Source organism: Anabas testudineus, chromosome 2, assembly GCF_900324465.2.
Source record: "Anabas testudineus chromosome 2, fAnaTes1.2, whole genome shotgun sequence".
NCBI lineage: Eukaryota > Metazoa > Chordata > Actinopteri > Anabantiformes > Anabantidae > Anabas > Anabas testudineus.
This window is the reverse complement of record NC_046611.1, coordinates 21,432,839-21,570,558: the sequence shown is the minus strand read 5'-3', so window position 1 is coordinate 21,570,558 and position 137,720 is coordinate 21,432,839. Positions and strand designations below refer to the sequence as shown.

Here is a 137,720-nt window from a genome sequence, read left to right as displayed (position 1 = left end):
TTTGAGTGTCGTTCTTGTGTCGCTGCCCACTGCGATGCCCATGGGCTACTATCTGATCCATTTAAAGAATTGTTACATATGTCTAATGAATATATGTCACATGCAAACATGAATTAGAATCGTTAACGTAAAAGCTGAGATCTGACAAAAAATAAATAAATAAATAGAATTGAGCATTCAGGCCCATAATGTGAACGTAAATCACCGAAGACCTTCCACTTAGTGCGCATGTTAAAATGAGTCTTGCTGTTTATGATGTGTACTGAGCATGAGTTGCACAGAAATACCCAACAGTGGCTGAATTTGTCTTTACTTTTTGTTGTCCATCAAACTGCAATCTACAGGCTGGTACTAACGTTAGGATTCTTTGTTGCCTGGAGCTGCTCCCATTGGAGGATTATAAACAGTTTGCCATTAATAACCACTCAGAATCCAGGCACATCACATCACCTATCGTTTTCAGGGCTGCAGCTAATCGGAAAATCCTTTTCTTCTTCTCACCAATCACAACAGACATGGAGTCAGTGTCAGATTTATGTGTCATTTCTGCTGCTGTCCAGGTAGCTAATTTCTCTGCACTGAAGAAACATTGAGAAGCGTTTACATGCAGATGCATGAGTGATGTATGTCTTCTTGAGCATCACTGGTAAATGCCTCAGGATAAAAATACACACAAGCCCTTTTGATCCCCTCAATGTCTTTTTTTTGGGGGGGGGGTTTCATACAGACTTGATGGAGTAGTTCTTAGACTGTGTTTGACAGGTTAAGCAGGGCACAAGATGTGTCTCTCCGCAGGTCCCAGCCTGCTGCTAACTCACATTACCAGATACATCTGTTTGAGTCATGTTGTCACGAGCATTTTTTCTTCACTGGAGTCACGTTTTGTTCAAATATAGTCACAAAAGACTTTGGGTTCGGCTGCAGTGTGTGTAAATGGGTTTTGAATACAATTTCTTGTTCTTACTTGTTCAAATTGGCTCTGGCATGTTTACTTACTGAATGCCAAATTTTGTGATTCATGAAAATTCATAATGGCATATTATGAAACTTTACATGAGGCTGTGGTGTTTCCTCTGGGCTAATCTTCAAATCATTTTATGCAGGAAGCTGTTGCCTTGTTTAAATATCTACTGGATAAAAAAGACAGTGATCTGCTATATTTTGAAAGCACCAAAACAGTAAACTGCTGTTTATTTAATCAAGATTTTCATATGTTTGAGGCTTTCTATAGCTAAAGGCAAACACTTTTATTAGTTTCACTCATTTTGAATATTAAAGAGGTACTGTTCAAAGATATTTAGAAACTGGGAGATTAGATCTCCACTGGTATAATAAGCTAACCAGGAAACCAAGATTTTCATCATCCATAAAATATGAAGATGTAGTCCATACTTTGATGCATGTAGTCCAAAGATGACATTATATTTTAATGTAATTACATGTTTATCAGCTAAATGTTAGACTGTCATCATTAGTGATGGTTTACTTTATAAGCAACAATTAAAGGTTACAGCTTGCAGCTTTTAATGTAAAATGATCATCTACAGTCAGCACTATGGAAAAACAGGTGTGAAGTAGATATATATAATATAATATGTCAGATTTGTTCAACAATTTGTACAGAAAAGCATCAAAATTATTCAGCACTTGCACTTACTCACCCCTGCCTACTGCAAATATGCATTATTGTTTAACAAGAAAAATCCTCCCCATGCTGCAGTGAGAGAGACTTGGCTCCGGAACAAAATTCAGTAATATGTTGGCAAATTAAAATATATTATTCATGATTAATCTCAAACTTGTCTCATTAGCAAAGCCCCAAACCACAGTCACACTGATAATAATAACTAGCTCGGGGTCACAAGCAACCATCACAAGTCAGTGATGGATGGAGGGATTAGTTAAGAATTAATGGAGGGACACAGATCGCTGACTGATCTCAGGGGAGAAGATGAGCTCCATCCCATCAGTTTGCATAATCGGGCAAAAATGGGTTTAGTCTTGACTGTGTGAAGGAGAAAAGAGAGACAGATCTTATTTTGCAGATAGATAGATAGATAGATAGATAGATAGATAGATAGATAGATAGATAGATAGATAGATAGATAGATAGATAGATAGATAGATAGATAGATTATTTAAGCTGAGGGTAAAGGTGCCCGATTAAGTCTTTCACTTCATCTCTCCTGAAGGTGAGGGACCAGGGCTTTAATCATCATCTACATGTTATGGATGAGTCCTCGAGGAAATCCTCTGCACTAGCATCAATCATGTATTGACTGAGTTTGTTCGAAGGCAGAAGGATCCAGAATGTGAGTGGAATATGAGAGGTTTTTGGCCAAACTGGCTGCCCCTGTCTTAACTTTATAACAAGCTGTTCAAAGTGTGTGCCATTAAAGGCTTTCTGTCTGACAGTGAAGCTGTCACTGTCATCTCTCTATCAAACTTCAAAAAGACTGGAGTGGGAACTGTCTGTGTTTGCTATAGTACTCTTACCTTTAGTGCAACACCTCCAGCTGACGTTTGTGTCTTATCCAGCCGAAGGAGACAAGTCAGAAAATATCTCCTGCTTGTGTGTCTCCCTAGCTTTCAGGGACATGGAGGTACATCTTATTAGCATGTGCATAGGTTGAGCAAGTTGATTCACTAATTGGTTTCTTATTTTTTACTTCTTAATGCACTCTTAATAAAACTAAAATATATAAGACACACTATTTCTCACTCAATACTGTAGTTATTATACCGACAGTGCATCCAGAACGTTTTCACAGTACTTAACTTTCTCCACATTTTTTATTATTAAAAATAAAAACATGAAAAAAGTATTTTTTTAGTATGATGCTACAAGCTTGGCACAGCTATTTTTAGGCAGTTTCTCCCATTCTTTGCAGTACCTCTCGAGCCTCATAGGTTGGATGGGGAGCGTCAGTGCAAAGCTACACTCAGATGTCTCCAGAGAGGTTCAATCAGGTTCAAGTCTGGGCTCTAACTGGAACATTTCCAGAGTTGTCCCGTAGCCACTCCTTTGTTATCCTGGCTGTGTGCTTAGGATTTGTTGTCCTGTTCAAAGATTGAGTGTCGCCCCAGTCTGAGGTCCAGATTGCTCTGGAACAGGTTTTCATCAAGGGTATCTCTGTACATTGCTGCATTCATCTTTCCCTCCATCCTGACTAGTCTTTTAGTTCCTGCTGCTAAAAAACATCCCCACAGCATGATGCTGCCACCACCTTGGTTCACTGTAGAGATGTTATTGGTGCTGAGCAGTACCTGGGTTTCTCCAGATGTGATACTTAACAGAATCTTGTTTCTCATCGTCATTTCTCATTTTGGAAAACCTTTAGTGAACTTTGACAGTGGGTTCTTTCTGGCCACTCTACTGTAAAAAAATCAGTAATCAGTAGAAAAAAGGATGCACCAAAGCTAAATAGAGTGTCATGAGAAAGTTTTTACTTTGACATTATGGGGTATTTTTTGTAGAGTTTGGGGAATATTTTTTATATTTTATCCCTTTAGGAATAAGGCTGTAACTTTAATGCAACCTCTCATGGAGAAAAATGTAAGCGCTGTGAATACTTTCTGGACAGACTGTATGCTTTTAACACCCTGACTAAATTCTCTGATGTTATACATAAAGGTGGTTTTACCATCACGTTTTTTATGTAGAGTGTTTTCAAAAGTCAGATTTAGACATTTCTTCATATGATAAGACTGTGTGCAACAGCTTCTGGCCTTCAACCTTCAATGGCACCTTAGGAGTTACCACTCGCTATGTGAAACATCACTTCAAACCAAATATAATAAGCTCTCCAAAATGACGGCAAGCAGTTAATCCTCGGTGGAATGTCAGATCAGAAAATAGGAGCTGAATACTAAATGAATAGGTTGAAGCCAAGAGACCTGAACCTGTTGCCTGTTTTTAAGTCAGACAAGGACCTGCTTTGAAGAGGCAATATCTAAGGTCAGGCTGGCCTTAGTGGATCGGAGTGGGTGTTTGTGTGTATGTGTGTTTGTATGTCTATCATTGTGAAGACCAGTATGAATTTTAACCATTGGACTGAGGACATTTTTAGAAAAGTTAAAAATGTCCTCAGTCCAATGGTTAAAATTCATACCGAGGATATAAAGGTTAGGGTAAGTATTTTAAACACTATTGAACTTGATGCATAAATAACAACATCTAGTCTGGTCTAGATTTGTTCAATATGACCTTCATAAATAACACTTGCAATATTACAGTAATTTAATTTCTTCTTTTCAGAAATGTACCCTTTAGGTACTGTTGATTATCAACATATGTAATCAAAAGTAAGGACAATGCATCTGAATGGTTCATTCTATATTGATAGATTTTTTTTAACACATTACTATGTAAACATCACTGATGTTCTGGAGATTTTAGTCGTAATAATACATTGTCCTTTAATTATTTATTATAGTTTGTATTCAATATTTGCATCTGCAAAGTAAGAAATTATAAGAAAGTTTTTCATAATTGCTTACCCCTACTAGGACTGCCGGTCTAAAAGAGGCTAAAAGCAATTTTCCAACAGGACTGTCAAATCTTGTTTGTGGCTCTCTTTATTAATTTTTTAACTGCATGCGATCATTGCGTTTGTCTATTGGTCTTTTATTTTTTTTTCTCCAGCTGGGATAATTCTGTGTTTATTTTCAATCTTCATGTGTGTCTTTTTTGGTCATTTTTTGTCTCTTTGCATTCATGTTTTAACCAAAATACATTAATTTCAGGAAATCTTAATTCTAACTTCACACCTAGCCCATGGAGCCATTGACCCCTTAGATCAGTGCTCAATAGCCTCATTCTTTAGTCCATCTAATAATAAGCTTCTGGTTAAAGTTCAGAAATGAATGTGACCATGAGGAAACTATCCATCTGTGCATTTTCTGTATAATATTTCACTACTTTTTCCTTCTGTTCCTTAGGGACACGATTCACAACTACTATGGCAGCTACTGTTTTGTCCCTTCAGTGTAATCATATGGCATTTTGGACATTTGCTTAAACAACTCATGAAGTCATTTCTCTCAGGGGGGAGGTCTCCTTTGGTGGTGCCATTTGGGCACAATGATGCAATTTCAGATGTATTTCAATGCTTCAAAGAGAAAAAAGAGGCTGATATTTTTCTTCATTCTTTTGACCTCCCTTGTCTCTCCAACATTTAGTCTTGCTATTGCAGTCATCTTCCACGTAACTCCTCTCTAAAATAGAGCTGCAGAGCCCTGGAGAGCGGATGCTGAAGTGAAGGCATGTCATCGCTGTCCCATATCAGTGACTCACCGAGGCCTGTGTGCCCCAGCCTGTCATCGACCTGTCGCTCTCTCTTGCTGGGCCAGTTGGCAGCATGATGTCTCACCACCTCAATGCTGTTAACAACAGCTTCAAAAAGCCCTACCTCACCCAGTGAAAAGTTTCACAAAAGGAAGCTCTGCTAAAATACCTGTCTCGCTCTCAAGCTCTCTCTCTCGTGTCACTCTGCAGCATGAACACAAACGCTCTAACACAAAACAGTCAAACAAATGAGTAAAAACACTGAAAAAGGTAGTGTGTTCAGATTAGTCTCACCAGCAGGCCTGAGTGATTTCAACTGCTGGTTTATTTGGTTTACAGCTGCTGTCTTTCCCTGTGCCAGAGGGTAGAGTAATAACAAATGTCTGAGAAATAGATTTCCCCAAACTGCTGGAAACGCTGTGTTATGTCATTAGAGGAGACATATTTAGTGCCAGATTTTCGAGCTGTCCGTAATTAGGTGAATAAGGAGGGCAGTGATATAGTGTGCACTGAGAAACGTAACTTAAACCAAACAAATAAAGGTTTATGTGGACTGGCAGATGCTCAGGGGCATACAGTGGCCAATTAGGAACCAGATATTTGAAGTTGTAATTTGTAGGATAATAAAAGTCAAACATGGGGATTTGGGTGACCGTATTTCTTTGCTATTGATACATAATAAACAAAATGTTAAGAGGGACAGAGGGATAATACTTCACACAGCCTGCCTTGGGGCTTATTTGAAAAAAATAGGAGGTAAAATTGAGTTTTTCAGTTTCATTAGCTAAACATAAAGACTTTATCTACTTATTGAAATGCGTGAAATAAATACTTTAATCTGTTTCTTTTTATGCATTTGTGTTTATACACTTATAATAATAATAATATAATTTGACTGCTATAACTATCAAACCCAAATTATAAAGTCACGAGTGGGTTAAAATACAATGACATATAGCAGCAGACATAGATTAGTGAGAGTGTGACTTCATGATCAATTAAACCCCTGTAACGATTGAACATTTAGATAAGATGTATGCGTGAACCCCTCAGTCTCCCTCTGCAGGCTACTTTTATTTGACCTGAAATTCATTAGAGATGGATCAGTTTCCATCACAGACCCTCAGCATTAAAGGTGAAACTCATTAATCTTTAGTGAGACCCTTCCCACCTTGTTAGAGAGGGGGAGGACTGATCACAAGATGCCACAGATACACACCTGCACCTCTGAATGAAATACATTTTAAAAAAACTTTCAAATGTTAAATGTTCAAAGGGCTAAACGCTATTGAGGCTTAATTTACACTTAAGCATGACTCGTATTTTGGTTAATGGGAGAGTTTATGCGTTGTCAGATGTCAGATAAGAATAGCAACTCTAATACCGAAAGATCGTTTGCCCCTTAATTACTCTTGCTGTCTGTCAAGCTTTCTGTCTTTCTACATACTGTATGCAGTTCACTATCATTAATTATTAATTATGATTTAGTTTAGCTTAGCCTTTGTAAGTAAAATAGATACACAAAAGCAAGCTTATAATTTCAAGCCAGTGACTATAGTTTCTTCTAGTTGAAATAACCCTTGCCATTAGCTGCTATAAGGTAACAGAGGGGCAAATTAGTTTAAAAGTTCTCATATAAAACTTCTGCCTGCTTAAATGCAACTGAATTACAACTTTCATTACGTGTTAATGGGGAACATACATCAGAGACTGGAGTTCGACTGGTGAGTCCTGTGTGAGGCTGAGTTCATGAAACAAAATAACATTAACTCTAATAAACCAGACCACCATTTCCTAACCTTAACCAAGTGCTGTCAGCAACTTTACATACCACAATAAAATTTTATAATTTAAAAACTGGATGACCGGATATTCTAGTGGAAAAGACCAACAACTACAAAAACATATTTGTAGTTGTGTAGCAGTAGAATAGAGATAGTAGAAACTGAAATCATTTTTAGAAGACACACTGGGAAAAACATAGTATGTTCATGTTCTTTCAAATCCAGTCTTTATTATAATGTGCTTGGGTTTTTTGTAATGCTCTGAAAATGTTCATGTTGTTAAAGCTCAGCTTGTTCGTTGTTTTCATTCCTGAAACTGACGTTTGACAGTGTTGGGAATGATAGCTATTCATTGCTATTCAACAAACACACTACACTAGACCTGACTAAATTCAGTGTGGATGATTCATCATTCAGTGGCGTTAGAAATGGCAACAGTTACAGTTGTTTCTTCACATCTTTTTAAAGGTGGGAGCAGTATGTCCTCAGACTATTCCCCTGGGTGGAAACATTTTTATTTGGTGATAAATTGAGCACAGTTTAAATTCAGGAACATTTTAATTTTAATTGTTAGCACATGACGGGAGAAGCAATAAGTACAGTGCAGACATGTGTCGTTTAGCACAAGACATTGGATGACTTTGATGCAATAAAGTCACAATACAGGGTTAACTGAAACAACATTGTTTACGTGCAGAAAATGCAGAATTCCACAATAATGTGCAAAAAAACTGTGAACATTAATTTGTCATAAAATGTGCTCTGATTTCAAAGTCCACAAGAAAAACACAGTCTGCTTAAAATAATAGTACACCAAAACATTAGATGTTTCATCGCTTTTATTAACATAACATGTAAACATTCACAGTGCAGTGTGAAAAGTATGTATGGGAACCTTTGGACTTAATAACTGGTTAACCCTTCTTTGGCAGCAATAACCGCAACCAAACGTTTCCTGTAGCTGCAGACCTCCACAATGATCTGAAGTAATTTTGGCTCTCTTAAGGTCATGCCACAGCATTTCCATCGGGTTGAGGTCAGGACTCTGACTATGACTGGGCCACTCCAGAAGGTGTATTTTGTTCTGCTGAAGCGATTCTTTTGTTGAATTACTTGTAAGCTTTGGATCATTGTCCTGTTGCATCACCCATCCTCTGTGGAGCTTCAGTTGGTGGATAGATGGTCTTACGTTTTCCAGCAAAATGTCTTGATAAACTCTGGAATTCATTTTTCCATCAATGACAACAAACCGTCCAGGCCCCGAGGCAGCAAAGCAGCCCCAGACCATGATGCTCCCTCCACCATGTTTTACAGTGGGGATGAGGTTTTGATGTTGGTGTGCTGTGCCTTTTTTTCTCCACACATAGTGTTGTGTGTTTTTACCAAACAATTCAATTTTGGTTTCATCTTTCCACAGAATATTTTGCCAGTAGTGCTGTGGAACATCCAGGTGCTCTTTTGCAAACTTCAAACGTGCTGCAATATTTTTTTTGGACAGCTTCCTCCGTGGTGTCCTCCCATGTACTCCATTATTGTTTGATGTTTTCCTTATTGTAGATGTGTCAACAAAAATGTTAGCATGTGCCAGAGATTTCTGTAAGTCTTTAGCTGACTCTCACCAAAACTGGTGTGTGTTTTTAAAGGGCAGGACAGCTTTCAGCAACACATCCAATATCATCACACTGATTGGACTCAAGGTTGGCTCACTCCTGGCTCCAATTAGCTCTTGGAGAAGTCATTAGGCTAGGGGTTCACATACTTTTCCACCCTGCACTGTGAATGTTTACATGTTATGTTCAATAAAAACAGTTTTTCTTGCCACTGTAAGTAGTACATTTAAGAATGATACACACATTACTCCTAAAAGTATAACATGCTGGTAATTTAAGTGCACACTCACAATACTGTTTGATTGAGCTTTAGTCCAAGTGACTAAAAATGAACTTCGTCGACATTTTGTTTATTGTTAGTACAACAGCCTTTTGTACAATTTGCTCGTATATACCATTTACAGAGCTCTCCCTCATTCCCAGCATATCACTTCTCTGGCAGTCAGTGCAGTATTAGAATACTAACCCAGAGAGTCTGAATCAATACTCGGCAAAGGTTATCCATCAGATTCTTTCCATAATCTATACTGCTGTATGAGGAGCCTGTTTAAACAGTCACCCCACCGCTGCCTTTGTTTACACAGTGATTTATTGAATTCAAGCTACTCTAAAATGTATTCCCTTTGCTTTTGATACAAAGGCTCACTGTCATAGCTCCCCATGTGTTTGTGGGTTATAAAATATATATGTGCATTTCTGTTTTATATTTTTAGTGTTTGTTAAAATTAGCGTATCATATTTCAACTACAAATGACACACCACTCTAGTACACCAGTGCTGTCATTTATCTTGCCCCTGCTGCCTGGTGTTCATATATTTCCTAAAGGTTAAGGTAAGAAAAAACTGAAGTTGTGTTGTTGTGCTGCAGCAGGCACACCACTGGGGCTGTGATTGATGGAAACCCGTCTGAATAACTGGGTAGCTCGCTCGTACCAGCAGCTGCAGCCTCATCAACACAAACCCACATCCTACACTCACAGATTTACCCTCTTTCACAGATTCCCAATAGCACAGTGACAGCTATTACTCTGATGCTAAAACACACGTGGATCTTACAGCATTTTTACGCATCTTCAGTTCATCCACTTCCAACCTAATTTTAACCTGTGTAAGGAAGGAATCTAGGTGTGATTACATCTGGCTCGCCTTCAACTGTGTGTTTAGACGTTTGCTGCAGCAAGACAGTGAGTGGAGCCAATGGATAGCTCATGTGATCAAAGCTCTCTGCACTATTCAGTTAGTTTGGAAGACTGTGTGAACAGAAGAAGATGAACATTTTGGTTGCCCCATAATCCTGACACTACTGAAAATGGAGAATTATTCCTTGCATTGCTTCATATGGTATTTGCTCCCAGTGTGAGCTTTGACCTAAAATTGCCATCAGTTCACATCTACCTCACCTGACATGGAGACACGTAACAGATGGTATCAGACAGCTGGAGTAAAGTTCTGGTTAAAGCAAAGGATCGAGGTAGATGCTCACCATGTGCCCTCTCATCTCTGACCCCCAGGCCTTGTTGTGGTTGTTGCCAGGATTTTGGAGCTTAAGTGATAGGGCTGCAGATTATTAAATGCTGTTTTCTTATAAACATAAAACAGATTTTAATCGCAAAATGTATGATTGATTTTGTCATTCTCAAACATTATTAAAATGCTGAAGGAGAAGAATGAAGTTTAACTGTACATCTCAAATATAAAAGTACACGTCCAGCGAGATAATTTATATTAGAGAAAGTATAACAAGAAGAAGCAACCCCAACAGAGGTCACTTTGAATTAGGATTATTACTCATCTTCATTTATAATAAGTTTAAGTTTGTTTTGAAATGATTTGTTGGGCAGTACTCTGTGGACGCTATACTACACAAAATAAAATCAGTAGCCACTTTATTTTTACCAATTCTACTTTCTCCTAAAATAATGTTTCAGTTTTAAATGATAACTGTATGTTTATTAATCAGATTAGTGTGCAGGGGTGTTGGACTGCCCTGCGTTTTAGTGAGAGGTAAAGAAGATTAAAACACACTTGAATATGTTTGTTTTGGGGTTTTTTTTATTTTATTTTGTGTTGGTTTTATTTATATGTTTTTTTTTTAAATGGTGTAAAATACAAAGTGAAAAGGCCTCTGTGTGTGAAAAGTGCTGTACAAACAAACTTTGCCTGTCCTCGTCATGGCAAATTAAATCCGCAGCATCCCACAACAGCATAAAATGGACATATTCAAAATATTCTCTGCATGTTGCTCTGAACATTTACCCAAAATTCAGCCTGGCATGCTTTGTAGAGACTTTGGGGTCTTCACCAGAATTTTAAGTGGATCTTTGTTTAGCTGCACAGCGTGAGTTTGTACAGTCATAACAAATTCAGTTCAGTCAAATTATCAACTGAAATTGTGGATAAGCTATTGCAGACTTTGTGCATCTTCACTGGCCCTGCTGATTTAAATAAACTCCACCAACAAGGGTAGAAGGCTCTTGCAAAGTGGCACATCGGTCACATTATTACCACTGACACTTTGTTTAGACCACAACTGACCTTTTCTCGGTAGAGATGGGAGGATTGGTTTTCTCCAGCTGAACCTGACAACATGCTTTTCTTGTTCCAGAAACCAATGACGATTCACATCCCAAGCAGACATGGAGCTCTGGCAAACTTTGGCCCATTAAATGTTTCCTACATTTTCTGCAGCCAGTTTTAGTTCGAGGAGGTTGAACAATTAAATGTGACTGTCTTCCTGTATTATGCATACAAAATAGCATCAATCAGTGAACCACAAGTTTACAAATGTACATCCACGTTAAAGCCACGTCCTTTCCGAAGAATTCACTCACCTGCAGAGTTAGGACTGTTTAACAACATTATGATGTTAGCGCTGACTGACTGTAATTTCACATTTCACGAAGACATTCTTGACTGCAATCTGTATTAAGCTGTACTAAACAGCATCCCTTGGCAATGTTTTCATTTGCATAGATGAGTATGCCTTCCACAGAATTTAAACCTTCCACAGTTTTGTTTACTCCCCTCACAGTGGAATACCTTGCAGCAATGCCGCTGTGATGCAACATGACCCGTCGCTGACAGAGAAATAATGTGCGAAAAAAAAAGCTCCCTGAGCACAATAATGACGTGTCTCCTATGCAAAGTAAACAAAAAGAGAAGTTTAATGAGTCGTCACTGATGAGGAACTGGTATTTTCCTGTCACATTTACTTTTGTACCACTACTTGCTGCTGATAATCTACTACTATGATGTGTTGTAGGTTTATCCATGCATCAAACCGAGTTGGGACAAGCAGGAGAAGTGAGCTGTCGTGAATCTTTCTGTTTAACAAGTACTAGTAAATAGTAAATTTGGCCCAGAGTGATTTCCTGTCTGTTGCTATCCACCTGTCAGCCATCTTGACACCTGAGCTGCTAATATCCCTCAATGTATCTCCTTCAGTGACTATTTTAGACTGGCACCTCATGTTTGGATGTTCAAACAGTCCTTTCTCTTCTTCCTGACACCTTTTCATTGACTCACTGACACATGCAGCTTGCTGACAGACAGATCTTTGAGAGAGAGACATGAGGTATCCAGTGAATGAATATGGATGGAGCTGTCCATCTGTCCATCTGCCATGAGGCTTCACTGACACTGAATACTGACGGCGCTCAACGAGGTGAAGAAAAGAATTTGAAAATGAGCTTGATGTGAACGAGACTGGTATTTTTCAGGAAAGCGGTGAAGCCTCGAGCAATAGTTTCAGTTGCATTTATACTCCTCATAAAGCACAGTGGGGAGATGTGACCTTTGAAATAATATCTTTGGGTTAGATGTTAAAGTTACTGTCAGATTTAACAGATGAGCAGAAAGAGGTTTGTATAGGAAGAGAAAGGAGACAGGTCCAATGCAGAGATACAGAAGTGAGCATATTCACACATCTCTGTTGAGCTGAAGCCTCTCCCAGAATGCACTAGGCTGAGAGCAGGAAAATACCCCGGACAGCAGGTTGCCAGCTAGGAGACAAAATGTATTAACGCTAACATTCAGACCAGTGGGAAATTAGAAGTGTTCATTCTACCTGACAAGTCTTTGGATGTGTAGCCGAAGGGAAAGCAAGCAGGAAACAAAACCCACACAGTGCCAGGGAGGACTAATCAACATAAATTAAATTAAAACTGAGGATTTAAGATATAAATTAATAATTCCAATAAAGCATTTGTTATTCAGTGGAGTACAATGACAGATTTGTGGGTCTTCACAGTTCTCTCCGGTGCAGCGTTTCATTGTTTCCCTGCTCATTGATGTGTTGTTGCTTGTTAGCTTTTGGCGAACTCTTTGTTGTCAGTAACACTTATGTGCTGATGTGTGAACTAGGTTTTGGTATGAATGCTCATCCTCACTAGAAAATATTGAGCAGGAACAAATACAGGTGCAACCTGAAGCAAGAATTTCCAATGGCTTCTGACCAATCAAACAAAGTTGCATGTTTAAACATAAACCTAAAATATATCACTGTGGGCTCATCACCACTAAGTGTTCCCCTTCTGCAGTACGCATTTCATTATTTATACTCATAACACTGACAGTCACCCGCTGGGTGAGAGGTAGGGCAATATCCAGGTTGTGTGTTAATAATATTGTTCTGTGTCACCACGAGCTAAAACATTTCCAGAGGCGTGTGAGGAGTTCAGTTCAGTATGTCAAATTCAAGTTATAGCAAAGGTTTGCACCAATGCCTCAGAGCAAATCAGAACACAAACGAATCCTTTCTCCTATCATTTAGATGCAAAAGCCTTATGGGGGTGAAATGCCTTCCTCTGGACCAGACTTTGCTTCAAACTGATTAATAACTTCGCAATAAATAACTGAAGCCTGAGTGATGGATTCAGCATTCAAACTGTATATAATAAACGGAGCCGGAAGAAACTTTAACTGCTCCTGTGACTCCACACTGTGCAACTTTATTTATACAATATAGACCTTCATTTATACAATATAGACCTTCATTTATACAATATAGACCTTCATTTATACAATATAGACCTTTATCTATACAATATAGACCCACAGTTCTAATGAATGGTGTCACAGTTCTTCACTCTGTTACAGAACTACTGACTATAACATTTCTATGAATTATACATCATGCTGTGTTGTTGACTTGACATCATTTAGTTTATACACAGAGTTTCAATCTCATTTTTCTTCTCCAACATGGAATGTGATGCTAATTATTGATGAAACTCTGTGATATTAAACTTTTATTCAATTGTCATCTCGTTACTTTTCTATCTAGTCACTGATGGTCCCATTGTGTATCTGTTAGTATCACCACAATTAAAAAAATGCACTTTTCCAGTTAATGTGGTTGTTCTGCACCAAATCCTGTTCAGGATGAAAGTGTGAGGTGAGATCTGTGAGCTACAGTGTGTTCTTGTAAAGTTATGAGCTCCACATGTCTCTATTTAGCCCTGAAACACATGCTCATCTTTCTAGTTCTTTATATGTATATTTGATAACAGCCAGATATATCTTGTTCCCTGGGTGACTTTGAAACATTTCCTAAAGTACATGGCACTATGTTAAATCAGATTATTTTACATTAAAGACCACATCTTCATAAATACTTTTAAGATATTCGGCAAAGCATTTGCTTTGATTCTTCCCATTTCAAATTTAGAGGTAAATGAATCCTTTGAGGAGATGAAATTATCATTTGAATGTAAGAAAGGAAATCAAAGCTCGGCACATGGCCTGTTTGAGTTTAACTGTGTGAAAGAAATTCACAATTATTAAAAAATTTGGGGTTTCAGTTGTTGAATAATTGAGTCTACGTTGGGCAGCTCCAATTATGTGCCTGTCATAAACTAAGTGATTTTAAATAGAAAGGAGCCCACACTAATAAAATATCCAGTGGTTCTCCTTTTTTTTTTTTTTTTTTACCACAAAACCCTTTTTTAGACCTGTAACAATATACTCAAGCTGCTACCATAAACATCAGAGTCTGTGGTAATAAATTTATACCTTGGGAATTTTATGTACGTCTGCTCACTCAACTTCGATTTCACATTCCCTCTGATGATGGTAACTGATGAAACCACCTCGCGCTGCTTGTTCATTGTAGCTTCTACTTTTTAGAAGTTCGAGCTGAATTTGTATGACTAGCAAAGACAGCGCAGAGGACAGGGCCTAGGGACTGAGAAAGATGAGGAGAAACAGCACCTCTTAGGAAATAATTATCTCTCTCATTCGCCTGCAGCCTCCTGTGGGAGCTCTAACCGTGATGGCTGCCAGTTTGCTACCCGGCTGTGTCTAAACCAAAGGCTTTGTTTTTCCCTCTGTGAACAAAGTTGTTGACAAAGCTTCTGACTATTTACATCAACATTTTCTCCAACTCTCATATCCAAGATGACCTTGACAATATGTGGTATTCTGTTCTGATAACCAAATATCAGATCTGCTTATTAAGATATGTCACATCTTTAAAGTTATTTAGACTTTTTTAAAGTCAAAATAACTTTAACTGGTGCCCTCTACCAAATGTACATGTTAAAGCCACTTCATCAGTCCCATGGAGTTTTAGCCTGTTACTGTATACTGTAATGTCCTCTGTGGCTCTGGAGGGAGCTTTGTCAGCACACTGTGGTCTCAGCTTATTCCACATGGGAGAAGCAGGGATACATTTTCTGTGGAACTCAGGAATAAACAAGAAACTTCATTAACAGGCACATTTACATTTTCTGTCTAGGTTGTTTTCTTCCCAAATAGGAAGAAAACTAGAACGAAAAACATGACGGTGGCAAACCTTCAGTAGACTGTAAGAGAGCACGTCCATGTCATTTAGTACGATGACAAACCCGGATTCAGATGATGATGCCGTTTGTCAATCCTAAGCATGAATTCAGCTTCTTAAGGAGGTTTAAATCCAGCTTAAGTCCCGTTTTCAAGAGTAATTCCCTGATTTCATTAGAGTAAACTGTTGCCAAACAATCTATTAGATCATTGATTAAAGTAAAAGATGGAATGGAAGCCAAACTCCTGACATCACTCTGTAAATCAGTGCCTGTTGTCATTCTGCATTAGACGTCACTGTCCATATTCAGTTCTTGAATTGACAATAAAAAAATAAAAGAGGTTTGAAGGGAATCAGAAGTATGAATGAAAAGTTTTAGTCCTCCACCTATTCCAAACGTCATCGCTTCTGGCATGTGGACAATTTAAGGTCCTGCTCCAGTCGTAAGCTGCAAAACTGACATTCAAACAAGACAGATATGATTAAAAATAAAAAGTCAACTCACGTCACCTCACTTTCACAGAAAAGGAGGGGACGAGGGACAAAAAGGGATGACTAGGTTTTCACTGTGGTGCTTCATCTTGAGGTTGACAGGGCACCTGGCTTTCGCTGGCGCCTGGAAGAAAGGTCTTCATTACATCATTCTGCAGCATGTTGTGGGCTTTTAGAGTCTGATTGTGTAGTCACGATGACTACAGAACTGAAAAAGAAAAATCCTGTTATAAAAGAAGTTGATCGCTGTGGTGTGATAAGCTAAAGCATGTCCATGAAAAAGCAATGTCAATGATAAAAAGAAAACTTGTGCATAAATGTATTAATTTGTGGCATGCTTCATACAGGGATCATTTCTAAGACTTTCATCAGTGAATAGTGAACATTTCTCTGACGTGCCTACGTTTCTTTGAGAATACAGACAAAAACAAGAAATCCTTGGTGACTTGAGTGGCAATACCCCTTCACCTCCACCTCACTGCAGACCTTTTACCACAATGCCTGCATTGTTTCAGTAAAGTCATTTCTCTGTTTGCCCGTTACAGATGACAAACTTTAATCATACTTATGTACTATGCATTATGCACCTCCTATTTAAAATTTGAAAGGCTGAAAGAGAAATATGTCCTTTATTTCATAAAATAAAGCTAAATGAAAGCTCAGACATCTAAAGAGTGATGAACTGCTTACATATTATAGTGTATAACAACCATTGTCATAAAATAAAATAAAACTTCAATCATGCACGATAGCAGTAGTATATAAAACACTAAAAGCTGTTCAGTGGGACGTACAGTAAATTTTCTGGGGATTATTACGACCCATGTCCATAGTTAGTAAATTAGTCTACAAATCGTCTCACAAAAAAGATGCTCCTTACTGCAAAACCTGCCTGGGAAACATTATATATTCAGGTTTTCTTCAGGATAAAAGTAATCCATGATCGATGTCTGTACATCTATGGTTGTGCAGCATAGATGCTGCTAACAGTTCACTTCAAATACTTTTAATGGAGACAATTTACTTAAAAATCTGAAACAGGAAGCTAATTAATCTAGCTCTCATGTTAGACTTTTCTTTTATTTAGGAAGCAGACCATGACATTTATGTGTGTGTTTCAACAATACATTTAATATTTAGGGTTAAAACTTCAGGATAACAGAAAAAAATCCACTCAAATTTTGATAAAAAGATAAATGGAGAAGAAAATAACAACTCAAATTAACTGGACCCTCCACATTTTTGGAGGCTTAAAAAAGTGGATTTCTCTTTGAATATCATACCGACACATTCCCTGATTGTTAGAATTTCGTAGTTTCAGCTGAGGAGAAATAGATGTATAGACTAGTGTGTTTGTGTGTGCGTGTGTGTTAAAAAGAGACAAGGTAATGTGTAAATGGTCCTGCTGGAGTCACACTCTGGCTTCATTAGCTGTGATGTGTACTGTGCTGCAGTACCCGTTAATTCATCCTCATCTGCCTCAAAGAGAGCCCTGTTCACGCCCTCCACAGCACCTCTCCTACCCCTGGAGACCACGGACTCATTAGAAAGGCCATTCATGTAAGAAAAGGCAGAATAAGGGCTACGCTGACAGTAAAGGAAGAATGTGTGATTGGAAACGAGGACAATTCAGAGGACAAAACTGTGTCCTTGAAAATGCCAAAAGGATGCAGCAGTGTGTTGTTCAAGTAACAAAATCTTTAAAGCGATTTCCTTTTAAAGCACATTTGCAAGCAAACCACAAAGCATCGAATATGGAAATGGTTCCTTCATTAGGATTTGAAACATTCTGACACTCAGATCAAAACAGCATAAAATGAGTAAAAATAGAAATACTTTGATCACCCTTAAGACACATATTGTGCCAAAGATTGCTCAAAAGGCAAATATAAAAAAAACTTTGAGTGTTGTTTATCTGATTGCAGTGTGGGAAGTTGGGTTCAAAACATAGCTGCACAGAAATGCACTTTCATCTCTTCTACTGCATCATCTGCCCTGTGATTCACTACCTTAAAAATGTACCCAGACCCAAAAAAAGAAATCAAAGGTCCCACATGCAAGAGAAGAACAGATCAAAAGGAAGTTGTATAAAAGTATTTTGGAGTTGAATCTTCATTAGAAACAAAGTGAAATACTGATGTGTTAAAGGTCAGTCTATAATAATGGGACAGTGTTAAGGAGGAGAGGATTCTCCAGGTGAGCCGCATGCTGGTGTGACTGTTGGTTTGTCTGTGCAGTCTTCCCCTTTAGAAGAGTCTGGTACATCATCTGCAGGTGTCAAAGTGAAATAGTTCACATGCTGAAATTTGAGCACTTCATTGCCCCAGCTCGTCCATCCAGGTTGAAGACTTCGGGCAAACAGCTCCAAGCACTTGGCTTCAGGTCCAATGTAAGACTTCAACACCTCTATGGTAAAAAGAAGACATGTCATAGTGGGATAAACTCGGTACTGACACAGAAAAACAGTTGAGAGATTGACTCAGTGGATTTTGTTAAAGCTAAAGGATACAGTATGCAGTACAATACTTTCCAATTTCACATTACTTCATACTTCACTCGCAGTACATTTGTGAACATTTAGGTGCCCACTTGATCAGTCAACCTTAACAGTGACAAAAGAGATGCTATATTATAAAAATTATAATGTAGCCTTATCCTTTCTTCTCATGAAGGCACATTGTCGTTACTGTGTAACAGGCAGAGAACAGCACTGGCAACTGCCCAGCTCCTTCTCACCATAGCACAGCTTTTTCTGCATGGACTGGCAATGACCTTGAGACTATAAGTGATGATATTCCAGGATCAGTAAGCCTGACAGATAAGTTTCACTTCCTCCGCCCCAGTGCTGCTCCGTCTGCTCTTGTGGGCGCTCAGACCACCTCAACGCTCACCTCAGCCAACACTCAGGGAGTTAATGAGCTCAAAAGCCTGATCCTCAAACCGATCTTACTTGCACGATGTGGTGTGCTGCTTCACGTTTTGTCTTCCTATGCACGTCAGGGAGACAGAGTGGAAAGGCCAAACATGCAGCTCTCCAACTAATGCAACCCCAACTGGTGACTCAGCTCTCAAAGTTCAGCAAAGAATAAGAGGTCTAATTATCCTCAACTCTAAAATGGGACAACATATGAAACTTCAGCCAAGACCTAAGGCAGAGGAATGTTAACTTTACTCTCTTGACAAGTAACATTCAGTATTATTCTTATTTTATATTCTGAATCACAGGCCCACATAGCTTGTCCCTGATAATTTACCTTACCTCCACATCAATGTAACCATGGCATTATCATTACCAATCATTATTACTATTTTTAGATGGCAAAGTTTAGAATTGTTGTTTTTTTCATATTGTATCGCATTGTTATGGTCGTATAATAATAATTAATAATACTAATAATAATGATAATGTAGTGGAGTGCCACATGGTTCGGATATGGGCCCTATGTTAATCTTCACTGAAACATGTTAATTCAGGGAATATCACACTTGTATGTGCTTATAAAACATAACAGATAAACTTCCTGTAACTGTAGAGTATAAAACATTTGTCAATAACATCTAAACTTGTGTGTATGTATGTAGCTACTAAAATCATATGAAACTGCTATGCATACAATCAGCCTGTGCATAGTCACTCAAACGAATATTTGTATATTATAAATGGACAAAAAGACAAGCTCCAAAAAGGAAAAAGCTCCAAAACCCCACAGAACACTACCTGTATAGCACCAGACAAACATAGATAGCAACTAATTGGCAAACACAATGGAACAACTGGCAGGTTTAAAGCCAACTTTTTTTCTCAGGAGCTGATAAAGTGCAGAAAAGCTGACTGGTATCCTGAGTACACACAGTTTTGCAAATCAAATTTACAGCACAGGTGTGACTGCATCACTTGCATCTTGCTCAGAAGATCCCAAAATGTTGCACAAACAAAGAAAATCAGACCACTGACATCAGGGTTGCAAGACTCGTGAATAACAAGTATCGTGAATAGCTTATTATTCTGAACATTCTTTGAGTGTATGTGTTTTAAATAGACTTTTAGTTTTTTTTATTTAATTGATAATGGGATAGTTGGTGAAGAATGCTGAATACTGTAGCTGCCACAGAAACATACTGGTGCATAGATCACTGTCACAGATCCATTCCCCAGTCAACAGTAATGCAACCCACACAATTGGCAGTGTATCTCTTCCTGAGATGAATACTAGGAACAGCCACTTAACCATTAATTACAATACAAAGTAGGAAAAGGGACCTTATTTTCCTAAATTGCAGGCGGCCCTAATGAATAAAAACTAAATGTGGTGTCATTTAGCAAAGTGCAAACACTTTTTTTTTTTCTTCAGCTTGACCATCTGGCAAGGATGTGTTGTATATGTAATAGAGTAATGTGTCCTGTATTTCTCCATAGCAACCATGAATGTCAGTGACAGGACCCCCATCTGAGAGGGGAACAGAAGTGGGTCAGGGTTTCTCAACGCTGTGGGCTCGAGGGTTGTGGCTTCACACCATTCAGGCTGCCCACTGGCTGGAGCAGACCTGACATGCTCAACATGAACATGAAGTACAGCAGAGGTACAGTGAGGACAGTGCTGAGTCTAACAAAGGCTTTGTGTGACTTAATGCCAAAGACCTGGATACTTACTTGAAATTTCTAGCAGTTGCACAATTTATTTGAAGCCAGAGAAAGTCAGCCTTGCAGCTCCAAGGTGTTAAATCATCATCTCAAATAGTTAAATAAAGAAACCTGTCTCCTTTTGTTGATTAAGCCTCAAACAGAGATTTTTCTCTGTTTGCAAAATTACAAAAGAGGCGTAGTAATGGGAGTTCAAAGACAGTAATAGATGGTGTTTATTCTGATCATTAAGTAGTACAACTTCATTTAAGCACAATGAAAAAGTACTTCACATAAAGCCATTTTCTATCATTTTGTCTTTGATTACTAGTGCAGATGAGTTTCTGAATTTTACGTAGCCAGCATAAATAAAGATGATGTGTGTGTCGGAACAAAACTCCACACAAACAAAGTAGCTGGAATAAACAAACCAGCTCTGAGTAAACCTGCTGAGAGGCTTTGCAAAGAAGCACGCATGGATATCTGTATACTAATCTACTTAATCTCTATGGTATCGCAGCTCCTCAATGGCATCATTATAATTTTAATCAATGTACAATATCCAGCTACTTCCATGAGGTGGAGGCTTTTCTGAGCTGCTGAAAGGACACTAGCAAACGCTGGCGGTGTTTTGCTCTCCATACTGCACAATAAATCGTGTTCCCCAGAGAGGGAGGGAAGTGACGTCAAGCGTCTCTTATTCATAGTCATTGCATATTCATTGTCAAGGTCCTCCATTGATTCTAAGTAAGAGAGTCCTTGTCGGAGTCAAGTCTTGCCACACCACCATCAGTGCAAACAGGACAAAGTTCCTACACTGATATTTCAAACTTGTCATGGGTTAAAGATTCAAATGCTCTGGTTATTATAAATATAAGATACTATGCATGTTGTGTTTGAGCATATGTCCATCTGTGACAACTGCAGAGTTATCAAAAGAAACTGATAACCTGGAAAAGCAAGTCACACATTTAAATAACACCCAAATAATGTTTTAAAAAATGAGTGACTACTTAAGTTAAAAAAACACTGTTCTCATCTACTAAAATTAAATAAAATCTAAAAGGTACATTTTAAATTTCAGCAATCAAAAGCTAAACAACTGAATCTGACTTAAAACTACTGCTTCTGCATATGTAACGCCATGCTGTAGAACGCTTCATAACTCATCACTGACGCTCTGCAGTGAGATAACAATCACTGACGTTGCAGCATTGCCCTCTTGTGGTAGAATGCAACACACAGCAGTGCTGTATGTGTTAGATACACAAAGCAGTTTAACATTAAGATAATCGTTGAAGATATTTACCAGAGAGGGCGGGCTTCTGGGAGTGGAGAGCTGACGGGACGCTGACAATCAAACGGTGATCCTCTACAGGGGGTTCTGGCGTGTCTGAAGAGCTGTAGTGATTAAACAAGTCTAAGAACATTATTTGAATAAAATCACTTTAGAGGTTATAGCATAAACGTTATTAAAACAAAACAGCAGAGGTCAAACTTTTTACACCTTATGGAGGTGTCTGCAGAAGAACGATAACGGCCCAACACCATCACTTCATATGGTTTCTTGTGAGGTGAATCCAGTGGAAACACAAACTGTCCAGATGTGGTCACCTAAGGAAAAAGAGTAACTCGTAAAACATGTAAACAGAGTAGAATTCAGAGTTGCATCTATTCAAAGTTTCCGTACCTTGACCCAGAACCATTCAGCTACAAACTGTACCCCCCAGTGTGGATACAGCTCATCGCGGACACAGCGCAGGTGGCTGGGCCGGTTCGTGACCCAGGTGACCACCAAACAGTTTGGAGATGCCACTAGAGGTATAGGGAGCCGTTTCAGCTGGGATGAAGGCAAAGAACTGTATCTTTATCGAGGAAATAGATTTAAAAAGGATTTAGGATGTGTAAATGCAACCACTATACCGTACTTCTATTTTAATATGATTAGTAAAAAGTCATCCAATGGACTGAATTTATTTACAAGAAGAATTGTATATGTCACTAACAAGCCACCAGTAGTTCAATGTTTTCTATTATCTCATTAAAAATACAAAAAAAAAAGAAAAGAAACTTACTAAACTTATTTGTTCTTTTCCATCTGGCAAAATGAACAAATCAAAACTACATCTGTTAAATAAGTCCACACTAAGGTCATAATCTGTGATAGGCATTTCTTTTCAATATGGGTCACAAGCCAAAATGCTTTTAAACTCTTAATCTGTTTTTAGCCTGATTCCTGATCCTGATTCTGCACAGTCTCATCTTATCTTATTTTATCTTTCCTTTGAAAATTCTATGATACTAAATTACCTGCGACTCCTTTTCACTGACTTGTTTTCCCACGGCGGATCCACAACTATCAAGTCAAACTTTTCTCCATCTATGTGACAAATAAGCAACTATGTTAGTGTGAGAAACAACTAATACATTATGTTGTCACTCGAACAGATGAGAATTCAAACACTGACTCATACAAGGATTATTTACAACTCTAAATTCAGAGAGGGTTATGGTTAATGTTTGTGCCACGATGACTTTCTTAACAGCTTTTGTCTTCATTTTAATTATGTTACCACAAGCATGCAGTGACTCCAGCTCTAAGGCATTTTCTCTGATCTATTCCAGATGGCATGAAAAACATTTTGTCTCACTTTAGGTTTCGTTTCTGACTCAGGTGTACTCACAGTGGACCAGTGGCTGTATTCTTGTGAAATCAGACAACAGGAAGGCTGCATGTCGTGGGATTACGTATTCTTCTCCCAACAGTGTAACCACTGAGGCACAGTCCGCCTTGTTCTCTGTTACCCGAGAGAACAAGTCAACATGGGATGTACAGCCATCCTCAGCATCAAGGAATTGAACACGCTCCTCCTGCTCTTCATCGTCCACTAGAGGAAGCTCTTTAGCCATTCCACAAAGAGCAGAAAGACCGCACTCTTGAGAGGGAAGAGGGTCTTTTACTGTGTCTGCTGCTCCACTTAAATATCCAAGGCTTTGGGCAGACTCCACCAAAGACTTGGTCCCCTCCAGGATGACAGACCGGATCTACATCGTGACATAACAAAGAGGTTATTTGACCCAACTGATGTGCTAAAGTGAAAATATGATTTTCACAGGCAGAGACTAAACTGTATTTGAAATTCTTCTAGAGTACATCAGTGGTAGAAAGTAAGAAGATTTACTTTGTACTACTCATACTGTACTATCAGTGGGAAATATTTTGCCACTTTTCGCTCCACTACATGTATTTGACGAGCTCAAGAGATGACTTGGGTTTGCCTTGCGGCCTCAGGGCCTGGACAGCTTGTCATCATGGAGGGGAAAATTAATTCCAAAGTTTGTCAAGGCATCCTGCAGGATAATGTCTGAGTGGCTGTTCGAAAGCTAAAGCAGCAGGACAATGACCTTGAACACTGACACAAATATAAAGCAGAAAGGCTACACAGACACTAAATCTACCTACTGGAGTCAGAGCCCAGACCTGAACCCCAAGGTGTTAAATCATTATCTCAAATAGTTACCCTGCTGTGGAATAAGACCTCAATGGAGCTGTTTACACTAAAACCCTGACTTGGTTATTTTGCCTGGTTCATTTTAACTTTCACAAATCATAACTAATAAAATAGAGTTTTACATTGCCCGTGCATCCTCTGCAGAGGCTCTGTGTTTCACTCCCTGCTCCTCTAGATTAGCTGGTGTCTCCCTCACACAACAACCACAGTCAGCAGAGTCAGATGTGGTTGATTATTGCATAATTCAAAAAGCATACAATAAATTAAGCCAATCCCAGAAACAGACTGAGGAAACGCTCTGGAACATTTTGTTCTCATTCTAGTTCAACAACTCCTTACGGCTCGACTCCTCTTGTTTTACACAGTCATCTTGGATGAGGAGGATTTATCATGTCAATAAACTTACTGGTTTGTCTGTTGGGACAAATGGACAAAGGCTGCATTGTTTACAATCCAAACTATAGACCGGTTAGTCTGGAATAAGACACAAACACAACTTTAACTTTAACTTAAAGTGGTTTAACACAGTCTCTGCTGGCACAAAACTCTTCATATAGAGCTGATATAAGAATCAACTCACCTTTTCATGGAAGACTTGTGAATCTATTTCTCCCTGGTTGAGTTCACCGTGTTTTCGTTTCCGTTTCTGGAAGAAAAATTGTTATTGAATGTTAAAGAATAGCGAGTACAGTCTATACAGTGGTCAGTAAAGTTTAGTTAAATATTGTATCACTACTTTAATGTTTTCAAGTAACTGACACACTGAAAACTCCAGGCAATGCAGTGTTATAAACAATCAACAACTGCTTTTATTTGTAATCAATCAGAAGTTCAGTGATGTCAGAAAATAGTGACATTTGCTGATCATCATTCCCAGAAACTCAAGTAAAGTAAGTTTTTGTTTGTTTGTTTGTTTGTTTGCTACCTACTGTAGTTTATCCTGCATGCCCTGCAGGTTTGTGACTTGTCTCTGGAGAAACATTTACCTTTGATGCTTTGTCTGTTTTCTGCAACATGTCCGCATTTCCTCCATCCACAGCAGCAGTATTATTCACACTGTAATGACTTTTTAAAAGCTGAAAGCACTGCCTTTTGAAACAACACTTGACATGTGACTTGTGTTTGTCTCTCCATCGGATGCAAGGCGAATAGCCCTGATCAATGAGTGAGCATGCATCCAGAACCCAGCCTCGGCTGTTCTGGACCACCACGGACATTGTGGAACAGGTTAAAACTACAGAGATCAAACAGTTGATCTAGACGTAAGTAAGAAGTAACTGGATCAACCTAGAACGATACTTAACCTGTCGCATCTACAGCAGTCAGTATCAGAAGTATTGTGATTTTCGCGGAAATAGAAACTTAAGTCGTTGGTCCCTAACGGCCTTCCGTAGAAATCCTGCTGTGTTCACGGAATATTGAAAGAATGGACACTCTCAGGTACACACCTGTTAACCGGGCTTGGAAGCATTCACACGGATTGCATTTTAATTTAGATTTTATTTATTTATTCCTTCTGGGTGTAGGAACACAGCACGTACGCCTCTAATGTGAACGGTTCGCCCTGTTCTCACTTCCTCTTATAGTGTGGGTTTAGACTAAACGATGTGACCCGAACGCAGCATTTCGAAGAAGTCACAGCAGCAGTGGGACGTGAAGCTAGTTTCTGGGAGTTTGCAGGACATCATGCACCAAAGACAGCTTTTATCAGGTTAACACAGTCTAATCGACGTCTGGATATGAGCTGAATGGTGTGATTGTTCGACAAAGACGACCGTAGATTTTAATGTGAATGGGTCTTAGCTAGTTGCCATTAGCTCCGTTGTACGTTAAAGTTGTAAACATGTCTAAACAATCGGGCTGTGCGAGTGTCTTCGCTTCGTCCTCTGCTCAGGAAAGAAAAAACAGAAGAAACATCACTGTTTACGACTATCGCAATCAAAATAACGTCACGAAGAAATTGATGGAAACAAGTGGTTGGGACTTCAATGTCTTTCTTGGACGTCTGCGCCAGGTAATGTAGAATAACTCTGGTTGAAGGCTGGGATTTGATTTAGATATCAAGACATCCGAGTTTGATATCACATTGTGCCGAGTTTTGCATGTCTGCCGAGATCTGCGTTCAAATGATTTGTTAGGCAAACAGCGGTGTAAAATCTATATGATCTATGTTGGAGATGTTAACGGATTTTAAGTCCATGCTAGTTTATAAGTGTTTATCAGGCTAAACGTAATGTTCAAGTCTCGTAGTATTTCTGTGTCGGGCTTTGCTCTAAAACTGCAGCTTTCATTGATTAATGTCTAAAAACATTGTTTGTGTGGGTAAAATCTTATAGCAGATTAGTAATGTTGTGGTTAATGAAGGTTTTCATTGTGGTTCGTTCATTTTGTCAAGTGAAGCTCAATCTAATAAAATATCTGCTTATAATAACAAGATTTGCAAACTTCGGTATGATTTGACCCACTCACACTTTTGCGTGTGTGGATTTTCACTGTCAGCTTAAATTAACCTAAAAGATGAACAAATGACAGCATTTGGTTATAACATGTGTTATAGTTAGTAAGGGGGAGGGGGGTGCATTATTGTTGACTTATCAGGACACAAATCATGTGTTTTGTTTTTGTTTTTTTTTACTCTGAAAATGATTTGGGATACTGGATGTGTGTTCACAAGCAGAGTTTAGTCTGCAGGGAGAAAACAACAAGAAAAAACAATTGTCTTCCAAATTTCAATGTGAAAGTGCAGTATCTGCCCCTGGCCTTGGCTTGTGTTAAGAAATTCAAGGATAAACAGAAAAGAAATTGGTCCAGAAACTGATTTCTTTATTCAAACTAAATTAAACAACATCTCCCACATTTGTATTTATACAAATTAAATTTGCATCGTTCCATCTTGGTAGAGTCTGACATGTCCCTGTGCTACAGGAACACATCTACACATCTCTTCAGATGTAAAGTCCAACATTTCTTGTTGTTGAAATCAGCTTGTCTTAAATAATTGTAAAAAAATATCACAACATATAAAGACGTAGCATCTTATTATTCATGATGGAATATGTTGCCGTAAAATGTATTTTTGAAATTAAAGAATAAAATAAAGAATATATATTTAAAAAATCATATAAAAAAGTGAATTTCCTCATTGGGGATCATTCAAGTCTCATACTCTTCAGTGCGATGTAGTCGTGCTCCTGTAGAATAACTAAAATAAAGAAACACATTTTGTTTCCTCACCAGTTTTAGAGTACATGTGGTTTCACAGTTGAGTCTGAATATTCTAGTGGTTCTTCAACAAAAATCTGTCAAAAAGACAACTAAATGTGTTCAAAAGTGAAGTTAGGTTTATTGACTTGGATAATGTCAAAAATACAATGATATAATTATTAATATATTAATATACCAATGAAGTGACATTCACACTCTAACAGCTTTTATCTTGCTTCTACAGTAAAGGAACTATTTATCTTATGGCCACTGTAAAAATAAAAAGCAGCAACTATGAACACTGTGAAAAGGTTGACAAATTAACAGTTAATGAATCTAATTGTTGAAAACTAATTGTATATAAATGAAACGAATTGTTGCTCTAATCACTAGATGATTTGAATTGACACTAACTTTTTACATTTGTTTATGTAGGTATTTGCAATCAACTCACAAGAACTATTTGTGTTGACCACAACTGACCGAACAGTCCTGGATTATGACAAATTTAGTGAGTAAATCAGTCTTTGTGGGTGTAGAAGTAAGAAATATTTTTCATCAACTTTAAATAAACCTATTTAACCAATGCATTTAAAAATAAGGTTAATTTGAACTATAAATGTCATCACTAGCAAAAGTTCAGTTTGGTCTGTTCGTTCTGAATTTGTGTTTTATTTTGTCTGTTTTAAATGTTTATACTCATGATGCGAGTCTGTATTCAATCCAATACATGAAATCAGATTAAATTTAAAGAAAAAAGATGAAGAAGAACAAGCATTAGAAAAGACACCAGGCAGGTTTGTAGGGCCAGTAACTGCACACTGGAATCAAACAGCTCCGAAGCCGTGTAGAAAGTTACATCTATCTGAGACAGAACACACACAAGTTAGAGAAATGTAATGTTGTCATTTGTTTATTGTAGGAAAGCTTCAGGATGGCACCACAGTCTACTTGTTGCAAACGAAAAACCAAGCACTTCAAGTGGCAGCGGTGGAGGAAATCACGTTTATGCCTCATTATGATACGCTGATCCGGTCTGGCATGTATGAGTACTATGCTAGCGAGGGCCAGAACCCTTTACGTAAGTGCCACTGCTTCGGTTGTGTAATTGTACAGATATTGTATGCGTGGCATCTCTCATACTTTGTTTGTATTTGTTTTATCTTCTTCCAGCCTACGCACTCGCTGAGCTGATTGACAACTCACTCTCAGCCACAGCTAAAAACAAAGGAACGAGGACAATAGAGATACAAATGGTTGGTTCTGCAGTTGCATATGAACACATTTGTACTTTTGCCAGTGTCTTTTGGTTGGTAGTACTGTAACTAACGTCTTTCTCTGTTTTCCAGATGTTTAATGAAACTCTTGGGAAACCCGCAGTGATTGTCTTAGATAACGGATGTGGAATGACCCCCCAGAAGCTCAATAACTGGGCGGTGTACAGACTCTCTAAATTTACCAGACAAAACAGCCTATTTGCAAGGTTGGCGTTCTTTACAGTACATTTTCAGATTATCTGTCACTTTAAAACATATTCTTCCAGTAAAGTACATTAAATGTGTCTTTTCCGTAGTAATGAAGAGGGGTATGTTCGACCTAAGCCTGTCCATCGTAGTCTCAACAGTGATATATCTTTCTTTGGAGTGGGAGGCAAACAGGCTGTTTTCTACATTGGAACTTCAACCATGGTAAGTCCTCAGTGAGAACAGTTACTGCTTTGCATTAGTCCCTTAAACAGGAACACTAATGTAGCCTTTTTATTTAGAACTGAAACAATTGTGGTGTTACTGTTTTAGTTACTATATTTTGGCCTATTCAGTCTAATTCTCTTTTATATTATTATTTAATAGTGCCAAAATGTTGCCGACGTTCTTCATAAAAAAACAGATAAATCAGATAAAGAGGCAGCAGAGTGTGTTCAAAAGTCATGTTTATCAACAAAAAAGTCAATATGTCGAGACAGATCCCTAAAAGCTGACTTTGGGCACCATTTAAATACACTACATGTTGCCCATTGACCTCCCATAGCAGAGTTTATGCGGTCTTATTCCTAAGTCTACCTGCAGGCCCTGTTATGAAGCTGTATACAGTTATTTCTCAGCCTGTAGGTTTGATCTTTTTCGATTTATGGCCACATTTATACAAGTGCTGCCATCTGTTCGGACTCAGAACTCCTACGTCTCAGAACCAACCATATATCATGCAATTACAGATACACACACACACACACACACGGGGAAATCCCCTGTTCTCTCTACTGAAAGAAGACACAGCCTGATCTCTCCTTCACCTGCACAGCACACAATAGGACTTACAGAGCAGATCACAGTGAATAATTAGAAGTACATCTACATGTGAATTAGAGCACATCCTCCAACAGTGATAAGTTTACAACACAATTACCTACTTGACAAATTATTAATCAGCATCTGTGTGCTCACTTGGTCAGCACACTTGCTGCTATGCTGGTTGAGCAGTTGTTCCTGAACTGCTTGGCCCACTTTCTCCCACACCAGCTTGATAGGCTTTAGATCTGGTAAGTAAACACAGTCAATATTCCAAAAACATAACCTATAGTTTTTTTTTTTTTTTTTTTTAATATTTATGTGTATATTAGATTATTAGCAAATCAGTAGCCTCCCCAGATGTCCATGAATTGGTTCTGTCTAAAGAGGATTTTGAGAGAAAAGAGAAGAACAAAGAGGAGATCTACAAAACGACGATCAGAAACAGAAAGGTGAATGCATTGTTTCAACTTAACATTTCATTTTGTGGGATTTGGAGTCCTGTCCTTTGTCTGATACTTCGTCCTGCTCCTGCAGCCTGGTGACTTTTCACACATGAACAAAACCAATGAGCTCTTCCTCCGTGACCTCATCAGTGAAGAACTGGGGAAAGGCAGCTTCACAGCTGTGGTCATTACAGGAGTCCAACCTGATCATATCAAATATCTGAAGCAGGACTTTCAGGAGTGGACCAGGCGGCTAGCGTAAGATTATTCACCCTCATCAATCCAGACTATTCATAGGTCACACGATACACGGTATGTCTTCACTGAGTTGTTACTACCTTTTTTTGTTGTTCATATTTCAGTCATATATATCACTACTATATTCATGGAGTCAATGGAAATGTCAGGGACAACCCCGGTACAAGCAGCTCCACAAACTCAGAACTCCCTAAAATTGACATTCAGGTGAGACTGTTGAACTTTAAACACAGTGACTTGCTGTTGACTTAGTTGAAATGCAGTCAATCTGTGCCAATATTACCATTTCACACTTCTCTTTGAATTAGATAACTTTAAGAGAGAAGCCCCCGAAAATTCCCCATGTGATGAATCTCAGGGAAGTGGAAGACGACATGCAGTCTCGGTACATAGATGCTGCTGCAGACACTTTTGAGTTTAAAGCCTCCATTGAACCAGACCGTGGCACAGTGGAGGGAATCCTCCGGTATCATCCTTTCCTCTATGATAAGGAGACGTACCCTAAAGAGCCATCTGCCAAGGAAGGTATTTAAACTCTAAATTACTGAAAACACATTACAGAAAACATTCAAGACCTGTGAATCAGTTTGTTTTGGTAATTATATTTTGCTCTTTCTTTTATTTTATTATTAATTTTTTTTAAAATCAGCTTCTCAATCTCATCTCTTCAATGATGACGAATGTGATGATGAGTCTGGAGCGAGGGGGAACAGGCCAATCTTTGAATGTTTCTGGAATGGACGGCTCATACCTTACACCAGAATAAATGAGTAAATACTTTTTTTTTTGGTACATTACTTTTTTTCTTAAAGAATAGGAAATGTATAATTTAACAGGTCTGTAAAAGTTTCCATATCTTGCTTGTTGTTCTTGGTCACGTTTTGCAGGGTCAGCAAAGGAAATAGACTGGACTCACTCTACACTAAATATGACTTTAATTTACATTAATATGTTTATAGCTCTCTCTCTTTGCTTAAGTCTTATTAATCCTAGGACAGATACAGGTAAGCTGCATTTTGCAGTTTTTATGCCAGGCTAGGCTTTTCATCTCCTGGCTCCAACGTCATATTTGGCATAAATACCAACTGTCAGGAAGAAAACATATAAACATTAAAGTTTCTCCAAATGTCAAACTAGAAATTAGAGTGAGTGACCTTCTTTTTTGATGGCAGTGTATTACTTTTAATATCGTTTACTAAGGGTTGACACAGTTAGTTGGTCTGGTGGTTCACTTTTAACAGGTTAGACTGGTTTGCACGGCCCAGAGGAGGAGATTTGCCACCGCCAGAGTGCTACAGCCGGTTTTCAGGGGTGCTTTTCACTGATGACAAATTAGAGGTCAGCACAAACAAGCTCACCTTCACGGACCTGGAGCTGAAACTGAAGAAAAAGGAAACCATCTTCACATACACTGTTAACGGACAGGTGGTCTTAAATTTACTTTTTTTTCAGTTTTCAATGGTTGGGGCAATCTGCAGCCCCAGATTATAATAATCTCAAACAAGGATTGATAATGCGTAACAATTAGACTAGTCTTACATTGCTGTTGTTTTTCATTACACTTCTGTTACCTCCCTCCCTAATCAAGTTCCCAAACTGTAGCAATAAGTGGAAGAGAGAAAATGTGAAGCAGCTGTTTTTGGTGCACTTTAGAGTCCCTGAGTAAACTAGCAGCTGATGTTCTAATGTCACATTTTCCAATTGAGTGTAATCACATCCCTCCCCAAACAGAATGTGATCATTTTTATATGTGAGAAGATGTTTTTGAGAAGTATCTTAATGCAGCTTTGTTCCAATTAAATATGTGAATGTTTTGCTAATTGTATTTCTTTTCCCTTTTCCCAGAAATCAGTTCGAAGTGACATCCAGAAGGAGTTCACACAGTGGCTTAAAAATTGTCATGCGCGCTTGGACAAGCAAGTGAAGTTTTTGTGCTACAAAGAAACCATAACACGAGCAGATGTGGCTGTTAAGAAGATGAAGCATCCTTGGGCGACATTTTCCACCATTGAATGTGGGAGCAAAATGTATAAAGCAGGCCAACTTGTGAGCATCTGTTTTTATGTTCTGTGTTGTTTTTGCTTTTTCTAAATCCTCTAAATCTATATCCTGATCCTTTTGTATTTCAAATACGTCAATGTTCTGCACTTTTTTAAACAGGTGAAGTCTAAGAACACAGTGCCCAGTTTACAATGGTAGGGTGATTCGGTTCCTGCTGTATGGAGACCATAAGGAAGACGCCTTTGCAACAGGGGGAGAGGTTGAAATCACTCTGGTAAAGAAGAAATAATTGCATTTGAAAAAGTGATTCTTAAATTGGCTTTGCACTGGCTTCAGTATATATTTAGACATGTAGCTTCAGTGTTTTCCAGTTGTCCCATAGTAACAGTACATTGTGTATTTTGAAAGAAGACTAGCCAATCAATCTGATTCTTAGGAACCTAAAGGACTTTATGACAAGACCAAGATCATACCCATTGCCAAGATTGACATGTCCGCCACTGATGAAGCCATCAAGAAGAACATTGAGAGTGATTCTGCCAGGTAAGTAAGCAGCTGGAAGTGATCTTGTGCTAGTGTGTGTCTGTATCTCTAGTTTACAATGCATTTATACCACAAAGAGCACAACTATTTCAAACATCTTATTTTAGATGTAATTAGGTAGTTAGGAAAACAATTGGTGATCCTGCAGCATGTCTACTGTAGTTACCCCTGCTTTATCTCCATGTTCTGACTAGACGTTGTAGTTTAAGTGATAACACTTTTGTAATTTTTGTTTAATATTTTTCTAGGATTCCACACAGGCTTCAGTTGTACTGGCCAGAGAATAATTGCTGGTCACAGAATGATGTTCGTCCAGCTGGGACTCAATTAGGTTTGTTTGCATCACAATGTGACAAAAATTTTTTTTTAAATCCTTTCCCGTTTAGTCTAAAAGACTTTTTATGACTTCTGTCCCTATATTTTGATATCTCAGGGCCGCTCAGAATTGAAATTCTGAACAAGAAGGGGGAGTCGATGTCCAGGATACCAACAGTGGGCAAAGCTGAAGTGATAAAGCTGAGCGTTAAGCTCAGAGTTGTCCATCACGGTAAAGGCGTGTGTGTTTCAAATGGAACACAGTCTTCTAAAACTCCTGCTATAGTTATCATTGCATTTTGCAATGATAGTAATATTATGTATTTTCATGTCTTGCACATTGATAACTCAGTTCTCACTATGCACCCTTAATAGATTGATATGTTCCTTTTTTTGCAAGTGATATGGTGTTTTATTCACTCCGAGTTTACTGAATCAGGTTCTTAATAGGTCAACATGTTTGTTGTAAAGAGAAGTTAAAATGCTTTTTGCAGTTTTGCAGCAAGTTAAAATATAAATTTTTTTAATCAAGGGTACAATTTACTGTTTCGGATGTTAGAATAAATTTTTATTTGTAAAATTACCAAAAGTATTTGAGGCCATTTAAAAAAAAATGTCTTTCTTTCCTATATACAGCAGGTCCTAAAGAAGAAGAGTCTGTCAATCTTGTTGCCCAGTATTCATCAAAGTGGGGTTTCTGGTTCAATAAAATTGGTAAGTTACTTTTTTTTTTTACTATTGGTCACTTTGTTTGTATCATTTTTACACATTGTAAACATTTCATCTCTGGCAGAGAATCTGACCAAACTGGGAAACTATACACTGTTTCTGAACGCCATGATAAATGAAAGAAATGAAATGGTCTACGGGGGCAATGAGCTCCCAAAGTGCAAACTCAAGTTCGCCATCAAAGGTAAGCAGTAGCAGTTTGTGTCACTCATGATCTTCATTCTTTCTAAAAGTATTGATGAAACTTGATAGACACCAAACTACTTTTATCCTTCTCAGCGGCAAGTGCTGAACATTTCGCCATTGATGAAATGAACTCCACTCTTCAAGTAGGGGTGCTATTCGACATTCCTCTGCAGATAAAAGATCATTATGGCCATGCCACAGCTCCTCCTGCCAATGCGCAGCCTGTTCTCAACTGCAGGTTTGTAAAACATCTGCTTACAAATGTTAAATTCAGTATGGCTGCCTTTTTGTTCCTTTGTTCGCCAGACTGCTTATTAGGGAGGCAAACTTTTTTTAATAGCTTGAAACTATAATACTCATCATGCTTATAATTATCATTATTATTCTTTTGATATTTTTTTAGTGGCCTGGGTCTGAGTTATGAGACAGTAGAGAGCAGTGACACCACAGTCACCATCAGAAATGTCAAAGCAAGTGGAAAAGTCCAGAATTTCCAGCAACCAAAGGTTAGAAACAATCTACTCTCAATATAAATGTATATATTTAAGTTGATGAATAGTTATATATTCGATAGTTTCTTTGGCTGTTTTAATATGGACCTACATTTCAATGATGTAAAATCACAACTAATATTACTCATGAATTTAAACACAGGAATTGCTTTTTGAAAAGTAGTTGTTCTGTGTTAATATTTACCGTCTTTTATTTTCTTTCTAGACATATAACCTGGAAGTGACTCTGCCTGGTTTAAAAAAAGCTAAGCAAACTATCAAGATCAGTCTTCTTCCAGGTGAGTGTACATTTATTCATTCTGAATAACAAATAATCAGACTGCTATTCATAAGAAAGCAGAAGAAAACTTTAAGTAGCTTCTCAGGTGCATGATCTTGTTTTGTTTTGTTTTTTTTGACCAGGTCCTCCACATTCGCTCCACGTCAAACCAGATGACAGCCCAGTTACTGTAGAGAACGGAAATCCCCTGAAGTTTAATGTTGAAATTCATGACGAGGCTGGAAACATCACTGTTGGCCCCAAACACGTTGTTCGCTGTCAGGTATGGCTGTGTAGTTCCTAGGAAATCCGGGTGTCTGTGTGTCGTTTTTTACGATTAAAGAAGCTTTTTGACTTCAGATCAAGCTTCGTCACGGAAAAAACATTATTCTGAGCAGACATACTGGAAAAAAAAGTAGTGTGTGTTTTTATCGCAGTATTTCAGTTTGTCTGGTATAGTGAGAGTCTGTGTGACTCATTGGAGTATTACTGGTTTTAAGTTGCCATCATTTATGTTGTATGTTTGCCAGCTCAACATAATCTCCCAATGGAAACTCTTAAATCTCAGAGGATAATTCATTTTGATAGAATGATGTTCAATAACATGTGGGTAGAATTGTTTAAAATAATAAACACCAATCAATGAATAAAAAGTCTTTTAATTCCTTCTTCATGCCATTTATAGGCAAGGCAAGGTAGTCTATATTGTGTTGCACATTTCATACACAACGACAACTCATAGTGCAAATCTTTGTGTCAAAGACAATTATCTCTGCACTTAAGCTCAAGAAAATGTGTTTTATGCACTAAACTTATGAACCTATTAGACTGTAGTCATTTGATGATAGACTAGTACCTTTGGCCATAGTCTTCATAATGATGGTAGCTAATATTTTGTGTAATGCAGCTTAATTTGGTTGCGATCGTGGCTCAGTTGGTAGGGCAGTCAGCAGTTGTCTACAAACCTCAGGTTTGGTGGTTTGCCTCCCCCTGATTCCTGGATTATAAAGTATCAATTATTAATTGATAAAAGCATGTAAACTGTAATTATAGCAGTTTGGTTCATGCCCTGGTTTTAGTTTTATTTAATTGCCAACAACATGAAAAACTTAACACTGAGCTCTGAGCAGTTTCTAAAAACAGATGACCTGAAGGACTGATCACAGTATTATTTCTTAACATGAGCCCCACAGAGAAAGTAAGTGATTGGTCCTATTACAACAAGAAATATCACATTTAAGTTGTGAGAATACGGGAGCTGCTATTAATATGTGGAAGTGGGTTGACATTGTTGGTGGGAGATCCATGACTCTATCTTCTCCAGTAGTCTTCACCTGTTCCTCTGTTTAACTGGTCTTATGTTTTACTCCTAGTTAAACAGAAGAAGAACCCTGCTCTCTTGGGAACATTGCATGTCACATTTGATTCAGATGTATAATTAGTAACTGAGACAATATAGCACTTGTCCTGAAGATATGAATTTAACACCACTTAAGAACAGTGAAAGCATTATTCAGTGATAAAATGTGTCATCTCTCTAATTCTAATTAATCTACTTTCAACAGTTGAGTGTTTGATCCTCATCCCTTCCAGGTTCAGGGGCTTCCACCAGTTACCATAGACTGCAGCAGTACAGGAGCTGGACAAGTTGTGACAAAGCCCATAAACTTGAAAATATTCAATGGAGAGTCACAAAAGCTTAAAGTTCAACTGAACATTCCTGTAAGTAAAAGTGAAAAAATGAGACTTGAACCTTTTCTACTCATTGTACTGTACTTTCTTTACTTTACTGTAATGTTCTCTGATAAAAATTTTTTTTAATCTATCTCCATGTTTTTCATACTAGAATCAGAGGAGCATACCTATGGTCGCGTGGGAGTTGACGGTGATGCCAAGCACAAGAGTTTGTTTGATGGAGCTCTGCAGTCAGGATGATAAAAAACTGGTGCTGACGAACAATGAAAGGATAGATTGGCTGGCTGGAGGCGTACTGGAGAACCTGTTCTATAAGCTGTATAATGAGTCGGGTAAAGAAGTAGCTCTCACCCCTGAAATCGCCTCCAGGATCAAGGTCTGTTTGTCAAATACAAAATAAAAATATAATAAAAAAAAACGTAGGTTTCCTGTTGTGATGTGCTGACTTCTTTCCATGTTCACTTTCACTATGTTTAAGGTGAACTGGGCAGGAGACTTATGCATAGAGGATTTGGTCCAGGGAAAGCTGCCTGATGTGCAGGTTCCCCAGCGGGCGCAAGAAGCACACTTCTACCAGGTGTCATACCAAGACCAGAGTGTGTCTGTTTCCTTCAAAATAACGTAAGCCACACACTCGACTCGAAGCTGTGTGCTGTGAGTTGATATGAAGACAGATAGCCCTCTCTTTCCTCTACTGTACTTTTCTGTACTTGTTTCCATTCTTCAGGCTAAGCTAATTATCACCTGGTGGTAGCTTCACATTTAAAAGACAGGCGTGAGACCGATTTTCTCTCTTAACTCTGTGTATTTCCAAAAATGTTGAAGCATTCCTGGGATGTTTAGACTCTTATATTTGCCTGTTTTGTTTGCAGGCCACATCCAGATGAACCAGTACGGCTAAAAGCAACTCTGCTCCAAAGCGTAGTGAAGCTGGGTGAAACCCTGCCTGGAAACATCCGTGAGTGTCGGCGTGATCACACTAATATTTTGTTTGTTTGTTTTTTCCTCATATGATCTTTTTGCATTGGATGACGCGCAACATTTCATTCATACAGATTTGGAGCTTGTGGATCAGTATGACAATGTAACCAAGACACTGAACTCCACTTGTGTGAACAACATCACTGTGGACGCTGAGGATCTGGACAAATCGGCCATCAGCTTGATGTGGCAGGTGGGAACAAGGATACACAGACTGAACCGACATGACTCAAAATTCAGAGACTAAAATGTAGTCATCCCTCTACCTTAGTGTTTTCTGAAACAAACCAGGTTAAATCTTTATTTATTAAAATGTGTTAAAAAATCATCTCTGGCCCATTTTCTTCTTCACATCGTCTGACAACTTCACCTCCTCAACTCTGTTTCTCCCTCTCCCACCTTCACTCCTTAAAAAGCTCAGGATGTAGGTAGGAGAGAGTAAAGCAAGCAAGGGAATAAATCGTGTTTTACACTGATAAGCAGCATCTAGCGTTACAGAAATCCAAAACGTAAATCAACGTTGCTTACCTGCTTCACATCAGAGGCATTCCAGAGGGAGGTCAAAGGTCAGTGTGAGGCTAGAAGCTAGAAGAGCTTTAATTTGTTGCCTGGACACAGTTCTAGCCTATGTCTTAGGCCAATTTAGTCAAATTCTCTTCTTAATAGTGTCAAAAATGTTGCAGAAGTTCTTCATAAAAATCGGACAAAGAGGCAGCAAAGTCTGTTCAAAAGTGAGTTTAGAGACATCCCTGAATAAATGTCTCTGTACGGTGCCTGTGGGCACCGTTTAATACACTCTTGGGCTGCTCTGTGCCGCTCCCATGGCAGACTTTAAGTTGTCTTATTCGCTTGACTAATCCACTTCGCTGACACCCCTACCTCCTCTTATCTATCCTTCAGCTGGCTTGCTTGATGTCTGTTTAGCCTTGGTTTGCTGGAAACAAACTTACACAACGTCCCTTTTCTCTGCAGCAGCAGAACAGCCACTCTTCTGGCCTCTCCTTCAACTCCCTCTCTCTTTACAGCACATCATTTTAGATTTCATTGAATATTTCTGAGGACATATTTATATATATGTTCAATAATAATTTGACAACAGTGCTCTGCTGTAGTGTAGCAGAATTTATTCAGAATTTGAATCTACATAATTAATTCATTTTTCTTTTCGTGTGGTGAGTATATTTGATTCATATCATGAATAATTTATGTCCAGAACTAAATGATCTACGGGAAATAGAAATAAATGTCCTCCCTCTGTATGTTAAATCAGGAGAGCAGTCATTCTGTCAGCGTGGCAGGAGTGTGTTTCCAGGGTGGGGCTCCTGGTTCCAGGGAGATAAGCTTCATCTATGGGACCTTTGTTGGGACTGTGATAGTTAAGTTGACCGCTGGAGACCCTGCAGAGCTTAAACTCATCAGCCAGCCAGATCAGGTGATAAAGTCTTCTGCTGCTTGTAGCTCACTGATGTGCTTTACGTTATTATGCACTTAAACTAACTATTGAAACCTGTTTTTATGGATAAGCCTTTGCGGGTGCTGAATGATCACAGCATCCCTACACCATTCCTCATCCAACTGTTCGACAAGTGGGGAAACCCCTCATCAGACCGGAGGGTTGTAGTGGAACTGAAGCCTTCACATCCATCGCTAAAGGTTAGACGACCCAAGTCGAATAATCGAATTAGAGTAATATAGTGAGATCTCATTGTGTTTGTTGGTTTGGTTTTTGTTTAGGTAACAGCAGATGTTGCTTCACGTCCAGTGGATGTAGAAGGGAAAGCTTCTTTCACTGTTAATTGTGTGAGCGGATCAAAGTGAGTGTCACCTTCTCAAGTATTAAAAACACAATATTACAATACTACTAAATATACTGTGTTTGAAATCAGTGAGTTGATCCCTGGAATCACGCACAGCTTGTTTCGCGTTAACCTAATATGTTGTGACCTTGATGTTCCACTAGGGGGCACTATCAACTGATGTTTAGAGGCTCCTTCAACCACAAGCCCATTCCTGGACCATCAGTGAGTCTCACTGTCTTACCTGATCCCAACAAACCTGTCAGTCTGTCAGTGGAGTATGACACCAATGCCAGGTTTCCCGCTAAAGGCACCTTCCCAGGTTTTTATTTTTGTGTTTGCTTCCTTCAACACAAGTTTATTTTCTTCATTTCAGTGTGTTTGTTAATAGTGTGTGTGTGTGTGTGTGTGTGTGTGTGTGTGTGTGTGTTCTCAGTGTTCTCAGTGACCGTGGTGTCTGATGAAGGAAGCCCAATTACGACTTTTAACCCTGCTGCTATATCTATGTTTCTTTGGGAGGGAGTGCCAACAAGAGGAACGTCGCCTGTGAGTAACTTATCAGACAGAGTGACTGTCATCAATTTTAATTTGCTTCTCTCCTAACGTAATTTTTGTTGTGTCATGTTCTTTAACTTGTCATGTCTAGCTCACTGAGCTGAAGTGTAGTAAGCCCTTGGAGAATGAAAAGAAAGACTGTTTTTACTTCAGGTAAGATGTTTCACATCTGAGTTGCTGTTTTAGGATTAAATGAGGTTCACTGTTATGTCCAGTAAAGTGCAGGCGCTTAGTGTAGTTTAACAAACTGCAAACAGAGCGAAGCAGCAAATAGCAGTAGGTTCAGATAAGTTGGTGCTTCCAACCAACAGTCTGTCACATAGCCCTGAACAGTGCATCCTTGTTTGGATTGTCCTGTGTGCTAGTTTTATATTTACTGTACAAACTTGAGTGTCAGTCTTCTTCAAGTTTTTATAAGAAAATATTAAAATTAACAAATACACAAAGGTTATAAATATTCTTTGGGTGTTTCAATGCAGAGATAAAGAAATCCCAGAACAAGCAGGAAAGTACACTATCCAGTTTTCTCTCCGAATCGACGAAGCAAGAGTCTTGGACAAACAGGTTGGTTGAACCAAAACCTGTGTGTGTCATTTAGAAATAATTTACACTCACTCAGCACTTGACTATCAAACATACAAGAGACAATGAGAAAGTCTCCAGAATGTAATCATCCGTTAATAATAATAATCCCTGTGAGGAGTTACTGACTGCTCTGCTCTGTTGCCTCGGCTCCTAGATTCCTATAAACGTAGTGGCCAATCAGCCTGTCAAACTGGGACCCGACTCGCCGCCACCATGCCCAGTTGTCTCGAACAGTAAGGATATCGCAGACCGAACCTTGATGGAGAATATGACTCTGAGGATAATGGTAAACCGTTTGGAAACTTTACCAATAAGTTGTTTCGTGTGGATTATGAGCTTGTATCACCTGATTTAATGGAGTTGCCTTGATTGATTCCAGGATGCACATGGAAATCCAACAGGCCAAGACCTGAATGGGATGGTGGTCGTTTCTATAAAGAACTCTAGTGGTGAGAGCGATCTTCTGTTTGAAGGCGGAATAAACAGACATCGCTTTAACTTGGTAGAGGGAAAGATCCACATCCCTGTGAGTAAACATGCCTCATCAGACAAGCTGGTCCATCTTGGTATATAAATAACACACCTACTCTCCACAGAGGCTGGCTATCATGGAGGATCCCCTTGGAACAGATGGCGGTGCATACACCCTCCTCTTTGAACCTGAAGTGTCCCTGGTTCCCACTCCTCTGACTTCTTTTGAGCTCACCTTCCATTTTTACAGTGGTATGAAACAACCTTTTCTAAGTTTTTATCAGTATCCCAATACAGTGAAGAAAATAATTCTATTATAATAATTAAAAAAAACGATTTATAATTATTTTTTTAGATGCAGAAAGTCAAAAGAAAATGTGTCAGCTGTCCAAGGAGAAAGAAGAGCTCACCAGTGCTGTTGCTCGATTTGCAGACTTCTTTAGTGATAGTAACTCATTCCTTAAAATGCTCACAAGTAAGATTTCTTTAAATAAAGTCATGTTGACTATAGATATGCTGTCTGGCTCTGCTCTCTAATGAAAAGTTTTCCTTTACTACCAGAAAGACTCCTGGATCTGAATAGAAAAGTGACTGATATGAGAAGAGTGCTGGTGCAAATGGAAATATTAACAGTACAAAACACCTCAGTAAGTTGTTCATTCTGTTCTAACCTTACTTCTGTTCGGGCTGTAATTCGGATCATCTGTGAATACAAACAATGATTGTTGAATTACATTTGCATATTCATAATTCTTTGTAGGCCGCGGATATTGACAGATTCATAAAGGAGAAGACCGCAGAGGCTGGAGAGATTCTGAAAATGTCCAAACGAGTCTGCTCCATTCCCCACCACTTCAGGGGACAGCAGGGTGTCTTGGGAAAGGTAATGGAAATACAAATGGTTTTGCTGAGCTGGTCTTTCATTTTAGGAAGCAATGACCTCCATGCTGATATGTCCACCAGGGCTGTGCCATATGGTGTTAATCCCTTTCATGTATTGAATATTGCCATTATCACATTTTGACAATGAGTCGGTAGATTCATTCACTTTGATCGTCCACTGTGACGATGACAGTATAATGTTAATATAATATATTGCATTTTTGCCTGCAGACACCCCAAACATAGTTGAAGGTGAATCTTGCGTGTTAGACAAGTCTGGGGAAAAGCTCTGTATCAGCACAAAAACAACATGCACTGTGAAACTATCACAGTTTTCCACAGAGCTTTGTGTTGTCTGCAGTTGTTATATTGTAAAACACAGCTGGAAGATGGCCGGGCTAAACCTCTCTGTCCTTGTTTTATCTTGATGTGGTATTAAAAAGTCTTCAACTTGCAGAAAGCCTGGTTTTACCTTTTTATGTCTTGGATGCAGGTTGGTCATCTGGCCTATGTGGAGGATGATGCTGCTGCGTGGGTGATCTCCTGGCACATCAGCGGTGACATGGACTGTGTCATCACCAGATCGACAGAGACGGCCATGAGGATTTATAAAGACACTCAGGGCATACAGCAGGTCATGCCTCTTGACACCATATTTGTGTTTCCCGGCAGCAGGTACACACCTTTATTTTTAAATTGGAGTCTAAAAAGTTTGGTTTGACACATATGGCGACTACGACATGTGGGGGTTGAGACCACTGCTGAAACTCAGCTCCAGTAAACTGGGGTCCATCCATCGACTGGTGGGTTTAAAGCTACACTTGTGTTCATCAACACCTTGTTCCTACTGTGCCTTCATCATTCACTTAAGTTTTGCTGGTGGCGTCTGAGTAGCTTTTCTGAGCCCTTTGTATCTTTGAATATAGTCTTTAATTTTAAAGCCTCCAACCCTGAGTCTTCCAACAACAGTAATTTAAAGATCTTGTGGCACCTCCCTCTTCCACATGCTGCCCAAAAACTAAGCGGTAAAGGCACCTACAGTGAAGTCAAAGGAAAATATCATTTAAATAATTAAAGTACACCAGTATAGTTGTGTTATAATGTAGTTGGTGTACAAATTCACTGAAATGTACTCAGCCTTTTATTATTTGGACCAATGTTTCAGTAATGACCATTTATATTAATAATTTACAGATTTTAAAAAATGAATATGTATTATTACAATATTTAAAAGACCTATTCCCAAATTCAACAATACCCAGACAATTTACATGAAATCACAAACGAGAAGCTAAAACTAGAATGTTTGTCATTTTGCTTGAACCAGTTGATTATTGAAGTATTATAACAGTTGATGAGAGAATCGAATGCTGATAACTCGTTTAATCTTGCTCTATGCTCAAAATATACTTGTACCTAAATTTTGTATCACAATAAAACATTTAGTGTTTTGGTTTTGAGCCATTTGTCAAAACATTTGTAACTTTGTAGTTTGCTTCTTTTATTTTTTTTACTATACTTTTCAAGCACTCTGATCCTCTGTGCAGTTTCTCTGCTAACGTTAGAATTGCTTGCAGACCGCTGCCGCACATAAGAGGTGGCCAAGCACTCTTTGATCCCCCTGGGAACCCTGTGTACGCCAGAGAGCTCCTGATTTTCCCCAACAACAAAATGGAGTGTGAAATCGGTGAGCTGGACTTCCCTTACTCTGTGTAACATTTGCCAGTTGTTGTTGTTGTAGTTGTTGTTTTTATGGCAGATTTATAGTACGTCCACAGTTTTTGTGGTTTTCTAGAAGCTTCTTCTAGAAGCAAACTCGTCTTTGAGTTTGCTGTTGTTGGGGTACTTCCTTTGTGCCCCTCCGCTCTTGTTAAGTTTTGGGTAAATGGTTCCACCTGGGATTCAGTTTCTCAGAGCTCGAGGGGTTCTCTGACGTGGGGCCTGTCAGAGAACACAAGTGGATTGTGTAATGTTGGATTTTCTTTATCATGGGAACTAATCTAACTATTGGATTTTTAAAGTTTGATGTAACATTGTTGAGTTTAAATGTTACAACAAGTATAAAAATGTTCTGCCTGGTCGTCTTTGCAGTGTTTAAAAATATACTTGGTGATACTATTCTGATTGACAACCTGGAGTCTGGAAACAACTACAGGAAGCTGGTGAGTGATGCTTGCTGCTGGAGCTGTGTCACAGATTAATGATGGCTGGTAGATATTGTTCCTCTAGACGTGATAATGCTTACAGGTTGTGCAGAACAAAATACCATGCCCCACCATACTGACCAGGCAAGGACAGAGGATCAGTGCAAAGGGCAAGTTTGGAGGAGCACAGAACAAAGCTCCGCCGATGAACACGTTACGATTGTTTGGATCCCCTCCTCCACATCGTTACCATGCTCTGAAGGAACAAATAGGTGACGTGTATAATATTACATATTTTAAAGCTGACTGTAAAGGCCCTGTTCATTTAAGACTTTAATGTCTCTTAATATATTTGACAGAGCTGGTCTCTCAGTACCAGTTGGCTCTGAAGAAGAAGGAGGAGACAGAAAAGGAACGTGAAGACCACTTAAAAATGTTGAAGTCTCCTGATACACAGAAAAAGAAAGAACAAATGGACGAGCAAAAGAAACAACTGGAGATGATTGAGAGGCAACTTGGTAGGTTTGTCAACTTGGGAGTAAGAGCTTTTTGCTTTTCATTCTTTTGTCATTGTCTGTTTCTAACTGGTCTGTATTTTACTTCTAGCCTCTACTCCAGTAAGACCAGGGAAACGGGGGTCTCAGGATGCTGGGGAGCCCTCTGGCATCAACACAAAAAGAGCGAGGCAGAGACCCACATAACCTGATTGCAAGACAGATTTGTCTTCAGAGAGTTTCTGTAATTACTTTTATATGTGAAGATTTATTTTCCTAAACTTTTTAATGTATCTTTAGTTATCAGAAAAGTGTACGATATGACGTTTATGCGTGGCAACATTAACTTAAATGAAATGTCTGGATACTTTATATATAAACATACATATGTACTGAGCCTCTTTCCATGTGTGGTTTTATTTTTGTCCTGTCATAACTTAAGTGAAATGCAACATTAAATCTTTACATGATGGATCTGACCTTAAATACGCAGACGCGCACATTTTACGCACGGGATAATTACGGTGTCTTTTGAAACAAAGACCATCATTATCCAAATGAAAGCGTCCGGAAATGATGTAGGTCGATGACATTGTGTTTCTGGAGGCCGTAAGAAAGCTGGATCTGGGCGTGTCCGTGTGATTTAGGAAAAAACTGAAAAAGGGATCTGTCAGTATTGGAGGGGGTCCCGAAACGTCACAGCTGAGGACGCTGGATGGAGGCTCTAAAGGTCTGCGCGCCACAGAGAGGGAGCGACCCGCGATGCCTTCAGAGGTCGCACAGCCTCCTCACTAGTTCAAGCTGAGACAGGAGAGCAGCATTTCTAAACACTGTAAACATGAAGGGACTTTCACTTGTTCGCCTTTTAATAACTTTTCCTCTCATCAGTGGAACTCCTTTCCGACACAGCATGTTCCAGAGCAGCGCGCACTCTGGCACCGAAACACGACAGAGAAACAAGTGAGTAAGATGGAGCTCTGTGTCTATGTTTGGATTTTAGTGACATGCACATCTGTTTATTTATTTTAACCTCGTAGCCTGTGGATACGTTTAAATCTCATGGAGAATGAATCCTTTAAAACTGATGGCACTGCGGTTTTCAGCATCAGATGTGATTAATCGGTGATTTTCCTGCAGAAACTGGTGCGCTTACGTTGTGCACAAGAACGTGAGCTGTGCCGTCGTGGGAGGCACGGAGAGTTTCGTTCAGCCGGAGTTTTTACCGTGTCCACCAGAGCTGCCAAACTGTGCGCAGCAAGTGATGTAAGTTATCCAGGACACCAGTCAGAGAGCGCATGTTGTTGGGGAATCTGCAGTTATGTCATTACTGCAGTGCACCCCTTAGTTTTATGTTTGGTGTTTCTTTTCCTGAAGCGAATTGCATTTAATAGGGACCAATTCAATTTTATTTGTAAAAGTCATTTCATCTTTACAGTGTTTAAAGTTTAAGACATTACTAAATATAACTGTATACAGAAAACCCAACAACCCCACTTGAGCTGCACTAGGAGACAGTGGAGAGGAAACACTCCCTTTAGAGGAAGAAACCTCCAGAAGAACCAGGCTCAGGGTGGGCGGACATCTGTCTTGACCGGTTGGGGTGGGGTAACCCTAACCCTTGAAAAGAGGAGAGAGAAAAGCAGGCAGCAGCTTTTTAAGGAGTTATTAGGAAATCCTATTAAAAATTAATAACAATAATTCATTCTAGAAGTAACAAATCCATGGACTAGTTTTCACAGGAGGCTCCTAATTTTAACAATGTTTCTCAGGTGGGAAATGGCAGTTCTAGAGATTTCTTTTATGTATGAAGTGAAGGAGATATCCTGGTAAAAGATAACTCTGAGATTCCTCACAGTGTTACTTGAGGCCAATGTTAAGTCATCTAGGGCAAGAATATGATAAGACATCATGTCTCTGAGGTTTTTAGGACCAAATAAAATAACCTCTGTCTTGTCTGAATTTAGGAAAATTAGAAGACATCCAGCCTTTTAAGCATGCTTGAAGTTTCATTCATTGATTATTTTCTTCTGGTTTCATAAATGGATATAGCTGGGTATCAGTGCTTTCTAATAATATTGCTTAAGGAGGACATATATAAAGTGAAAAGTATCAGCCCAAGCACAGAGCCCTGTGGAACTCCGTAACTAAGTATTGTGTGAAGACTCATCATTAACAGGCATAAACTGTAATCTATGTGATAGATAAGATTTAAACCAGCCTAGTGCTGTTCCTTTAACCCCAATGACCTTTTCCAGTCTGTGTATTAAAATGTTGTGATCTGTTGAATGCAGGGCTAAAATTTTAAAATCTTATGTATCTCGAAGAATATTCTCAAAACAATGTTAATAAATCTAAATATTTGGGTGGGCATCTGTGTTGAATCTTCATGAATGGGAAACATGGAAAGACATTAGTTTTTTGTTTTTGTTTTCCTGCAGTGTTTATTGAGCAACAAATGCAGTTAATCACTGGGATCATGAGTGTCATAGTGAATGGTGGGAGAAAGTGGTAGAAAGTCTGGAGCCACTTCCTAATAATTACTGATTACTGATTAATAGGACTGGTGTTTATCTAGCCTTAACCGTCAGTCAAAAGTAGTAGTTCCAAGTTTGCACTGTAGTCATATTCAGTAGAATCATATTTAATGCACTGTACAGTACCTGTCTTCATATGTTTGGTGTTTTCAGGTATCGGACGCACTTCAAGCCAATGTACAAGATTGCCTACAAGACTGTAACTGAGCTGGAGTGGAGGTGCTGCCCAGGGTACCAGGGCCACAACTGTATGGAGGTGAAAGACCTGAAGTTACTCCAAGCAGAGCGTCCGCCTGCTTCTGGACCTATTCCTGCCCCACATGGTGAAAAGAAATGTAGTATTAAAATACAGGAAATTAAATTAAACAGCTATTGTATGTAACTTCTGGAAAAAGAATAAACCTTAATTTTCTTTTCCAAACATCTTCTCGCTGTAGCTCCAGAGCAGCGAACAGACGGCCAAAGTAACCATCCATGGGGAGGGGGAGGTCACTTTGGAGGTCAGGCAGGGCATGGAGGATCTCAAAGTGCGCAACACCTGGAGGAGGAGGTGCACCGACTGTCCCAGATGGTGCTTGACATGCAGGCGAGAATGACAGACATGACCTCCAATTTGAGACTAGATTTCCAGGAGGATGCCAGTAAAATGCTAGTGACGCTGCTGAATAACCTGAGACAGCCGGCCAGTGCACAGGGCGCAGAAACACAAACCATTCAGCTGCCGGACTTTTCTTTTGGAGAGACAACGTCGATGGATGAAGTTATGAACAAGATTAGCCAAGTCAATGATGATCTAGAGTCCAAGGGTAATACTCTGAATGACCTGCTGCGTCAGGTCGATCACCTTGATGGACAAGTCCACGTGCTAATGGAGGCTGCCCAGAACCCACAGTCCACATCCCGCCCCCCCTCACCAGCTGGTGATGCAGACCTGCGTGCTTATGTGGATGATAAGATACGTGCTCTGAGGGAGGAGCTGATGGAGGGCATGGAAATCAAACTGGCAGATTTGAAGAACTCATGCGATTATAAAATTATGTCAGTTCAAGAGCAGTGTGAGGGACAAGAAGCCAACTACCTGAGCTTGGCTGAGCTCATGGACTCAAAAGAAACTGACCTTCGCAATGAGATCCAGGACCTTAAGACCAAGCTCGTTGATCCAGGAAAGGAAGAAACCGGGGGATCTGATTCTATTCTGGCTCGTGTGGAGAAGCTAGAGATCCATGTGAACTCATCTGACAGGACTGTACCGGCTCAGTGCTTTTGTGAGGAGGAGGACAAGCTAAAGAAAGAACAAGCAGAGGCTACTGAAGTTCTAAGGGAGACTCAGAAGGATGTTAAGTTTCTAAAGGGCTCTGTTCAAACTCTGGAGAGTGGACTCAATGCCTTAGATCAACTGTACAAAGCCAATTTGTCAGTTGTAGAAAACCTTCAGCAAGATTTACAGAGCTGCAAAATAAATGTAGAAACTATGGAGTCAAGTGTAAAAGATAAGATAAATGGCCTCAGAGCCATGGAGGAGCAACTCCTCAACTACAGCACCAACACAGAGAACATAAAGAGCGAGCTTAGCTCCATGAAAGACAAAATCCGTAGACTGGAGAACTCGCTGTTAGATGCAGGGAACCAGGAGTCTCAAACTTTGCAGAGCCTCAACTCCACCTGGGGTCAAGTAAAAACAGGATCTGAGCAGGAGACCAGGAATATTTTGGAGCTCCACAGGACTCAGCATCAAGAGCTGAGTCAGCGGCTGGACGAGCTGCGCAGGGAGGTGAAAGCTGACGCGGACCACTGCAGAGAGAAAACTGAAGATGTGGGAGAGGAGATTGTCCATATGGACAGACGCGTTGTTAATGTGGAGAGGTTGTGCGCTAAGCTGGATCCCATCTCCAGCAGCCTCCAGAGGATCAAAGAGGGACTGAATAAACACGTCACTGGACTGTGGACTTGTGTCAACCAGCTCAATGGCACAGTTAATGCTCATTCACGAGATATTGGAGGGCTTCAGGGAACTTGTCAGAACCTCCAGAACAGTGTCACCAATATAGCCAGAGATCTCCAGGTGCTAACGAACAGCTCTCCTGGAACAACAGGTAAGCTGCTTGTACAGTGATGGAAACATCATCTGATCCTACTACTGAAATAAATGTAGTTGGTCTCATTTTAAACCATTTTCCAGGCTGATATCAGTCTAAATCTGATGTTTTATTTACCAAAGGTTCAATAGTAGGAGCTTTAGAAAGCATTCAAATAGCTGTAATATTTCCCCACCCTGTAGGTCACAGCTCGGACTGGAGCCCATTTGTTAAGCGGAGGCTGGCTGTGTTATTGGAGAGTGTGTTTCAGTGTCTAAGTAAAAGGAAGTTGGATTTTCATTTGACCGTGTTCTCAGTTAAAGGAGGCAGAGTTGATTGAAGACACATGCTTGATTTAATAGACCCCACTTGTGTTGAGCAATACTGTGGTTTTTTTTAAGTATTGCTCACTTTTTCTTCTTCCAAATTTGCATTTACTTGTGTGCATTCGCCCATTGGTATATATAGATATATATATGTCACTTTTTAGAAAAATGTTCAGGGTAATTTTATTCTGCCTTTATTATTATAAGTGATGTAGCTCTGTTGCTGTGTGTTTATTGTGAGATGCAGTTTTGTTGCTGTTACAAAATAAGGAAATTACAGAATAGAGGCGAAGTTCATGTGTTCATGAGTTCTCACACGATTCTATCCCCTAATGGTGCATAGGAGACTGAGCTGGACTTCACTGAGTCTTACGGTTGTAAATGTGAACTAGAAGCACACCCGTCATGTTTACAAGCCAAGTCGCTTCCTCTGGGACGAGCCTGTATTAGGTTACTGGTTTTTTTTTTGTTTTTTGTTTTTTGCCATAATATGGCATTCAGTTCTTTATTCTGTCAGTGGGCAGTTCTGCAAGTGGGAACACAATTATTCATGATTTCCACTCGCTCCCAGCGATCGTAGAGGCGTCTCTGCGCTTGGCTTTCTGTTTGGCTTTGTCTTACCAGCTACCTCATCCTTCTGTCCTCCTCCTTGATCATCTGAAAAGACTGGAAAATGCTGCCTGGACTTATCAGTGATCCTCTGATTTCAGAGCCAATATGTTCGGTGTGTGTTTAGTTTAGTTGCTACTGAATCGACGCATATCACTCCTTTTCCTCGAAGGTCCTTTAGCACTGTCACATTTTCTTCTCCTTTCTCTTCAGTTCCAGCTGCAGTTTTCTCACATTTTTATTAAGCTGCACCAGCGTCCCAGGGGCCGTTTGTCAATGTGTTTACCATGATGTCATTAGCTTAAATCGGAGAGTCAGAAAGCCGAACATTCATCTTGAAGTGATCTTCATTCAACAACGGGTCACATAATTCAAGTGAATGTAATATGTAGATAGTTTTTATCCACTCAAAGTATTAAATTGTTATTCTTTTGACACAGTGGTTTAAAGTAGATTTCTAACATAGTCGTATAATGGACCCTTGATGGCACATTTACAGGTAGTGAGTAATAGCTCGGAGACTCTTCTAATATTTTATGGATTAGTTATAAGACATTGACTAATGTAAGATATAAGACTTTTGCATGGGCCTTTAAGTACATGTCTGCGTACGTCAGTGCACCAAACGTCCACTCTATCCTTTTATTTTGTAGATGTTTTTTGTAAATGTACATCAGCTCTATCATATATGAAGCTAAACAACGTGCCACTTCCGTAGCTTATTAGTGTGTCAAATACAGTATACTGTACATTTACTAATCTCTTGACGTGTGTGAAGCACGTCCTTCTCATTGTGTTTGACAAGGAGGCCTCACCTCACTTAAAACAGGCTCTTACCACTCTGTTATGGAAACTTGTGAGATAAGCACGGATGCTTTCCTGCTTCTCACAAGACATCAGTGCTTACGCTGGTAGGTCAGTGACCTGGGAGAGATAATGCGACTTGTATGGCTACACACTCTGGCCAGCGGGCGGTTGTGATAACCTCGTGAACCAAAACAAGATGGGACCTGACAGAAAGCCCTCAAGAACAATAAAGCCCTCAGATTTTGTCAGCTGCTGTAACTGCAGCTGCCCGTTTTTAAACGAGTCAGTATTTCATTATCTGATTTAAGACATTTTTGTTTCTGAAGTTCTGCTTTAAGCACTAAATTATAACATTTCAATAGTGCCCAGTGTGTTTTGACAGTGACGTCAGTATCTGCAGTCATTACAACGTGGTATGTAATGTGGAAAGTGACCATACTTGCAGTGGAGAGGTGGGGATAAGCAATCACCATCCTGCTTTGTGTTTTTTCCCCTTGTGGCACTAGGTCTGAAATCAGTTTTGAATCTCTCTTGATCAAAGCCCACTCTCCAAAGCGCATACCTCGCTTTATATGAGGAGCAACACAGCTAACAAACGCAGTCCAGTAAAACAGATGCACATGTGTTTTATGGTCACACACTGGTCCCCCTCCACATGTTACATTTCACAGGCAGAACTCTCTGGCTTCCTCACTAAATGACCCTTTTCCTCAGGGTGAGTGCGGCAAGCTGTCTGGTAATTGAACATGTGGTTGGTGGGTTGCTGAAGTGTCTTTTATGTGCTGGTTTCTCTTGTGGAGCAGCAGGGACATATTGTCTCATTGTAGACCAAAGAGTTAGAGGGACTGGGTGCCCCCCAGCCAGGAGGCCTGATTTGTTGATAAACTCCTGGGTTCGTTTCAGCTGTGGTTCCCAGGAATGCAGCGGTACATGTTGTTCAGACCTGATCGCCATGTGACGGGTGACGGCAGCGCTCTGTCATTGTCTGTGTTTATGACATGCAATCACAGGCTGAGGTAATCACTCACTATTTGGCTGTTAACGAGAGTCGACAGTAGTCCAACCATAAACATGAAGGCAATTACATGTTTCTTGATTGATTATAAAGTGTATGCATGTTTAAATGAGTCAGTGACAGTCATTACTAATACCTGTGTTATATGGGACACTGGTCCTGATACACCTTGATGAAATGCAGCCATTTTCATGTTATTAGTTAGATATGTGTTTAACATTTTAGAATAGTGTATGGACAAATAATTAGAGTAACTACTACATAAATGGGAGGTAACGGTAAAGTAAAAGGTTCTTTAAATTACATGCTTGTCAGCAGTAAAATTCACAGAGGAGGTTCTGCGTCTAAAAAGAGAAAACCGTTAATGAACAGTCATTTGTCTCTGTTTATGGGGGAATGTTTCTTTCTCAATGACAGTGGTGAAGTTTAAATGTCACTGTGAGAGCAGCTGGTTTTACGTCACATCTGGCCTGGCATCTGCTTGCATCTGACCTGTAACCTCTCTACATCTGTCAGCTTCAGGTGTTCAAGTTGCAGCAGAGGACACAGGACTTCCCCAGACTTTAAGTAAGATCCTCACGGTGCCGGGGCGCCAAGTGGACTCCTTTCCCAATCAGCTACCCGTGCTAGAGACCGGCGAGGCGGGTCCTCCTGGGAAGATGACCATGTCCAAGTTAACCGGGGGGATTGATGGCAGCATGATGCCCGTTCAGGGCTTCGCTGGAGCTCCAGGTGAGACACGCCCACAGGTAAATGCTCTGTATGCTGCAGTTTCTCGTCACTAGTTGTTGTTTCATACTTTTGATTAATTTCACAGCTTCGCCAGTCAAATCCACTGACTCAGTAAAGACCAGTGTGCCACTTATCTCAGGTAAATACTCCTTTAATGTGTTTTCTGCTGAACCATTACAACAAAGCTTTTCGAGGGCGGATGAAACTATTTCTTTCTTTTTCTCAACAGGCGTCAACATGCCCCACAGACCATCACCACAGAAACCTGTCATGGCCCCAGGTGAGAAATGCTTCATCATACAGCTCTGCATCTGATACTGTGATGGTTACGTGTGTGACACTTATTTTACTGTGTCCAGATGAAAAAGTGGCGTTCTCAGCTGGTCTGACTCTTCTGCCTTTCCAAGGAGAGGTTGGAATCATTAGATTCAACAAGGTGTTGGTCAATGATGGAGGACACTATGACCCTCATACAGGTAAATATTGGTCTCAGTGACCCAGACCCTGAAATATTAATTAATCAATTATATCAAATATAAACCTACTCTAATTGATTATAATAATAATATAATTTGGTTGAATAACTAATAATTGACTCACTTTGTTAAGCTCTAGGTAACTCTAGAGGTAGATACCAGTTCTCACACATTATTTTTATTTCAATTGCTGGTAAGATGCTAAAAGTCCCAAAGTGACCATCTTTGTTCCCAGTAGAACAACGCTGGTCTCAGCATTAGACATAAACTTTGTAACTTGATTTGGAAGCTTTCTACCTGACAATTAGTTTTGGTAAATGTCCTCGCTATGGCTGCTCTGTCCAGGCATCTTCACAGCTCCAACAGAAGGCCGCTACCTGGTGACGGCGGTGCTTGCAGCCCAGCGTGGCGAGAGGACTGAGGCCGTCCTCTCTGTGTCCAACCGCAGCATCCAGAGGTTGGATTCAGCCGGTTTCTTGTCAGAAGCGGCGGCACCGACTTCGCGTGATCAGTGTAACTGCAGCAGTCCAAGCTCGCTCAGCTTGGTTCTGTCACTGAAGCGAGGAGACAGAGTAGGACTTGTCATGATTACCGGAAAGCTCGCCATCTCAGCCTCCTCTGAGATCCTGTCATCGTTCAGTGCTGTGCTTCTTTACCCCAACACATCCAAACGGTAGCAGCCTTGTTTCAAAGACACACACCTTGTATTAAGCCATAAGTGAAATATGATGCACATTATTGGGGAGACTAAAGAAAAAGTGATTTTATCATTAGAAGAAGGGAAAAAGGAAATGGTCTCTAAATAACTAATGAGATTGAGATTATTTCTTATGTCATGAGTACTGATATACTGTATAGTGTTTGCAATTATCAGTGTTTTCCTTTTTTAGATCTACCAAATACATTTGTTACAACACTTAACATTTAATTGTCTGCTACAGTCATGTAAGTTTGTTCCTAATACAGTGTAAAAAGTTTTATCTACAACATAGTAATCACTAATGCTTAGACATTTTAATGCTAAACTCTAAATTTCCAATTATCCAGGTTTGCTTATTATTGGGCAGAAAATAGTTATTTATTTCCTTTTTTCAGAAAGAACATAAATGCATCATCACGTCAAAGCGGTTTTCACTGTGCATACGTCTGACATTAATCACAGTTGATGGTTATGTTGGTGCTAAAATGGTCAGTAATGTACACAGTAGCGTTTGGTTGTTCTGTTAAATATAGTTTGTGTCTTTTATCAAATCATTCAGCAATGGACATTTGATTCTTTTGATCACACTCTTTATTAACACAGTACATATAGTAAATTTACTATATATCTAAAATGATTTATGTTCAGAGCTCATCTCTCACACAGTCCATCAAGTGGAAAGCAAATCAAATAGTTAAATGTATTTATCAAAAACAGACATCTAAAACATTTTGTGCTCAACACAAAATAATCAACAACCTACAGAAAACACTAGAAGCAGCAGCAAAAGTTCTTCATTGAGGAATCTGACTACTAACAAAATGTGTGTTCTCTTCACACAAACTTTATCACTTTCATAGAAAGAGTGTATTCAATTTTGCAAATCAAAAACAGGCATTAATACATTGTAGCCTAGATATTGTAAAAAATCATCAAAAATCATTTTCTACTGTGAATGTGGCTAAATCATTCAAAACTTACTAAACAGCAGCAGGATCTACATTTGAGAAAGTGTTTTCTTTTACAAATGGCAGTAATGCAGTTATTACTTCTGAGTTAAGTCATTTCACATTTTTCTGGAGCATAAATAGTGCAAAATCCTTAAGCTTTGCAACAGTGTAAGAGCTGTCTTCATTAAACGAGAGAATAAGGCTTTAAAGGGGCTACTACGTATCTGCTCAAAACACACCACGTGCTCTATGTCTGACAACAGCTCTGGAGTTTGGATAGAAACGTTACTGCCCGCTTCACTGCCTAAATAGGTGCTTAGGCAGTTTGTCCTCACAAGCATTATAACATAAAGCATGTTAGGTCCAACTGATGTCATACTTTTGGCTTCCAGAGGCTGAAATAGCCTGAAAATACACCTCTAAACTGTGTTGCTCAAACACAAAGGATACTTTCCAAATGCAGGAAGGAATGAAGTCTGAATGAGAACATGATGTTGTTACACTGTAAACTATGGGATACATTAATATCCCAACCTAAACTGGACTATTACAAACTTTTCCTGTTGTCTAGTTGACATTGACAGAATTACTAGTTTGAAGCCTGTCACAAAATAAATTACTGCTGTGAGTCGGGTTGATTTCAAGAAATTAAAACTGTTAACATCAGTCTGAGTTAAAGCAGCTCCTCCAAACACACGTCAGCGATGGGCTCTCTCCAGTAACAAAAGGAGCTGAACTCTGGGCAGCTGAAGGTGGCGCTGTGTTGTGAACTTCGTAAAGGAAAAACATGCTCCACCAGCTCACTCAGTCGGTTATATCTGTAAAATAAAAAGATAAAGAAAGAAAGAAATGTTTGTCTGAGAGAAACGGCGAACAGACAGAAACAACAACATCAGCGACGGTTTGATACATACGATGTTTTATTGCCTTTGGCTTGCTCGAGGATCAACTCCCCTTTGGGATTCACTGTGAATATTCTGCACACAGGCACACCCACTTGCTTGTAGGCAAAAACATCCTTGAACACAAAGGAAAAAAAGGCAATAAGTACCATTTTGATGTGCCTGAAGATCATATTATTCTTAACTGTGATTGGGAAATCAGAGGATGGATGGAAATACCATCCATTGTGAAGGAAAATTAAAAACAACAGCGAAAAAAATGTTACACTTACACTGTCTCTGTTTCCAAAGGCTGCGTAGAAGGGATTTGTGTTTGGGTAGAACAGGTTCTTGATGTCTGTGAGGCACTCGATCTTGAACTTCTCTGGCTTTTTTTCTATGACCTCTCTAATAAGAAATAAAAACAGACGTCACCTCTGCTGGTTCTAGAGTTGTCTACTTTAAATTAGCTCTAACAATGGTTAGTTAATATTTATAACCACTTAGAGAGTCAATAAATGGCTAAAATGCCCACGATTATCATAAAAGTACCTATACAATTAATGATTTATGGTTATAAATAAAGCTGCAGCAAATACTTTCAAAACCTGATGCAAAACAAAATGTGTCAGCTGCTCCACAGGGGACGTTGATGTGACATGCGGTGGTGGAACATGTTTTCTATTCAAGCCAAGTGACACCAAGACTAAGTAGGATTACAGTCTTTTCTACAGAGGTATAACTTTTAAAAGGAGTCTGTTTGATCTCTACTGCCAGACATAAAAACACTACTGTTTGTGTCACAGCTCTGTCACAGCACACGTCCAGAAACATCTTTTACTTAAATCACTGAAACAAACAAACAAACAAAAGGTGACTGAAACAAACAGGGAAATTATTTCTTACCTGTGGAAAGCCGAGAAAAGACTACTTGGTGAAAGCGTCAGGGGTCCTTGAGGTAGCAGAGTCCCTCTGTCGTTCACCCCGTGCAAATATCCTCGGGTCATGTCAGCCATGCCGATCGCTCGGGCTGAACAATACAGGAACTTGTAACCATTCCTGAAGAAGACAAACATTTGCTGATGGATGAGATCTTGTCAACTTTTATGCAAACTGTACAGCGATAATGGTGATTTGAGTCTTACTCGTGCACTGAGTGGTAAAGCTTAGCGATGCCTTGATGAGTCCAGTCTTTACCCAGCTGAGGCAGAATCTGACCAAACACGTCAGATCTGTGAATGAATAGAAATGAGCAGGGTAGTAAACAGTGAAGAGCAACGTCCAGCATGACTTTATAGGAACTGTGGCTCTAATTGAAACAAAACTTAATTTCCAGTAGTGTTGATAGATACATTTTAGATAGATTTTACGCTAACTGGCTGATGTAAAGATGTTGAAATGTTTAGAGGTTCCCGTACTTGGTGATGGTGCCATCGATGTCAGAGATTACAATCTTGTCATCCCAGTTCCACAGGTAGATGGTTCCCTCACAGCGACACGTCCCCTGGTACTGGGTGGTGATGCTGAAGGTGACATCATTAGGCCCGTCTCGTAACTTCAGCCTGCCCTGTGAAAGACAGTGAGTGAAGTTAAATTCAATTCTGTATACAGTGGCAAGAAAAAGTATGTGGAATCTCATGGTTTTCTGCAATAATTTGTCAATTTGGCACTGAATACACCAACTCCTGTTTAAACACAGCCTCTTGCGCTACACACAGAGGAGGCACCGAGCAGATTGTTCTTTAATTTACTGTGTACAGTGCATTAACACGCAGTAAAGATACCAGGTAACAGTTGCCTTTCTCCGGTAACTTGATTTCTTAGCTGTCATATTGATGATTTCATATTGTGTTTCAAAAAGACAGTTGAACCAGATGAGATGAGGTGAAAATTTGATCAAGACATGAAAAAGACTAGTCTAGAATCCAATAGGTTTCACGTTAATAAATGACATAATATAGGCTGCAGTTCTTAGGCTCTCAATAATAATAACAGAGCTAAAATGTGGAGCATGTTCTGAAATGTCAGAAAAACTGTGATTCTGTTTCTTATTATAGTCACGCCACCAGTATGTTATCACTTCCTTACTATCTGGTCAGACGACAGGCGGAGGGACTTCTTGTAAGAGTGACAAGGCGCCGTTGCGGAGCTCTCTGTCTGCACACGCTCAGTAGCTGTCAGAGCTGGTGCCACAGCATGAAGCTCTTTACTTTCATCGTCACTGGACCACTCTGTTGTTTTCTGCCTACAGAGGAGAAAACAGTGTGAGCGTGGGAGACGACAGCCAATGAGCAAACTGTATCTCTACAGGAAAAGGTTAAATCAACTTAACCTTCCAAAGTGTCGTTTCAGACAAATCTACGAGAAAATAGACACGATAACAAGAAATGCTTTGACATAAAGCTGAGCGTGAGTTAAAAACCCTGTAGTGTCATTTATGATCACCAGAGGACAGCAGCGCTCCTCATCTGCCTCCATCTGTTTTACCCAACAGTAAATTAGCATCATGTTTTGTTTTTGATTATTTGAGTAATGAGTCATTAACACAAAGCTAAAAGGAGAGTTTCTCAATCAAATATTTAAAGTATTTGTTTTGGATTTTTAAGTATACGTTGTGTCATGAATTGGCAGCACTGCTTGCTGACCAACGTGTTAATCCTTCCTCTGTGGGACATGTTTACCCAACACTGCTTGTGCTGGTGCGTGACTGTAGTGATGTGAGCTTTGTTGCTGACTCACTGTGTTTCTGGGCCCTGTTGAAGGGCAGGGCTCTCGCTGGTCAGGGACTCCTGTCTCTCTAACTTGGTTTCAGTTGATGACTGAGGAGAGGATGAATTATTGTTAGTCATCTATGATGTGGCATAACTCCAGGAATCTTGAAATACCTGGAGTAACAATCCACTGCATAATAAAGAGCATGTATGATGTAAAGGTTGACTGATTACAAAATAATGCAAAATAGGGAGATAATGACTACTGGGGCATCTTGGCAGCCTATCCTTTATGTATTTATTTACAATGGACACTTATTCCAACTGTATGGGATGCCACCTGACCTGCACTACGCTGTAATCAGACACATTCAGACATCCAGTACCTGCTTCACGCTGCTCTTTCTCCAGAACCACCAGCGTCCGGACTTTTTGGGCATCTTCTCTTTAACCCAGGCCTCCTCTGTAGCCTGCCAATAAGATGAACAATTCATGTGTAAGTGGACATCATGTGCAGATACATTAGTATCTGAGTAGTACTGAAATATAAACCAAGTGGAAACCTTTGGCAAATTCTTCTGGAAAGCCTGCATACTGAGTATCAACGGTGCTGCTAGTGTCCAGTTGTAATACCTGAAAAAATGTAACCTAAACATTATATTCCGTCATTTCATTGATTATTAATAAATGTGTATTCATTAATTGAGTAGAGAGACGAACCTGTTTGCAATTTTAACCACCAAATTGGGGTTGTCGATAATCGCTGGGTTCTCCACAAATTCGTTGTAGGTGATGATGTGCTCCATGAATTTTTCTGGAATTAATTAACAAAGTAAAAGTCAGATTTTGCTGAATGCCCACATTTCTGGATGAATCACAGAATCTTTATACAGGAGTCCATTTTATAAAGTTAAATTACCTTTAGAGATCTCAAAGTTCTCACCAACGCCTCCACATAGTGACAGCGTGACATCGGGCAGGTCTCCAGAAGAGTCGGACAAACACTCAGTGCCGCTGTCCGCTGCTGCGCTGCCAACGGACTGGGGTGACTGAGATCCAGAGTGCCGCCCTATCTCCACCCAGTGTTTAGGAACCTGCTCAGACTCACTAAAACACACATTATCAAGAGCTACAGCCGGTTTCATGTCATTTAATTTTACAACTTAATTTTGCTTATAGTTGTGTCCATTAAACATTGTCCTGTACTGCAAGTGTTATCAGTGGTAGGCACTGAAATCACTGAACAGGTGCAGCTAAATACATTAATTCTTATTTAGTAACCAGCTGAAGAGCAATGTGACGTCACTTTGTATTGATCCTCAGGTTTGTACCTTTTTGGAAAGTAGCGGGCAACAACATCAGGCTCAAGTGCATTCAGATCATCCAGGTAAATATCTTCAGGCCCCTGATGCTGGCTCCTCTTCCTCACACCTTCATAAAAGGAAGACAAGGGAGGTGCACTGAGAAATCGCTGACTTCATTTTATTTCACTTCCTTTTCTGCATGTGTTTGCAGAGGAGCCCCAGACAGAGAATATGAAGTCGGGCCTGGATAGAAACCACATCCTTCCTGCTTAACATGTACTAGCATTAAGACAGGGTGTAGCCTATTGACACAGAACAAGTCTGCTGTTTTACTTAAGACCACTTCACGTATTGAACATGAAAAATAAAAACAATTCAACTTAAAATATAATATTTTACAATTTAGTTATTATTCATGACTAACGGTACTTTCTTCTCCTAGATTTAATTTGATAAATTCTTTTGTGATTGTACTCTTTCAGAAATGTCTTTTATCATTCGTCTTATGCTTGTTGCCATTATACTGCATTGTTGAGATATTGAGGGGCGGGTTATTGCACAAGTTTTTTTTTTTATTCGTACAGCATGAAAAAATGGAGTGAAGGCATGAAACTATAAAACGCCATGTCAGCGTGAGCTAAGCAGGTCTCGTTACCTCTCCTCTTGATGGGGGAGTCGCCGGCTTTGAAGGAGGCTCTTGAATCAGGACCTACTGATGCAGAGTCTGCAGCCATGTGACTGCCTCCATCAGCAGCAGAGCCGCTGTCCCTGCGGCTGGGAGGCGATGACGTCCACCTGGCCTTGCGCACAGTTTGTGTGTTGAGCTCAGAGTTACTGGGACAAGTCTCAGATGGAAAACTACTGGGTACTGCATTAGAAAGTTCTGGCTTGTGCTCTGCAATGTTTGTATTGTGTGACTGTGGTTCGCAGCTGCTCTGATTGGGTTTGATTGTCCGAGGCTCTGGTTTAACAATACTGCAAACAGAGTCTGTGGGTCTCTCCCTTTCCTTTGTCTCTTCCTCCATGGCTTCGGAGCTCAAGATGACCCTGAAGTGGGTGCTCTCTGAGGGAGTGATGGTCAACGTCTTTGGCTCTGATTTGTCCTTTTTGTTGACCTGGATACAACAGACAAACACAGTTCAGCACAAGATAAAATACATAAATACACTTGCATGCAATTCTAAAAATTCTCTCCGAGTCACCAAACATCAATAAATGAGGATATGAGCTTCATCCAACATATCTCACTAGTCTCTATGATCAATGTTGCTAGACTCCGGATATTAACCATACCCTGGTGGGTTCTGGAAACTCCCCCCAAGTCCACTGAATGTGGGACTCGGCCCTGAGGAGGCTCTCTGTCGACTTCACCATCAGCTCGGAGTCACTTTTGGGCGACATGTCCTCTGACATCTCCCTCCTTTGAAGCAAAAAGCACATTTCCTCTGAGTCAGCTATAATGGCCTTGTGGGAGTGATTTGTTTTACCCAGGCCTGTCTGTTTTGATAAAGCAGACTGGGAATCACATCTTATTGTTTCTCTCTGGTTGTCTGAACTATGTAAATATTTAAAAAGACAGAGTGAGCGTGCCATACGTAGTGCAGGGCGACCAGTCTCCGTCTGAGAAGGGGTAGCTGTCCCATTCAAGGGCATTGAGCGGGGAATATTGCCTGTGGTCCATATTGTCCTTCATGGTAGAGAGGGAAGATGTTCTAACCACAGAAAAATAAATACAAGTCACAATGAAAAAAGGTTCTTTTAAAAAAAAAAAAGCAGCTTTTAAAGTGAACATGTATACGTACCGTCCATGGTGTGTGACGTTCTCCTCATCTGAACTGAGCTCACACAGCTCCGTCTCCCCAGCTGCAGATGTTTGTTCTTCTTTGCGTGGCTCAGCCTTGTGCTTCCTCCTGCGTCTCTTCTTCTTCTTGCTGGCTGTGTTGGAGCAAGGCTGGAGGTCTTCTGGGCTCACAGGCTGACCGCTGTCTGCTGAGCCTCCACATCTGGGCTCTCTGCTCCTGAACAAAGCCTCTTCTGTGGGGATAGGCGAAGTGACCAGATGGGCTGGAACAACCTCCTGTGTCAAGAAAGCACACAAATAGGTGAATCACTTGAGGAGTCAGTTTAGTTGATATTCAACGTTGAATGATTTATTTTCTTCACAAACTGCTCAACACTCACATTGTGCTGCTCTGTCTCCTGGACAAAAAAGGCCTCTCCACTGTCTCCAAGCTTCATGTGCAGCTCCGCTGGTTCCCCATTGATTTCTATATCAATCTGCAGAGTCACACCACACACTTCTGTTACAAGCACATTGTGTTCAATACTTTACCAGTACCAGGTCACCACATCCTCCTCAGCTGACCTCATTAGCTTGTTAAACTATTTTCTTTGAAAAGCCTAAGTAGTAAATATTAAGTACTAAGTAAATAAGCTGTATGCTGTGCACATACAGACGCTTCTTTCCATCCTTAAATAACCTGACATGTTAAAAAAAATATATATATACTCAAATAGTCTGCAAGATACGGACTATTCACATGAGGAAAAACAAGATTTTTCCTGCTTGGTTTTGCAGCAGTGACTTTGATACTTTTAACCCACGTGATTCACAGGAAAACGTGTTCTCTCCAAACCACAGACTATTTCCTAATCTGTCTCGCTCTCTTGTACATTTCTAACACATACGACTCTGAGGTCATATCTGAGCTAAATTAAATAGAGTGTGAATCCAGAGTGTCTATAAATATAGAGAAGCAGAGGGCTGAATAGGTGCTAATGTGCAATGATGATGGGAGGAGAGGGAGATAGAAAATCTATTGTGCAGTTCTATGATACAACAATGGAAAGTTAAATCTGCACACTTAGTTCTTTCTTTTTTTACATTTTAAGGCATTAGGTCTAAAATCCTATTTAGCAAGCGAGGTGAAATATAACAATATCACGCCACAGCCAAAAAGTGAAGAAAAGATTAATCTGGCATTGTTAATCTTACATAATCAACAGATTACTGCAAAAAGGTTTGCTCAAAATGCTGATGTAACAGTGTCAACAGAAGTACATTCCTTGTTAATAAAGTGTGATTATGCGTTATAATAAATTATTATATATTCTTATATTTGCAATGTGGACACTCACCACTTTCTCCCTGGAGCGCAGCACCCCCAGTTTTCCAAAGCGGACATGGAAAGGGGAGCACTGGAATGTGCCATCAGGCTGTCGCACCACGATCACATCGATGCAGCCTGACAGAGTGGCCTGATTGATCCCCTTATACAGCTCCTTTACTGTCACCAGCACCTGGCCCGCCAGCTGCCCCACGTAGTTCATGGTGTCCACCTGTTAGTAGAAATACCCTTCATTAACTAACATACTGTGTGTGTAGAATACACATCGACACACATCTAGGAAATCCTGGATTTATTACCTTTTAAAGAAGTTTCAATCACTCCTGAATTACCACCAGAGTCCACACAGAAACCACACATACTAGTTTTTTGCCCCTTTCTAGGCCAACGTCCCTGCAGTAAGTCTGCAAAGGAAATGTAAGCTGGTCCCTAAACACAGCAGCTCTGTCCCATTTTTGTCCTGAGCTGATTGAGACTAAATCGAGTCCTCGATTGCTGCAACAAGGCTACTGCAGATCAGACCAGAGCGGAATGGCATGATTTTCCTTTCAATCAACTGACTCTTTATAAAACTAAATCTCACTATTTGTTACTGAATTTTAATAATATGTGCATCCTTTGCGTTTTTTATTTGCACATCATTTTGTTCAACTACAGTTTTAGTTTGAGTAAATAACCCCATAGGATTATGAAAAATATGAAAGAAACACTCCAATAACTTCCTTATGGCCTCTGAAATCAGAATCTGAAATAGTGTGAATCATCAACAGTAACTGAGGACAAGAGTCAGATTTAAAGTTTGAGTTCTGATAAAGAGTCTGAAAAAGGTTTTTGTAAGAACCAGACCACATTAAAATCTAAATCCATTCAGAATCTAAGAATCAAGAATGGTCCAAAATTCCTCTTCGACATTGTACAGGTCTAGTCAACAGCTACAGGAAGCGCTTGCTTGAAGTTAGGTCAGTTTAGTTAGTTATTAAAACACTGTTTCACTCACTTTTTCCACCATGGTTCTGTATGTTTCATGGGTATGTTCAATAAAGACATGGCAGATCATCAATATCTGTGTTTTATCAGCTTAGAAATGTTTTGTTTGTTGATATTTGTGACTTTGTGACATTTCCATTACCTTTTCTTGTAACTGTATATCTGGAGAAGCAGAGGTAGCAAACTTGCACAGAGGGAGGTGAAGATATTGATAGCAAGACATTATTTTATCATGAGCATAAACCAATTTCCTTCAGTGTTTCCCAAAGACTTTGATTTAAGGAGGGGTAACAGGGGGACAACCTGTTGTACAGGTACAGTTTTATTTGGTCGTGATCACTGGTCACACGTGCATCATTACGTGTGCTCACTGTGGTTTTACACCTGTCATAACTGAAGCAGACAAAACACCTTTTTGTCTGAGTGAGCACAAAGTTGTTTTAAGTTACATCACGACTAGATGCGAACCCACGCACAAGGACACGCAAAGTCTTGTGTGGGCTGAACAATGAGGCTGTAGAAGGGTGTTTCAGTATTTAACAACAATGGTTTAGGCCTACACTGACAAACCGACCTAAACTATTGCTTAGTTAAACATTTCCAATTGGACATTAGAACTTGTGACAGGCATTGTTTTTACTTTTTAGAGACTAAACAATTAGTTCATTCATGATACACAGATTATTCAATAATGACAATACTTTAAAGCAGACCTTTATCATCCTGCACATTTCAAATGTGGCCAATAACAGGACAAATGTAAAGACCAACATCACCCTCTGCATATCAAATGGAAGTCTAACTAGCACCCGAACTCACCAGAGTCCAGGGGGACTTCAGGAGTCGCTGGTCCTGCTGCTCTACAGCAAAACTCCCTGAAAGCACCATGCCACTCCAACAGAACTGAAGAGGAATAGTGGGTCTGCTAAGACAGGACTCCTGTTCTGTGCCATGCACCACAGCTCCTATGACCTTTCTAACCCCCCCAGGCTGAGCACAAACACTGGAAAGGAAAATTACCCTCAGCCTGAGCCCTAAAACGCTTACATAACCTCTCCTAGCACCGGTCCCCTGCCACTGCCATACACCATCCTGTGCTAGGAAAGTCACCACACATATCTCAAAGCTGCTTTATGCAAATTTTTTATCTATTAATTATTTGTTTGAGTAACAAAGTTATATTATTTACTGTTTAAAATGTGAAAACTTACTAACATCAACAGGTACATGCCAAGATCTGGTCAGTCAGTCTGGTCAGTTTGTTGGCATTTAAGCATGCTAACATGGATTAATTTTAAGCTCACAGAAAACAATTTTTAGGTTTAGTAGTTAAATCCTAAAACCCTTAACAGTTAAACAAGACAGAGGGACTAAGGCACTAGATCACCAACGTCAGTAGGATACAGACTCACGAATGTCAGTAAAGTGAGAAACAAAATGTTGGACTAGTACAAAATGATTTTTAAAGTTACCGTGTTGAAAATAGATCAGTGTTACTAAATGTATTTCTCCTCCATGATGGAAAGTGACTTCAGATTTCTACAAATCACTTTCGTGTTAGTTAAACAGTCAGACTTTATGTGAACTTTGATTGAAAGACAAGGCAGAACTGCTCCGTTATTATCTCTCCTTCATTCAGCTGTCTGCAGCTTTTTGTAATATACATGCACTTTCATATTATTGAAGCAGCTTCATTTTTAGGTGCTAAATCGTCATTAGAGGCTGACGCGCTGCTGTTTTGGGGTAAGGTATGATGTCATACACCTCTACTCAGTGATTCACTGCGTCTTCCTGCTGGAAAGTGAAAGTGCATTTAATGCACAAAGCAGTGTGAGAATAGAGTGTAACGTTACACAACCGCATCCCTCTACTGAGCTGAATACACACTGACTGTATGGTCGACACATCACCAAATTTAGCAGGAGCTTTAACCCCCGCAGCACTGCATACAGACCCCTCCGCTGCAGCATGTCAAGCCTGAATAAACATGATGATCAGCCATGTATGGGCCTGGGATTTTATCAGGAAAGAAATACAGTGACTTATCGTGTATACAACTACACTGATTATATGATTCTGTCCCCTGATAAATGCCTTTGTTAATCAAGCTCAACTCAAAGTACAGTTCACTCATATTGGAGCTTTTGATAATATGTATCATGAGTATTATTATATGGATTATGAAGTATTATATAGATTAAGGTGACAATCAATGTCATGTTTGACATAGAAAAGCACCAAAGCTTCATGTTTGAGTATGTTTAGAATTTCTGCTTTTAATAAGCACTGATGAGCTACGTTGACCAACTAATTGTTTAAGCAACTCATTCTTGCAACTTAAGTCAACACATAAGAGAAAGAACAAGGTGTTGTATTTCCATTTTCATTTCTTAACCATACCCTGTCGGGTTTCTTCCTCATTTACGGGAATCAATCTTTTACTGACGTAATGGTGTAAAGCCCAACAGTTTCACACTGAGGCTATAACACAACGGTTACCATGGACACATATGCAGATAAAATAAACTCTTTCTGTGCTGTTTTACAAACTGTGCCGCTCTCGAAATCTGGCACAACCAGTTCTCTCAGTGTGGGATGAGAGGACCTTAAGAGGTGTTAATCCTGTTTACAAGATTAGGACGAATCTAGCTTTACCCCGTGCTCAGCGGGTCCAAGTGTCCAACGTGATTCTGCATCAGCCAGTGTTGTTTTGATGAGAGCTGTGTCACTGTGTCTGCAGGTTTTCATTTCCCTGTGACTATATGTTAAGAGTCCAGTGTTTTGTTTGACTTCCACCAAACTCTATTATTAAAAACACAAATATATAAAAACAGTGAAAAGAATAGAGCATGTTTGTATAATTTGCTCTTAAAATTAAACTGAACAATCAAATTAAAAAAGATCTGTGACTGTAGGTGCCATGGTATTTAGGAGCTGTTTAATTCTCCACATCCACTGGTCATTCAGCTGCAGTTCATTGTGCACGTCGCATATCTAGTTTCTTATCTCTATTTGAGATTATTCTAATAAACACACGGTGATTTAAAAAAAAAAAAACCTGCACACAACCGCAATATATGAAGAAACACACGTATCAACCTGGTATTTGCGTGGTATCACCAAATAAAGCCCGCTCCGAGCCGCACATGCACCTGTGAATGATTTTATTGGGAAACATTTGAACATTACATCTCCGAGCGGACCATGAGGCGTTCAGGGACACGAAGCCGACATTTACGAGAAAGCCCAGAGTTGTATAAACAGCAACAGCGTGTCGTGACAGTGGGAAACAGCTGGTTTTAACGTCCCGAGAAGACGCGTAATCCCTGCTAATACCCGCTCTCACTTTCAGTTTTGGAGGACTCACGACTTTTCCAGCAGACGCTGAGCACCCGGGACAGGTTTCGAGGACTCCGCCGCGCAGAGACACAGATTAACAAGCGTTCACACGCTTTCCGCCTCGTCCCGTGTTTCCACAGGCGTTAAAACGAGGACGGGGGAGCTGACGAAAGCATCCTACCTGCAGCAGTAGAGGATCACCCTCCGGCGGACGCACCTTCGCTCCGTCTGTCGAGTCTGAGCCGCGGAAGCCGACAGCACCACGTCACCGTGCGCGTCAGGACGCGAGGACGCGCAGCGAGGTTAATTATTCACCCCAATTATGACGGATTGATGTTGAAGGTCGCAGCGTGTGTCTATAAAATGTCAAAAAAAAAAAAAAAAAAAAAGTGTGTTAAGGCTTCATTATTAAAAATAATAATAAAGAATGATCAGATGCCCATTTGTGCGCTGGCACCGCTGTTTCTCACTGTAACACCTCCTCTTCACACTGCAAATGAAAAGTTTCCATAAGGCTGAAAATGCACTGACTTCCTCCTTATGCAAGAAAGCACGAAAACGTTTATGTCAAATTAGGGTCACAGCTGAAAGCAAGTGGACACAGCAAGTGTGTTTTGTCCAAAGTTCATCTGAAGTTAACAAGAGGCTCCAGTGTTTTCAATGAGACATGTTAAGTGGATATGTTCGTAGGTTACATCCTTTTTGGTACCTGATTTCCTGATTTTATCATCCTACCACTGCAATTCAGCAGAGAAACATTGTCCTTTCTAAAAAAAAAAACACTTAATAATAATTATAATAATTCACTTGATAAATTCAGCTAATGCCACACATACACACACAAGCAAAAACATTTGTTGTAAAAAAAACAGTAAGGACATTTAGTTTTCACCTCTGGAGGTCAAAGGTGAGCAGCAGACCCTACAGGGTGCACCAAGACAATTCAGCAGAGGTTTTGGAAAACAGGTTGGGCTAAATGAACAGATCCTCAGCCTCACAGCACTGTGCTACTGTACTATCCTATAAATAAATGACAGGAGGAACACATCATGTAGGGGAAGTAGAACATTTCAATTCCTCATTAAACATCAGCTGAGTCAATGTTTTACAGAGACATTTCCTAAGACGTTTGTCACATGTGAAGTGGGATTGTTGGGTTTTCTATGTCATTTTTTATACAGTTATAACGTGACAGCTCAGAATGCAGCTTTTTTTTTACTTTGCTTTACTGAGTATGATTTGCAATGTAAAATTCAAACCAACAACTTAATGTAAATGTAACTCAAATTTAATAAAACCATATGTGAATAACATTTAAAGCATCTGTGTGAATAGATAGAATTACTCCATTAAAGTGGAGGATAAAAGGAGCAGCGGTTCTTCTTAGGTAGCTTTTGTTTTCACTGGATCTCTAACACTTGTTAGTTTGAATTATTTCCGCCCTGTTCACCCCAAGAATTTCTGCTTTGTTCTTCATGTTAACAAGAGACTGCTGCGTTATTTAAGCCTATAAATCCATGTTATTATGTACATTCCTACTTTTACTACATAATCCTACATATAAACTACAGAAACAACGATTTCCACCAATACATATTTCAGCAGCCCCTTTATTCATGCAAATGTGATGAAATTGATGCACACAGAGGCAAACAGAAGAAATAACTGTGTGGTTAATATTACGAAACCTAAATGTAATACTGTTTTCTGCAATACTCAATACAAATGTACAAATATGCAAATCTGTTATCATCAATGTATAACAAGAGCAAATACAACAACTTACTAGCATGATAAGTGATAATACACCAATCACAGTAAACATTCACAGCTCACAACAAACTTATACTACTGTATTGTGTCTACTTTCCTGTACTAGAGTCACTCAGTGATTTCTGGCTGTGTCTCAGGTGAGGCCTCAGCCTCTGGTTCAAGCCGCTCAGATGCATCTTCTGGGTCAATCTCTGCTTTTACTACCTCTGTTTGCTCTGACTCTGAAGCTTTCGGCTCTGCTGCAGCGTCGACTGCGACCTTCTCGACATCTTTTTGCACTTCTAGCTTCTTGCTTTTGCTCTCCTTGTTGCCTTCCACCTTTTCCACGGGAAGAGACTTACTTATAGATTCTGCAAAAGAAACAATTTTTAGTCAGCATTTCATCCGAGGCATACCTAAATTACGTCACACACAAAAACACATGTTCTATTCCAGCCATCTCACTCTTTCGCTTCTCCATTTTTGTTCCTGTCACTGTGGTTTTCATCCTTTCTTTCGGGGTGTTTGGACCAAACACTACGTTTCCTTCTGCATCAGTCCAATATGAAGTCACTCCTAAGTCAGGTGTCCCCTCTGTCACCTCCAGCTAAAAAGACAAAAGTAAGTTTTACAAAATAAACAAAAACTTTGTTCCGTAATAACAATCAAACTCCAGCCAAAAGAAATGTTCCACTACTCACCCATGATGTGCAATGAGAAGTCAGACCTATGACTGATTTCCAAAGAAATCCACTTGACTCCAGTACAAACAATGAAAACTTGCACAGTAAACTACACAGTTGTGAAAGAAATTTCACATACACTACATGGACATGACTTTCATGGTTACATTGACCTTTTTTCTGTACAACAGAGGACAGAGGATCAGCTGGGCCAGCGGCTCCTGACCATCCGAACCACTGTCATCTCAGCTGAGAGTGACTGAGTTTGGTTCATCTTCCAGACTTTGGAAAGATCTAGACCTCAGTGTCTTGTTCAATCCTGTGAGTGCAGTCAAACAAAACTATTGTATTGCATCCACAGAGAAACTAGGAGCTTTTGTCAGTCAACGGGAAGTTAGGAGGCCTTAGGTTTGATAAATTAATAATCACCAGTAAATTAATAATCTAAGTGAGGGAATGTGTAGTTTTCATGTTGTGTTTTTAGTTTTAAGCTTGTTTTGAGATAAGAAAAACCCAAATTATTTGAGCCAAATTCTTTTGCCTTTGTTATATTAAAGGTGATGTTGTACAGTCACTTTCCAACAGATAGAAAATGTTCAAATAAATAATTTAAAGCTTGATGCCATCTAGATAGTCGTGTTCATGACGAGTGTAGGTTAACCTTTGTTCACAACTGTAAGTAATCTGTTCACATATCAAGTGTGCATCCATTGATCGTTGAATATTTGTCAGAGGGAAGGATACTTCTGTAAATCTGTTCGGTTCACAGTAGTCCTGCTCTGTGAACTCTCATTTTCAAGAATTACCTGATGTGTTTTCTGTTTTCTGTTGCTTTAGAGAATCACTCCATTTAGCATTGGACTTCTAACATGTCAGAGGACTCACAAAAGACAAAACAAAATCTAACATACTGTTATGTTCAGTCCCTTATTGCTAAAGCTAAAAACCATTAGATCCTTGACTTCCCATAATGCAGTTTGTCTTTTGTTAGACACAGTGTCTGGTAAACAAACACATCTTCAAAGCTAAATTTCCCTTGTTGCACAGGATTACTGTTAAGACTGTGTCTACAAGATTACTCAAGTAACATCACTTGAATAACTTTTCCAGACTTTGTAAAATCTGTGGAATGTCCCTTTAACTCTTTGTGTGCTTTAGAGACACTTTGAAAACTCTCGGTCTACATCAGCGTCTATGACATTTGTGGCCTAAATAGTAGAAAACAGATTTAACTTGATTTAACTGAGTGTCATTAAGAACAATGGAGACAAATCTAAAATAAGATGTTCTCTTTCTGCTGTATGATAGAACCACTGGATGCTGGTGGATATAATATAAAAAAGGGGAAACAACATTAGTTTAATCTCGGGGTGGGGTGGGGGGGGGGTCTCCATGCTGGTGCTGGAGCTTCAGACTGTCCAAGTTTACTGGGTGTGAAAAAGGGAAGAGTTGACTGAAACAAGAGTGAAGGTGAAAGGTGCAGGGTTCAAACTAAAGTGACACACCTCAAAAAGGAGGAGGAGGAAGTGGGGAGGTACATGCTCATTTTTATTAGTGTCATCCAGAAACAGGGAAAATGAAGCAATCATCACTATCGTTGGTATTAACAGTGACGTCACAGTCTTCATTACAGTGGCAGCATTAATATCATCATCACCAAGAAATGGTGGACCGTGGATGAGATGTGATAACACTGGTGAATAACATCGATAACACCAAGTAGAGACAGGGAGTGAAAGTGATGTCGCGACCACAACATTCAAAGTGAAATGAAACAAACACAAAAGCAGGGAAAATGTCAAATATGGTGAGATGGCGAAGGACCATGTTGTAGCCCATTTGCTGCTTTATTTTCCAAAGCATGCAGTGAAGTTTTAGATCAATTCTGGCATCGATTCCAGCACCAGACGCTGAAAAGTTATCTTAATACTGTCCATGGGTTGTAGTAAGATCGATAATCTGCCATGAATTGAATGAAAAATCTCTCATGTGCTACATACTTGTCAGAACTTACAACAGTGCACAGGAAATGATGTTTAGTTTGTAGCAAATGGGATAAAACAAGCACCAACCATCCATTTTTAATACACATTGCACGCTAACTTCATGATTTCTTTTGTATACATCCATTGTGTCAACTCATCTTAAACTACAGTATGATCTTTGGCCTTCTTTTGTCAAGTAAAATTTAATGTAGTGTTCTAAAGCAAACAGAGAAAAATGAATGCCGCCTCTGTGCATGCACCTAAATTGCACCAGTAATATTTCTGAGGTAACATAATGTCACAAATGCCTTTTTACGTTCAGTTAGATTTGTTTTTGTTGGACCAAATGTCTAAATATATATCAGAATTTCAAGTTACCTTTAAACCACAGCCTTTTCCTGAACTGCTGGACACTTTATTTTGGGATTTAGCACCTCTAGATGTATGTTTTTAGTCTACACAAAACGTCTAACACATCCTCAAGCTTGTTTTTATCCATTCCCAGTGTTTCTCATTTATACATATTTACGACAAGATTTGGGCCACTTTTATTTTTTCTTGCCGCCCACGTCCTCTGGGATGAAGACACTTACGGTGAAGTCCCCGCTCTCTGTGCCGTACTTGTTCTTCACCAGGATGCTGTACTTGCCGGAATCCGATGTGTTCACGCCGGTGATGGTGAAGCTGGCAAACTTGCCAGACTCAAACTTGAGGATGCAGTGGTCGTCAGATGTGATCTCCCTGTCGTTCTTCAGCCAGGTGACCTCTGGCACAGGGTCACCCGAAATGTTGCAGGTGAGATTAAGAGCCTGAGGGAGGGACAAGTCACATCATATGTCCATAATATTGTACAATCTGATACAGCAGATAGATGTCTGTTGAACAGGTGTTATCCTATAAAGCTTATAATGTGCAGCAGGGCCAGCAGGAAAGGTTTACCTTGCCCTCCTGGATGGTGACGACATCAGGAAGACCTCCAGCTACACGGGCACGGCCTGAAAGAACATCATAGTTTACTTTAATAATCACCATAAAAACATTTTTTATTTCTAGCACACTGCCAAAGTGACTTTGTTAAAATGTGTGTCACACACTGGACTGGACTAATGCAGATTTGAGATGGTAAAGTAACTATGGTTAAGGTTACTGTAAAAAAGTGAAAGCTGTGCACAAACCAAAGTGATTTCAGAATAACAGATGCAAAAATCATCAGGTAAACATCCAGGTCAGGTTTAGACCATGTAGGTCAAAATGAGCATTGAATAATTTGGGAGTTTTTTAATTTCTGTGTTTTTTCCTTAGACAGTAGAATCATCCTAGTCTTCATGAATCATTTTGAGATACATCATTAGGTTTAAAAATGCCCAAACACAAACATTAAAAAATGTGAAAGCACTCTAGACAGAGTATCACTCACTTCTCTCTGCAATAGCAGCAGCTCTGAGGACGTGAAACAGAGGAAGCAACAAATTAGATCAAAGGTTATGAGAATCAGAAGTGAAACTTTGAAGGCTTAAACGAGTACAGCGTGTCTTCATGTATTTCCTCAACTGTGAGAGACTGTAGCTTTGAATTTACAGATAACATTATACAACGCTAACGTTATGTGGAGCTCTCCATAAAGTTAAATTGAAGATGCTAATGTGATTGTGGCTCCAGTAACTTACTTGAGTCTCTTGAATTCTGCAAAGGCATCATCAAATGCTGCAAAACAAAAACAAGTTGCAAAAATCTGAATTAGTTTTATTGGTCAAATGATTGATCTGAACTTGATATGAACATGATGGAACCTGGCTGGTTGCACATTGGAGTAAAGTAAAGTAAAACGGCATGTAGTTTTGTAGTACATTTATTCTTTTATCAAAAGCAACTTACATGTAAAATACAAAGGAAGCAACAAATAAAATTCAGGGAGAAGATATTTGGGGCAAAATGCCATGAGAGCAATAAGGGAGAAAGATTTGTTTAAGTGCGTAGAGGGTTGTAGAAGAGTTCTGTCTTCAAGAGGTTTCTGAAAATGAGGAGTGAGGCTGCTGAGCATGCACATTGCGTTAGCTTGTTCCCCTGTCAGTGGACCACTGAGCTAAAACACTTTACTTGAGATCCTTTTTCTCTGTGGTATAGGAGCAACCAGAGAGGGATGGTAGACCTGGATTAGGGTGCTCATGTAGGATGTGGCTGTTGACTTGACCACCCTGCAAGAGACATAGCTCCTTTTTTGGTTGATCCTAAATAAGATATACTACTGCGTTCTGGATCACCTGGAGAGGTTAATTGTTCTTATTCTTAGCCCTTTTAATAAAGCACTGCAGTAGTCAAGATGAGAGATGATAAGTGCTTGCACAAGGAGCCGGGTAGAGAGGTAGGGTCTGATTTTTCTGATGTTGCAAAGGGAAAAGCTGCACACCCGAGACAAAGGGGAGATGTGTTCAGTACAGTTTGGTTGGTCATCAGGGATAACACCCAGATTTCTAGCAAATTTTGTGGACTGTGTTGTATGGAAGGTCTGTTTAGAAAGGCTGGGTGGGCTTCTGAAGCAGTGGGGGCATTACAGGCATTTTTAAATGTGGTGTGGTTGGTGCCAGTAGTGAGAGATGCATTAAAGATTTGTGAAACTGTGGGTAATGTGGATGCAATAGCTTGAGGAGAAGAGGAGATGGGGTCCAAAGGACAGGTAGTAGGATGGCTAAAAAGGAGTCTCAGTCAGAGGGAACAATGACAAGAGTGAGATGCTGCAAAATGTCGCCCTCTAATGGACAAAAATGGGAGCTGACGTCAGCCACTTTGTTTGAAAGCAGCTGGCAAAGTCATCTGCAGTTAGAGAGGTGGATGGAGGAGGTGGAGATGAGTGGAGAAATGGTTTGAAGGTGGAGAATTGCTACCCAGTGTTTGTGCTATCCCTGTCGTGCTAATATAAGGTTTTAGGCTTGAGGACGCTGTGTGAGACACAAGTAGGTTCTGACATTCAGCCAGAGCAGATGGAGTTTCAGACATGTGGGATTTCCTCTCAGGAACCACTCCCTGAGTGTGTCGCATTGTTCAGGATCACAACAGCGAGCCAGAGATTAGAATGCGAGGGATAAGCAGCCTTGATTGCTGGGGGCCCAGGTTAAGACAGTGAGCTGAATGAAGGAGGGACTAATGTAGAGCGATGACTGAGAGGTTGTCCGTGGTGCAGTATTATGAGTTGGGGGAGTAAGGACCAGTTATAGAATAAATGTGGTCAGAAGCATGAGGACACTGTACACATTCATACATACGGTATAGTATGTATACGTTATAGTGAAGCCCAAGGACAATGTCATTGTGCCTCATGTGAGCCTAGAAATTTACTGTGAGTCTCACCTTGACCAGACAACTCCACAGACCTCCTCAGGCCGCCCTTCCCATCGTTGAACTCAATGGCATATTTGCCCATGTCTTTCTCGGTGGGCTCTTTGATCTGAAGCCACAGCTGCTCTCCCACCACACCACTCTTTATACGGTCAGAGAAGGCGATGGCTGAATCCCTGCCCGAGAAACAACACAGGAAACAATTCATAGAGATTGTGACATGAATGATTAGATCTACCCTTAAAAATGTCCTGTCTTTGTCAAGTTTATTATTATTATTATTGTTATATCACAAAAAAAATCTCATTGTTGTACACATGCTTAGAGAGCTCACTTGTAGTGCCACGTCACTTGGAGTAAATCGTTATAGTAGCTGACAAATGTGTAGAGTCGGATGCCTTCATCTGTGCTTGTGATCTTTAGTGGAGTGGAGGAATTGGCTGCACGTTAAGAAAATACCCAAATGTCATTATCCTAATGTTTTGGATAGAAGATAAATTAAAAATGGATCATTTACACACACAAAGGAGATGATTCTTACCGATAAAACTGAAAACTTCATTCATCAAATCTTTGAAACCTTAAAGAGAAAAAGATGTGATCATTTCAGGAAGTGATCTGTTAGCTGCATTTACTGACTGGCTTTATTAATACGAGGCTTCTTAAGGTTACTTTGATTCGTCAGATTCAATGTGGAAGTGTCCTTCCCTCTGTCATCCTTCAGGACAACCTCATAGACGCCAGAATCCTTCGTGGTGATCTGACACAGCGAGAAATAAAAGTCAAACTGAGTCATAAGCAACAAATATCACCAAGATTTTGTAAAGGTTTATGATTTGTATTCATCTGAAAAGCCAAGCTTTTCTCTTCTGCTAAGGATGCTGCAGAAAACACATATATGACAGAAAAGCAAAAAAGCAAATAGACAAAGAAACAAACAAACAAACATGAATTAAATAAACAAGCATTCTCAGGCAGAACGGCAAAACCAGAAGTGGCCATGGGGCCATGATGAAAACAGATAACTGATCCCAACTTTTAGTCTTCTCCGGATTACGTCGTCGGCAAAGTCTGCTGTGGCTGCGGGGGAGTCGCGCTGAAATGGGACACATGTGACATCATGTTTATATGTTATACTGAGGATGGTGTGCCACTGTAAGACATGCCATCGGACAGACATTTTAGAGACGGAACAGTGGGATGAGAATGAGGTCTGAAGTCGACAATGAAGATAAAGGTTAAAATGACATTAGACTTAAGAGAGCGCATTAAAACAGGGAAGAAGACAGAAGAGTTAGAAGAAAGAAAGTGATCAAGGCGTCCAGAAATTTAGTTTCAATTAATTTTAAGGGACGTTAATGCTGTTTCCTTTATTAGAAAGGAAACTTTTTCTTACTAAATTAGTAAATATTAAGGTTTTAACAACCCCCTGCAGACCTTTTCTTAACTTACTCCTACTCGAAAATCGAATCCTTTGGAAAAAAACATCAGGGTGAAAGATGCTCAGAATATGTTTAGAATCCATTTATTTTTGGATTATAGTCATAAAGAGAGCTGGACAGGAATACTGCTGTATACAGTCATATATGCAAATGAATTCAAGGACAGTTATACAGTACATAAATATACATATAAAAACATAAGCCCACACTTCACACCGTTTTTCTTTTCTCCTTTTCTTACCTGAGCAATTTCCAGTTTTAGCACTCCCTCTGTGAAGCCCAGGTGCTCGTCGGCCTTGATCTGGTGTCCATCTTTGTACCACAGTGCAGAGGTCTCCTTCTTCATGTTGCCAACCTGAAATGCAATCCAGCAGAAGAATTGGAAAAGGTCACCAGGTTTTTTTGTTTGTTTGTTTGTTTGTTTCTTTGTTTGTTTGTTTGTTTGTTTTGTTTAACAGAGCGCAGCTTTGAAAAAAGATGTTAAGTTCTGTCTCACCTTGCATTTCAGTATAACACAGCATTCTGGTGTCACCTCATAACTCAAATACTCGATGAAGTGAGGACCTGGAACAAGCATGGCAGTTAGAAAAAAGGAAGTACTTACATACAATTCAAAAGTAGAACAAGAGCATCTCCTGTTTTGATAATTGGTTTATATAAATGTCTGTTGTTGTTTTTTATTGTTGTTATTGTTTCAGCATAATTGCAAAAGGGTTTCCGAATGTTCAGTTTGGCTTTTAAAAGTATTTCAGCTTGATTCTATAAATCAGCTTTCCTTTCAAAAACAACACATATCTAAACAGCAGTGAAGTTGCTGCTCTGAATACCGATGTCCTGTACCTTGTTTTCTGAACCATTCTTTCCTCTGGAACTCAGATTCCTTCTGCAGACCCTTGAACACTGCCAATAAAAAGAGTTTAATGGGTTAGCAGAAGATTTTATGATTCAAAATGACACTTAACAAATCTAAAGTTTGTGGTACTTGTTGGGTTGTTATTAAATTATGAGAAATGAATGAAGACGCGCTTTCTGAAATATTTTACTGCCCTCTGGTGTCCATAGTGTAGAGTAGCTGAGCTTTACATTACTTCCTACTACACATAGTAAACCCAACTGGCTGATGTAATGATAATATTTTATTCTGGAGCTGCAAATAGCTGACACCTAGCAGCACATTTAACAATTTGTCTTCCCATGTTAAGAAGTGAGTAAGTAAACTGTCAGACAAACTGATGTAAATAAACGTACCCTCTCCTATCAGGACCAAGCTGGACTGGTTGGTAGCTTTCCCGTCCTGCAGCTGAAAGGTGAAAGTGCCCTCATCCGCTGGAGTCAAAGACTCCATGATCATCTCAATCACACCGGTGTTCTTGTCAAAGTTCATCTTGTATTTCTGCAAAGCAACGATGACATCATCCTGTTTTTAGTTTAACATGTTTCAGTTTACCCGAAGAAAAATGCACATATAACATTCCAATGTAAATTATTCATGTGAATTGCTCAAGATTTATTTCCCTTCTTGCTCACTGACCTCCCCCTGAGAGAGAACATTATCGTTGAACACATAATCAACTTTGCCGTTAGCTGACATCTTCTCCGCCTGCAGCCAAAAGCGAACTCTGCCCTTTTCCAGCAGTTCCACAGCCAACTCTGACTTCAGGGGAATAACTAGGTAGAAGAGGGGGGAGAGGAAAAAGTTAAAGCCAGCTTAAAGCAAACAAAACAGCAGTGACAGGATGAGGAGGTGATGCACTCACTGGGGAATTTATGGTCATGGCTGATCTCCAGTAGCCTCTTCAACTCTGTCAGATAAAAGAGAAACAGATACAGAGGGTGAAGCAGGTGAGGAGACAGCTGAAGAGGCTTCACCCCACAAAGGCTGCAGGGCCAGATGGAATCAGCCCAATGGTGCTGAAAGCCTGCGCTCCCCAACTGTGTGGTGTTCTCCAACATATCTTCAATGTCAGCCTGCATCTGGAAAGAGTTCCTCTTGGGTGGAAAAAGTCGTGCTTAGTCTGTTTAAGAAGTCAAGTCCCAGGGTCCTCAATAACTACAGACCAGTGGCTCTGACCTCACACATTATGAAGGCTTTTGAGAGGCTCATCCTGGAGTCCCTCTGACCTTGTGGTTAATGTCATCATACATCTGCTCCATCACACCAAGAACCCACCTGGACAAGCCTGGGGGCTTAGTGAGGTTGATCTTTTTTGATTTTTCCAGTGCATTTAACACCATCTGGCCTGCACTGCTGGGAGTGAAATTAAAAAACATGCAGCTTGATACTATCCTGATTTTGTGGTTCATAGAGCACCCCACTGACCACACACAGTACGTCCTCCTGCAGACACAGGTGCTCCACAGGGCACAGTTCTGTCTCCCCTCCTCTTCACCCTGTACACCTTTGACATCAGGTACAACTCAGGTCCTGCCATCTTCAGAAGTTCTCTGATCACTCTGCAGTTGTAGGATGTATCAAGGGTGGAGATGTCACCGAATACCAGACAGTGATGGACAGTTTTGTGGACTGGTGTGGACTAAACCATCTTCAACTTGACATTAGTAAAACAAAAGAGCTGGTGATGGACTTCAGGAAATCTGGGAGTCCTGTCACTCGTCTCTCTATACAGGAGGAGGAGGAGGAGGTGGTATCCGAGTACAAATACCTGGGAGTGTACTTTGTCCAGTCCAGTTTGACAACAAACTGGACAGGACAAGGAACTAATCAACACTGTACAAAGAGGTTCAGAGCTGAATGTACTTTCTGAAGAGACTCAACATCTGCAGCACCATGCTGTAGATGGTCTATGAGTCTGTGGTTCCAGTGTAATCTTCTATGATGTGGTCTGCTGGGGCAGCAACATGAAGGTGGCCGACATTAACAGACTGAACAAACTGATCAGGAGAGCTGGCTCTGTTCTGGGGGTGGAGCTGGACCCTCTGCATGTTGTAGCTGAGTTGAGGATGCTGTTTAAACTCCTCTCAATCCTGGACAGTCCCTCCCACCCACTACACAGTGTGCTGCTGGACAGAGGAGCATGTTCAGCCAAAGACTTATTAACATTAAGGGTTTAACAGGATACCACAGGAGATCCTTTCTACCTGTGACCATCAATCTTTACAACTCATGTCCCCTCTGTAAGGGGAACTGACAATTTCTTGTCATATCTGTTGTCATTCCACCCTGCCCTTAGTTATTGACCCATTTTTATTGATCTGTTTTCATTCATATTACATGTTCTGTATATACTGAGTTCTCTGTATTGATGTTATTCTGTACTTTGTACTCTGTCAGTTTTCTGGTTGTGGTTCCTTTTCTTTCTGTCTGAGTTGAGAGCAACTGTAACAAGGTGACACAATTTCCCTTTGGGATTAATAACATTTTTTGCAATCTTGAATCTTTAACTGAGGTTAAAGGGAAATACTAAAGAAACACATAATTCATATTGTTCTTTGTAGAATACCTTCCTCAGAGAGAGTGTAACTGGCTGAAGCACCATCAGTGTGGGTGACAAGACAGGAGTAGATGCCAATGTCCTCCTCCGCAGGAGTGTTGAAAACAGCTTTGGACCTGCACAAATACACAATATTGAAGCAATAAGAAACTGAATGTAATAATCAAGAAGTCTCAACTTAAAAAATGAAACAAAATAATAATGCAATCCTCACTTGTTTCCCTTGGTCTCTATAGTCAGGCGGGAGGGATCTGTGATTTCCTCATAATTCTTGGACCAGACAAATTTGGAGTCAGGGATCAGGTCACCACATTCAAAGTTCAGGGAGATGACACCATTATCATCAACATCCACAACGATCTCCTTGGTGCCTGAAAACCACAGAACATTTAGGGAACACTTGAAATTGAGTTGTGCAGTGATCATTTGGAAGCCTCTCCCATTTATTAACCCGCCCCAACATTTCCTGCAACTAGCAACTTGAATATGTGAAGCCCCTGCTCCCATGAAGCTCTCTGCACATCCCTGCTTCCTTTTCTTCTACCTGGTTTGGTCAGAGCTGGGACTGGCTCTGTGACGTCCGAGGTTTTTCCAACACCGGCTTTATTCTGGGCTCGCACACGGAACACATACGACTCCCCCTCTTTTAGGTTTTGAATCTGTAAAATGACAGAAAACAGCCAGAATAGGCACCAGCTGCTGCTACATGTGTGAGTGAATGTCTCAGGGAAAATGACACCAGGTGACGCCAACCTTGATGTACGTCGTCTCTGTAGCCTTGTTGTTGACACCTCTCCATGCCTCCTCAGGTGCGTCTGCTTCCTTGATATCCACGTAGTACCCATTGACTGGATTGCGTCCCTGGTACACAGGTGGTTTCCATAACAACACCAGAGAGTCATTTCGCACATCTCTTATCTGCAGATCGTGAGGAGGTCCTATAATGAAAATGGACCATCAGAAACACATTGGAAACACTTGAGCATGAAAAAACAACACATTGTTAAGTCTGATTGTGTTTTTCTGATGTCAGCGGGATCTACAGATACATCACAGGTGTTGGCACAATTATAGTATGTACACAGAAAAAGGAAATATGTCGACAGACACACACTTTAGACTTGATTATATAAACCGTGGTGTAACACAAAATGAAAAATGTCATTACATTATATGTGTCATGTTTTATTTTAATGAACAGATGTATTTTAAATTCAACAGGAGCCAGTCACGCTGTGTATGCAGGAGAGATGGACCGGGCCCATTGACACAGAGGATTAACCCCTCACCCATCCTATACAGGACCCAAGACTGAAAGAGAGACACAAAAGCTACAAATGAGTCCTCTCCATAGTTTGTGGTCATTCAGCCTATTTCTTTACAACTCATCACCAGTTTTGGTCATGTTTGGGTCATTTGTGGCTCCTTTGGTCAGGTTCCAACTATTTTGGGAAGTCATATCCTTTTCTAATCATACTGAGTCTGTTTTTGGTTGTTTTGTGGGTATTTCTGTGCCTTTGTGACTGTTATGCGTCTATCAGAAACACTCAGAAACACTCTAATCCATCCATGGCATGAGGACCAGGCACGTGCAGGCCCTGGATGCAACTTTTCCGTTATTGTAATTCAGTAGTGTCTTGTGAGTGTCTCTGTGGCACCGTGGCTGGAAAATAGTGTATGTTAAACACTGAAACGCTGTGTGTTGGGCCAACTTTTATTTTCTAGTTCTGATAATGTTCTGTGGATTCAATGGATGAAACAGGTGGTCCGACCAACCTGGTACAGCGATGGTCCACTCCTCACACAGGAAGGTGTCACTGGGCAGGGATGGGATGCCGACACCTGCCATATTAGCTGCTCGCACCTGGAACTGGTACTTCCTGTTCTCCTTCAGGTCAGACACCTACAGACAAAGACACAAGATGTCAAAATTTTTCTCAAGCCTTTTAAACTTATTCTATTTTTAGTCTATTGCTGAATCGAGAAGCATTTTTTGTATGCGCTCACCCTGTAGGCCCTCTCGCTGACAGCCTTAATGTTGGCCTCGTGCCACTTCCCAGGAACGCCATCAATGATCTCACGGTAATCCACAAAGTATCCAGTAATGTCAGCACCGCCGATGAAGGTTGGCTGTTTCCAGGCCAGGACCATGGAGTCACGCACACACTCCAGGACAGTGATGCCATAGGGTGGAGCAGGGGAGGCTGAGATGACAGAAAACTCCAATTAACGCCACAGTGCCTCGGCAGGGGAACAAGGTGACGTAATGGGAAACTAAAGTACTAAATGAGCTGATGCTTTTAATTCCCAAACACCTTTTTACACAGTTTCCCAGCTGCTATATTGAATTTCTATTTTTGATTCTCTGAATTCTTACAAAAGTGTATTTCAGTGAGTTTGCTGTAGCTTCGCTGAGCTTCAGTATCCCTTTATTAATTTGTTTTGTTCACAGAACAAAAGTGATCTTGTAGTATTGATTATTTCGCCCTCAGAAAAACTGTCACTTCTGGAGACAGGAACAGTCTGTGTGGATCTTTCTAGAAGTAACAAAATCCATCATCCTTCACCAAAAAAACGAACAAAAAAAGAAACAACAGGCTAGTATCTGGCAAGACAGGCCAAAAAGGTTTGTACTTGGCTTATAACATCTGCCACATAACCCCCATAGGACTATATCTGTATTTTTTTTGTTTTTGAACAAATTAAATAACCAAAACCCAGCAAGTTGAGCTGTAGGGGTGCTGGTCTCTAGTTTTTTTATCCTTGGGCCAAGCTAGGGCAGTTGTTATTCTCTTCTTCCAGCTTTAAATAACCTAAGCCTCTGTTGGCTGCAATGTCATACAAATAGTTGTGTGAACTTTGTACCTTCTCCTATTAGGGGTCAAGAAGTTGGTCAAAGTGTCCAAAAGGTTGATGACTGAAGGAGAAAACAGGGCACTTTAAAAAAAAGGTCTGAGGTCTAGTGTTGACCCATTTATCAGGTGCAGGGTGTGATTGTCTGGCTCCTGCTGGGTCATACTTGTGTGTTTGTTTGTGTGTTACAGTGCTGTGGGTGCTCAGAGTGGTGGCAGGTCCTCAAGTCAAGGAGGCACCAGACCACCAAGTGAGGGGGATGTGGGTGGGTGGTGGTCAGCAAAACTACTAACAAGCGTGACTGTGTTGAGTAAGTCTGGTGGTGTTCCACAGTGACTTACCTTGAAGAGAAGAATACCAGTTTACTGACTGTTATGTCAATTATACTTAGAAAGTCTGTGTAGAATATTTTCATGATCCCAAGTGGGGGAGTTGCTGGAGTTTTTTTCCAGGTTTGTTTTGCATCTTATTGAACAGTTTTCATCTGTGACTGGTTCTCACCTGTGGACTGTTTCCCGGGCCTCGCTGTGTCCCGATTAGCAGAAGCATCTACAGCGAACTTACGTGCCTGCCCAGCTTCAGGCTCATTGGCTGAATCTACAGCCTGATCCTGAACCTTGGCAGTGACTGGGTCTAAGTGTACAGCTGTGTCTTTGTCAGTAAGTGAGTTGGAAACTGAGTCTGACACAGACTCTGAGACCAGGTCTTTTGCAAGGTCAGGGGCCCAGGACACACTGCCTCTCTTGCCCCCCTTGTATTTACTCTCCATGGGGACAGTCTCTGTGAGGCCTGAGCTAGCAGCTCTGCATCCCTCCCTCGCTTCAGTGTCAGCCTGAGCTTTTTTATTGCAATTTTGCATAGTGTCAGGGGGAGACTGGACAGTTTCATGCGTGCCCGTCCAGTGTGGCCTGTGCTCGGTTAGTTGGCCCACGTTACCCCCTGGCCCCATCTCTGGCAACACACCATGAGGGATCCCGCCCCCTACAGGAGTTAGCAGAGAGAAGCAGAAGAGGTTTTTAACAAGACAGGCAAATCATACACTCACAAGTCGCAGCTTTTCCCAATCAGAAAACAATCAGACAGCAAAAAATAAGAAAGAAGCATAAACATAAAAAATATTCATTACATCAGCAAATAAACTCAGTAAAATGTCTTCATCTGACTGGGAGTGAAAAATGAAGACAAGATGGCCAACAAGTGACATCCATGTGAGGAGGCTTTGTTTGTGATTATGAGAACATGCAGGCGAATGAAGTAGAGCAGCCAGTGTGTGTGTGTGTGTGTGTGTGTGTGTGTGTGTGTGTAGGCTTTGCACCAACCCTTTATGAAAAAACACTGTACTTTAGTAATAAAGCCAATGGATTTCATCATCTCTTAGATTGTTGAGAGTAAATGCTAAAGCACACCATGATCTAATTCCCATGATGCAGTGCAGTTATTAAAAACTTTGGGCTGTAACTTTCCTAGTATGAAAGGTTCTACTGTAACTACAGCAGATAGTAGTATAAGAAGTACTAGAATAAGAGTTTGTTCCAATCTTTGTGTTCTGTCATAGGAGACGTTATTTGACTGTGCAGTTAAATACATTGGCATTCTTACTTTGTTTCATAAGGGAAAACAGAGCATGCTGCTCAGCACAAAGCTGGACAGTGAAGGTGACAACCAAAGGCTGAAAACTGTGTTATTTTTAATCCAGAGAGACTCTAAGGAAGACATGCAGGAAACCAGAAATGCATCTGACGACTTCTACAACAGTGCAATTGTTCTGTTTTGCACAGTATGTTAAGCCTTGACTTTATCATTGTAGAAATATGTTATTCACAGCTAAATTCAAAGAAAAATACATCTTAAACTACTAAAATAAATAAGAAAATTCAATTAAAAATACCACCATGCCGCTGATACTTATTGCAAAATCCAGAAACACAGTTTTTTACAGTTACACTGTGTGTACAGACTTATATTACAAATGAAGAGCTAGAATTGTTTTTTTTTTTGAATTAAAAAAAATCTCAAACTATTAGTACCAAAATTAACTGAAATTAGATCACATTTTCTTAAAAAGTCATCACTTATAAGTCTGTGTGCATCATACTCTTTTTACTAAACTCAGTTTTCATAAATCTCAGTGATTACAATCCAAACAGAACAATACCACTGTGAGCTTAAGTGCTAACAGGAAGTTAAGACAGAGAAACCCGGTACCAGTGGAGGAGGTGTTTGTGTTGGTTCATTTAGCACCATGTGAAATTGTCAACACGTCTTGTGCCCAGGATAGGTGTGGGATAATGGTGGTTCTGGGGGGGTGGTGATGGTGGTGGTGGTGGTGCGTGACATTGGGCTTGTTTGCAACAACCGCTGAATTGGATCACCTTGATCCAAATTAGAGGAAGTGTACAAGTCCTGACCCTGCCTCAGGCTGTGCAGGGAGGAGGAGAGGGTGGTGGGTGGGTAGATGTGGCTGGACAGGGTGTTGGGTATGTGGGGCACACAACAGTGCAGAATAATGTGACAGGGTGACAGAGTGGTGCCATGGTGGAGGAAGTGTGGGGAGATAGATGCTGATGATAAAAACAGCTGAAGACAACAGAGCAACAGTCTACAACATAACCAGTGTTAAAATACCAAAAAAATGCAAAAAGATTATTGTTTAACATTTCTCCATTTTACATTAACAGTAACATTCACCAACACTACAACACCAACAGCTAAGTTTAAATATTATTAAAGGAACTATAGAGGATTTGTTTTATTTAAACAACTAATCTGAATAGACAAACAGCACAAACTGTAATTCCGAGCATCTTCTGACTACTACATTAGCTTCTGGTATTTAAATGCACAACATTAGCCCTCCATGTCACTCACCAATGGCAGCTTTCACCTCCACAGGCTCAGACTCCTGGGAGAACTGGCTGAGCCCTGCAGCGTTCACGGCCCTCACCCTGAATACATACTTCTCTCCTGTTATTAGACCGTGGCAGATGAACCTGCAAAAAAATATTTAATCAATTCTGATAGTGGCAATATATTATAGACATAGCTCATGGTAAAAAATATGTAATTTTACCTGGTTGCATTCACAGGTTTGTTGTTGCATGGCTCCCACACTTGGCTTCCCACAATACTACCTTCAATATAGTATCCAATCAACTCTTTGGCGTCACGGGAAGCTTCCCACGACACAACGACTGATGTGTCTGTGTTTCTAGTGGGAACAACTTTGCCTGGGGCAGATGGGATATCTGTGAACCAGAACAATGTACATTTTATGTCATTAACTGAGAGCGAAGCAGCTTTAAAGCGAACATGCGTGTATGTTTCTGTGTTCTCAGACCAAGCTTGTCGCCAACTGTGGTAGCTTCAGTCGGGTCAGAGGGTTCACCGACACCGGCGGAGTTGCAGCATCGGACACGGAATCTGTAGGATTTCCCCTCAGCCAGATCGAATAGAGCAAAGCGAGGAGACTTGACTGGGATCTCTGTGTTCACCCTCTGCCAGCTGTCTGTGCCAGAGACACACTGACAAACAAGGATACAGACTTAGGGTTGTGACAATGTAAATCCAAACTAAATTTTTTGTTTTTTAGTGTAGATTTTCTTTAAAAATAAAAGAATATGTTGTCAACGAGGTGTAATATACCTTTTCCACATAGTACATGACACCCTCAAGGCCTTTCTCTCCAGGTGGCTTCCAGCTCAGGACCACATAGTTCTTGGTTGCCTCTGTCACCTGTAGTTCAAGAGGTTGGCCAGGAACAACGCCCTCTAACGGACAAAACATAAAACATAATATGACACAGCGGCACACGAAAAAGGAACTGGTCATCATTGAGAAAGTGAAAGATCCTACCTGCAGGTTCCTCCTCAGTGACGATGATTTGGCCTGTCCAGGGAGCAGAAGTACCTGACAGTAAAAACATGATCATGTTAAAAATCCAATGTGCACTATGATTTTTTTTTTCATGTGACATTGACATTGACCTGTTTAACTTTTAAAATGATTAAAATGTAACTGTATGACTTTCATGAGGTAATAGAACTGAGTATTTTCAGGATGTGTGTGACCAAACATACAGTTAAGTTAGAAGCCGTGGCTGCAGTACCTCTCATCCGGGCTCGGTCAGCTGGGTCCATAGCAGCCACTGGTTCAGAGACTCTGGATGGATGGCTCATGCCACTCTTGTTGACAGCACGCACGCGGAAAATGTAGGAACGACCCTCCACCAAGCCAGTGACAGGGAAACGGGCAAACTTGACCGGTGTGTCGTTGCACTGGATCCAGTGGGTGGTTCCAATCTCACACCTGTAAACAAGTATAAAATAAATCAAACATTTTGAAATAGTTTATTCCAATATGTACAGGAAGTTTATGTACCAAAAAAAATCAGCAGGCAAAATGGCTTTTAGAGGGTAACAGGTATTAACACACTGCCTCACCTGTCCACAAAGTAGCCCAGGATGGAGTTGCCACCATCGACAGCTGGTTGCTTCCAAGTGACAATAATGTAATCCTTGTTGGCATCCAGACAGCGAACATCCAGAGGAGCACCAGGAGCTCCTTCAACTTCAGCATCAGCATCTGAGAATCATCATAACAGGGCTGTAAATGTGGGCATACTTTCTAATGATTGCTGTTTGATGCATTGTTTTCATATTTATTTATCTTAGACCAACAAATGTGTCTACAGTGACCTGTCTGTATTATAGTTTGTTGTTTTTACACAAGTGTATAGAACTGTGCAGCTGCAGGGCTCAATGCCAGGAATGTCTCTGGTCCTCAACTCAAACACAAGCCGAGGGAAATCAGCAGCAGGAGGACAGAATTAGCAGCAGCTCTCCCCACAGTGAAACAGGATAAGATACAGTACGAGGTCACTCTTAAAGAAACATAGGACAGAATCTGGGGAACCTAGAAAACACTTCACTTGCATCATAAAGAACATCTGTGTATGTTATGTGTATGTGAAAATAAATAAAAGAATAATAAAAAAGGAAATAGATTCATTTGTAATTCTAATCATGGGGCCGTGTCCAGCCCACTCCCACGTCCTTATACATCAATCTACGGATAGCTTTCAGAATCACAATGTAAACCTGGTGAATCCTCAGATGGGGTCTATTTTCTAGCTTAATCAGCACAGATTCTATGTCCCTAGTTTCTACTCACACAGTCCACACCATGCCTGATGTTGACAAAACTACAGCAGATATCATAGACTGTGACCTGAGAGTCATCAAAGTGTGTGAAGCTCAATCGTGTGCCATTTAAAATAATATATAATAATAAATCAGTAATTTTTGTACTGAACCTTGATGACACTTAACATGGAGAATCTAAGTGTGTTGCATTTCTTCCTCTCTGCCATTGTTGTAAGATGGAGGGCAGTAAGAAAACTGGGCAGCCTATTGTTTCTCCTTCAAGCAGATATTTACAGTATCTCTGCTCGCAGCTATACTAATTCCACAGCAGAGCTCTCTGAGAATAGTCTGTCTCCAGCCAGGCTCATACAGGGTTTTGTTATGGAAACTGAACCTGGCCTCTTTTTCATTGCAATAAGGGGGTCTATTTTCTAGCTTGTTCATCATACTCAACATTGTTCCTCTGGAGTGTCTGAAGCTTCAAAAGGTCAGACTGTCTCTAAAGACAGCTAAGACAAGCTTCACTAACCACTTTTTCCACAGTATTCAAACAGATGCCAGGGAGTTGCCACTCCGTGGCGTCTCAATTAAAGCACTTACATTAAAACACTTGGATTATTAAGTGGGGTATTGTCATCAAGTGCCAGAGGACGTGCTGTTGTAACTTTGACCTTGATCTGATGACATACTTGGCAAAACAAAGCTGGAAGAATCCCACTGCATTTAGCTTGTGTTGACTAGGGTTGCAGTGAAAATCTCTGTGGAGTGATACCTTAGATACATAACATTTTAAAGAATTAAAAGCTTGAAGGTCTTTCCTAAATGTGCACGAAGTATGACTCTAGTTCAGGCTTTGTTGATGTTTCGATATTCAAAAAATGGTTAGCATGATGGTGAATGGGCCAGACTCAAAGCTTTGAGTGCTCTAAAGGAGTTTCAGACTGAGAGGCAAAATTAGAGCAGGATCATGTGAGTAATTTAGGCAAATAGTTGACATGTCTTTATATGCATGGAGGAACAGGCATGATTGAATTTCCTCTGCTAACATACAGTAGGTATTTTAAATACAGTAGCAGCCATCTGCATGTCCTACAGCTGACTGCCATACCCAATTTAGTAGATAATTGAAGAGAGTTAGCAAAGCTTCTACCTCTGACAAAGACATAAGCCGAGTAGGTTTCATATCCAGACTTGGTGGTGACGCGCAGGGTGTACAGCCCTTCATCCTCTTTGTTGAGGTGTGTGAATGTCAGTGTGGCTCGGTCTCCACTCCAGTGCATGTGGTGCCACTTGGAAGGAGACAGAAGGACATCTGGAAAAGAGGCCAGCAGCATCAGCCAGGCAACATGAAACTGGTAAATGTTTTCCTTTTTTATTAAACAATATACCAGTAAAAGAAATGCATTAGAAATGTTAACAAAACAATGGAACCAAGTTTATAAAAAGTCCAACCAAAGCCATGTGTGGTTTCTATCTCCGTCTACTTACCATCTCTGTACCACTGGACCTCTGGCTGGTAGCGGTGCAGGGCAGGGTAGATGACGACCGTACACCCCAAACTCATGGTCTCCCCCTCTCTTCCAAATGATACGCCAAACTTATCAACAATGTGAGTCTGGAAGGTGATGCCATACTCAGACACTGGACCCTCTGCAGATGAAGCAGGAGACAGCAGTGTCAGAGCTTTGGCCAGCGTTAAGTGTGCAACAGCGGATTCACAGGACTGTAAAAGAGACTGTTATCGTATCGATAATGAATCTGATGTGTAAAGAATCGGAAAAAAGACAAAAACGAATGCACAAACCAAAGTACTGACTCTGAAACTAGGATGCACTGCTCACAAAAGAATCAAGGAGCGAACAACTTGTTGTAATGCATCAATCAGTGAAACGGACATTCACAGACTTTAGCTGAATTAGAGTAGTTCCAAAGTACAATTGACATCTGCAGCCCAACACAACATCTCCACTGATGCCAATTGTGTATAAGTAATCAGCAGCCCAGCAGGAGTAAAACAAAAAGCAAACCTATTGAAATGGTAGCTATTGCAGTTGCATGTGATGTTTTCAACAAAGATAAAAAATGGTAGCTGCAGCAATTAAAAATAAGACAACATGCCTTTGAACTTGATTTTAAGGTTTTTTACCCCTTGCTTTTTGAGAAATCATAAATTTAGCTGTAAATGCACAATGCAGCAAAACATAAAAACAAACACAAATGAATTCACACTTACGCCTGGGTGCTGGAAGGAACTCATCAACTTCCCCTTTGAACCCTGTGGAGAATGACAACAGTCACTTGTAACCACAATATTTTACTAAAAGATGCACACAAACATTAAAGTGTTGGTTATGAATAACGTGGAGTGGGAGAATACACTGCTTTTTCTGTGATGTGAATATTTTTGTGATTATGAGAAAACAGTTTTTAGAGTTTAAACATGTCCAGAGTTTAGGGGTGCGATGGTGCAGGGACTCGGTGAAACCTACTCTTAACAACCACTGAGGCAAATGCAGACAGCTCCCCCTTGGAGTTCATCGCAGAGACGCGATACTGCGCCGTGTCATCAAAATCACATCTGAAAGTGGAGATCATCAGGTGATCAATGTCCATGATGCACACATTCTGTCTCTCAGGGAGTCATGTGTACAGCTCACATCCCCCTCCTCAAACCCAGCCCACTCAGCTATGTGAGCCCTGACTGTAAAGCGTTCCACGACTCCTGGCCAGGAATACTCTGGCAATAAATAGGCACCACTGATGATGTCATCTGCATCAGGTGGTTTGGGTACACGTACATGAAATTATTTGCTGCAACAGAAACTAACAATCAGACTCAGGAGACTCATTCGATTTCAACATGAGGAAATTGTAACGTAGTCACATTTGTGAAAACCCTTGGAAGCTTTGGCAACTTGTTGAAATGGTTGAATGTGATCTTAGCTATCTTTAGACGTGCTCTTTGTTATCTGTGGCGGCCTGGGAAATAGTGTGGCTCTTGTCCAGGTCACAGTTCTGTGGTGTCAACCTGTTTAGGCAGGGACATGGACAGAGGCATGAAGACTGAAGACTTGGTTCTTTCAAAAAGTCATTATTAAAAGTGGTTATATATTTTTTCTTACTTAAACTCATAAATTGAACTAACCAAATGTGATCTGCAGGATCTGTATACAAAACATCATTAACATAACCACCATTTCTCAGAGCCAGAGAAATGCAGGTGTACAATAAAAAACAAGAAAATGAAATGGAAATAGTTGCACTAGTCCTTCAAAACATTGAATTGCAATCACAGTGGATCTGGGTGTTGATGTATGAAGCAACACCTACCTGTTAATCTCCAGTGAGTGCACGTTGTATCTGCTCTCAACTTTATACTTGCCAGGGTTGGCAAGAGGGTCAACTGCCACATTGTTTTTGTACCTTGTTGTGGGAGGTAGAAAACACAACAGACGACAGACCAGGAGAAGCAGAAAGAACATAAAAAGCATGAAAACATAAAACCATGGAAACTACATGGAGCAGGAAGTTGAGAGGACGGGCTTGAGGTGATGTTATGGGTGATGTACTGTCTGTGACCCACCAGACAACCCGTGGGTCGGGCCAGCCGCTGACAGTGCAATGCAGGCGCACGCACTGCTTCTCCCACACGGTGTGGGAGCGCGGTTTGATCACAAATTCTGGGGCGTGCATCAGGCTGTCTTCGTTCATGCGCTTAAAGTGTTCCTCGTGTTCATGGATCTAAACAAAACAAAACAAAAGATTAAATGTATAAAGACAGTTGTGCCATTTTTTCTATTCTCATATTTTTACCAGGCATCCACAAAGCATGCTTAAAGCAGAAACAAAGCAAACTCCCAACATGTCTCCATTTGTATTACACATGCAAGATGTGCTACTCAATATGTGCTATGAATAGGCCCTGTTTAGTTTCCAATCCAGTAACACAGAACAAAATATGACAACACCCGTGGGAGACTGCTTCCCTGTGTCTCAAGAAACACAATCTCCTGAGGAATTTGTCACCCGGTCTTAAAGATATCTGGCAGAGTGGACACTGATGAATAACAGTGAGGGGCCTCACAGCTTTTATGATACTCAATGAAGGCTTGGGTACTACTTCATTTAATCACCCAGGCACATAAATAACTCTGTTGTGTAAGGAGTAGTAGTAACAACCACTTAACCACAGGCACTTGGCATTTCCAAGCACTGCCACACTCATTTACATTTAGTTATTTGGCATTTCGACACTTTTATCCAACTTACAAGTGAGGTACACAGAAAGCAAATATCTGAGCCAAGGAGACAAACTTTAAAGTAAAGTGCTCTAGAAGGAGCTGTTTCAAGTGCAAGTTGTTGGTTTTCGTGTTTTTTTAGCAGTCTTACTGCTATACAGACACTAATTGTGATGTCACTGCAAATTATCATTAAATCCTATCTGTGATATTATGAGGAAGAACATATTTATGACTTGGCGTGGTCCACTGTGGTAGCATCTGTATCAGGGTCCAGTCTGTGGTGAGAAATGTAATGAACAAGAAAAGCCAACATCGTGGAATGGTTTGTGCACAAACATTAGGTCAGATACTAAGATCTAAGCCATACACTCAAATCACAATGTACGCAGTCAGGTGTAAAAATGATAGATTATCCATGTGGTAGTAAAAGACGATGGCTTTTTTTGGATAAAGCTTGAAAACCCCTCTCACTGACCCTTTTGTTCTGAGAGATGCGCTCGGCCGACTCGCGCATGACCTCCTTCCTGGAGATCTGCTCTGACCTCTCCATCTCCAGACCACTGGTGAACATATCCCTGCGGGCCATGTATGCAGCTGTGTCCCTCACCCTTGATTCCTGTGTACCCGAAAGTCCTGTAGCAAACTCTTGACTATGAGTCAGCAGAGTTAAGCCATGTGGACCGATGTGGGGAATAAGGCATAGCATTAAAACTGGAATAACTTAAAAACAGCAATCTTGCAGATCCAGTCTCATATGGTAAAGAATTTATTACCTGCCCCTGAAGATAGGCACTACATAGCCGATGATTTGGTTCTCTCTATCCACAGCCAAGTAAGTTGGCTTGGCTCTCTTGGGTATGGGGCTCAGTCTGTTCTCGTCCAACCCAGAATGTGAAGACACGCTAAGTCTGAGACATATAAAATACTATCAGCCTGGCACAGTGCCAGAGAACTAGCAACAAAACATCAGCATGTGGGGAGGAAGCGTGGGGTCAGGGGTGGAGGAGATGTACATGAAGTTTCAGTAGGAAAGCAATGTAGAGGGCTTAGTTTTGGTTATAGCGTTTTTACACCTACAAAATAAATCTGTTTTCCAAATCAATAAAAGACAAATGACCATCAGTGAGGACAATCACTACTCAAATATCCCAAACAACACCGTTTCCCGGTACAGTTTACTCATTATCAACTACATCAGAGCTACAAACTTCATACCACTGATATCATCATATCAAATAACCAATTTCAGAAGTGCATAAACAATTAATTTAGTTTTTCTCTCTCTTTCTTTTAGGACACTAAGTCAAGTAGAAAGGGGTTTAGTGAGAAACTCTTGAAGGTTTTCTAACATTGTTACATCTAATTGGGTGAGTTTTCCACGCTTTACTCTGCAGAATTCAGGTCAGACCCCAAGTTTATCACTTTGGAAGCAGGGCAACAATATCTGTCATAGTAGAGTGGCTGTCAAGAAGCCATTTTCCCTCTATCTATGTGTCTGAATCTTGTAAGCACTGGTAATTTAAAGCGTCTTGACTTGTCAAGATTAGGGTTGCAGCCAATCTTTTTAAACTGGACCATAAATGCAGTTTGATCTTGTTATCATAACCACCTTCATGGTGAAATCATCATCACATCATTATCCTCCTTTAAGTGCCCAGTAGCCCATAGTCATGAGTGCAAAGATCAGATGGTGTTAGTAAAACATAAAACCCTCTGACCTGTTCACACTCTCTCTGCAAGAGTATTTTAAGATTTACCAGTCACTGAAAAAGATGGACTTGCCATAAACTCAGTGTGCTCTATTTCATCCTGACACTGTTGGCAAAAGGAGTAACACAAATCCTGATCAGCATTAAATCTTTCTGACGATGAATAAACACAACTGATGAAGCCTCTTTCGTTAATCAAGTGTTATTAATTTAAGAAGGCATACACACAAACTGTGACACCTACACCTATGACCACAGTTTAACTATGTGTCTTCTCTACTAAACACCAGGCAGCCGATCAACAAATCTGAGCACAGAATAGAAATCACAACCAACATCTGTCCTCATATCAACTGGGAATAAAGTTTAAAGGACAATACATAGCTAACTAAAACCCAAACTATGCACAGGTCAAGACTCTATTTCAGTCTCTGCCATATACCATAACTCCACCCTTAAAAACCCAAACCAAATACCGTTAAAGGTTTGTCAGCAAGTTCAACACACACAGGGTCTCTCAGTCTACATGCAAAGAGCTTCATGCAGGATTCAAAGCTGTTTTTAAGGATTTCTATGATCCTCTGGTGTGATTGTGGGGTCATCAACGTCAAAGAGGGAGAAAGATGGTTAGTGTATGTGTTGTCAATAAGGAGGGAAGATGATCTGTGACAGGGAAGTGATCCAGTAAGGGTGATGTAGATGAACTCAGCTGGGTACTGGTAGATGGCAGCATTACAGGGATAATAGGGTTTTCCAGTGACAAAAGAAGGCTGATGAAGCTATGACCCTCCATCCTTCTCCTCCTTCTTACCCCCTGCTCCTGCTGGTGCTGCTGCCAGCAGCATATCTGCTGCTGGACTGGTACTGGCTCAGTTTAGACTCGGTCTCCTTGCTACGGTAGCCACGGTCGTAGTGGCGGTGGTGCTTCTGGTAGAACGGTAAAGATCCAGACATGCTGCAGGCCACTCCACGTATGAACAATGAGTCTACGAGTTCCTCACTGCCTATTTGTTTGTCTGTCTGGTTAGTTAGCGTTCAAGAGAAGGGGGATTAACAGCTGTGATAGACAGTAGGTTCATCATGACTTTGACTGAATATTAGACATTACAGGCTTTAGATGGAATCAATAATTGGCTGCATAAACAAACTGAAAGAACAAACAGTATTCATAAGAAATTCAAGATAAAACTGTTAAAAAAAACAGTACTATGTAATAATTCTGTAATCCCTGATGAGGATGCTAATATATGTAGTTATATTAACATTTTCTCAAGCCTAAGTACACTAAAAAACACATTGAAATGAATGGTGTTTTCACACCATCATGAAACCTGCAGCATCAGCTACCAAGACATGATATTAGATTCAGGCCATCAGGCACAATTTCAGCATGCTTACACAGACAAATGCAGCAATTACGACCAGGCTTATCACATCTTATCCCCGCACAGCAGTTGCCACTTACCCCACACGAAATCCCTCAAACTCCAAGCTTTAATGGAAACGATGGACCAACTCCACTTAAAGCTTGATATCCCAGCAGACCTGCAGGTAGGTGCGTACGGCGCTGTGGTCTACACAACAAAAATAATATTGGCCCTTGCCAGAGTGTCCAAGCAGCAGTCACAGCCTTTTATGGTGAGGGTGGAGATAAATATAGCTGCGAGCAGAGCTGGGGGGCAAGTCAACTCCCACAGGGCAACACATTTATGGGTGCAGGTCTCAGCCAATGAGCATCAGTGTCTGCAGGTAAGTGAAGTAAGTGTTTGTTATTTTCTGATTTCTCTCATCCACACCTCTGTTGTTTATAGCTTTCAGTTTGTCATTGCTGCTTAACCTCCTGGAGCCTTTGTCTTGACTTTTTATTTTATTGCAGCAGTCTCAGCTGTGACCGTTGCTAACTTTAGCCGTGCTATTGTTACTTGCTTCACATATAATGAATGCCAGTTGAAGTCTCTTTGTCACTCTCTCTTTCACTCTTGGTGTCATTAGTGGAGGTACACAAATGTCCCCTATTGTCCCCTGTCCCTATAAACACCTACTCAAAGAAAAAGTGAATTAAATCAAAGATTTAGGATCCATTAGCAGATTTTTAATTCCTTTTCTAATGGTAAACTCTTGATGTCAACATGACACAAAACCATCAACTAAACATTGTGGTTCAGATAAGTTTGTCAAACACACAGAGCATAGTTGACTGCCATTGTAAATTAAACACCTGGTTAGTTTCCAAGGCAAAAACATGTCACTGAACACTCAGACCTTTAGTTGAACATGATTTTTGGCACTCACTCTTCCACAGGGCACAGTGCTCAGCATGGCAACATTTCTAAAATGTTATGGCAGCAGCCTTAGGTGTAAACCCATTAAAAGAGATCACCAGTAACGAGAACTAATACAAGACATTAAGCAGGGTCACAATGCTACATGCTGTCTAATGAACATGGGATATAAAGCATTTTACAAATATAATATGTCGCAACACTCTGCATTGTGTGCCAACACACTGTGATCCTGAGCAGCTATAATGAGATGAAAAGTCATGCAGTTACACTAATCATCAGAAATGTCACTCTCATGTTTGTGTGATATATCCCACTACAACCAGCAGCATATCAGAAACAGGGTTAATCAGTTAAAGTAACAACATCTATCTGCCACAGGTAAAATTATTCAAATAACACCTTATTGCTTATTTTAAAGCAAGAGTGAACGTTTCCATCGAATCACTAGCACACGGATTTTGAACGAAACGTTTTACCTCTTGACCTTGGTATGAATAATGTGAGCTGAAGGCAATTTCATTAGTCTTAAATCACAAGTCTTAAACCCCTTTACCAAAATTATTCAATTAGATACACATGTGGGAGGTTAAAAAGAATAAACCCTTTAATCCCACAAATTCCCTTTTTGCCTCCAGACCACTGTGTGTACAAAGAGAACAAAGAGAGAAACAATGCTAGTTAAAACATGGACTTTATTTATTTCATTATTTTAATTGATCAGTGTTTAATAGATAATGATATGTCTTGACCGCTTTAGGTCACATTATATTAGAGTCATACATACTGTAGGTGCGTTATTGACGTGAGTAAAAGCCATGATAACCCGATTCACCTTATTTATTTAATTATTAGTTAATTGGTGATTTCTTTTAAATCTCCTGTATGTTTAGAAAATAATGTCCATTCATCTCTTCTTGCATGACTGTTAAAAAAGTGACTTTCTTGGATGTTTAAATGTGTACTCGGCATCAGTTGTTCTATGTATAACTAACTAATGGTTAGTTATTCAGAGTCAGCTGGCTGATTCTCTATATCTGCATCTGTTTTTTATTGCATTTAATGTGACACCATAGTTTTAACTTTTGGCAATAGCGGCCCCTGTAAAACTTATTCTATGAACAAATGGACAGGTTAAACAAACACGTATAATATGTTTGTTAATGAGCTCTAGTGGTGCTGGTAGATGGATAAAGTTACCTTTGAACAGAGCCACGCTATCACTTTGCAGTCTTTATGCTAAGCTAATAGCTTTATATTTAGCATACAGACAACAAAGTGAAATCTATTTTCTCCTGAAACTCTGCAGGGAAATATGTATCTATTATACAGAAATATGTCGTATTATTTTATGTTGTTTAACCTTTATGGAACTAGCTACATGTAAATATATGAACAATACTGCACAGAATCTATCTAACCACATAAATATCTTTAGCCGTAGTGCCTTACCACTGTCTGAAAGGACATTTGTCACCTTATTTCTGAAACAGTTATTTTTTTATTTTTGTTGGCACTTAGTTAGAAAGGTGCTGATGCAATTTTATTATCAAAGGTCTTTGTAATGCACAACCATGTATTGTCCATTTTCTACTTACATACGTGAGCTGTAACTTGTCTGTGGTCATGTTCCAGTATGTAACTGGATTCAGCTGTCCAGGAAATTCCAACTATATGGAGATCTCAAGGGATCTAATAGGGATTAGAGATCTATTTATACAGTATGTATTGTATAGTCTCCATATACCTAGGATATATGAACAGTTGAGTTAAGAGTACATAGACAAATTGAATAAGCTCACACAGATCAATGGGGGCTGGCCGGGCAAGTTATCCAGTCTGGTGTATCAACTATTACACAGATTTTATATAAATAACCCAGGCTCACTGTAAAGTTTCCTATGAGTGTAGCACTCTCTAGTGGTTGAAACCAACACTGCACCGGATTTATACAAAAATGAGGTAATCTAGAAAATTCAATTCATGTCAACAAACTTTTATTGTTCCTGAAGGGGCAATTTGGGACTGTCAGTCTGCAAGTAAAGCAAAGCTGGTCTAAAATGTCTCTCATTCTAGTCGCTGACAATAATCAGTGTTTACTAATGGCATGCATTGAACAATTTTGTTATCAGCTTTGAAAGTGGTATGACAGCTGCAGAGAAAAGACACATGTGGCTCGTTTTAACCTGTGACTCAACAGTTCCACATCTTGCTTTTGTAGCCCTGCTGCAGTAAGCCTCCCTTTACAGCTATGACCTGGGCACCAACTGTTGTCTGACCCACGCTGGGAAAGCATCATCTATTATTACCCATCCTATCAACATTTTCTCCTTATTGTTTGGGTTGCCTTGTATGATGTTAATTTCACTCTTCTTTTCATTGAGGTTTAAACCAGGTCAATATCTCTCTATTTTTAGAGAAATCTGATCACAAAGTAGCAACAAACTTTTTACACCAATAAATATTTTATGAAAAAAATCAAAACAAAAACATAAAGACATCTGTCACATGATATTATATTTGAATACATTGGTGGCCTCAGCAGACATCTATGCTACTTTATTCTTCTACTAGTGGAAATATTCTACATTTTACTACACTATTTACTTTGCACTTTATTTTATAACATTAACAATTCCCATGTACGTATTGTTACAGACTTAATAGATCATTGAGGGACGTTTTCAACTATCAAGCAGTACATAAAGTAATTCAAATCAGTCCCACCAGCCTCTAGCTTCTTCTGTCTTCTCAGCAAGCAACACATCATAAACTTCAGTTTAAAGTTTCTTATGATGAACTTTATACATCATATTCTGCTCGTACCTCATCTTGCCAAAAACCCCTACGGAACGGTTTCCTAAGTGTGTTGTTGCTGCTTTTCTCCAGGTGCTTAGACCAAAGTCCCTGATTCTGAGTCTGAGAAACCTGCTCCTCTGGGTTCCTCCCTGCTGAGCCTGTTGGTGCTGCTCTGGACTGATAAATCCCTGAATAATGTGTCTTTTAGAAATTTAAACTTCTCTGTTAACCTGTCATGAGGAGCTCCACAATCCTCTTTCCATACAGGTCCACCTGGCTTGGATAGAATGGAGATCCCAGACACTTAATAATGTTAGAAATATGTACATCTCACAGTACATTGTGATGGGGCACAGTTTGAGTTTGCCTGGAAGGCCCAACATCTCCACACTCCAATGCAACACACTACATGCTGCATCACAACAACTAAACTAAACACTGGCTTCTTTTCCTCCTCATCAATACTAAACCTCCTATCTGAAGATAAACTTATTTAATTCAATTAAAAGGCTCTTTTATGTCTCAGACCTTGAAACTAATACAGTAAAACTGACAAACAGCATCAACTATGATTCTGATTCTGATTACTTGTACATACAGCATTAAATAATACAATCTTTATTAGCACTATCATCTTCTAATAAGTGGTCCTTATTGATGTTTAGGCCAGTGTTTTTCCAGAGGGACAGTTTTGTCTTGTCTTTTCTTGCACAATCCAGGGAAGGATGTGAACTTTCTTCCCTTAAATGGGCATATCCACGAACGTCAGGCAAAGGAGCGTTCATGAACGTTACATTTCCTCAAAGGGGGTCAGAAGGTACGCGAGGAATTGTATTACTAAAAATAATAAAAAAGTGGAGTTGTTTTTGAACGTGGTTAATTATTATTTTTTATCTAATTGGCATTCTGCCTGAAACGACGCATGATTTTTATTTTACTTGAGTAATAGTTGTTTAATACTGTACGTCCCCCCCTATTTTCCTAAATTGGTTTGTTCTGGTGTGCCGTTCAGAGCTCAACATGATGATGAGGAAGTGAAGGGCGGTGGTTGAGGAAAAGAGCAGCACCGAGCTAGCTGACCAGTATCCGAGTGTCGTAAGGTAGGATATTGTTTTTGGCCTTTATTTTCCTTCGTACTGCAGTTGAGTTTATTGCAAATGCTTCGCTATCATGATACCAACCGCTGTGGGTAATATTTAAGTAATATATTGGAACAACATGGTATCGTGTGATTTTGAGTGATCGGTTGAAAACACTGCTAACTGTTAGCTGCTCGGCTAATGACTAAAAAGCTAACGAACAGAAACTACAAATGTTGCACATATATAACACTTGAAGTTTGTTGTTAGCCTTATAAACTTAAAATATACCAGTTTTTATATTCATAGTGGACTTGCTGTTCTCATGTGAATGTACTCTTAGTTTTTAAAATGTCTCAAACTAGGCCGCAGGACGCTCGCCTACTTTAAAATGAGCTGTTGTGCTGAGGTAATTTTACCAAAAGAATTAACTCGAGGTGAATCCGGTTTTGTAAAACTTTAACTTCTAGTTTGCACAGTGAAAATAAGCAACACACACGTTAACAATTTGGCTGCAGCTAATGTGGCTTTACTCATCATAGATTACAGTGATGACTGTTAGTCGGTTAAAACGAAATACGTTTGACTATAAAACTGTGAAAAACGAGTTTAGATATAGTTTTGCTCGACCATGTGCCTCAAGACGCCTTTTTTTCTGTCACTGACAAAATAAAGCTTTTCAGAAGCAGGAAACCAGCAAATATTTGGCATTTCTACTTGATAAGTGATCACTAACTCAGCGCTAAGTTAAACATCTCCAGCTGTTCAACATATGTCAGCATACTTCATCCTAAGAGGAGTTGTTTGTATTTTAAACAGAACTAGAAACCAATAAAGCCTTTTTACTGACAAATAACCATTTTTAATTATGAAACAATTTGACTAATCTAGTCACCTCCAGATAAATACCAAATTCAAGTAAGTCATTTATAAAACTATATTTCTTTGCAAACTTTTCAGATATGAGAATTTGCAGCTTTCCACTTCGTGACGTCGCACATGTTTGGTATTTACAGTGCTGGTCTAACAAAAGCAACTATTTGAAGGTGTTGCCTCCAGCTTTGTGAGCTTGTAATGAGCTTCAATGATAATGGTACAATGGTTAGTTGCATTTCTAAATCAGGCTAATGTTGTATCACTGAGCATTATAAGTACAAATTATTACTGTTCCAGACGAAATTTACCTGTGTGACCATGTAAACAATTAATCAGTTGGAGTCCTGAGCTATAGGTATTACTCAAGGTGTTTGAGTGGATTTTTCATCTGCACGGTGTAGTGAAAACATAGACGTCTGTCAACATAACACAAAGTGAATGTAGGACAGCTCCAGTCAGCGTTTAAGACCTTGCCTGATTAGGGCATTGGCCTTCACATCAGTAATTTTCCTACCCTCTGTGAAGGCAGTGAGCTTATCAACCTAGAAAGATGAGAAACATTTCCATTTATAGCTCAGCAAAGGACACCACACTGGGGATTCACTGCCAGAGAATGAAATAGTCCTACTGCTGAGATGTGTGTGTGTCAATGACTGGTTATTATTTGGAGTAACTGCGTGATCCACTTTATCTTTGATCAGACTATGTTCAGTCATGACTTCTGTAAACGGTTTTATTTCTGCTCTGTCCACAGTTGAATAATTCATGTTGACAATCTTTACAATTGTAATTAAAGCACAAGATGTTGTTATATTGCTTGTTTTATCTAAATAGCTTTTCAGCATTCGTTAAATCTAGAAATATTCAGTTCAGCGTCTCATAAGAAAAACAATATATGCAAAAAAATTATGATCTGAAGTTTGAATTATGTAATAGTTTGCAGCTCCATTTAGAATTATCTCATTAAACAAGTTGTTTCTTTTTGTTAATAACTTGTTTAATTGTCTTTATTATCCAAAAAGAATTGTGTAAACATTAGGTAGAAAGCATAGACATGCCTCTTACACTTACCTTTTAATGAGTTGACTGCATCAGGATATATAATCTGAGGTCTGTGTTTTTATTTCCACAGAAATAAAATAGTCAAAATGTCAAGCAAAAGAGCTAAGGGAAAGACCACAAAGAAGCGCCCTCAGCGCGCCACCTCCAATGTCTTTGCCATGTTTGACCAGTCTCAGATTCAGGAGTTCAAGGAGGCTTTCAACATGATTGACCAGAACCGTGACGGGTTTGTGGACAAAGAGGACCTTCACGACATGCTCGCCTCTCTGGGTCAGTATGTGCAGCATATTTCAGGATGAACTGAAGTTAGATAAAACATATCGGTGTGAAGCTGGAAGCAGGTCTGCAGAATGTTTGTTTAAAAACTAGTTTTGTTAGTAAACACATTTGGGTTTTCATTAGCTGAATGTTATTTATATGTGAAACCACATAGTTGTTCAACTTCAGGCTTAAATTTTAAGTGAGCTAAACCAGTCCCATTATACAGGCAAAAATCCAACTGATGAGTATCTGGAGGCCATGATGATGGAAGCACCTGGGCCAATTAACTTCACCATGTTCCTCACCATGTTTGGAGAGAAGCTCAACGGCACAGACCCTGAAGATGTGATCAGAAATGCGTTTGCTTGCTTTGATGAAGAGGGGACAGGTAAATTCTGATGGTTATCATCTGTTTCTTGTTGGTAGACACAAAGAATCTACTTGGCCATAGTGGTATGTTGGGACATTTCTAAATCGCTTTGAATTGCAGTTGTGCAAAATATCAATGTGGGTAAAGTTAAATTCTTCAGATGAATGATGTTGTTTCAGGGTGTCATCTTCCCTGTTTTCTTATCTAATTTGACTCTGCTCCTCCCTCAGGTAACATCTCAGAAGATTACTTCAGAGAGCTGCTCACAACAATGGGTGACCGTTTTACAGATGATGAGGTGGACGAGCTCTTTAGGGAGGCTCCCATTGACAAGAAAAACAACTTCAACTATGTGGAGTTCACACGCATCCTAAAGCACGGTGCCAAGGATAAGGACGATTAAAGAGCCATTCCAACATATTTCTCTCCACCTTCTCTGCCTCTGTTCAGTCGGCTAGATCAGTGTGCTGCTTATAGCTCCAGTATAAAACCCATTTCAAACAAACCAAAGCAATAACTATCCACTCTGTTTGGTGTGAACTTCCAGTATAGCCAAATGTACACATCTCTTATAAGGGGGAAAAAAAATTCAAATACATTGTGAATTTTTTTTTTCTTTTTCTGTTGTGTAAAGTGGCAGCACCTTTCAAAGTTCGAAGTCTTTGCAATTCATGTAATTGGGTTTAGCTGAATTTTTACATTTTATAATATAAACTTTTTAAATAAAGCCCTCTATCAAGTTGTATTTTGCTGTTTCCCTTCCATAAATGCCAGCTGAAATACATGTTGCATTATTCTCTTTCTTTAGTGAGTATAACTAAAATTCTTCCATCATTACCCCCCCTCCCCAGAGGCTTGTCAAGTTTTGGCATGTCTGCTCTCCCTCCTCACCCAATTCATTCAACATGTGCTGACATGTAGTAGCTAAATACTTTCTGTAAAAGGCAAAATGCAGGTAACAATACAACCTACACTGAAACTGTATTATAAATAAGCCTTGTAAAGAGAACGCTTCTTAAACAGCATGGTGATCTGTATGTGATGACAGGCAGTGATATAATAAAATTGTTATCGAGATGAACTGAGGACACTGAGTCAGTTTACAGTGGTGAGCGTCATAAAGATTATCTCTTACAGAGGATATGAATTCAAATCGTGTACCTACAGTGTCTCTAGGCGGACTGTTGTCTATTGGAATTGCAGCACAGTCTAAAGAACTACAACAAAGGTAACTAAAGTCCTCCTAGTTAACATTTTTTAAAGGCACTGTAATATAGGCTGGTTGTATGTAGGTGTCAGGACATTTAAGGTGTGTATTAACATGTTTTGGTATAATTGTGCTTTATCCTGTGGCAGTACAATTACCGCATGCGTGTTCACAGATGGAGTTTTAGTTCAGTCATACATCTGCTGTTCAGTTTATATATATATATGTATATATATATATATATATATATATATATATATATATATGTATATGTATATATATTTTTTTTTTTTACAGTCTAAACCACAAGATACTGTCATCAGTCCATTGCAAAACATCAAGTAGATTTAGATTACAATACAAATTATCCAACAAATACAGTATACGACACGGACAATGGAAAACTATCACATTTTAAATAAACTTCAACTACATCAGAATTTCATATCAAAAGTTCAATCCACAGACCAACACATTTACAAAGATACTTGTTAGTTGTAAGTAGGCTTGAACAAAACTTTGAAGTTAAAAGGTAACAGTGCAGTAAAGTCCTTCTCCACAGTTGGGATGTGATATGTGGGGTTGGAACTAAAGTCAGTCACTGTGAAGTAGGAGACCTCTGGTTTTGAACTTAACCGCTTTTACATAGTCAAAGATGTTTTTATTATTCACAGAATTCAATATTTTAATATCTGACTGGAGGGGGCCATTAACAATACACAAAGAAAGTTATTTTAATATCTGTTTGCAGCAGGTGTTGCATCTCTTTACTTTGAAAAGTAGCTAAACATATACTTTCCAAAGTTTTGCACATCACTCTAAATGCTAAATACTGTGAGCAATTCTTAAAATCACATGTTACATTGTCCTTATTTAAACTCTGCACTGTCACTTTTTAAAATATGTCATCTTTTAAATTTTGCAATATGTGTTTACTACGAATTTTATACAACATAATTATTCTTCATATAGCAATCTATAATTAGGTTCTAACTTTATCATAATTGATAGAAATAACTATTATTATTCTGTGTAGCAAACACAAAGACACATTCTTGCACAGTTGGCTAATTAAATACATTTGTTCTGTGAATATGAGGGTTGGCAAGACTTGTTTTAATATTTTACATATTTTTGGTGGCAATGGCCAATAAAAAAACATATTTACGACGGACAATTGATAAATTAAACTCGAGCCACTACAAACAGGGGGAACCTTGTTCAGTTGTCTTGTCGCTCTCTGGTGTTTGAGCACGGAAGCAGTGTCTTTTATTGTGTCAGCGTGGTGAAGTCTAGATTTCCGAGGTGCTGTGAATGCCTCACGACCCTGTGAGCACGTTATGTAGCATCAACTCTGAGACTGTCACCGGCTCCGTGGTCGTTTTCCGCTGTTATATGGTCCGGGTATGAATTTTGAGGATTTCATTTAATAGATCTTTATTTATTTATCACTCTGAGCTGAAGTTTCAGCTTTAAAATACGTTAATAACCACAACAGAAGTGCGGATCCTGTAGGCTAGCTGGGAAGTTAGCCGCTTGAGAAGTTAACGCTAGCTAACTTCAAGGTTGGCTAATAAACAGAGGAGCGAGCTGGGTTCCCTAATAAACTGTACAGTACTCCGAGTGTTATCCTCCAATTTCCTGGAATGATGTGCATTTGTGTGTGAATCACGTGTTTCCTTGTTTTGACATTTAAACTGTGTGTGAATTAGCAGGGTCTGGTGATTTCTGGGGCAGAGCCATGGCTCTTCAGCTGATCCAGAGACTTCCGCTGCTGGGGCAGGTCGGGATACAGCGTTACCCTCCTATTGGATCTGTCTCCTCTTTCACCAAGCTCCTGACAACCAGCAGTGCAAGTCGGCCCTTATGCGTAGCCTGCCTGTGTACCTCATCTGGCCACTGCAGCAGAGGACAAGGCTGCAGGAAGCTCCAGTCAGACTTTCGGATCAGGAGGCTGACCACCATCACCAGGGAGCCTTCCTTTGTGGCCAGCAGCTCTGTAGGACTCCATGGAGATTCAATTCCTCAGTTTCGTCTGACCCAGCTGCACCGACCCACAGCAGCTGAGGAGCAGGCTTTCCAGCAGCGGCTAGGGAGCTGCTCCACATCCAGGCAGGTCTTCAAAGTGCTGCGTTCACTGGAGATCATGTCTGACACCATGGCTGCAGCAGCACTTCACCGTGTAGCCGACCTGGAGCGGGAAGGAAACTCTCTGAAAGACCCCTCGGTCTTGGAGAAGGACACCATGAGAGCTCTGTGCTTCCAACTGGAGCAAGACTCTGGTCGATTAACAAATCCTGGGCTGGTTTCAGCCCTCCTGGCTTGCACACGCCTCTTTTTAGATCCATGGAGCACGTTAATGGTGCGCCTTGTGTCTGAGAGCCAGGAGAGGCTAGACAGGGGGCAGATGAGTGTAGGACAGTTGTGTACTTTAGGCCAAGCAATGCTGGCCATTGAGGGTCCTGGATGCATTGTACTGGAGCAGGTAATGGAAGAAATTCAGAAGCAGGCACCTGCCCAGTGGAGCATAGAGGACCTCATTGCTGTTTATAAACTTCTACAAAGTGGCTTGGGTCAAAATGTAAAATACAGAGATCTGCTGAATGCCATGCACAACCATGCTCTGACTCTTACCTCCTATATGGACCCAGGGGCTGTCAGTGTACTCCTTAGTGCTCTCGTGATCCTGAATCAGACCCAGGCCATGCCTCTAGTGATCAGTCTGTGTAAACAGGCTGTGCGGCATGTATCTTACTTCACTGACGAGGAGCTCACCCTTGTGCTTGGGGCCTTAATGCACTTTGGTCACAGTGATCATTATTTTGTGAAAGCGATGGAGAGGTACGTGCCCACAGTGGCCTTCACCTCTCACCCAGAGATGGTTACCAAAGTGATGCAGTTCTTCAGTCGAAGAAACATCCTGTCTCCAGCTGTGTTTGATGCTGTTGCTGAGAGCTTTGTGTACCGAGCAGATGACTACAACACCAGCCAAGTGGCCAGGCAGATCATGGCATTTGGGAAGCTGGGCTACCTCCCACCCAATGCTGTTGAAGTGTTCAGGAAAGTTGAAAACATCCTGCACACGCGCTTTTCCCACTTCCAGCCTCGAACGATTCTGAACTTGCTCCACTCCTGCATCCTAGTGGAGAGATTTCCTGTTAATTTTCTCTCCAACGTCTTCAGCAGTTACTTCCTGCAGCAACTGCAAGGTAAACGCAGAATGTGTGAATATGCCATGAACGGATAATTACAAAATGTATTATACATTGACTTTGTCTGTGTTGTGTTTTGTGCTCATCTCTGTGTTGCAGAGCAGGGCACAGGTTTGGACCCTTTTGTTCTGGCACAGCTGACTCAGCTCTACATGACTGTGAAGTTGGAGTGTCCTTTCTATGAGGTAAAGAATTTCAAATCAGGTCAAGGGTTGAATATATTAAAGATGAGGCCTGTCCAGCAGGACAGTCAGAAACCTGAATACACACCCTGTTATTTAACACGCCATCATTATGTGAGGCTCAGTACCTTCCGCTTATGTCATAAAACCTGCACCAACTAGTTTAACATCCCATAATCATTTTAGGCAATGCCAGACATCAACTTGTTTATCTGTGGCCTGTATTTGTAAATATTGTTTTATTAATCTAATGTTTTATTCTCAGTTTGAACTTTGAACTTCTCAGAATGATTTATTGGATTAATGTGCCTGTTATCTATAAGAATCATGGGCTTTTAAGTATTATATATATTCCAACAGCAGATGAGCAGCAAAACAAGGCAAACGTTATGTCCTGACTCCTGGTACAAAAACAACTTAGAAAGAAACAAACAAAATTACCATTAAGTTCCTCATTAATACAAGCAAAATGCAAATCTTAACTTTTGCTTGTCATGAAAAGTTATTGTTTATTGTTCCAGGCAACGTTGCTTCCGATCAGTAAATGCCATTTTGTTTTCTATTTGAAATTCGAACAGCACAAGTTAAATAAAAGCACAATAATTTCAACACTAACACCAAGAATAACTGTGCTGGAAATATCTTGTTTTGCTTCAGTTATTAATTAGAAATGAGAGATTAAACGTATGTTGTTGGTAAATGTTTTGTACTTGATGAAACATCAGCTAAATCATGCTTTGATAAACAGTGTATTTTGCTCCCATGGTTTTTTTTTTCGTCAGGGTCCCAAGCTCCATCCGAACTACTGCATCAAGTCTTTCCACATGTCAGGGCGTTCTCTGGAGACTCCAGTGGATCCACATCTGTACAACACTGTGAGAACTGGATTGGTTGATTTGCTCGGGGCTCGTTCATACTTTGGATCCAAAGTTCTGACGCCGTACTGCTACACGCTCGGTAACATACGTCATCACTGCTGCTTTTATTTAGTTTACTTCCAAAAGGCTTCATGTTTTTTTTCTGATGCAGATGTGGAGATGAAACTTAGTGAAGACGGATATGTGCTGCCTGCTCGTCATGTTGATGATGTATATAAGAGGTAAAAGGTTTTATGTATTACACTAAATGCTGCAGTGAAGATTTATATGTATTTTGTACTAAATGTAAAATCTGTGTAAAGTTCATCTGCGCACTAGATGTCAGGTTTTTAAAACATCATTGTGGGTTATCTGATGTGTTGCAGAGTAGCTCTTTGTATTGATGGACCAAAGAGGTTCACTACAAATGTGAGTCAGCTCCTTGGAAAGGAGGCCATCAAGCAGCGACATCTAAGACTTCTGGGATATGAAGTTGTTCAGGTTAGATCCTCACCTCCACTCTCAAACTCATAGTGGAATCAGGCATTTTTCTTTCAGATTGTTAAGCTACTCACAATAGAACAAACAACTGTCACATTTCTTAGTTTTATGAAATCACTGAGTGTTTTATTATTTTGTTCCAGATTCCTTACTATGAATTTGAAAAACTTCGAGACAAGGTCAGCGTAGTGGAGTATCTGCACCATAAAATCTTCCCTCACACTTACAGGCTGAGCTGGTGATGATGAAAATCTGTACCCAAGGAATGTCGTTTGAGGGGTGTTTAATTGTATTTTGAGCCTTTTCTTACTTGCATCCATATTTATTTTTGCTAATAAATTATTGCCAAATGAATATGTTCAAGTTTTTGTTGCACTTCTACATATTTAACTTGACAATAAAGTGGCTTTATTATGAAGATTGTATAAATAAAAACTTTGTGATACATTTAAGTCAAAGTAATGTTTGGAAAATATAATTTATTTTGTTCTTAGAAACAAGGCGCTGCAGAAACTGTACAAATTTAAGAGAATCCTAATACCAACAATTACCTCAGAAACACATGAAGTTCACTCAGATAGAATAATCACAACTTTTAACCAAGAAACCTGATCGTATCACTATCCGTTCCATCATTTGTTGGACAGAAGACGCTTTGGTTTTTATTGCTGCCCTGTAAAGCTGGAGTGTAAGTGGGATACATACAAAAAAGGCTATGATACATGTAAAACTAGCATTGGGTGTTTTGATTGCTCCTTTATGAGGCAGGAATCTGAGGAAGGCCAAACTCATCCACCAGCACACCATCCTGAAACACAAAGGGAAGGAGGCCCATTAGAAAAGCTGTGTAGACTAAGATGTCTAATAAGCAGATTAACACAAACTGAAGTACCTTATTGGTCGACGTGGCGCCAGGCAGACCTTCTGGGATGGAAGGAGCTGTTGAAGCCTCGTCCAGGTAGGAGCTGTCATCGTCCATCAGGAGCTCGTCACCCAAAGCATCCAGCTCTGTGGATGCACCATCAGTTAAAGACAATGTCAGGTACAAGAGTTTCATTTATCCGAATAAGGATACAGGGATAAACACAATGAGGCCCAGATTTTTTGTAGGAAAGATATAACCACCTCTTTATAACTGTGGCTGCTACTTGTACCCCTACATATTATACAGTACTTAATATATCAGCATTAAAATCCTGGGATAGTGGTGTCTTCCTGACCTGCTTCCAAATCGTCTTCATCAATGTCAGGTGTGCCATAGCTTCGGCCCATCGCCTCCTGGATTTCGTTGGCGTCCTCCATCATGTCCTCCAGCTGATCTTGAATATCCTGAACATTGAAAATAATTACCAGAATTTATGTTTCATCCCTTCACTCTTACAAACTTTAAATATCATTTACTGAAAGAAACTATTCTTTCGACAATGTCAAATAAAAGTTTTTAAACGTTTAATGTCTAATTAGGAAAAATAGCAGTTGGTTATATTTTTTAACAATTATTTACTGTCTCCACCATAACCCAGCCATACACACACACACAACCTTATAACTGGTCACTATGGTGTTGTTATTACCAAGAATGAAGTAAACATCCAGTCAAAAAATGAATACCTCAATCTTATCGATTTTCACATTCTTGTAGGCTTTCTTCATGTCTTTCAGGCCGACTTTCATGGCATCAACCTAAAACAAAAACGATGTTAGTACCAAGCCACACTGTCTTTCTAAAAGGAAAAATCCTGCCCAATACATAATTTAATAATTTCATGTCTCTTACTGTGGTTTTAGTGTCTTTTAGGGACTGGATTGTGTAGTTTGTTTGTTCCATGTTAAAGGACTGTTGCATGAGGTTATCTCTTTGACCCTCATACCTACACGAGACAATAATGACATAGAGTTCCGCTTTTATCATAGTCAAATGAGTGAATATCACTGGATTCAATGATAAATCTGTAAATTATTTTTTAAATAATTTTACATAGTAAAAACAATACTTACATTCTCTTCTGCTTCAAAACTCTCAAAGCTTTTTGCTTGACCATGTTCTTGTATATAGAAAAAAATACCACAAATATTTAATTAATGACAGCTGATAATTGCCAATAAACACAAGGTAATGACAAGAAGAGTTGTGTATCAAACTTCAGTATTGTTTTAGTTCCAACTCCAATTTGTCCAGCAAAAGTTCAACAAAGCAGTGCTGAATATTTGTAAACTTTTTATTTACTGATCAGACAGTTTTGAATATAAAATAAAAATGTTAGTGTAAAACTTACAAAACATATATAGTAAATATAGTAGTAGACAGTATATAGAATAAATAGGCATTCAGTGATGTACTGTAATTCACCAAAGTACTAAACATGACATCTCACCTTTGAAGGTCCATCTCTCATCTTTTTCATCTGATCCTTGTATTTTACAAGTTCAGCATCTAGTCTGGCAATCTTCTTATCAATCGACTCCGCCCGAGAGTCAACCTTAAAGTAGGAATCAGAACAGCACATCAACCACTGTGACATCATTGATCACCGACTCATTTTTACAGGGGCATTAAATAAAGCAGATAGTACTCTTGGTATCTTTTTTTGTGACTTCTCTTCTGACTATTAGACTCCAACTTATTTGCTTTTGGTAAGATCTGTGTTGGTCAAACACACCTGGGCAGGCTAACATGGGTGTTAAATAATCTGTCTGACAGTGTAACATTGATGCTCATTGTAACATTTTCCAGCCTGGTTTTCACAAATCTTCTTTATTCAAGCAATGACACACTTTATCTCCCACATCACACCTCTATTCAGAAATAGAGACACTATCATTGTGGATCATCGGTTTCTACTCGTAAAGTCAACTCTAGCTACAGAACAATGGCTCTCCCCACACAAATAACCTGTTTAACAGGTTGACGTCATCATTTCACTAAGAGAATAACACGGTTTCTGTAGTGAATCAGTCAAATGGTTCAAATTCTGGCTTTAAGTTACATAACGCTGATTCACTAGCTAAACACAAACGTTTGTTTTGTTCAAATATCTTGTTTATGCACTGATAACGCGAATACATTGTGTTAAGTGAAACGCCTACTTAGATAATAAATATTATTATTAATAATGAAACAGATTACTCATGTTTCGATCGTTTATTACGGCTAAATGTCAGACAAACATGACAAACTTTGGCCTTGTTTGTGCTCATAAAGTTGGCTAACAGTTAGCTAACTGCTAGCCGAGAAGGTATCCACCTTTGTTTACTTCAAAAAACGTCCAGAAAGTAGTGTTCAGGCTATACTTACGCTTCCTATACAGTCTGTAAGGTTCGGCGGCGGCCCCTTAGCTTTTCCTCTGCCAAATATACGGTTCATTTTGGCTAAATTAAGGTTTAAAAAGGATAATTGAGCAGCGTTTGTTTGCTCCCAGACTCCGTCCACCTAAGGGGAAAATACCCGGAAGAGACTTTAATGTGACGTCAGACAAGTCACACGATCATGACCCAATCAGCCACGCCCCCAAGGTGTTTTTATTTATGTTAAGTTAATTTCATTGAATCAAGATTAAGACAAGATGACCAGCTACCTGATGAAGCTGCAGCAAGCTTAGGCTTAATGCATGATGTGTAAACGACTACTGCTGTTTCTATTTTAGGGACATTATTTTTAACATTTCTATTTTTCCTGTCATCAATGTGACATCTTGTGAAGTTGAGTCATGGCAGCTGTACTGAAATGTTTCAACCTGACAAAAAGGAGGTCCAGTTACCATGACTCAACCTCCAAATATCTTCACCTGTACGACTGAGAATCTTCACGAACTTTGTGTTTTATGTAGGACTGCAAACAAAATGCATCAATAAAAGTTAAAGATGTGCAGTAACTGACATAGAAAAAAAGTACTAACAAGGGGATAAGTTCCACAATATTCTTGGTCTAAAAACTTAAAATGTAGGAGAACATTCATGAAATCATAAGGGGTATAAATAAAAATAAAAATCCTTTGCTTTGTGTAGTCTTAGCTTAATGTTTGATTTAAATTAATTAATTAAAAAAAAAGAAAAAGAAAAGGTGACCTATGTCCTTGCAACTGTTTTTAATTATAAGTACATGATGCGTTATGTCATGTATTTTTCTGTCCTCTTGAGGGAGCTGCTGGCACACCTGAAAACTTTTAATCTGCTAAATGAGCTGCAGTGAGGAGCTATGTTTTCTGCTGCACACTACAGATGATTTCCAAATGTAAAGTGACTACAAGATGAGCTTTAAGAGAAGAGAACAGCAGGAAAGTGTTAAACTTGCTTTAATATCAAGCACTTTTCACAGACAGGATGTTTTGATCAATGCATTTCCTACTCAGCTGATAGCAGACAAAGCCAAAATACAGTTGCAGATTTGAACAATAAACACAAATACTGGGAAAAAACAAAACAAAACAATGTAACCTTGGTCACAGTGAAATTTCTCAGAATAATGTCTTACAGCAACTTCTGTGTTATGTATTTTTATATCAGTACACAAGTTGTGGCTAGAGTTGTTTCAACAAGACGATTGCTTCCTAACCTACAGAGCGCTAGTTTAGTAGATATAAAAGTGAAGGTGAGAGTTTATGTAAATTGATTTTATTATTGACTGAATTGAACATTATCTGAACAAGCTAACAGATAAAAAGCATTGATATCATAACTAATGTGCTTAATGTGAGCCTATTTGCGATACATTCAAAGTAACAGCACAGTCCATCAAGCAAACAGGCTGCAGATGTCACATTATCATATCAATGATCAATGACATGCTACAAATACTGTACTGTATATTTCAATGATGTCTGTGCAAAGATAAAAAGCATTGTTTATGTACGATTATGTTCTACATTTGACTGAATATAGTGTATTTGACAATATGCACAACTTGTAAAAACACCTATTTATATTTTCAGATTGCACTGGTAGAACATTTCTCCACAATAATAGCACAAGTATTTCAATAGGACTATGTGTATCATGGTAAAAGCCATACACAGCACATGAATGAAGTACAGTATAGACCATAAATGTAACAACTTATCAATCTGGACGTGAGTCCAAAGTCAAAGCTGATAGAGAGCCCTCTGTCAAATTTTAAAAGCACATTCGAGTCCAGGATTTTCACACCTCTCATTAATAAAGTTGCTTAAGTGTAGCTGTGTGCTACCTTTTTAACCTCACACACGAGTCCGAATCAGCACAAATCAAACTCTTCACAGACGTGAAACGTGATTTTAGCACATATCTGCAGTCATGAATCCAGTGATTCATGCACCTATCACAGACATGTTAATAAAAACATTTTATACACAAAGTGCTGTTTATTACCAAAATAATGTTCCTTTGCAACAAACACTTGTTATCCTGGACTGTTAAAGGCACATTTGGAAAATAGAAAAGAAAATAACAAAATAACAACAATAACAAAAAAAAAACACTGATGTAAAACCTGAACAATTAATCACTGATTCCTCTGCGCTTGTTTATTAAATATAAAACAATAGGGGGAAAATGCTTGGTATAATTTCCTACAGCACAAGGTGACTACATTCTTATTATAATATACTGCAAAGAAAAGCATCAAATCTTCAACATTTGAGAAGATGGAACCAGCAAATATTTGGCATTTCCACTTATAAATGGACTATTAGACCATCAAACCTGCTGTGGATTAACTGTCTATCAATGGACTCATCAAGAATTGTACATTTTCGTGTGTGAACAAAACTGTTTCCAACTTTACAAACACCTGCAAATTTAAATTATCAATGCAAACTTCTAATAACAACACTATGAGAAATAAGTGCAGGCAGAAATCATGAGAGAGAAGAAGAGGATAAAGTACATTTATGCACAGGAGGTTCTGTGTGGGTTTATGGAAAAACATGTTAGTGATGTGTAACTCCAGTCAGTGTTGCTGTTCTTTAAACCTCAAGAGACGTGCCCCCTTAATAATGAAAAGATAGATCAACATAATCTTCTTCTGTCACTTGAAGAAGCCAACTACAGGAACAAGTCAAAATGGCAGTCTACATTGCTGATGTAATGTGGGTTAAGCCCAAGTCATGCGAGTCTTCTTTCCCAATGTGGGAAATTGAAGACAGTTCCACTGCTAGTCATGTCGGCTTACTAGTCCTGTCTGGGTTCTCCAGGGGAACAGCGGCCTCCCGCACAGTGCTGGGGACCCGTTTGCTCCCTGAGACCTTCTCCCCTTTCAGTTTAGCTGAAAGGCAGAAGTCTTTGAAGCAGCGTTTGAAGTTCTCATCCAGAAAGGCATAGAGCACAGGGTTGAGGCTGCTGTTGGTGTAACCAAGAGCCACGCAGAAGAAGTAAGCAGCCATGATGGCCGTAGTTTCAGGTACACTCACGAGTGCTTTGACCAGGATGAAGATGTGAATGGGCGTCCAGCAGACCACGAACACAGCCACCACGACCACTACGAGTCTGGTGATCCGGCGCAAGTTGCGATCCTTCTCCCTCGAGCCGGACAACATCCGGACGCTCTTCAGCCTCAGGAGCATGAGGGTGTAGCACACGGTGATGATGAGCACAGGCACGACGAAGGCAAAGACAAATACACAAATCTTCATCAGCGTGTCCCAGTACACGTACGGCTCTGGGAACTGTAAGGCACACTCAGTTATGTCTGCACAAAGAAAAAAGGAGGATGGAGAAAATGTAAATTAAGTGATAGAGTGCACTTGTGCTTTATCATAAATAAAATTCCACTCTGTGCTTTTCCGCTGTCAATTTAGCAAGTTGTTACAGAGCAGCTAATCTGCACTCCAAAGGGAAGTTTCTGCTCTAAACTCTGCATCTTTCTTACATCATCTATATTCAGGGAGGATGATGTACGATGTGTGGCTAATGGAAAAGTCAGCATTGACAGGCTGATAGAATAAATTCTTCCTCCTAAATCTTTCAGAAAATGAACTGAAACTTGTCAACTTTACTGAGGGGTGAAAACCCGTCCTCACCGCTGTTTGTCTGGGTGCCACCCAGAATAAAAGCAGGTATCCCTGCAGCTGAGGACAGGATCCAGATGCACACATTGATCATCTTGGCTTTGATCGGAGTGCGGAAGTCCAGGGCTTTCACAGGGTGGCACACAGCCACGTAGCGATCCACACTCATCATGGTGAGAGTGAAGATACTGGTGAACATGTTGTAGTAGTCGATGGAGATGAAGACTTTGCAGACCACCTCACCAAAGGGCCAGGTGTTCAGCAGGTAGTCCGTGCTCTGGAAGGGCATCGTGGTGGTGACAAGAGCGTCGGCGAGTGCTAGATTGAAAATGTAAATGTTGGTGGCTGTCTTCATCTTTGTGTACCTGTTAAACATGCAGAACGCAAGGTTATCTTCTAATGGGGAGACGACCAGAACGACCCATCCATCCAGACTGCCATGGCACTCTATACTGTTCAGCTGACGAAAAGAAAAAACCTTTTCTCTTGGCTCATTATGAATTAAACATTGTCCATTAGTCCACTCAGCTTTCTTTGAATCCATAATGTCCTTTTTATCTGACTCACCCTTCATTGTTATGTATGGCACGCTGCTGATTGCATGCCATGTGTAATCAACTTGTTTTCATTTCATTAAATTAGAATAGCATTAAAGTTTTGTGATGGTTTTTGCCAGGTTTAATGTAAAGTTTACATTTTTACCAGTGGCGATGTCCCTGGGATAAAATGAAACTTGGAGATAAAAATAAGAAGTTGTACTCTAATTCATGGTACTCTGCAGTTAGTAGAAGATAACGTACATTGATGAAAACATGATCACATTGTTGCATTATACATTTTTGAGAAGTTAAAGCCTTTGAGGAATAGTTTGCTTATTTATTTATTTATTTATGTTACATATAAAGCTACAGTCAGCAGCTGGTTAGCTTAGCTTAGCATAAAAACTAGAAATAGCCTGGTTCTATTGGCTCTAAGTGAGAGCAGATCAAGTGTTTCTTAAAATACCAATGTCTTTGTTTAAATTTAGTGTAGTGTTTGGTTAGCTTCTTAGAAAATGCAATGCCTCATTTCAGATCAACCAGACATGGAGCAGTTTTATCATTCATCGAGAGTTCTCTTTCCGGCCCAACTAGGAAATGTAAATGAAATATTCACAAAAACTTGTGTTTTGGACCAAATGCCCCATTGATGATTCTGTTTACGTTTGGTTTTAAAATACATCTTGGACCATCAAACCACGAGCTGAAAGCTGGGACACATCATCACTCACACCTGTTTACATGTGTCTCCAAGATGCAGAGGAAACCAGTTCCGTTCAGATTTAGTCACTGCACCGTCAATGACGCCAATATAACACATACAGACAAACTGTGAATGAGCTGGTTGCACCTTCTTGCCATTGGACCAAAGCACTTCCTCCACTGGTGACATATTTTTCTGTAACGTCCTTGTCGGGGACGCGTCAGGATTCATCAAGTGCGTCCCAAGCTACATTTCCAAATTGAGTGATCAGACCACAATTAGTCTTAATGCTGCTTGCTTGCGCTTGTATTGAGTGTTGTCTACTTGTTATTTAATTTCTCAAGACACATTCGTTTGTTTATTGTTGGCATAGCTCATTTCACCCTCAGAGTTTAGGGATGGCCCCCCGTGGCCGCCTCAGGTCATATTACCAAAACAAAGAGCTAAAAGAAGCCAAAATGCTCTGCAGAGAGTGGAACAGCAGAGCTGGGTGATAATTGCCTGTAGGTTCATTACAAGTGACAGGTTACACACACGTTAGTAATTTAATCTGCGTAAATATATTGATTAGATGAGCTTCAACAGCACAACAACCTCTTTAAACAGATAAAAAGCGCCGGCATGTCGAATAAAATGTGGCCTGTGATCAGTTTTTTTGAATAAGTGTAATTGCAGATACTTGTTTACACTATATCAACATAATTGCCTCAGTGGAGCAACTAGGCAGCAGAACGCAGTGGCCCTTCTGGAGCAGAAGGGATAAAAGTGGTTTCTAGCGACAGGTGACTCAATCCATCTGATTTGGGGTAATTGTTGTCTATAGATCGAGGCGTGCTGGATGGTACTGCTGGATTTTACATTCCATCAAAGTTGATTTGTTGCTCTCACACACCATAAATACCACCCAATGAGGAGCAGGAGGGCTATCAGCTTGATAAAGCACCGCTGGTTTCAGCTATGATTAATCTCCACCAGACTATAAGGGTGATTTATAGAATATTGTTATTGCATTTTGGAGGTCTTGAGGGTTATAGAATTCATACAAATGGGCTACTTTGAAGGTTTCTTACATCTCTCCACAATTTAAGAAGGCAGAAATCAATAATATATTATCATGCATTACATATTTAATTCTGTATGACAAATTACATCATTAACCCTGACTCTGTACAAAATGCATGTCCAGTTACGTGATTCGTCTTTATTTCTGAGTTTTTTAATTCCTTTGATAAACTGACCATATAAGAGGATTTCAGAGCAACATAACTTGTCTCTGTGAAAGACTCAGGTTTCTAGAGAGCGCTGACACAGACCAGATGGCCTAGAGGTCACAGTAAAAGCCCCAAGGGTTGGTGCCAGTGCCTCCTCCTCAAGCAATAACATTTACAGAGGCTGTGAAGAGACATTTGTCTGTCTGGGCACCTGTTTATGTTTTTTTTGTTGTTTTTTTTTAACCTAAATGATTTTGTATCAACCTTTTCAGTATATGCCACAAGAGAAAATGCATCAAAACCATTTTTTTTTTATAAATTTCCAAAAGGTTTAAAACTCTAATCTGATATTCTGCTGTGCAAACTTAAAAAAAAATCCTAGCAGACTACATCATATGAGCAGTGTAAGATATTTTAAGGGCTAATGTATGTGATGATTCATCTCTTATCCATCTTAAACTGACCTTACCTGATGATGACATACATGACGAGGCAGTTGCCCAACAAGCCGACCACAAACACCGCTGAGTAGACTGCAGTGATGATGGGGATGATGGGAGACATGCCTTCCTGCTCCCAGCTGCCATCGTGGGTCACATTGGGGCTCTCTGAGTGTCCGGACACCCAGGACGAAGAATTCACTGCACAGTCTTCCAGCAACGTGGAGACGCACGTATTGTCCTCTTTGAAAATCTCAACCGGAGTGTTTTCCATGTTGGAGCCCGTTTGTCGCTTCAAAATAAGACTTGAAAGTGGATAAATGAATGAAACAGGGCGATGTGACATTCAGAAATGTAGCAGCAATGATAAGGTTGACAAATTAGTCTGCGCACCAAAAACAAACAAACAAAAAAGCATTTAATTCGCAATTAAGATGAAAAATGTATAATCACATTAATGCAAAATCAACTTTGTTTCTAGAGCCACTTGTGGATCATTCAAAACGTAGTCGGAGATAAACTCAGAGCTACAGACGTTCAGGAGAAAACGCGCACAGTAAACACTGAGATGTGAAGCTCGCAGGTTACTCACCTTTATCAACACGAATATTGGGGCTCACTCCGGGAAATATCTATTTTAAAAACATCTCCTCTCTGCTGTAATTCAGTCGGATCTGTTTTGCTGCCTTGGTGAAGGTTTTAGCTCATCAAAGTTTGTGGATGGTACTGCGCGTCTGGAGAGGAGCAGCAGTGGCTTTGCGGATACTCGTGCACACTGATGGAGAGGTGGCGCGCAATCAGGCTCGACTCTCCCTCTCTCTCTCTATCACACGCACACGCACACACACACACACACACACACACACACACACACACACACACACACACACACACGGCAGCCAACCTTCACTCAAAATATGAGATGACAGAGCGATGAGTATAACCTGCAGGCAGACACACAGCTTCCCACAATCATATGTCAAAGTGGAGTCAAAGCCGCTGAGCATAATTAACTAAGACATTCCTAATTTGTGGAAATGATTAAAGGGTGAAACTCACGATTAAAATGACATTTATATCATAATTTCATAAAATGTCTTCTCACCCAGTGCCCAAATCTAAAAATAAAGTCTGATTCATGACACAGTGGTGCTTGAAGGTGTAAAATCTCACTGTCGGGTGAGATTTTTGAAAAAGAAATGGAAAGACTTCAATTTTGTCATTCTCACTATGAGAGAATAGAGCTGAAGCTGAGAGAAATGAAGGGAAGATTACTTCAGTGATATTCAGGGTCATAACCACCTCCACTGGACACAGCACTGTACATTTCAGGGCATTTCTGCTTTAGTGGACACACACACACACACAGTGCACAGTGATATCCACCCATCCTCCAGCTGAACTGTTTTTCCTAGTAAGGGTGGTGGGGATGCTGGATACAGTCCCAGCTGTCACCCGACCAGAGGTGGGATACACCCTCGACAGGTTGCCGGTCTATCTCAGGGCTGACACATATTCAGGCAACCAATCACATAGATGCGATTTAGAGCAGAAAACCCACACAGGCACAGAGAGAACATGAAAACTCTCCTGCTAAGGACCTTTGAGTTGTGAGGCTGCAGTGCGAACCACTGCACCACCGTGCTGCAGTAAAACAACTTGAGACTAATGCACTTGAGAAAAAGAACTGAAATAATAAAACAAGTTGACCAGACTAAAGCTTATAAAACATCAGCAGACGACTGAATAAATAAATATATAACATTTAAGGAAAAAACGTTCTAGTCTAAATTCTAACAAGTCCTTGAGGATCTAATTAACCCAAAAATAAACAATGTCACTATGCAGAATAATAAACTGGACTGGACAGCGCTTATTTATATTTAAAGTGGCCATATTATGCTGATTTAGGGTTTACAATTATTCTTTTTCAAGTTAAAAAATGCAAATACATTATAATGTATAATATGTATAACATAACATAACATAACATAACATAACATAACACAACACAACACAACACAACACAACACAACACAACACAACACAACACAACACAACATAACACAACACAACACAACACAACACAACACAACACAACACAACACAACACAACACAACACAACACAACACAACATAACATAACATAACATAACATAACACAACACAACACAACACAACACAACACAACATAACATAACACAACATAACACAACACAACACAACACAACATAACACAACACAACATAACACAACACAACACAACACAACACAACACAACACAACATAACATAACATACACAATATGTTATCATGCGTCTTTATGCAACAGCCAGAGCTGAGCGGCTGGTGCTGGTCTTTAAGTGTCTTCACAGAAACCGAGGCAGGTGACCTGACCTGCTGACTAGTTATAGACAAGGCGTACAGCATTTTAAAAACACACACTTGAAAACAAACCTGGTGTTTCACATTCACATTCACCTCAAGCTTCGGGCCTCTGACTTTGTGCAACATGCAGCTTCCGAGAAGTATATATATGGTTTATATAACACTGGACCCCGAAAAGCACAATATGACACATTTTTTCCAATAAAGTGAATTGTTTTTGTGATTAAAACAAAGAGCAGTGGCCAAACAAAGAGGGAGTAAAGCAGATTTCAATAAACGAGAAGGCTTTCTGTTGTTTAGTGATAATCATCATAGGGACGTCAATTTGTGATGTGCTGATTCATTATCTTTGAAAGACTGAATTATTTTTTTTCTTTTCTTTTTATTATATTATATTGTATTAGTCACTGTCAAAGACATTAAAGCTGCACTGACGCAGAGATCACATGTGATTGACTACAAGAAGAAACTTAAATGCTTTAACTAGTCACATTAGGGTGATGCTTTGTGTGAATATTATACAACAGTGATTTACAGTGGACATTTATGAGTGAGTCATCCTCAGCATTTTACAGTGAATTAGCCAGTCGATCACAGTACAGTTGAAAGGCTGCATTTGTTGGAAGCTCTTGGAAAGATGTGGCTCTGTGAATTTTTGTCAGTAATTAAGGTGGAAAAAAAAACATCATCATTGAACAAGTTTGGCTGCTGATCCAAAACACTGTAAGTAATCAATGAGCTCTTTTCTACTGCTTCCTTTACAGTTCCTAAAATGATAAAACATTTGTCCAGGCAGTGACATGTCGGTGACCTAGAGTTCAAGTTAGTCTAGTTAAGGGAACGACAAAGGATTTATATTCATATTGAGCCATTACAAAAACTACTAGTTAATTATGTGATATTTTTTATTGATATTTTAAGATATAAACTTATTTTCAACAAAGCTGTAAACCTTATGAATGTACTTAACTTTGTTTACCGTTTGTGAGAATTGAATTTTGAACGTTTGAAGCTTAAACTCATGTAAATGTGCAGCACATTGTCCTAAAGCTAGAAATGGCAGAAATTAATTTACATTAATGAGACTACTTCATTTTATACCTGCTCAAGATTTGCACCTTGTGGCATCAAAAGTTATTACTTCATTTGTCGTCTCTTTGATTTTATATCTGATTTTCTGGGTTTCTGCTTGATTTCTAGCTTCAGGTAACTCCAGCTCACAGACTGACTGAGCTGTCTTGGGAGACAGAAGCAATAGATGAAAAAATGATTCAACATTCAGAGGCAGAGACTTGGTTTTAAAGGGACATTTCTGGTCAGATGGCCAAAACAAACATTTGTACACTTGTTCAGAGCCTGCAGCTCAACTGCCTGTGACAGAATTTTCACAATAAAATGACGTCTGATATCAAGGAACAAGTAAGCTGGGGCTCATTAACCAGACGAACAGTGTTCGTATCTTAATGGATAAAAAACTGCCCACGGATAGGAAGAAGTCATTCGGATTAAATGATTAAAATGTCACACGCTTATTTAAAAGAAAGATGTTCAGACTGATTGCAGAATATTTTTCCGTTCAGCTATTACATAGTTCTTTAAGTGTAAGTGAAGATCTTACTTCAGACGTTTCTTGCTTTGTATGACAGATCATGATGATGTGATTTTTAAATCTTAGACGATGTTACTGTAGAACTAGATGTTGCTCTAATCTACTTTAGACCCCTGTTGTAATCATCTGCACACATCTGTCCAAAATTCAGTTGGACAGCAGGACAGTGGCTCAGTAAATTTCATTCCTGCAAAAAAATTAAGATCAAGCTGTTTGCTGGCTTCCTGCTGAGCGAAATCACTGATTCTGCACCACCTCCAGCTGCTGACCCCCCCCGGTCTTTACTGCACAGGAGCAAGCAAGATGGTTTCCTTTCAATATTCAATACAGCGTCACATTAATATTCAAATTAAATCTGAGCCTTTCTTCACACTGATAATCTTAAAGAAATGAATTTAACATGTGGACAAACACAATTCTGTCCGTCACAGTGAGGGATTAAATAGATTTAAAAGAAGATTACTTTGAAGCTCATCAACACACAGCATCAGATGAGAGTCGTGCTTTGAGATCAGATACAGAAACCTGGGATTTCTAGCTCTTCCTACCACAAATGTTGCGATGATTTGGTCAGCGGCAGCTCCAAAAAGATAATTCCTCCACTCTATAACACTATACGATAAGCACACAATCCAGTGAATGCTATTAATAACAAATACACTCAGCATCACAGCTCCAACTTGTTGATATTTCCAACCAAGACCTCATGGTGTTAGATGATTTATTTAACTTTTAAGGTATGTAACATTTATTGCAACAGTCTTGACACTGTTCCTGTGAAGCAGTTACACATGTAGTTTTATTTCTTTTCCATTTCCATGCTGTTCAGTTCAGTGCAGCAAACAAAGACAACATTTCCAAGTTGCCATCGTGTTTTCATTGGTGTGAAATTAGTGTAGTGTGTTGTCATTTGTGGCACAGCTAACAAGATGCTTTTCTGACACTTCTAAATGCCTAATGATAAATGATTTAAAAGAAACTAAACAAAAGCAAGACGCTGGTTGGACAGACCCACATTGTGTAAATTAAAGTGGCAGGAAACTTTATGAAGCTCAGGAGAAGTACAAAGAGGATCATTAAGTTTTCCCATAAGCTCCAGTATGCGAGGTGTTAAATAGGTTCTGTGAAGGTAATTAAAATGAATCTGCTGGCGATCTGCCCCATGAGAAGCAGCTTTAATGTTTTCCCAGGTGGCACCCCAATCGAATCTGGGGTCAAGGCAGTCTTGCCAACATATCCCATCTAGCAGGAGAGAATTATAAGAGGGCTTGGGAAGACACCGTACATTTGTTCCAAATAGGATGCATATGCAATGAGTCAAACCATGAAATGTTATGGGCTTTTAATGCAGAGCTAATCCATAAGTAAAAGAAAAAATGAGATGCCGATGTGTAGAAGGTATCCAGGATCTCCTTTGAATGTCACTGTTCCAGTGATCCAACTCTAACAGACCTTAATTATGAAATAAAGAAGAGTGAGAGTGACATTTGCAAGTAAAGACAGAGACACATAAACACAAGATCTCAGTTAGGTGAGAGATTATGGGTCCAAAGCAAAGCTGACATTGTTTACATGATATGTTGATTTATGATGCTGGACTACACAGATCCCACCACTATTCCACTAATTGATCCCACTGTTTAGTAATGTACCACATAGCATTCGCACTTTGCTCATAATTTGCAGATTCTGGGGGGTATTGCATCTTTCACAGCTTCGTCTGAACTCACAGGCATTAAAAGGACAGATGGACACCACAACATGTTGGTTCGCCTGCACAGAGATGTGGGTGGGTCACAGACAAATCTTGGTGATAATTTAAGTTCAGTCCTTGAAATTATGTAAGCGCGCAGTGATGAAATTAAAATTTCACTTTCACTCAGCTTTCGTCTGTTCCTCTAAAATTATTTCTAAGTAGAACCAATCAAAGTACGGAAGCTCTTTCACCATAAGTGAGGCTCAAATTCAGCTTGAATGAAAAGTACTGGAAATGACTGTTTTTACACCCTCAAACCCCGTTCATTTAGGTTTAATCAGAACCTCACCATGCTGTTTCATCACATATTCTGCACATTATGTATTTGAATCATTTTTCTACCCGGAATTTCAAACGTCTTAAGCAGCACTACTTGTAGCTGCTAATTCCTTTTACCAAATCATCTCACAAGTACTGTAACACAGCAGAGGTCATCGTTACGTTGTCTGGTAACGACTCTCTCTTTCTGTGTGAGTAAGCATCCACCTACAGTGATTCACTTGGTAACATGAAGCAAAGATAGAAAATGTGTAGGTTCACAGAAGACAGAAGCTATTTCCGGCTCGAGGTTTTCCCTGTTGGATACAAACGGCGTATGTGGGAGTGGAGGCAGTAATGCACAAAAATTGGCAGTACCATCATATCCCTGAGGATAAAAAGGAAAAACAAAGGAAAACCCTGATGGGACACAACACGCGGATTTGTCTGTGAGTGAACTGAAATGTAATGGAAAGTGCTGTTTAGAATATGAAAGAAAAGATGGAAACAAAAATACCTCACTGATTGAAATTGTTAAACAATGAGCATGCAAGAACCAATCACACGAGCAAATGTGTTTGTAAGTGGTTCTGTCATATGTGACATGAGGAAACAGACCCGAAGCACATTTGTTTGATTTAAGGTTTGGATAAATCTGCTGAGGCATTATGAAGCCCCAAAATGTCTTTATAAAAATTAATATTTTATGTCAGTTATAAAAAACAGACATTAAAGATACTTAGCCAGCCTCAAAACACCAACTCCTATTAATCGATCAATCACTTTAAACTTGAAACATGTTTCTCATAACATTTTATTCATAAATTCAGTATCAATGCATTTGTATAATTTAGGTAACTACAATAGTAACATAAATAAAAATAAAAATATATTAAAAGAAAATATGAGACAGGAGCAGTTTCCCATAAAAAGGCATCATATGATAGGATATGTGGTTGTCTATTACCAACACACATACAGGATCAGACTGCAGCAGAATGGCTTAGATGAGCTCACAGTCTCAGTCTGAAACTGATCAGATAAATTGATAACTCTACAAGTTTGCTCACACATAACTTATTCTAGGATTTTAGAAATGAAGTGTAACTTTTAAATGGGTCTCTGATTCTTGGGATGAGCAGGGTCAAGATCTGTTTTTTTCAAAAGTGGTTGAAAAGAGGCAACTTTAAAATCAATATCTAATTCATTACATTTAGTTTACTCTGAATGCTACTAAACCTCCTCTGTAAAGTACTGTACATCCTTTCTGTAGGTGTTTTTCTCAAACACCTTGAGATGTGGAGCCCGTGGGGAACACTATTTTTGATGTATGACTCAGAGGAACAGCTGATCATCTCCAAAAATGCTGAATGTGCACAGTGAGTGAGCGGGACATTTACAATCAATGACCGAGGGATTGGAAGGTCCTCTATATCATAAAGACAGAGGCAGGAAAGTTCGAGAATTTAAGCATTGATGCAGTGAAAAACTTGAAGATGGAGGTTGGGCTGATGGAAGAAGTGGACAGAGGCCAAAAACTGATGAGGCAGACGAGGTCAAGAAACTTTTACTGATTGAGAAAACACTTTAGTCCTGATTGATGTGTCCTGATGTAAACTAGCCTTGATTTAAATCCCCAGTATGTTACATTTTCATTTTGATTGGGAGACTGTTGTTGAGAGCTAAGTGTCTGCTTGATGTGTAGTTGTGTTTCGGTTTTTGATGATAAAGTCAAACGACCGATGCCAACATATCTGCTAGCTAAACATCCTGCCCCATGTCTCAGAATTCCTATACGTTAATAACATAACTATGTTAAAACTCTGTTGATTTCCATTTGTTACCCTTAAGCATTAAATTACCCTAAAAACACCTTTTGCTTCAGCTTAACTTTAAGGATAATTCTGTTTTATTATACCTCTATCATATTATTTGGAGTTTTGGCCACCATTGCCAGCTAACACTTGTTTGAAGGCAACTAGGAATTTAGTCATGGTTTGTCAACTCACCTGAAACACGTGGATTTCTGGTCTGTGGTATTGTATAAGATCCAGAAACGCTGAATCATATAATTCCCATAATAAAACTCCTTAGCATCTTTTTATCAGATCCTACCGTCGTCTAAATGCGCACATTCACATCCCACATCGTTGTTTCAAATTCATTCTTCAACATGTGCTATTATACCCAGATGGAACTATCAAGGCGTTTCAATTTTATGAACACTTTGTGATTCAGTAATAAACGTGTAGCAGTGAGGTCGTATCTAGACCATTACAAGGTTGTGAAGGGGGTTTGAAAGTTATTACTTGATTACTACTTCAATAATGTTCAGTAACTACTGTGATATAATTTTATTGCTATTATCAACATAATAACCTTGTTACGTTCTTATTATCAAAATATAACCCAACTCTTTTACATTCACATTGTTATTTCCGCAGCATCCCAGTAAAATATTTCTCTTTCCACTCATTGACTCTCTGCAGCATCTTAGGGCAACAGGACGGAGAGTGTTGTTAATGTGTAGTGCCAGAGCTCGGTGCCATTACACGTCAACATCGACCGTGTTTAACTTGATTAAATTATGTGCAAATGGCACAAGGCTATTACAAAATAACCACCCACACCTCTACACACATCAGACTTGTCATGCTGCCTGTTATAACAGAGACGTCAGATTACCGGGGCTGGTGAATGCCATGCATCCAGACCCTTTGTCTTTTACAGTTCATTTATTAATCGTGAAAAGCTTTAGAGTGCTTATACCGCTGTATCAAATTAGGCCATGTGATGTTTCAATATGGGGGAGTATAATTAAGAAAAAAGCATTGCATTGTACGAGTGAGGTGAAATTCAATTTTCTAAATTGAATTTCTAAATCTAACAAAGATTTTGTTACATAGAAGTCAACCCAGTCCTGCTTATTTAATGAAGGACAATTAATTCACTCTCCAGCAAACTTTAGAGCGAGTTAAACAGAACTGTCATATCAATTTAATACAACATCATATAAATATTAAGTTAAGAGAATCATCACAGAGAAGCACAGAGAAAACTCAACACTCAACAATAGAAATCTTTATGTCTCCCAGCTTAAGAAGCGCTCTCTGTATCGAACGATTTGCCTTTCAGTCTTAAAATCAGTGGCCAGTATAGAAGCTCCATGGAGACACTGCTATATTTACTGTGTGTGTCACAAATAGAAAAAAAAAAGGCAAATTCACACATCAACAAAACCATTATGCAGTCATTCAGATTTAATCTTGATCTATTCTGCAGCGAGTACTTGTGTTTCTCTCAGCACACGGTGTCTCAGCCCTCTCTGCATGTTGGTCACGCTATATTAAAGCTTCTCACTGTGATCCTCCACCAACAGTCCAGTCACTGGGGGAACCACTGGCTTTTTGATGGATCCCTGTGACTTAATGAGAAGTGAGAGCTGTCAATAGACAGGATCAATAGGCATAGTGACGTATATCTCAGCAGCTTCACTTCACACACACACACACACACACACACACACACATTTCCATTCTTGATTCAGGACCATGCAGCACCCCAGATCTGCAGAGATTAGACGTATGCACTATATACAGAACTAGTCTCCGCAGATTTGCTCTTGATTGCTGTGAAACGGAAGAAATCGGTGGACATCAGTGATTCATAATACAGCCAACACACCACTGTGAATACTAAAATCCACTGTTCACCCTGCTGCTGGTATGTATATCAGCAGTTATATTTTACAGTGTTGTGATGATCTTTAATCTCCTTTTTGGTTCAGTGATTTTCTACAATCTACTGTATTTCTCACAATGAGGTTCAGCATCCAGCAGCCTGTACTTGCAGGGCACGGCACAAGCATGTAAGAAAAGAATCGAACGTGTGTGTGTGTGTTTGCTTTATTGAAAGCAACATTGTTAGCACGGTCCACGTTAGGATGTAACGCTTAGCAACAGCATAGCTACAGAACCTAAGAGTGGCACGGCTTACTGAACACGCAGTTGTTGACTGATGCTCCAAATAGGTGCTATTATTTTATTATCTATTAAATAATATATTTATTTTAGATTTTATTTAGTGTGCCAAAACCTGTGGGCTGTTGGTAAGCATTTTTCCACCTCTGTAGAGGGGTGTGTTTCTAATTTCTTTCATGGGTGCATGATGGCAAAAGTCCCAATCATCAAAACTCACACAAATGTTGCCAAATGAGACATTTCACTAAATAAAATAGACACACTTCTAATACCAGTCTGTCTAAATTACACACCCACTGGAGAACGGCACAGTCTCTGCAGAAAAACTAATCAAATGTAGGCCTGCATTTCTGTTTTGTGGACAGTTTTGACCAAATGCATGCGTCACAGCATTACTTCACTGCTTTATTATGTGTTTTGTGACATGTTGTAGCACATAATGTGAAGCTGGCATTTGGCATTAGGTGTTTATCTGTGCTGTGTTGTGGCTTTGACACTGATGGGAGCAGATGGTTCCTAAAAAACATCAGACACCTATTATATTATGTACAGATGCCTCCCTAATGCTACTGAGAGATGACCTTTGTCTCCTTGCATTCATCACATTTATTGGTTAATCATTTTGACAAGCACAGAAAAAAAAAATACACTTATTGTGATTACAGATTTCCCTTCACAGACATGCTGGAAAAATCAGAAGCATTTCTCCAAGAAGAATGACACTAATTACTACTGGCTCCAGTGACCTGTAGAGCTGATTTTTATTAGTAGCTTACAAGGCAGTTAATGGTTTAGCGCTCTCAGCTGACTGCATCTCTTTTTATTCATCAAGTGCTGCTATAGATCACAGTGCATCCATTAAATGTACAGTTAAGACAAATAAGTAGAGTCAGGACTAATTTGTTTTACGGAACAAATGTGTAATCTTCACATAAATGTATTTTTAAATGAGTTCCACACAGCATTGACACTCACAACAAGACTTTTAAAAAGTAGGTCTGCTGAATTGTATTACCTTTGTAATACAATAATTAATAAAACTAATTACCCTCTCTTACTCACAAGTTACTGTGGGGAATGGCTGACTCTCTTTAGCAATATCACATGTTTGTAATTTGCAGTCCAAACAACATGTTAATGAAGTCGAAGCCATCACCATCACCTAAACCAATTGGTTTGCAGGGACTGGGGAACAGGCGGTGGACCTAAATGCGGCCCCACAAACAGGCAGGCAGGTGCAGTGAAGTAACCTTTTTGGAGGAAGTGATGATAATGAGGCTTACTGACAGCAAGTTAGCAAGCAACAGCTAACATATAATAACTGGAAGCAGGCATGAATAGGCATTCACAGCATGAAAGACATGAAGGTAAACAGAGACACGATGATCTGCCAAGCAGCAGTTGATCTGGCTGGTGTAAATGCAGACTGGACTCACGGGGAAACTGGGAACAGGTGTGTGAGTGGGTGGGAGAGGTCAGGTGACTGGAACTAGAGGGAAAAATATCAGGTGGTGTGATCGAGATTGGCAAACCCCAGTAAAGTCCTATACAAATGGAGCAGACTGAAATGTTACAGTAAACTTTTCTACGTATTAATCCTGTGACTTCCCTTAGTTAGTTCTTGGGAACCCCGACCCAACCAGATCAATCAGACAAGCAATGCACAAGTTATGAAAACCAAAACAATATAAAGGCAAGGAAAAATCAGCAGACGTGCTGTCCGATGTTGAGTGCTGTGTGTGTGGCTTTGACCAGCGCAGGCAGTGACTCACTGACTAACGTTTTCACCTCTCTTGCAATAACAATTATCAGTCTTCATATTTCTAAGTATATTTTGTCTGGAGGTGATTTACAAGTCACCCGGCGCTGTTGAGAGCCATTCGAATCTGTCAAAGAAGACACCTGTTGCAGGTAATGTAATGAGTGAGTCAGAGGAAGCCACAGTGTGCAGATTTGTAATTAATGAATGACTATAAATATGTGAAGATGATCTAAACATCCCTTGTGTATGCGCTGGAATTCCTGCTCTACAAATCACTGTAATTTCTCAGCACCTGTTCAATAAATGAGCCTACAGCTGTGCACAGGATTATCATCTCTTGATCAGTGTTGAACAAACTAGTTCATAAGGGGAAGAAATCACACACACACACACACACACACACATATATATATATGTGTGTGTGTGTGTGTGTGTGTGTGTAAATTTCGTGTTTTATTCTCGCTTTGCTTTCTGCTTAAATCAGCACTAACTTAAGAGTTGTACACATATTATGTGTTGCTCAGACATTGTGCATCCAGCTCATTATGTTTTTTATTTAAATATTTTTACAGGATCTGTGCGTGGATCAGAGCGGCTCCCTCCCCCGTCTGCAGATGGGTGCACACAGCCACCAACACACCCGACCAGATGGAGGTAGTGACTAGGTTTGTTGAGCGTAGTGCAGTGATTCACTTTCTGCTTTGTTGCGTCCCCGTTTCCACGGCAACCATAGGCTGTGCTCACGCCAGAGTGAGTGGTGACCTTTAGAGAGTATTTAATTTAAATAAAAACACTTTTTGGAGAGAGTACGAGGAGAGTACAACATGAGACCATTTTTCTCCTACATTAGCTTCTCTCCATTGGCTCCCTGTAAAATTTACTCCCCTTAGAAAACACCTAATGATCCAGCTCCATCATATCCTAAAGACCTCACAGTTCCATATTTTCCCATGCAGAACACTGGTTCCTAGAGTTTCCAGATGTAGTATGGGAGGCAGAGCCTTTAATTATCAAGCTCCTCTCCTGTGGAACCAGCTCCCAGTTCAGGTTCGGGAGGCAGACACCCTCTCTCCATTTAAGACTAGACTTAAAACTTCCTTTTTTTTATCAAGCTTATAGTTAAAGATGACTCAGGTGACCCTGAACCATCTCTTAGTTGTGCTGCTGTTCATTGCTCTGCTGTGGGACCTCTACTGCTGCACTGAACTCCTCTCTATTCATTTATATGCCTCCGTTGTGCGACTTGTTTCTCCCGGGGTTGTGCTTCCTCCTCTCTGTGACTCTCTCTCCACCTTTCTGCAGGCATTTCCCACCTCGGAGCTGTGTATATTTCCATATAATTCATAGTTCTTAATCTTACAATGTAAAGTGCCTTGGAGTGATTTTTGCCATGACTTGGCGCTGTATAAATACAGAATTGAACTGAATTAAATTGTAACTTAACACTAAGTGCAAAGATCATAACACATAAAGTAGCTGCAGCTAAACAAGCCTCATAAATTAGAAACAAACGTGAATAAATGAAACTAAAATATGAAAATGAAATTAGCACAGTTTACTATGGCTGCAACACAATTATTGCTATAATATAATAATGCGGTCTGCTTAATAATTAGTGCTCTATTAGGCTACACAAGCTTTAAAAGTAACTGTGTGTTTGCTGCTGGTGGTTCAGAGTTCATCATAATATAAATCGCCCCCATTCGAGGAATTACCGTGACAAATAAGGCTGATGCTGAGCTGTGAGGCTGCAGGCTGTTTTTCCAATCTGCACTTAATAGCATACGGCTGGAGTTGCACTGATTTGACTTTACATTTTATAATAGAGGTACTGAGGCTCAAGCTGTTGTGCATTAGGCCAAGAGAATAAGTGATCAGCCTGAAAAGCTCTTGTGTTCCCATATTATTAACATGGTTTCATCAACACCGCTGCTGATGCACTGAGGCTTTGGGGACATTATCCATGACACTGAAAAATATTAATAACAGTCTTTGACATTTTGCTGCTGATGATGTTAATGTTCCCATTTCATTAGATCAGTTCCCTCAGAGAAAATGAAGGCAATTTTAATGTCCTCAGAGTAGGAGGAAAATTAGAAAAATACCACTAAATATTTTATCTTTTTAATATGTTTTTTCTCTTTTACTTAGCAGCTTAGTCACCGGCTCCCAATCACAAACAACAGGATCTTATTTTATACAGCAAAGTTACATACAAATTTGTTAAAATGTGAAAATACAAAGTACATTAAGTGCACTGTACAACTTTGTAGCTCTAGAGGAAGCCGTGTTTTTTTGCTCCAGATTGATACAGTATATTGGGAAAATTATCATGACATTTTGTACGGACATTAATCTGTACTTCAAAGGTGTATTGAGTTTGGAAGTTCTGGAAGTGTATCAATGACAAAAAGTGCGAGGAAGCACAAGCCATATTTCAAAAGCTACTCAGTCTGAGAGTGTGCGAGCTAATTAAGTTTAAGAGCTGGATTCGATTTTAGCACAAGCACAGCCGGGAGCATAAAGGATGATGTGAGCGTGTGACCACATTTCAGCAAATAGTTGGGGATCAGAGCTGTTTATATTCAATTTTAGCTGTCTGCATCCCTGAAAAAATACTCATAAAGCGAAATGTTTCCTTCTCAGATTGACTTGGCCCAGCAGAGTCGGACCAGTTTTAGCCCTGATACTCTCACGTTGATCTTATTTTAGAATTAGGTTGAATTTTGCCTGGTCTGTTTGTTATTTGTGTAAAGAGACATTTATAGATTAGATAACACTTTGTCGATCCCCCCTAAGGGAAAATTCATGTGTCACAACAGCAGATTAAAAATTACATAAAAAGTTAAAATAGAAAAAAACATAGTAAATGTAGAATATAGTACTAGAATAGACAATAGACAAATAATGAGATGGTTGGTTTTAGGGGAAGGTCACCAGCATAGCTGACTGTTAAGGCCCCTACAGGGGTTTCAACAGTCTTGTATGCTTATTACAAGCCCACACTGTATAATAATGAGTGAATCTAACAAACTTGGGTGTGACATCAGTTTCCTGTGTCATGTTGATCATTTCATGTGGCATTCTGATTGGTCGGTTGGCAGATGTAGGTCGTAGCAGCAGCCACACTGGGAGACGTTCACCCTAAATTAATGCCTCAAAATCTTGTCCCAAACTATCTTTGGTTATAAAACCACGATGGTCTTCTTTGAACTTTTCTCACAGTGAGACGTACTGTAGGTCCAAAAATCTGGGGCCATGACCAAACTCTACATCTCTACATTTGATCATCTTTCATCTGGAACAGCCCAACAATTGCATTGTGTATAGCCGTGGATGTGTGTTTTTTATTTTTTTCACAGTCACAGGACACAGCTAGCAAAAATGTATTATTTTAATGATGCTATTTTGAAGTTATTTTGTAAATTATGTATTGGTACAATATTTCTCCTAACTTGGTACATTTGAGAAAAAGTTACTGTAACTGTACAAAAAGATACAGAAAGTTTTTCAGATACAAATCTATGTTTATAATTTCTGGGTTGTCTCCATAAAAACTGCAAAATAAAGCACATAATGACGCAAATCTAATTATTCATGTCCCTATATGGATGATTAAAGTCTGAAACCTAAACATTTATAATTGCAGCTGAAAGTGGACATTTTGTTGTGGGACTTCAGTCATTTTTTTTTGCATTCATTAAATGTAGCTGCTTCTTCAGAGAACTGGACAGGCAAATATTAATAAATATATCAGGCAGAGAGATGTTAAAGGTGCTGGAAGTGCATTTCTATTAAGTCCTGATGGCAGCACCTAAATTATCGAGGCATAAAGATGGTCAGTAGAGCGCTGTGAGGGCGGGTTTGGCATGTAGCTATAGATCCATAGTCAGCTTTACAACCACTAAAGTCAGAGCAGAGTGACAGAAGTTAATTGATTGTCATATGGAAAGAGAGAGTGCAAGGGACTGCTTTCATCACATTTTAAATTATACTGAAAGATAAACGAGAAATTCTCTGTTCAGGCAGTTTGTTATTGATCCAGACTTGATGCAGATCCAGCAGAACTACACCAGGCCGAGAACTCCACGTGGCATTCAGACTATTAAAAACACATATTCTAACAAAACACATTGCATGTAAAACTACTACAGTATATATTACCCATCATCCTGACATATTTCCCCTACAACATAAACTTGGCATATGCTAGTGAGACATCACATCTGGACTCAACTATTGACCCAGAACAGTCTTTCTTCACAACAGCTAACAGCTTCCCTAAGCTTTAACATCATAAATACAGTCATGAGGATTATGCAACAGTCCTGCACGTTTCATATTACGCACAGTAATATTAACGTAGAGATTAACACAAGGGTTACTGTGTATAAAAGACTAAACATCTAAAGAAAGTGGTAAAAGCTGAGAAATACAGAGAGAGAGAAAGAGAGAGCATTTCGTTCAGTTTAAATGATGAATTACAAATTACTGGCAGTGACACACAGAGAAGTCCGTCAGAGAAGTTGTTACCTTACTCTTACCAATTATATTTCACCTTGAGCTACATCTTAATGAAGTGCCTGGTGTAGTAGAAATAGCCTGTATAGTGCAGAGTTGTCATATGAAGTTTGACCATGAAGTCTTTCACTCGTGTCCCTGAACGCTTTGATCCTGAAAGCTCTGCAAATAACAGGCTCATTAAGCTGCGCACTTTGTATGCAGCTGCATAGCAGCAACAATGTGTGAAAACACTAACCGGCCTGTTTTTGTGTTCACTGTTAGTCAAAAAATATGTATTTTGTTCAGATGTACATAATGTGTTGCTATGTTTTGTTTAGTTTTAGTTCTACCCAATCTGATGTACATACTGTGAAAATGTTTTACATGATGGTTTGATGGTTTTGATTTTTCTAAAATAACCCTTGAAGGGAAATCCGCCCTCTCAACACACTGTAGGATGGAGCTTCTCGGCAATCAGTCTGTTGCTCTAAGGCACATAAGCAGAGTTTGAATCAGAGTGAAACCACGACCCGTTGCATTTGCAGCTCTCCCTGCAGGGCTGTCAGGCCAAAGCCCAGTTTGAGCCTCGTTTTTGTTATTTGTAACCCTCCTACATTCTCACAATCCTCTGTCTGAGCTCTGTGTATAAAACTGATAAATCAGACTGGACTGTCTCAGACACAGGGAGACAAAAAAGTGAAGGTATTGTACATTGTCAAGCTCACTAGCTCCTGACCCCAGACTTGTCCGTCCAGCTGATCAGCCACCTAGTCTCCAACAGCATGTACAGTAAAGGTCACATATGTGATGTTTGAACAGAAGTGAAGTTAACTGACTATGAGAAGCTGAATTAAACATATTTCTATTTCCATCATCCAGCATATGAAGCTAGTTCTGGTGAATATCTTATATTCTCTACAGTGCTTTGTAGGTAAACTGGTGGATAATTGCGAGAAAGCAGAAGATAGGTCCACAAAAGGAACTGGGCAGAGAAGATGACAGCTGTGGTTACAATACATTTCAGGGGTGGTTTGAGGTAATCATGACCGGCAGGATATTTGCAGCAAAGATAAAGACAGTATTTTCCTCTTAAATTATTCAACCCAGTGATACTATTATGGTACATGGCATGAGTGCTCAATGTGACAATGCATACCATAAGAAAGAATGATGGCAATGTCATAATGAAGAGAACACACATGTCAAGTCACATATAATACAATGCAACACAATACAGAAATAGTCATTTAGCATGTGAAAACAACACAACAAGGAGTATCCTCAAATGTTAGACAAAGACACAGCAGTAACTTTCAGCAAAGGAGCTCCCATCACTGGTGGCTGAGCATCATTCACAGTACACAGTGCATTTACTTCCTTTTTAAAAGTATATTAATAAGATCATTATCCTCAACTGAGCTTGTACTAGTAGTAGTTGTTTACTACTGAGTTGAAGACAGTCAGAACTAACATAGGACGAGTTAAAAGTGATGATTATAATTGTTGTTTTATCTTGAATCAAATCAGAAAATGCTGAGATGATAGCAGATATTTATTTAGCTTCAAATATAGACAGTGACAATACAGTGTTTTATGCATGTTTTAGCTGCTTCAAAAGAGAGGAGGACTCTGCAACCTTTCAGTTCAAACCATGCACATAGTAAGAAAAATGGATATCGTGTTTCAAAATGGCGCCCTAATCATTCATGTGGACATTGCTCACTGACATTTTGGACACATCCTGTGCAGTAGAGCATGTCCACTAAAGTCTTTCTCCAGCACAGCAAGGCAACATATCTTAGAACATGAGCAGCACACAGACATTCAATTTTATGGCTCTTCTATTCTGTAAATTTTAGCTGGACAGGATGATAGATTCCTCCTCTAGATCTAGACATCCTTCAAGTGTGTGAGGGGGGAACAACATGATTGTAATTATGAAACAAATATACCAGAGTTGCTGGGAGGTGGTGTGTACAAAGCATCATCCATCCAGTGCTGACAGAGTGTTTCTCCTTTGCGTGGTTGGGTTTAGGCAACAAAAGCACTTTGGCTAAAGGTTACCGAAAGATTGTCATTTGGGTTAAATGTTAGTACATAATTGCTTCTACCTTGCAACTGTATTGATGCTTCCAATGCCAAAACATAACCACAAAAAAGGGTTTACTAATGCTGTAGTCAATAAAAGCAGGTATTGTAAAGCAACAGAAATGTAAAACAGGTGCAAATCAAATCATCGTCTCTTTACAGTTCACAGTATCAACACTTTTGTGAACTGTGTACATTAACTACATTTAACTACCTAAACGCGTGGTCGTGTTTGAAAAAAACAAGGGATGGGTTACAAAGCACACTGTCCCACAGTCACACACACTGTATGTCTAATCTGCTACAACCTTCTGCCAAAGTGATTTTTTGGCATAAATACAATCGTGCTAATGACGGAGCTCTCCAAAGACGAACCCTGGAGTGGTGCGTGACGTCACATTCAATAACAGTGAAGAACACTACAGTGGAAATGACAAAAGACTCTGGACATGACACCGAATGAACACTGGATGAAAACATCAGTCACATTATTAACTGGGAGTCCAGCTCCAAATACAACCGCCTCTCATCACATGACAACAACTAAACTGTGTCTGCAGAGAAAAAAAAACAACACACGTTTGTTATGTAGAGACTTCACAAAAAAACAAAGTTTGAGAACTTTAGATAACTTTAAGATAATCTTTAAGCATTGAGTCCCACCATAATTAACACTGATTAAATCAATAAACTATAACCATCACACTATCATCTTATCTACAATCAGTTCTCCACATATATAAATAGTCCACCTGTTTAATAGGTTGATGGAGAAAGCAGCAGTAGAACAATGTGACTTCTCCATAGCATGAAAGCAGCACAACTGATTGATCACAGGAGGGGAGCAAAGAAAGAAAAGCCCATTCCCCTGTGAAATATTCTTTGAAGTTACAACAAAAGGATGAAGCACAGGCCTCCCGGGAATCCCCACCGCAGTGTCCTGCACATTCATTTCTTTCAGTTTTGATTTGAGAATGAACGGGGTGAAACATTATTTCACTCACTTTTCTTTTTAATTTCACATTCCCTCCAGGTTTTCAAGTTAAGTTGTTATTTTCGCCCTGACAGGAAACCTTATAGTGGATCATAATAGACAGGTCATGTTGTGATTTTTCATGTGACAGAGAGTGCTGGTCATTTGTCTCTGTGCCACAGAAAAACTGATGATTACGATGATGGCTTTTTGGAGGACACAAAGTGTTCATTTTGATCTAATCTGGAA

At 39.7% G+C, this 137,720-nt stretch overlaps 9 protein-coding genes across 14 annotated transcripts; 4 read left to right on the top strand and 5 right to left on the bottom strand.

Annotated features, from left to right (window-relative positions):
* Positions 1 to 17,003: 17,003 nt before the first annotated feature.
* On the bottom strand, positions 17,004 to 25,523 carry mettl4 (methyltransferase like 4). The gene is made up of 8 exons (XM_026361902.1): positions 25,074 to 25,523; positions 24,668 to 24,733; positions 23,260 to 23,620; positions 22,886 to 22,955; positions 22,266 to 22,440; positions 22,083 to 22,189; positions 21,885 to 21,976; positions 17,004 to 18,360 (listed from the first exon to the last, which is right to left on the bottom strand). Exons 1-8 carry the CDS (start codon positions 25,302 to 25,304, stop codon positions 18,128 to 18,130), a joined length of 1,335 nt encoding a protein of 444 aa, XP_026217687.1. The 5' UTR covers positions 25,305 to 25,523; the 3' UTR covers positions 17,004 to 18,127.
* A 201-nt stretch (positions 25,524 to 25,724) lies between these two features.
* On the top strand, positions 25,725 to 44,824 carry smchd1 (structural maintenance of chromosomes flexible hinge domain containing 1). The gene is made up of 47 exons (XM_026361903.1): positions 25,725 to 26,101; positions 27,727 to 27,802; positions 28,214 to 28,372; positions 28,465 to 28,547; positions 28,641 to 28,774; positions 28,865 to 28,979; positions 29,909 to 30,028; positions 30,114 to 30,280; positions 30,385 to 30,487; positions 30,589 to 30,805; positions 30,930 to 31,050; positions 31,522 to 31,705; positions 32,126 to 32,344; positions 32,460 to 32,555; positions 32,718 to 32,824; positions 33,073 to 33,155; positions 33,258 to 33,371; positions 33,779 to 33,853; positions 33,933 to 34,052; positions 34,148 to 34,292; positions 34,458 to 34,560; positions 34,772 to 34,844; positions 34,969 to 35,108; positions 36,419 to 36,547; positions 36,672 to 36,896; positions 36,999 to 37,141; positions 37,393 to 37,478; positions 37,576 to 37,694; positions 38,772 to 38,933; positions 39,026 to 39,154; positions 39,236 to 39,315; positions 39,462 to 39,619; positions 39,734 to 39,843; positions 39,944 to 40,005; positions 40,332 to 40,416; positions 40,592 to 40,723; positions 40,817 to 40,963; positions 41,034 to 41,160; positions 41,264 to 41,383; positions 41,470 to 41,555; positions 41,669 to 41,791; positions 42,284 to 42,465; positions 43,368 to 43,477; positions 43,882 to 43,952; positions 44,038 to 44,206; positions 44,294 to 44,452; positions 44,541 to 44,824. Exons 1-47 carry the CDS (start codon positions 25,931 to 25,933, stop codon positions 44,633 to 44,635), a joined length of 5,934 nt encoding a protein of 1,977 aa, XP_026217688.1. The 5' UTR covers positions 25,725 to 25,930; the 3' UTR covers positions 44,636 to 44,824.
* A 77-nt stretch (positions 44,825 to 44,901) lies between these two features.
* emilin2b (elastin microfibril interfacer 2b) lies at positions 44,902 to 55,423 on the top strand. 2 transcript variants are annotated; one of them, XM_026361898.1, is made up of 9 exons: positions 44,902 to 45,388; positions 45,566 to 45,691; positions 47,116 to 47,285; positions 47,400 to 49,055; positions 52,311 to 52,526; positions 52,612 to 52,665; positions 52,756 to 52,806; positions 52,886 to 53,002; positions 53,348 to 55,423. In XM_026361898.1, the coding sequence occupies exons 1-9, from the start codon at positions 45,267 to 45,269 to the stop codon at positions 53,677 to 53,679; spliced, it is 2,844 nt and encodes a 947-aa protein (XP_026217683.1). In that variant the 5' UTR covers positions 44,902 to 45,266; the 3' UTR covers positions 53,680 to 55,423. The 2 variants fall into 2 exon arrangements, with proteins under 2 accessions (XP_026217683.1, XP_026217684.1); XM_026361899.1 differs by lacking the exon at positions 45,566 to 45,691.
* Positions 54,217 to 67,342, bottom strand: LOC113163351 (phosphatidate phosphatase LPIN2). The gene is made up of 20 exons (XM_026361900.1): positions 67,184 to 67,342; positions 62,687 to 62,887; positions 61,730 to 61,825; positions 61,351 to 61,625; positions 61,144 to 61,260; positions 60,842 to 60,968; positions 60,204 to 60,663; positions 59,576 to 59,675; positions 59,164 to 59,351; positions 58,965 to 59,058; positions 58,808 to 58,877; positions 58,631 to 58,714; positions 58,273 to 58,352; positions 57,622 to 57,778; positions 56,952 to 57,100; positions 56,679 to 56,765; positions 56,440 to 56,592; positions 55,827 to 55,941; positions 55,567 to 55,670; positions 54,217 to 55,470 (listed from the first exon to the last, which is right to left on the bottom strand). Exons 2-20 carry the CDS (start codon positions 62,876 to 62,878, stop codon positions 55,326 to 55,328), a joined length of 2,793 nt encoding a protein of 930 aa, XP_026217685.1. The 5' UTR covers positions 62,879 to 62,887; positions 67,184 to 67,342; the 3' UTR covers positions 54,217 to 55,325.
* Positions 67,343 to 67,925: 583 nt separating this feature from the next.
* myom1b (myomesin 1b) lies at positions 67,926 to 95,157 on the bottom strand. 3 transcript variants are annotated; one of them, XM_026361896.1, is made up of 41 exons: positions 95,059 to 95,157; positions 94,405 to 94,613; positions 92,658 to 92,792; positions 92,360 to 92,534; positions 91,227 to 91,384; positions 90,974 to 91,066; positions 90,133 to 90,221; positions 89,877 to 89,918; positions 89,132 to 89,293; positions 88,794 to 88,955; positions 86,942 to 87,083; positions 86,608 to 86,807; positions 86,355 to 86,408; positions 86,145 to 86,269; positions 85,840 to 86,023; positions 85,573 to 85,747; positions 85,371 to 85,492; positions 81,657 to 81,853; positions 81,426 to 81,552; positions 80,403 to 80,587; positions 80,194 to 80,308; positions 79,864 to 80,020; positions 79,659 to 79,765; positions 77,955 to 77,999; positions 77,729 to 77,865; positions 77,446 to 77,590; positions 77,038 to 77,097; positions 76,694 to 76,761; positions 76,439 to 76,552; positions 75,792 to 75,851; positions 75,428 to 75,515; positions 75,297 to 75,335; positions 75,090 to 75,195; positions 74,768 to 74,931; positions 73,090 to 73,126; positions 72,840 to 72,862; positions 72,362 to 72,417; positions 72,016 to 72,231; positions 69,220 to 69,361; positions 68,980 to 69,125; positions 67,926 to 68,022 (listed from the first exon to the last, which is right to left on the bottom strand). In XM_026361896.1, exons 2-41 carry the CDS (start codon positions 94,545 to 94,547, stop codon positions 67,975 to 67,977), a joined length of 4,743 nt encoding a protein of 1,580 aa, XP_026217681.1. In that variant the 5' UTR covers positions 94,548 to 94,613; positions 95,059 to 95,157; the 3' UTR covers positions 67,926 to 67,974. The 3 variants fall into 3 exon arrangements, with proteins under 3 accessions (XP_026217681.1, XP_026217680.1, XP_026217682.1); XM_026361895.1 differs by lacking the exon at positions 67,926 to 68,022 and having other exon boundaries at positions 68,281 to 69,125; XM_026361897.1 differs by lacking the exons at positions 67,926 to 68,022; positions 68,980 to 69,125; positions 69,220 to 69,361; positions 75,792 to 75,851 and having other exon boundaries at positions 70,964 to 72,231.
* Positions 95,158 to 99,686: 4,529 nt separating this feature from the next.
* On the top strand, positions 99,687 to 103,403 carry myl12.1 (myosin, light chain 12, genome duplicate 1). Its single transcript, XM_026363830.1, has 4 exons — positions 99,687 to 99,774; positions 101,762 to 101,961; positions 102,179 to 102,340; positions 102,553 to 103,403. Exons 2-4 carry the CDS (start codon positions 101,778 to 101,780, stop codon positions 102,723 to 102,725), a joined length of 519 nt encoding a protein of 172 aa, XP_026219615.1. The 5' UTR covers positions 99,687 to 99,774; positions 101,762 to 101,777; the 3' UTR covers positions 102,726 to 103,403.
* A 1,131-nt stretch (positions 103,404 to 104,534) lies between these two features.
* fastkd3 (FAST kinase domains 3) lies at positions 104,535 to 108,699 on the top strand. 2 transcript variants are annotated; one of them, XM_026363391.1, is made up of 7 exons: positions 104,535 to 104,933; positions 105,245 to 106,738; positions 106,841 to 106,926; positions 107,706 to 107,880; positions 107,953 to 108,022; positions 108,167 to 108,281; positions 108,425 to 108,699. In XM_026363391.1, the coding sequence occupies exons 2-7, from the start codon at positions 105,271 to 105,273 to the stop codon at positions 108,521 to 108,523; spliced, it is 2,013 nt and encodes a 670-aa protein (XP_026219176.1). In that variant the 5' UTR covers positions 104,535 to 104,933; positions 105,245 to 105,270; the 3' UTR covers positions 108,524 to 108,699. The 2 variants fall into 2 exon arrangements, with proteins under 2 accessions (XP_026219176.1, XP_026219174.1); XM_026363389.1 differs by having other exon boundaries at positions 104,536 to 104,933; positions 105,242 to 106,738.
* Positions 108,700 to 108,740: 41 nt separating this feature from the next.
* Positions 108,741 to 111,731, bottom strand: chmp5b (charged multivesicular body protein 5b). Its single transcript, XM_026363392.1, has 8 exons — positions 111,577 to 111,731; positions 110,657 to 110,761; positions 110,280 to 110,326; positions 110,059 to 110,152; positions 109,893 to 109,964; positions 109,502 to 109,610; positions 109,174 to 109,289; positions 108,741 to 109,089 (listed from the first exon to the last, which is right to left on the bottom strand). Exons 1-8 carry the CDS (start codon positions 111,643 to 111,645, stop codon positions 109,039 to 109,041), a joined length of 663 nt encoding a protein of 220 aa, XP_026219177.1. The 5' UTR covers positions 111,646 to 111,731; the 3' UTR covers positions 108,741 to 109,038.
* Positions 111,732 to 114,328: 2,597 nt separating this feature from the next.
* Positions 114,329 to 118,873, bottom strand: LOC113164125 (kappa-type opioid receptor-like). 2 transcript variants are annotated; one of them, XM_026363267.1, is made up of 4 exons: positions 118,747 to 118,873; positions 118,184 to 118,459; positions 115,274 to 115,626; positions 114,329 to 114,942 (listed from the first exon to the last, which is right to left on the bottom strand). In XM_026363267.1, the coding sequence occupies exons 2-4, from the start codon at positions 118,426 to 118,428 to the stop codon at positions 114,413 to 114,415; spliced, it is 1,128 nt and encodes a 375-aa protein (XP_026219052.1). In that variant the 5' UTR covers positions 118,429 to 118,459; positions 118,747 to 118,873; the 3' UTR covers positions 114,329 to 114,412. The 2 variants fall into 2 exon arrangements, with proteins under 2 accessions (XP_026219052.1, XP_026219053.1); XM_026363268.1 differs by lacking the exon at positions 118,747 to 118,873 and having other exon boundaries at positions 118,199 to 118,215.
* Between the last annotated feature and the right edge of the window lie 18,847 nt (positions 118,874 to 137,720).

Excerpts from the sequence above, each read along its gene's own strand:
- mettl4 (XM_026361902.1), bottom strand. The coding sequence starts at position 25,304 with ATGTCCGTGGTGGTCCAGAACAGCCGAGGCTGGGTTCTGGATGCATGC. Across the intron at positions 22,956-23,259 it reads AATACAGCCACTGGTCCACT|ATGGAGAAAAGTTTGACTTG; the intron begins GTGAGTACACCT and ends TTTGTCACATAG. Across the intron at positions 22,441-22,885 it reads TCAGTGAAAAGGAGTCGCAG|ATACAGTTCTTTGCCTTCAT; the intron begins GTAATTTAGTAT and ends TCCTCGATAAAG.
- smchd1 (XM_026361903.1), top strand. The coding sequence starts at position 25,931 with ATGTCTAAACAATCGGGCTGTGCGAGTGTCTTCGCTTCGTCCTCTGCT. Across the intron at positions 30,281-30,384 it reads GAGTGGACCAGGCGGCTAGC|TCATATATATCACTACTATA; the intron begins GTAAGATTATTC and ends TTCATATTTCAG. Across the intron at positions 43,478-43,881 it reads CAAAATGGAGTGTGAAATCG|TGTTTAAAAATATACTTGGT; the intron begins GTGAGCTGGACT and ends TCGTCTTTGCAG.
- emilin2b (XM_026361898.1), top strand. The coding sequence starts at position 45,267 with ATGAAGGGACTTTCACTTGTTCGCCTTTTAATAACTTTTCCTCTCATC. Across the intron at positions 49,056-52,310 it reads CAGCTCTCCTGGAACAACAG|CTTCAGGTGTTCAAGTTGCA; the intron begins GTAAGCTGCTTG and ends TACATCTGTCAG. Across the intron at positions 53,003-53,347 it reads ACACTATGACCCTCATACAG|GCATCTTCACAGCTCCAACA; the intron begins GTAAATATTGGT and ends TGCTCTGTCCAG.
- LOC113163351 (XM_026361900.1), bottom strand. The coding sequence starts at position 62,878 with ATGAACTACGTGGGGCAGCTGGCGGGCCAGGTGCTGGTGACAGTAAAG. Across the intron at positions 55,942-56,439 it reads CTTTTCTCGGCTTTCCACAG|AGAGGTCATAGAAAAAAAGC; the intron begins GTAAGAAATAAT and ends ATTTCTTATTAG. Across the intron at positions 55,671-55,826 it reads CCTTTGGAAACAGAGACAGT|GATGTTTTTGCCTACAAGCA; the intron begins GTAAGTGTAACA and ends TTTGTGTTCAAG.
- myom1b (XM_026361895.1), bottom strand. The coding sequence starts at position 94,547 with ATGTCTGGATCTTTACCGTTCTACCAGAAGCACCACCGCCACTACGAC. Across the intron at positions 87,084-88,793 it reads GGCTTATGTCTTTGTCAGAG|ATGCTGATGCTGAAGTTGAA; the intron begins GTAGAAGCTTTG and ends GATGATTCTCAG. Across the intron at positions 75,852-76,438 it reads TAAAACTGGAAATTGCTCAG|CGCGACTCCCCCGCAGCCAC; the intron begins GTAAGAAAAGGA and ends GTCCCATTTCAG.
- myl12.1 (XM_026363830.1), top strand. The coding sequence starts at position 101,778 with ATGTCAAGCAAAAGAGCTAAGGGAAAGACCACAAAGAAGCGCCCTCAG. Across the intron at positions 101,962-102,178 it reads CGACATGCTCGCCTCTCTGG|GCAAAAATCCAACTGATGAG; the intron begins GTCAGTATGTGC and ends CCCATTATACAG. Across the intron at positions 102,341-102,552 it reads CTTTGATGAAGAGGGGACAG|GTAACATCTCAGAAGATTAC; the intron begins GTAAATTCTGAT and ends CTCCTCCCTCAG.
- fastkd3 (XM_026363391.1), top strand. The coding sequence starts at position 105,271 with ATGGCTCTTCAGCTGATCCAGAGACTTCCGCTGCTGGGGCAGGTCGGG. Across the intron at positions 107,881-107,952 it reads GCCGTACTGCTACACGCTCG|ATGTGGAGATGAAACTTAGT; the intron begins GTAACATACGTC and ends TTTCTGATGCAG. Across the intron at positions 108,023-108,166 it reads GTTGATGATGTATATAAGAG|AGTAGCTCTTTGTATTGATG; the intron begins GTAAAAGGTTTT and ends GATGTGTTGCAG.
- chmp5b (XM_026363392.1), bottom strand. The coding sequence starts at position 111,645 with ATGAACCGTATATTTGGCAGAGGAAAAGCTAAGGGGCCGCCGCCGAAC. Across the intron at positions 109,611-109,892 it reads TGAAAATCGATAAGATTGAG|GATATTCAAGATCAGCTGGA; the intron begins GTATTCATTTTT and ends TTCAATGTTCAG. Across the intron at positions 109,090-109,173 it reads GCGCCACGTCGACCAATAAG|GATGGTGTGCTGGTGGATGA; the intron begins GTACTTCAGTTT and ends TTTGTGTTTCAG.
- LOC113164125 (XM_026363267.1), bottom strand. The coding sequence starts at position 118,428 with ATGGAAAACACTCCGGTTGAGATTTTCAAAGAGGACAATACGTGCGTC. Across the intron at positions 115,627-118,183 it reads GTCATGTATGTCATCATCAG|GTACACAAAGATGAAGACAG; the intron begins GTAAGGTCAGTT and ends CATGTTTAACAG. Across the intron at positions 114,943-115,273 it reads TGGCACCCAGACAAACAGCG|ACATAACTGAGTGTGCCTTA; the intron begins GTGAGGACGGGT and ends TTCTTTGTGCAG.